This window comes from Lissotriton vulgaris, chromosome 6 (genome assembly GCF_964263255.1).
Source record: "Lissotriton vulgaris chromosome 6, aLisVul1.2, whole genome shotgun sequence".
Classification (NCBI taxonomy): Eukaryota; Metazoa; Chordata; class Amphibia; order Caudata; family Salamandridae; genus Lissotriton; species Lissotriton vulgaris.
In genome coordinates, this window is record NC_141694.1 from 1,595,291,006 (window position 1) to 1,595,435,184 (window position 144,179).

Here is a 144,179-nt window from a genome sequence, read left to right on the forward strand (position 1 = left end):
CCGTGCCTTCGTCCGAGGATGGAACCCCCCGGACTCGAATGTTGTTTCGCCGAGAGCGGTTCTCAAGATCCTCGTTATGCATCTGCAGATCTAGGTGCTGTTCTCTGAGGCGCAGCACCTCCTGTTGTAGCAGGGCCAGCTCCTCATCGATACGGTGGTTCGTACCCTCCACTGTAGCCACTCGTTCCCCGATCTCTTCCACTTCTCTTCGCACCTCCCGGACCTCGCCCGCCACTTCCTGTTTCAATGTCTGAAAATCGTCTCTGAGGGTGCTAAACAGCGACTCAAGAAACGATCTGGTGATCGGTGGTTCTCCTCCAGTCGAGCTCTGCGAGGCCCCGGCCGGACTAGCTGAAGACGGCCCCCTATCTCCCCTCAGTTGGGATCTGCTGAGCATCTCCGGGAGAGTACGCTCTCCCCGCTTGTTGCCTTTGCCCGATACCATCTTGGGTTGAATGCGGGCCTGGTCACTTCTCTCGTGGTAGACAAGGGCCCGTGGATCGCTACCAGCACTACACCAAGCACCCTCTGGGGTTAGTACTTCTGGGATCTTCACATGGGGGTCCGTGTGCGATTGCAATCACAGGGCGTGCACTCTGCCTGTAGGCCTCACCAGCCTCTGTCTGTCGTGGCCCCCACTAGGCCAAGATACGATCACCCGTGACTGTCCCCTCTTTCCATCACTGTTCGGGAAGCGTTATGGATTCCTCCGTAGATGCGCAGGACTCGCTATCAGAAGCCTCTCAGGGTGATTCCGCCATCTCTAGGCGTTGGCCAAATTCGTCGTGCGTCACAGTGCTAATGGCCGAGATCCACTCTGGGCCGACTCTGCAGGGCATGGCGTGGGTCCGCCGGGGACCCCGGCATCGCTGCGGGCCACGGCGTGCACGAAGTAGTGGAGTCCTGCCTCTGGAGAAGCCGAGGGGGGGAGGTACCGCACTGGGCCCCGGGTCCGCACCCTCGTCTCTTCGATGCCTTCTCGAGGATGGCCAAATGGGTATGCCGGGACTCAGGCGTCACACCCTGCTGCCCCTGCGGGGCCACTCCGGTCGTCTCACCCAATTTCCAGGACCCCCTGAACGAGGCGGTGCAGCGTCTCTACCGGCTGCTCACTCCAAGCGGCACTGGGCGCGGCGTGCGTCCGGCCGACGTGCTCTGGGGTCGGCCTCCTCGTGTCTCCCGGGTCGGACCTTCAACACCGTCCGACGGGCTGTCCTGAGGCTGAACGGAGGCTAGTACTCGACCAGCGTCGCCTCTGTAAATTCCGCTATCTCTCCCCGTGCCGTTAAGCTCCGGTGGGGGGAGAAAAGAGCTATATTTCAGGGCTCGGGCCTAGTCGGGCCGGGGAGCATCGAGAAGAAGCGTTCTCTCACTCCGCCATCTTGGTCACGCCCCAAAAACCACTTTTTAAAGTGGATTCCAGCTCTCATTGCCTGCCACTGTGTGATTTTGACTCCTCCTGGGGGTGATCGGTTGAAGGGAGCCAAAATCGTGCGACACACTATGCCACCATGTGAGTTGGCAGGTCTGCATTTCAGAATAGCTACTCGGCATTAAATCAATGGTTAGTACATGGCAATTCTTTCTGATCATATCTTGGCTTAATAACTAACAAATGAGGCCTTCATACTACAGGAGTATTTTAACTGGAATGTTGTCATGTCTAAATTGCACACAAATCTCTCTTCTACCATTAAGGAGGCGATAGAAGTTCAGAACATTGCATAAGTGGTCATTTTCCATGTGCTTTGATAAGCCAAATTGATTATAGCACCAAAAGCGTAAACTTGTAGCCAAAGCAGTTGTGGAATGTCACTTAGATATCTACAATTGAATATTGTAATGGATTTCCGCATCGAGGAAACAAAGTGCCATGGGCATGTGTGCCTGCCGTGTGTCTCCAGGCACCTTAGTATTACAGAAGGGTCCGCAGAATCTTTTTTGGCACATTTGCAAGGCTGATAGCGCAGGCGTACATGTGCACCAGAGCTATCGCAAGAGGGAGTTCTCTCATTTGCGTGGGGGTGTGGCCTACTGCAAGGGAGGGAATATCTTTGAATCTGCACCGTATTATGGACACAGGCGCAAGCAGTCAGGATGCGCATTGACAATGTGCCACAAAAAGGGTATGCAACGGTTACCACGCATATTTTACAATGCGGTACCGTTACAACGATACTTTTACCACGCAGGTCGTTACAACGAAATGCGCTGGGGGGCGCTCCAGGATAGTAAATACTTTAATTTACTATCCAACTCCTTTCCCTAGAGTCCACGGGGACTGGAGTTGGAATAGTAAATTAAATAATTTACTATCCAGCGCCCCTCCATGCAAGTCGTTGTAACGACTTGCGTGGTAAAAGTAGCGTTGTAACGGTACGCGTTGTACAAGTACGCGTGGTACCGTCATACATCCACAAAAAGATGGCAGACTGTCAGTGCGCCCCAGAGGGTAGCCCTCAGGAGGGTTAAAGGGGTCCCATTGACCTTTAAGACACCCACTGCACAGCCACTCCATATTTCACTTGAATGCCCTATCCCCAGGACAGCTCAAGTTTGTGGCTGACCCGAGGGCAGTGCATTCACCATAATAAGGATCACTTTCCCCGTTTGCTCCCAGTGCATCTTTTGAAAGGTGCACTGTGGGGCAAACCCAGAAAACGAACCCTGTCAGTAATGCAGCCCCAGGTATCTGCCATATTAGGTTGCAATGTAACAACAATCAGCACTGGCTTCTTCAGCATATTTAAATGTAAATGTAAATGTTGTATACTTGTAAAGTGCACAGCTGCCCCAGCAAAGGGGCGTCCCGGCGCTGTATACCGCTGGGGAACCCATCCTGGCTTTCCCTGTGAGATGGTCCCTCCTGGGCATCCCCAAGGTGAAGACAAGCATCCCCGGTGCTGATGGGGCCGTTAGTAGAGACAGGGCTCGACAAATCTAAAAAATTGTACTAGTCCTGCAGGTCTAGTAACTTGAAAAATCCCCTCGACTCAACAGCAACCTTCTTGACCGGTCTCTGAAAACGGAGCAAAAGTGACAAGTTAACAAGATTTAAAGGCATCTTTATTGCTCAGTCCCTTTGTGAGCAATAAAAATGCCTTTAAATCTTGTTATCTTGTCACTTTTGCTCCGTTTTCAAAGACAGGGGACAAAAGTAAGTTTGTCTTCCCACTCGCCAGAAAGGGCGAGTAGGACTTAAAAATAGCTCGTCCTCATCCATTCTCCCTCGCAAATGCGAGCGGGCGAGTGGATTTGTCGAGCCCTGCGAGATTAGGCAAGCTATTGCCCAGAGTTGCTGAGTGGGACCCATGGTTGGAATAGGCGCCGAGGCGAGAATTATCAAGTCCGCTGACCATGGCCCAAGACCCTGCCACGTCGGGAATCGAACCCTGGTCCCGGGCCGACCTCTGCTTCCGGGTCTGCCGCCTCTAACCAGTGAGCCACACCACTCCACTAACATTTAAATAACCACTTTAAGACAATAGCCATCTGAATGTTCTTTCTGTAATCTGTCACAACACTTTCAATTCCTGTGTGAGCTAAAGACTCAGGGCCTCACCAACCAGGAGAACCAGCAGTTCTTCCACTTAACAGCAACTCTATCAAACTGATATTTGAACCAAGCCTAAAATTGGCTTTTTGGTCAGTTTCTATGCTTCTGAATTGCCCCCTCATTTAGTGTCTCTGTCAAGAACAGCTGGCACTCTTAGCTTTTGCTGCTTGCTCTAGGAGGCCATCCTGTTAGAAAACTCATCTACTGAGATGGGAGTCAGCTAGAAGTTACTCTCCCAGAAGATGGTGCTGAATTACACTTTGCCTGACCAGAATTGTTCCCTAGTCTGTGCACTACTCCCAATAAAGTTGAATCACTTTATGCTTCTATTCACCAACAGAGCTTTAGCCGTGCAGCAGAAATGTCCTCACCTTGGCTGGCATTCTTGCCCCCTTCAGTGCCTCCTCCTTTTGACAGCAGTGTTCTCTGTATAGTGGGTGACGAGATTACCTCAACTGCCCTTACGATGGTCCTCCATATTTTTTGGTCCATTGGCTCAAACGTTGACTAACCATTAAAAAATAGAACACAGACACAAAATAAGTTTCACAGTACCTTGATCTCCTTTTACGGCTGTTTTGCCTGCTTGTTCTAGTTGATAGTTCAATTATTTAAGCTCGAACAGGGCATTCCTTTCCCCTTCACTGCATCTCTGTCCCACCAAATGTCATCCCTTCAGAATTTTTTTTTTGTGTTCTTTTCCTATCCTACTACCCCTTTAAGCCACCATTAGGGCCATTATACTTAATATTAAATTTTATTTTGGTTTAATCAAATCTTTCAAGACTCCCAGCACCACTAAGTGACTTGGCAACTCAAAATACTTCACAGTCACTCTGGCGAACTCATCCCTGACCTTGTTTCAGAAGATCTGAATAAAGTCCTGTGGATTCTAGTTCTTGTCCACAAATGTCCTCCAATTTAGTAATACCAATAGTGTTCCAGTTATGCAATCAAACCATCTTTCTCAAATCTCCCACCATCTTGCTCGCTTGTTGGCAGCCTGCCTCGTATGTATCACTGTTTTAGTGTGTTCTTGCCACGTCCTTAGAGTTGCTCCTATGTAGAGGGCATCTACGTATCATCTAGGCCTCACTGCCAGTCCATCATTATCATAACTTTGTGGGATCTAGGGGGGGAATGGCTACTTTGCTGGCCCTGTTGATCATTTGACAGATGGTGTCTGAAATCCTACTCAAGAGATGTTTAAATATCTCAGAGGGGAAACCATATGGACACAGATTTCCTACTCTTCAACTACACTATCGCTTCATATATTTCTACCACCCTACACCCTCAAGTTTGAGCTGGTCTTTGTAAGATCATGTATTAGTTTGTAAGTCAGGGACAAATGTATCCATGCTGATTCTATTACACGAGAGTCTAGCTTTATACAGTGAATGGAGATACTGAAGAAATTTAAGGGCATGTTTCTGAATTACCCCGTGGTGTGTCTCGCCTGCCTTATCCACCTCTCTCCCTCCTGGATATCAATGCCAGAAATGTGCTGGCTTTATTGTATACTTAATAACAGTGGTGTGGTTTTCCAGGTTTTTTGCCGCCCTTTCTGCCAGTACCATGCATTTTTTGTTAAATAAACCTTATTACTCTTCCTTACTCCTTACCACACAGATATTCAACAGTCAGGGCGGAGATCTCCCTATGGTAATGTATAGGGAAAATTTTTAAAATGTTTAACAAACTCTTATAATTTATTTGTAAACATTTTTTAAGTTAAATGTGAACAGAAATTAATTTCAGATATGTATTTTTAATGTAGAACAAAATTGTGATTTAAATATTTAATTTATTCTCAATATGTTACATTTCATTATTTTTCTGGTTTAAATAAAAAAATTAATTCCCACAGAAAGTAAAAAAAGTTTTTTCCTATGCATTGATAATTATAAAACGAAATGCACTTTTAAAAGTGGTTTAATTATATTCTAATACAAATTATTTACATTTACTAAGTTCAAGAAAGGTTGTCAAATATCCTATGATCAATACATATGCTTGGTTTTTTTAACATTAAAATCTATTTATTTAGATCTTTAACTTTTCTAAATAACTTAATTTAACATTCTTTATTATGGGTTTTATTTAAGACCATACTATTATTTGCTATGGGAGGGAGTTGCAGTAGGAGCGGTTGGCCATGTGTGGTGTTAGAATGACCACTGTCTCTATGTGGTTAAAGTAACAAACTCATAAATTTGGCTCCAATTAAATCCCTGTTTTAGGGGATAGAGACATAAGTACATACTGTCCAGTAACTTTACACAATGATTGTGTGAATAGCCTAAAGCAGTAAAGTTACTCAGAACTGTAGGAGTAAACATACAGGTCTAATTAACGCAAAAATGGAAGTCACCTTTAATAGCCCTGATATTTTGTTGTTCTTCTGGCATCTGACAGTCCCCCTTTTTTTGTAGGTTTTCTTCATTAACTCTCTTCCCCATGTCTACTTCCACTTCTCGCTTCACCCATTTGCTTTCTGTCCCTTTGCATTACCGTACATTTGTTTCTCCCACACTTTATGCCATTGTTTCAGGCATTGTCTGGCTTCCCAGATTCCTAAGGGGATACAGGATTGCTCTGTTTGTTCTTGTAGGTTCTTAGTTATAGCTTGGGGGTACAGTTGATGCCTGGTTCAACTGGACCCTGCATCTTGGAGTCAAGTCTCAAGCTCTGGACTGTGCCAAGCCTTGTAGTGAACCGAGTAGTTAGGGAAGTATTTTATAGAGTTTAATTTTCCTAACACAAATCCAAAAGGGGCCTCTGCTTTAATGAAAGAAGAACAGTGGTATACCCACCACTGCTACCTCAGGAGGAGTACTGGAACTTTGATCCAGTGCATCCTGTGAATTGTGCATTGTTTAGAATTTGATCCTCATCTCCATTTGGAGCCAGTGAAATATCTCAGGGCTGGTTTTTCAGTGTTATGCTTCCAAAGGTTTAGATTCAGTTTGACGGCCTTGTTTTGTAATATTAGCACCAACGTTTTTAAAATACCTACTTAAATTTCAGGACAGTAGCCCAGATAACGATGGATGATGTAGGCCTGTGTCAACTTGATATGTTATTATGGTTGCAGAGAGAAACTTCATTGAGCAAGTTCAATTGGACACTGATATTCTATTCAGCTGATCTTGGATTGAATGAACATTCCATACTGAAAAGAACACCAATATTGTTGTTACTGTTTGTGACGTGATTGGGGCAGCGGGCCAGAGATTGAATTCCACTTCAAAGGATGGAGATTAATGCCTGCTTTTCTTAGTATTGAATGACGTATGGTCATTACTGCTCCTCCCCCTCCTCTGGTCGTGGGAGCTCGTGCCTGTAATGTAATACGTAAAATTTGGATTCAAACAACTGACATGATATTCTGCGCCTCGCTCCGGTGGCCTGCGACAGCACACAGACATCTGCGGTGTCATTTATTGTGGGAGGATATTGGTAATGGGTAACAGCAAGGCATTCCCTATTAGTGCGCAATTTGAATTATTAGAAATCTGCCTCACTGAATGGCATGGTTATATTTATGCTAGACAGGCAGATGTCCCATCTCCAAATCCACTACAAGTTCTACATTTAAGGGATTTATCATGCACCTCAGTATCTACATTTTTACTATGGCATGACGCAGTGATATACTACTATCAGTGGTGGATTGTTTGTGAGCTAGTACTGATGGTTTAACACAAACTAGAAAACGTCAGGCAAATATATCTTACATTGAGAGATTACGAATGGATAGGGCAATGTTCCAGGTTCAGACATTTTTCATACTTTATGTATGATGAGTAAAAAAGTTTTCAAGTGAAACCGGGAACCCTTTCGAAAATTTACAGTGTTTTTGTCTGTATAGCTCGAGTTTTTTATACCCTTTACCTATCTAATCAAATGGTATGTAAAAGAAATGAAAAAATAATTATCATCCACAAGTTACCAATGGAAGCATTTGTAGGAAAAAATTCAAAGGACCTCTACCACCCATTTAGATGGCTCTTTTGGTATTTTACACCAACAAAATAAATAGGGTTTACAAGGTTATTGCAATATTATTTATGCTTTTTAAGATATGAAATGTCTCCATGTGGTCACTTTGGAATGCCGCATTTTCTTAAAATGGGACAATATACCACACCAAGTACTTCCCCAAGCAGTATCAGACAGAAAACAAAGCTTGCCTCAAAACTCCCTGTGGGTGGAAATTTTTCTTTTGTTACAACAGGAACAAAGAAAGAGCAGTTAGCACTGGAGTTAAAATCAGTCAGCCCTAAAAGGTGCAACCGGAAAAGTTTCTTAGTATTCAAAAATAAATTACAAACCAACCTCGAGAATTCCCGTCTTATGTAAACCTTGACTTGAATCAGAGGTACCCTCCACAAACAAAATCCCTTGCTGGGCGCTTGATTACTGGTTGCAAAGACTACCCACCTCCTCTTTGGACCTTGTGACAAAGTTATTCAACTTTAATGCATTTCTCTTTCTTAACAGCGTCATATTTTCATAACACAGAAATGCCTATGTGTCTTAAATAAGAAAAAAATGACCCAAAAGCTGTTAAAACATGTAAGCATTTACCATTCACCAACGGGGGGTATTTTGGACTGGTGCTAGAAGTGTGATGTGCTTTTCGAATGCATGTGCTTTTTTGCATGCATTTGGGCACTTGAAACGCACTAACTACATCATCAATCTTCGGTATTGTGGTCAGTTGCTGCTTACATATTTCTTTGTCGCCACTTTTTGTGTCTTGACTTTAAGCACACTGGGTCCTTTGTCCCTGTACGTAGTGCATTGTTACACAGGATATACTTTTATAAATTGCTGTGAAACATACTCCAGAATTAATATTGAGTGTTTAAAAAGGACCAGCACAAATGAGGCAGAAATGTTACAAAACAAAGTTTATTCTACAATACTTTATCATTATGCATATCTTTGGTAAAAATAAATTTTATAAACATTTTAATAACAGAGGTTAGCATACAAAAACTAAACATCTGTAAACGGTCTGTAAATGGGCAAAAACAATTTGAACTGAAAAAAGGGTCATGAATAGTTCTCTACTGGCAGTTCCCCTAATTAACCCACACTCCTACCCAAAATAAAACCTTTAGTATGCTCTCAGAACATAAGCTCTAAAGAGCATACAACGTTTCCATCGCTTTGAAAAGAAAGCATTTTACAACTTTATCTTTTAAATAAATAATAGTTACAAGAAATTGGCAATAACATCTGGTTCCGTTTTACAATGGAACGGAAAACATAATACTTTCCATCTTTAAATTAAGCACTTGTTAAGGTCAAAGTAGCGTCCCAAGACATAAAAGGCAATGGCACTGGCAGTGAATCCGGAAGAATGTGCTTTATGCAACAATGGCAGGCATAACGTTTAAAACACTACTTTTCTCTCAATAAATATTGTGGCTACACCTTTATTCACAAGTATGCTCCGCTTTAACCAATGCACGTCACTTTTGTCTTGAAAAACATACAAATTTTAACTGCAGAGGCTTTTTATTTTGTTTTAAATGAAAGCCTCAATATGAGAAAAGAAATGGATTGATGCCACGTGTACAGCAATCAAATCTAATTTGCGTCCTCAAAGGAACAAACCTTAATTTTACTATGGCATCAGACAGGTCTATTTCACTCAAAATTATATATGGTTCTTAAAAACACACATACTAACTATTGTCTATGCAAACATATTAGCCAACAATTCTGAAAACCCTTCACATATCACAGAAACCAATGAAAAGAAAACCATTTTAACACTACGTTTTTACATTATTTTACATATATATGCACACAAATTGTATGTACACGTACAAAGAGTGCGAACAATGACAGCTGAAGTGAGAAGAGCAAAAAAAAAATGTGTTCGAGTGGAGTGATGTCCCACTAACAAGTAAATTATATTTACCATCTTCATTTCAAGTTGTTTATGACACAGCAATATCTATTACCCAGTTTAGTATGACAGTACGTACATGCCCATGCATTTATTTATGACACATTTTTTTCAGACCGAGAAGTGATGCACTAAAAAAGGATGCAGGCTGGAAAAGTGGACAACACCTGAAAGCTGCAATATGACCTCACGCCTGTTTACAGTACATCAGTTGCCAATTCCTCCCTGTGACTCAAGTCACGTTTAAGTTTCACGTGGCTAGCAGTTGCCTTTGCATGGAAATACATTTTATTCAACCAAATACAATGGATAACAGCTCTTTTATTTTCTTAGCTGGTGGTTTTAATATTTAGTACCCGAGTTTGGCAGGTGTTAAGTAAACGAGTGCCCACCTTGGGTGCGCCGATAATGGTTTGTTGATATTTCACATTGCCCTCACTTAACATGGAGGATTGGGACGGTGTGAAATAGAAAGATCAAAGGGGTTGCTAACATGTCTGGGCCTTGAGATGACGGACTGCAATAGTAATCATATTGTTAAGAGTGCACCCGATTATTTTAATGCGGGGTAAAAAACTGAGTTTACCAAATATCGTCAACAATCTGCCAGTATATGCAGAGGCTGGAAAGAATCCCTACTAGCATTCGGTTCAGTTTCAAGCACATTTTTTAAGCACCAGTGCAAGCTCTGGATAGCAGCAATAAGATTTGTATGGTTGAAGAGAAAGCAATGCAGCACATGCTTTTTACGTATGGGATTGTGGAGAGAGGAAACGTCAACAACATTAAAGTCTTAGAGAAACAGATGAAACTCGATACTACTCCTTCCCATTAAGGAGATCGACAAAGATCAATCACAACAGACTATATGATCAAGGAAGAGATATGGAAATGAGACACATTAATGTCAATGTATTGACACTGTAATCCAGTAGATAAAAAAGCACCCATGCTCAAACTATCCCAGTTACTTTAAAGGTATTATTAAAAAAAAAAAACATACAGCAGAACAAATAAACAATACACTGAACACCACACAGTCTAGTCAAATCAGTTAAGTGACACATAGGAAGCGGAGGAAGTTAGTAAAAGTGTTGAAGGACACTAAGCATAATGCCTTACTAATTTCTCAATAAAAGTATTCTAAAAATTGCTTCTCTTGAGAATAATTCTTTCACAAAAAAATTCTGCCAAGAATGAAGGCATAATAGAAATACATTTACAATAATCTTCACCTGAAAACTCAGCAAGGTGTTGAAAAAAGTTTGAGTTTATCCCACAAAGTTGAGGTAAAAATTCCTTGATAAGGCCACCGCAAAAAAGACAAGCTTGTACAATCATTGCCAGAGTCAAAAGGATTCACCCTTACGACATGCTTCATAAACATCGATAGCCTTTCCTTATATCATTATTCTCACACTTTAAAGTCAAAACTCTACCTCCAGGCCATGCGGTTATCAGGAGACGACGTAATGACATCAAATATGAAGAGTTAGGCCTACAACCACCTTCATCTCCTCAAACAGGAAAATACTCTCAATTGAGTTTTGGAATATTCTGTGAAGATCTTCTGTGAAGATCTGTGGAACCGCAAGTACGGGTTTGCAGTACTACTCAACAATATCTTTTGTGGGAAATATTACTGTATTGATTTCATTCCCTATTGAAGCAACACAAATATACATTTTCTACAGAAGTAGGACTCCATGGGGCATCTTTCTTATACCAAGCAGGTTCTACTACCTCACGACTCTGGGAGATTTAACCTTTGGGTACAAGCGAGACATCTTGTGACAGTAGGTAAAAGTATACTCCCTTGGTATAACTCAATCATGGTCACATGGCCTTACAAAGAAATTAACAAGATGCCTCTCATGCAAAGTATAAATAATCACTGTCCTTGTCACTCACACGACCTACCCTGTAAATTCAGGGTATGTGAACTAGAAGTCCTCAAAACACAAGCAATGTTTGGAGCAAGGAGCTGTGCGCCAAGAAAAGCAGATGAAATATTGTAACCGTGAACAGAGCGTTAATGGATATGAGGTTATTCCAAAGGCATTTTGTACATAAATTATCACTGCTAAAAGGGACATTTTCAGATTGATTCTGCAACACAGTGCTAATCACTGGGGGACGTGGGCTAGCTACACAGGTTCCAGTCCCGCATCCTCTCCTCACTTCCTGCACATTTTATAAGACACAAAAAAAATATCACAATTTGTTTACACTATTTATGCTGTAAAATTGGCAAACACTTAAGTAGTAATACTGTTATATTCAGCTACAGGGTTGGATGATCTACACAATTCTTACAAAATAGGTCGGTCCCAGAGTATTTCACACCAGTATGAAAAGTTAGTACGGAGGAGTGTTATTTCTTCCACTGGGGCCTTTTTTCAAGCTGCGAGTTTTTCTCCAAAAATTGTTAGTGGCCATAAATCGACAGAATAAGGTGATAACCAGTCTTGCATCTTTCGTGCTCTGCAAAGAATAAATGAACTTTCTTGGCAATTACGTAAAAAAAAGCCAAACTATAGTTAGCGCAAACAAACCGCAAAGAAGTCCTTTTATGGCTTTGATCTCCTTTGTAAAGGACAAAAATAGAAGAGTATTGCCACGCTACAGAACAAAAGACAAAAAAAGAAAAAATGACCACAAAACTATTGGTATTGCCAGGTTTTTCTCTGCTTTTGACTTTGAGACTTTGCAGTATTTATTAAGGAATCCAAACATGTGCGAATGCCAGCCAGATGAAGCAGAGACCCAGCAGCTTCCTTCAGCTCTTCGTCAATATCTGGGCGCAAGTCCTTGTTGACCTTCTTGCCAGGCTGACTTTGGTCAGAGGTGTCCACACAAGGTTGTGATGCATAGCCACTGTCTCCAAGAGGGTCCTCCTCAGAGTCAGTATCTGTCTCCTCCTCGCTGTGAAATCCTTCGCTGCCATCACTTTCAGCATGGCTAGTCTTTGGGATGAACTCATACACCTCATCAAAAGAGGACAAGGAAGACACACTCGACCGAGAATCGCAGCGCTGGGAGGCCACAGCGCTTGCACTGTAATTGTGATCCTCCTTTGGGTCAATGTTAATAGGGGCAGGGTCATTTTCTTGCAGGATGAGAGGAGCAGGGGGTTTGAAAGCACTGGAGTAACTTCTCTTCTTGGGCAACAATGCTTTAGGTGATCGGGATTGCTCAGCTGGAGAAAAAATAAAATAATCATTATAAAAAAGACCGCTTTAAATTCAAAGGAAACTATCTCTGCTCTTTATGAGCGAAGATTGGAAATAGTTAATTTGAAGACAATTAAGTTGCATTTTATTTTCTTCAAATTGCAAACATGCATAAATTTATTTTAAAAAAAAATACTGCTTACTTGAAGGTAGAATACTGTTTTTGTAAAGAAATGAAGAGCCACAGTGTTAGTTGTTACCTCGTAATAGCCAATATTTTGAATTATAGGAAAGTCAGGAAGGTAAAGGTGTTATTATGGTTAGATCATTAACCATCCGAATGCAATTCAATTGGACACAACGAAGCAACATGTTAGTCTATTAACTTGTGTAGGAAGCATGAACCTACAAACAAAAGTTAAAGCAACCTAACAAAAATGTGGGGCTCTTCTTTTACAGAAATGAAGACACTTAGCAAGGATAAAAGCTGGCAGTCCCATCTACTGAGTCCATCACTGCCTGCTCCAATATCAACTGTATTTGCAATTACAGAAGATTACCATCAGTCCCGGCCTGCTCCCGATTTTGACCCCTTCATGCAGTCACAAAACTTACCATCCTTTCTGTGAAGAACCTATAAGCAGGTCCACTAAAGTCGCAGCCCACTAAACATAATCTCATTGCCTGTTGCAAGCCTGCAGGAAATATGCTTGCATCTGTACTATACTTATTCTCCAGAAGATATTTCTTTTTTAAATCTTAGTTTTACTACTTTTTTCCTTAATTTTGGTATTATTTTAATGATCCCAAAAGAAAAAAGAAAAAACTTTAAGGCATTCCCTGTGCAAAAATGAGAGCTCACATAACATGTTATTACTACCATCACTGTCAAGTTTATGGGATGTTATTGGTCTCTCTCTTTGAAAAATATACCCTGCCAGAAGATGACCAAGATACAAACATTAACTGGACAATAGCTCATAGTTTGACAGCTTGTAGCCAGATATTCATTGCACTACCCTTGTAATGGAGAATAAAGTCCTACCCAACATTCACGAAGAAGTAACCAGCTCTGCCTCTGCAGCATGGACCTAGGACCAACCACTGAAAAAACACCTCTCTGCAGATGTAACCCGACGAGTGATCTCTGAGGATTGCTCCTGAAGTGCATCTTGCGTTACTCTTAGTCTCCAGCTTCTTCCTCACTAATGGAGCAATAGGATTAAGCAGCAGGGAGGTGTTTGGTTGAGAAAAGCTTGTTGAAGCTTCCAAATCAGGTTTTCATTCAGACCACTTCATTCTATGCCACATACTCATGTAGATGCTTCCAGCTCAATTCAGCAAATCAGGGGTGTGAAATTCCTGTGGCTTGCAGCCCAGGACAAATTGATTGGGACTAAACATTTGTTTTGCCAATTGGACAAGTAGGATCAACTCCCACAAGCATAAACCTTTTAGCTGACAGTTTTCAGATGCATAATGTGGTTCGGGGAAGGAGTATTGCCTGCCACTATGATTTGAATTCATATTATAAATTGTTTGAAACTGCTTATGCGACTCATTATTACAAAGCCCTCACTATTAAGGTGAGTGCTCAATGGAAATGCAATGGACCTTGCATTAATGACAGTGGTTCCAATGTAATAACGTGCAAAATGTAACAATTCAGGGCTATTTATAATATTAGATTCAAATTTAATTATGCAAGTATGTGAGTGTGCACAAGCTCACATGCATTTAAGTCCTGAAACTACAGCATCCCACCTACTTCATAGTGCCCAAGATCAAGTGGCCGCCCTATCACTTATGCCTCTAACAGCAGCATTTGACACTTTCCACCAGTACTCGATACTACAAAGACCCCATCATGAAATAAGATGAGAAGATGCTCTGAAATGGATTGCCTTATACCTCAAAGACAGATAAAGCTTGGTATCCTTCCCACCATTTACAATTACTCTTAACATTCAACCTTGTGGCGTTCTTTAGGGGTCCATCATATTTTCTTTCAAATCTAGCATCAACTTAAACCCCCCTACCAGACCTGATTAAATTGTCAACCTCACCTGTCACAACTATGCACCTGATACACACACCATTCTAAAAGTGATGGCCCAGAAGATCTCTAAAAGTACAGACTTGACCACTGTCTTCGTGCCTTAAATGAACGGATGATGAATAACATCCTAAGCTCCGCACTGCAAGGATAGTGATGATGACATGTGGACAACTGCACAAACACTGGTCTAACACCATATGGCAACGAATTCTATGCTCGTCCAACTACAAGAGGTAAGAAACCTAGGGGTAAGCATAGATTCAGATTCATCTTTGGTGGCACAAGTCATAAAGGTCACAAAGAACACCTTCTACACAATGAAAATGCTTTGAACACGAACAGAAGCTACAATTTATACTCTACAATCTCCAAGCTTGATTGTGCCAACAGCCTATGGCATTGGCACGCCCAGTAAAATACAACGAATCCAAAATGCTATTACAAGACTCATTCTGCGTTTTCACCCTAGAGAATGTATGACACCAGTCCTGAATGTATTTTACTGCAATATACATTTAAAAAGAACAATTGCAAACAAAATACGGTCCACAAAATAAAATGTATCTAAAAATACTTTGGTTATTTAAGTTACTTGTACTTGATGAATAAGGAGATGGCATAAACAACTTGATTAATGATAAAGACTTCAGGTAAAGCACATCTTTTAAATTAAAAACAAAAACTTACAATCTGAAGTTCCTTTCTCACTAGAAGTGTTTAGTAGCATCATGGCAGCAGCAGCATCAATGTCCGACTCTGTAAAGAAAACATAAGAAACCATATTCAAATGACATTTTAAAAACGTGCTGCTCGGCTTATGCGGTGTTTTAAAGACTGCACAGGCATAACGATTATATTTAAATGGAAAAACTATTTTAGTATAGAATACATAAAAATACATTAACAGCATGCATCAGACAAATGCTCAAATATTGAAATATTTAGTTTAATTCACTATCCAATCTCGAATACGTATTCACAGTTTCGGTTTTGCTTCTGTATTTATATACACTTTATTACCTGTAATGCATTTATTTTAATAATATTAGATACTTTCTTAAAAGGCCAAATGAACTCCTGCAAGGTAGGGGCCTCCATAGTAGGAATTTACTTCAGTGGAAGAGGATTTTTCTAATGGAATAGTGTAGAGTTCGGGTTGACAGCTCCGGATTATTCTTCCCTCTAGGAGTTACGATAACATATCCTAACTTTGGTACATTATTGTTATCATTATGGCCATCATTGGCAATTGGAGCACGTTCATATCAAGGGCGGCAGCATGGTTTCCAATAAGTAGTGGTATTTACTGGGTATTTTGGAATGTTGTGTCCCAAATGATCCCTCCCGCTAATCCTGTCCATTAGCGCTATATAGGTTTACACATGGAACTAGATTGCCCGGTTGCATCAGCGCTCCATTGGAGGAAGACTGCATGTTTATCCTCTATTGTTTTAACCAAAGTCTTGGACAGATCCTCTGTCTATTGATACTAGTGACCAAGTACAAATACACCAGAGAAAAGGCTATTTCAAGGGAAAAGCAGAGGTTAAGGAGGATCAGCTAGGCAACACGGGGACCTGCTCCAGATCCATCTCCATGAATATTGTTGACTGAAGACAAGCAGGGTATCCTGTGAGGTTTCTGTAAGTGACATGTTGCCTCAGCTCTACTGATGGTGCTTGCATGGTCTTCTCAATGTGCAGATTCAAATTACCACCTTTAAGGCAAACAGCCTTAGAATGACTTTATGGATGTAGGGGCGTGCAGTAATAGAATAACATTTTTGCAGAAAGTAAAGTACCTTGGAGTGTAGCAACTTGAAGGAGAGATACTTGCACATGGAGTGCATGACCAGGTGATGGCATGGGTAGGAGGAGAGGGAGATCAGGAGATCTCATAACAAGAGGGTGACCCACCTAACTGCTACTAATTTTTTAGATCAGAAATGTTCCTACACAGGAATTAGCATTAAGGTACACATGTTTGAGGCAGATATACATAGACAAGGCTCTCTAGATTTCTAACAAGATTATGGGCAATGATAAACTATTAGTAGACAGCATCACAAAAAACCATGCACTACAGGAAAGTGACATTAACAGACAAACAAGTAAAATTAATTGACGAGGGAAACTGACTCAGGTTCACATAAAGCCTAAAGACTCCAACTCTAGGGGAATGGTTTTCATTGCAGACACGAATTCTGTACAGGGACTGTAGTCCTGACATCAAAAAGAAGTGCAGTCCAGTTACAAGGGCTGAGCATATGAAACGAGAGGAAGCAAGACTGATAAAGAGGGGGCTGAGGTAAGTTGAAACGGTGAGCAGATCAGTAGGACTATTTATATTTAAATTACAAAAAAAAGGTCACAGCTATATCTATGGGCAGTGGGGAGGTAAAGTGATATTCCTTCAGGAGATGCCTTTAGGTCTTTCCTAACTGCAGGGGTGATGGGTGAAACCTCAAATGGGCGGGGGGACGGGGGGTATTTTTTCTAAGTGTGTAAACAGAGGAGGTTTTATTTCAATTGTTTCACTTATTTTAGGATCATCTCCAACCTGGTCATGTCCTGGCTTATTGTACAAGCTAGAAACATCTGAGTAGCTGTCGAGCCCAGCAGAGCTACATGACAAATGTCCAAGGAAAGAGCTCATCTACATAACATGAGAATAATTTAAAATAAAGCCTTTTGCGAGGAGCATTGCTAAATGCTACAATGACTGATATACGAGATGTGCAAGTACTCTTAAGATGGAAGAGGCAGTCACGTGAAATTCACATAACTGCACTCTCCTCACCGAAATGTCCCGAAGCCCAGGGGTCTTCAGCAAAGGGCAGAATACAAGGGTGTCAGCTCTATGGAAATGTTTGACTATAAAAGGACACAGGGCCAGAACCCAATGCTTTCACTGCAAAACCAAATACCACCAAGGTAATTCATCATCATGTGCCCCACGGAGCACTCTACACTATCGATCCCATCACACCCAGACCAAGAATACACACCAACCCAACCTCAAACATTTCCTAGTAACCAGCAAGCTCATGTAAGCTCTGCTGTACTACACAATTATCATCATAGGCCACAACCTTGATGCACTCTTCATCACAGTAACCTGGCTTACCATGTATCCTCACATCCTAGGCATCTTTGTGTCCACAGGTTAAAACATTCAACATGCAGACTGCACACACAAAGGAGAAAGTCTTGGCATGAGCCACAAGTCCTCCTGATGCTGCACCCAAGTTGAATAAGACTCACTAAAGCACATACAACTCCTCACATGCCATGTTGTCCTCTCTGCAACCCAGTTTACTGTCTTTCAGCTAATCTACAGGCCTTCTGGACTGAACAAAGACTGCCTAGACTAATTCTCTGACCTGCTCACCACCTCTTTAACACCCAGATACCTCCAGCCCAAAGAAAACAAGAAACACCCTGTCCAACCATATTGATTGATAGACTGTCACAAAATAAACCCATTACAGGAGCAGATCATGACATCCTCAATCTCATCCTCTATAGCAATCATCAACCATTCAATGTATATCACCCAATCCCTGTGACTGGACTAACCACTTCACTTTCCCATCACCCTGCTTCACTTCCAGCCAACATATTAGCATCAACTCAAAATAAAACAAATCTTCAGGTCCTTCAGGAATTCTCCTTGAATAACCTACAGCCCAAACCTCTTGTGCTAGTCACTCCTATGCATCTAAATGGATCAGATGTATACACTGGCGCTAGAAAACCTGCTATACAGCCTGAAAGAGAAGACAACCAACATCAAGTACTTGATGCAAAACTCTCTCCTACCTTAATTTTCATTTATTTATAAAGCGTGTGAATCCCTCCCCTCCCCCTAAGGGGTCTCTTGATGCATGAGCAGGCCACACAGGTCAAGATTAGTTGAAATTTAAAGATTAAAAAGCCAGGTGTAATACAACACACACTTGATACTGCCCCAAGGTAGGACAGTTCAATTTATTTATTATGTTTTGGCTCTCGAAGAGGGCCACATAAAATACATAATACAAATACAGACATAGGATAAGATACAATAGAATATCAAAAGACAGTTTACAACAATTAACATCAGACAAGAATAATCAACAGCAGACACCTCCATATCTCATTAATAAATAGCTAAAAAAAAAAATTTTTAAATTAAAAATATAGAAGCAAAACATTTCATTTGGGGGGAAATATAAAGCCTGCAAGAAAATATTTACATTAGAAATGCCGAGTTGAAGACATATTGGCTTTAACCATTTCAACTGCAATGAGCGCAGTGCAGGACATAAAAACAACACATGAGTTCGATCCTGAACACTCATATTACATAGGTTACATATCGGAGAAGATCCATACCATTTAGATAAAAGGAGATTTAAAGGTAATAAATCCTATCTTAGGAGAAACCATAGTCTTCGAGCTCCATGTGGAATATTCCATGTGACATACGGTTGGGCAAGCTTCATTGAATAAGAATTAAGAAGGAGATCACATCCCCTCTTTTCTTGTAGTACATTCTTATCCAATTTAAAGCAGAGTTCCCACGAAGCCTGTTTCAGCAAGGTTTTTAGCTGAGTCGGGGAATGTATAAAGAGAGTACTTTCATCCAACTCTAGAAGTGTCACAGCTTTTCTGAAATTCCTAACTATTTGAGAGAACTCTTTAAAGCTGCCCAAGGTTTAATAGTTTTTTTTTAATAAGGCTAAATCCATGCAGGAACGTGGTTCCTTTACAATTACACCTCTTCTATAATCACATTCTCCCAGGCTCATCAAGGAGGAACTGTTGGACGTGGCCCTCTCTGCAGAGCCACCCCCAGATGTTTTGCCTTCATCCTCCTATTTTTTCTGAATTCGTTTTTGTTGGCCTTAGGACTCTGCTAAACAGTGCTAAAGTGCTTGTACTCACTCCCTAAAACAAGAGAACATTGGCTTATACCTAAAAGGCATATTTAGTTTACGTGTAAGTCACTACTAAATTGGAACACCATATACCCAGAACCTGTAAATTAAACTACTAGTGGGCCTACAGCACATAGTGTGCCACCCACTTAGGTAGCTCTTTAAAACAGGTTTCAGGCCTGAGATTGCAGCCCATATGCAGTTTTAAACTGCCAATCCAATTTGGAAAAATAATCCCCTTGCCAAGCCATGAACCCACTTTTTATTACATATATGTCATCTCTATGGTAGGCTCTAGGCAGCCCACATGGCAGGATGTATTTTAATGAAAAGGTTGGGCATGTACGTTTTGAGTTTTACATGTTCTGGTAGTGAAAAACTCACTAGTTCGTATTTTCACTACTGTGAGGCCTACTTCCCCACAGGATAACATTGCCTGATGTTATCACATTTAATAAGTGCTAACTTTTGATTGAGAGCAAGTATGACTTTCATGTTTGGTGTCTGGGAAATTGCAATTTAAGGTCTTCTTTAATGGCAAAGTCGGATTTAATTCACAGTTTTTAAAATACCACCTTTAGAAAGTTGCCATTATCCTGCCCTACTTGGTGCCTGCAACCTGTTCCTGGGTCACATGAGCAGTTGGACTAACTATCTTTTTACTTCAAAGGTGGCATCATATTTCTATGTGAACCAGTCAGTTAAGTTACCTGCCTTTTTTCAGTATCCACAAATACAAGCTGAGAAAGCATTAGAAACGCTAGTTGTGAGGTGAACCGTCGTGTATTACTTAAAAAAACCAAAGCAAGTATGGAAAAACAAAAAGTTTTTTGCAGCACCCACACATATTGATGGGTCTCCCATTGTCAAAAGGGACCACAGAAAGATGGATAGTACAAGCCATTTAAATGTATTACTCTTTAACAGGAAAACACATGAAAACAATCCCAAAGCATATTACTTTAGGAAGAAATGGGCCATGCTAGCCTTTCTTCTAAATGGTTTCATCAATCTCATTTGCATGACCGCTATATGGTCGTCACTCCACACTTTAGGGAGGCTCAGGTTGGCCATTAAGTTCTTAAACACGTTTTTGCAACCACGCACACTTTATCCCAGCTTTCCCCAGAAGATTATTATTGCTAAATAATCTAAACACAGTGTGTGAATCTAAAAAAGATTAACCCTGCAAAAGGAACATTTTTGTTAACTGCAACAATAGTTATGCAGGTTGAAACTTTTTTTCTGGATTCACCTCCCTAGTGAAGAGGCAGATGTAGGTCAAAAATGTCAACTCCAGGGTAGATACAGATATACACTACTAGACACGGATCATCACTGCAAGGGAAGAAAAAATCTAAAGATGGTGACCACACACTGGGCCTTTAAGGCTTACATCGGACTTCATTGGAAGCGGATAATGCCCAACTCTAGGCATCGCCCAAAAGAAAAGAGAAAGGAGAAAAAGGACAGTTCCAAACCCACTCTCTAGATGGAACACTAATGCACAGCATGTGAATCCAGTAAAGCTTCAAGCTGCAAAACTATTAGGGCAAGTATGTGGCCTTTTCTTTCCATCGAGTTAGCCGAATTTGAATTTTGGGAATAATGCACAAACATATTGAATTTTGGGAGTTGTGCTACCATAGTTCCAGCTCTCTAGGTATCTGGTAGACGATACAGTGAAGAAACAATCTTTATGGTTTGTTTCTAAACAGCTAAAGAATTTCTCAGAATTTGTTAAGTGGAAAAGCCAAGACCGTTTTAAACATTTAACTCCATAATCAGGTGTACATCCAAAAAATGGAAAATATGATGTTATCACTAAACTCTTCTTCTAGAAGCAACATGGTGTTTCTTCTTGACAGAGGGAAGGGTGGGGGCATTTTGTATAGTTAAAATATACATTTCATAATCCAAGCCCATTCTCTCAGGTTTCCCTGCTCTGATCAGACCTTTGTGTGCCGGATGGGCTGGTTATTAGCAAAGTAGATTGTGCAGACTCCTGATCTTGAATAGTTTTCTTTTTGTTGTCGCTTTTTAATTTCTTAAGTTGGAAGTGCTTCTTGTTTTATAGCTTCTACTCTTCTTTTCTGAGGATCTTACATGTGTTGCAATTTACTATCTTAAAAGAATAATGTAGAACACTGAAGCTGGCCCACTCTGTTACTGACTGATACATGGGCCCTGAACAGCGACAACCTACTTGTAGCTTACGTGAATTCCTTTTTGGCAAAACCCTAATCATGGAACTTCAGTAGCGGCGTGCATGTCACAGGAGTTTAAAGACATCTTAACGAAGAAGCAGAAAACATTTAGATATCTTTAATTTGTGTGAGAGTATTTGCAGATGATCTGTGAAGTCAAGTGGCAGTACATCAGGGTCATGGCTGAGAATTACTGCAACATTCCACAGTGCTGCTACTGCTTATTTGTGCTCCTGTCCTGGTGTGATGCAGCCTATCCCTTCTTTGACTGTGCTGTCAAAGCGGTACCTTCAAAAGCTTCAGACAAGTCTCCATATAGATTAATTGATGAGAGACTATACTATACTAGCTTAGTGTAATATATCCATAAGCTTGAACACAGTCGAGGCTAATGTAAGTTTATAATATTACCCACACCCTGTCACAAAGACAAACTTTAAGTGGAACTGGCTAGTTAATTCCTCCTTGCTGCCCTCATCTTTAATGTCCATGGCAATAACGAACCTTAGCAACAAAATCCTCTCTTTTCTCCTAAGTGAGTCACAGGAGAGTCCATCATTTGACCTCAGTGAAGTTTCATTCACAGAGAGATCTATTGAAACTATAAGGCAGGGGTCTCCAAACCGGTCCTGGAGGGCCGGATCCATGCCAGATTTTTAAAATTACTACATGTATCTCAATGGGGATATCTAAAAAATCTGGAATGGATCCGGCCCTCTAGGACCGGTTTGGAGAAGGTATGTGAGGGGATAACAGAATCAGGGGACCAATAACCGACCCATGGAAATATATGGGGAAACTGACAGAAAGCAGATGAAAATTAGAAAAAGTCACTATTGAATCATTTCTGACCCTTGTTCCTTCCATGTAATGGACAGAATAGGCGCCAGGGAACTCATGTTTGCACATCAGTGGAATCAGAAAGAAGTTAAAAGGAAAGTCCATCAACACTGGTATGTTTGGAAATCATCCACGAAAGCTCGCTCTAGAGCATTAAATTCACAATGTTTAAGCTTGTGTGTGGAAAATTATTAAACAACCTGATTCGGCAATTTTCAGCAGCTGAACTAACAAAGAAAAAGTCTGTTAGGTTTATAAATGTAGATAAAAGGTGGGGTGGGCTTTGAGTTTTCCAGGTTCAATAGTTCAAATCAAAAGTGCAAATCTCTTAAGAGCACGAGGCAAATAGGTAGGTATTTTAAGAAAGGCCTCACAATAAATAGGAAATATAGGCTTCCTGGCACAGAATCAAATTACCTGAATCACACCCCTTTATCCATAGTGTGTTTTTTTCTATACAAAGCTTAATAATAGGACTAAGGTTAAGGATTGTTATTGTATGTATGAACATACAACTAAAGGATGATAGCCGGACCATGGCATTAGCCATCAAAGCCAATTAGTTAGAACTTCTGCTTGAGAGGCTTTATCTGGGATGCCGATCCGAACAATTCTTAGGGACAATCTGATCCAGAGGCTGAAGAAGAGATGGCTAAGAGTTCTCCCAAACATCAGCTCACAAACAGACTTCTTTCCTGATTTTGTAACAAACTCTTTAACCATTTTAGATGTTTCTTATTGTACAGTGGCTGGGAACAAATATCCACTTGCCAGAATTTTGGCACCAGATTCGCTCATCAGTACTACAAACCTAGACCCAGCATGATCTTTTGAAAACGTACCCCACTGGAGTTTTCCATGAAGGAAAGGCCAATATAAGAATGTACCATTCCCCAAGGGCAGGAGCGGAGTAACAGCGTGGGGATTTTGTCGGTGCCACTTATGTTGTCACAACCTTCCCAGGGAAGGTTTTTCCAGGCACTATGAACCCTCTTGCATGGCAACTCCACACATGGAAAGTATGCAAAATATTCAGTGAGCCACGTTAATTAAAATATAATATATATATATATATATATATATATATATATATATATATATATATATATATATATATATATATATATATATATATATATATATATATATATATATATATATATATATATATATATATATAATAAAAATAAAAACAAAACCGATCTTCAAAGGTTCAACTATACCTGCCTGACAGAAAGCTCCATAAATCTTTCACAGAGTGCAAAAATACGTGACGACAGCAGAACGCAGATGCACACTTAAAAGTGCAGCACACACATGCAGTGCTTCTGTTGACAAAAAAAATCTGATGGATTACATGAAGTGGAGAACTGCTCACTGTAGGGAACCGATTCAGGATTTTAGGTGAAAGCCTAAGTATACAGCTTGCTTTCATCTCTATTGTTGTTGCAAGAGATTCAGGCAACATTGTACTTTTCTACCCGAACAAAAGGTAGAGAAAGAAAATCAGATTGTTGGAGCCAGTAAATAAGGAAAACGTGGTTTGAAGAGCTTCATTGTCTCTCACTGCTCTTAACCCTCTCCAAACTTTTCTTTGCTGTATTTTGGTTGAGCATATTACAGCTGAATGGAAGCCACTCAGGTTAACACTGTTTTTCATGGCAGCTACGTAAATGGAAGATCCTTTCAGCAGGTCTAAAGTGAGGTAGTCTGTTTTTAATGTGCCCATTGATTATTATTATAAGTAATGCACAGTTAAAAAAATGTGAATAAAATAGATCATACTAACACCCGGCCGGGGTTTAAAACATAGAAACTAATAAATACATTCGTTTTTGGATAGAAGCTACTTTCACCAAAACTGAAAATAACAGCTTCAATGGTCTCATTAAAATACATAAAAACAATGTACATAGATATGAGAAATCTCCCTCTACACTGCAGATCCTGATTATTCAAATATGTCTGAGCAGCCCTGCGGCATGTACAAGTTGTACCCAGCTTTAGAAACAACGGTCTCAGCGGATGTCTGCGTGCTTGTGTCAAATCCGGGCAGGTGCACAGGACATGTGGTGAAGTTTCTTTAACCTAGTCTTTTCTCCCAAATGTATCTGGAAAAAGCAAACTCTGATTAATCTAATTTTAGTTGTAAACGAGCCGAGGATAACTAAATATAATCGATGCAGACAAAATATCGCATCTGATATTAAACATAGCCAGACACCTCTTTTCTGCTCAAAAGCTAGGTAGTAATTATAGGAAGATAGATCTTTATGGTTTATCCAATTGTACTTTAAATGGCTCGAAATTAATGTTTACAACTCAGTCTTTCTCTTTCTCCCAATGAATTTCTACTGTCAGATATCTCTAGACAGGTGTGAGGTTGGTTGCCATGCATTTTTTGTACCTCAACCTATAAGAGTGCGTTTAATATCCCCTCTAGCGCACTCCTCATGTTGTGCTATGTTTTTAAAAAGGTTGCTTCCAGTGCATTTGACTGCTTAGCATGCTGGAACTAGAGTCTCATTTCCAAATTCTGTGTTGAATTACGCCTTCTGAAGAGTCGCCTATATAAACTGCAAAGTGCAGGCAAGCAACCTTCCAAGAAATGCTCCATTACCATGCATCATTGTGGACATTAACTTGTTTTTGATAGTTGTCAGAATGGACCACAAACAGGGGCATCACATTTTTACACAAGGAACAAAAAGACACAAGTTAGCATGAAACACCTAGATTGTAACGTGGCGAGGGACGCTCGTGGTGTGTGTGTATAGATATAGATATAGATAGAGTTCCTTGCGTGGTGGTGGTGGTGGTTGTGGACATTGTAGCAGTTTTAAGTAGTTATTGAAACTCTGAGAAAGCACTGTGGGGACACAGCCACCCAACATTCAGCTTAGCACAAAGACACCACCCTCCCATGCAGCAATAATTCAGCACAAAGAATATATTTTGGTATAAAAGAATAAAGTAATTTGACAAAGAGTCCAACAGAAATGTCCTCGGTTCAAGGATGGTGGATACTTAAGGCATGATGTAAAATAAGTACTTTGTAATGTGAAAAGTAGTTCTCCATCACTGTGGTGAAGATACCTTCCACTGTGTTGAATGAGGATTGCCAATTCTGTAGCCAAAATAACACAGCAAGATGGGCGATGCCCACAGTTGTCCTCAACAGCCATGTAAGGCGTCTGATAACTGCCTACAGTCTCACTGTTAGTGGGCACAGCCACAGCAGGAGAAGGCACCAGCCAAGAAGCTGTTAAGTGATTGCCATTGGAACTAGGAAACCGGGTTTCAGGTTTCAGGTTTCTGCTTTGAACGTCTAATGAAATATATGATCCTCATCACAAATCACACCTCTATGTGGCTCAGCTCTCTCATGTGACAAAATAGGAAGTGCTCAGAAACTGCACTTAATGTAATGTTAAAGATTAAACTGGTAGGTGCAGGCCGACTATCAGTTCAAGGAGCGTCACATTTTCAGGAGGTGAGAGCCTTGGCGTGCAAAATGTGCCTTTCCAGAAATGGGTAGTGAAACGCAATATGAAAGAATGCAGTGCAACTATGGGCAGTAACAATTAGATGTGGGGGTTGGAGGAGAGGGTAAATAAAACTAGTTCATACAAATTCGTTAAGTTCTATAAGATAAGAAAATAGCTATGCTCTAGCTCAGTGGACTCTGTAATATAATTTTGCCAGTGTTTATATACGCCATTGATTTTTTTAAATGTATATCTAAATTCCAAATGAAAGATCTGTACCAACAGCCTGTACTCCCGACACAATCCATTAGGGGTCTCTTTATAGAAAAGCAGACCCACGGACATCCGTAAAGGAACATTAAGGATACATGTTCTGGCTGTGAAATGCTATAGATGTTCAGGATCTGTTTGGCCTAATAGGGAATCAAGCCAATCGTGGCAAAATGACTATTTGTCCGACATTTGGTTACTTTTTTGGATGTTTTTCAAATGACAATAGCACCCTGCTTCAAAGAATACAAATGCATTAAAATGTCGGCTTGCATGCAATGCCAGCTCCACACGTCTCCTGTCTGAGCCAAGGTGCTCAGTCTGGAGGTAAAAGAACAGGCAAAAAGCTGACCAAGGATCCTGCCGCTGGTGCCACCGACCGACGGGGTTTGACAAATTCCAAACAGCCTAGTTTTGATTTCACCTCAATACTCCAACTCAACTGTCCTCACCTACACTCCTGTCTCTTTATTTAAGGCTCAGATGCCCTTTTTTTTTATCACACCTGCCTCTATTTGAATATTTTTTTTATATCTTTTTCAGTTTTTCTCTTTTTCTCTCGCCCTTTGAGTCCAAGTCTGATGATGAAAAAGAAGTCTTAACCCCCATAAATGAGCACCAATGCCCGGCACCTGCAGGCCCAGGGGGCACATGAAGCACCGATTCCTGCACTCCTCACCCTGCATGAAAAACACGTTTTGAAAATGTGGGTCCTATCTACCCAAGAATTCTTCTGCAAACTCACCACTCACTTCATATTTGCTGGACATGTTATGTTATGTTATAAAGCCTTTTGTTACGCGCTCTATTACTCAAGAGTATCCTGGCGCGTGTTCCTCTTTGTTCAATTGTCCTTCCATTATACTTTTGTTTAACTGCCAATAATGTCCCCTATACGAAACTGGCCCAGCTTCAAAGAATGGCGAACTACTTGTCCAGTGCATTCACTAAAGGAAAATAATTTAAACAAAGAAAAGAAACAATCCTTCTGTGGTGTCCGGACATGAAACAGCAGGTATGGGAATGTGGACTCAAACAAACGTCATTTAAACTCGAAATCAAACTGCCAGCCTCTTTCTATATGGAATTAAACACGCGGGAAAGGTTTTGTGAAGTGGCAAAGTAGTGTTAGGTCGTTCCAGTCCACCGGCTTCTAAGTTGCATTCCGGTCTGAATGACGTAGCGACCTTGTTAAAAGGGCTGCTCTCGTGGGAACACTTCGGTCCTACACCTGTCTGCCAACCCAACCAGGGCTCTCAAGGCTGTTCACACTTCAATTGTCCTCAATATACAGCCCTGTTAAATGCATGCTTCACTCGCAAGTATCTCTCCTGCCCAATCCTATACAATACTGTTCCCAAGGAACTCTCACTATATCACATCAGACTTCTAAATCTATGGGACAAAACTCGGATGTGGGAGGGCCCTTTACCGACTGTGAATCAAGCACTGTCTAAATAACTTCCCTCCTTGCAGCTACTTGTGAGAAGACACTCCTGCAGGCTAAACGTCGCAAACATCCATTTGAGGTAACTTAAATCTAAATCAATAAAACAACTGGAGGAATTCGAGGCTTTTTTTTAATTGTCTGCCAAACCAATTTGAAAAGTATACAACGCAACCAAAAACTCTGCCACATTTTGATCTAAGTCCATCTCTCTCAGAGCTACGACAAATCTGCATTCCAAAAGTAACCGGGTTGGAGCCTTTCGCAGAGAAACCACTGGTAAAAAGAAAATAAATGTTGTATTGATCCTCTTCACAAAGCAGGATACATATTCTTTAATAAAGCATTCACATTTTACGGTTTAAAAACTGGACTTTTTTTCTTTCAGTCTGCAAGCCATAGGTTCTTGAAAGTAAGCAATCTTTGTTACACAGTTGTGTGTTGGAGTCGCTCGCCAGTTGTTAAGATTTCTGCTTTTACATTTCTTGCAGGCCAGGTGAATGATACAAAACTGTCAAACACTGGACATAGGTAATGCCTTATATCATGGAGAATTCACTGCCCCGGAGTGCAACCACGAGCTTCAAGGTTTGCTATTCTGTACTAAAGAGGCGTTTTTTATTTGCTTGCACCCGTTAAACCCACTGTTAATCCCAGCTGGCAATATTCAGACATTTAGCATCGACTAAGTACACCACTGAAACCCTTATGGCACCTGCTCAGAAATGCTTTTTGCTTTGTGAAGATGCATTCTAAACTTTCAAAATAATTTATTGGTAAAATATTAACACTCCATTTGATAGAATTAGACGTCCAGCTATGAAGATCGAGGTCACTTTTTAAAGAAGGTCACGTGCACTGAGTGGTGTCCTTGCTGCCCGACGGAGGACTGATGGTTAGGGGGATGATCAACCACTTAGTGCAACTGATCATTCAAGTTGTGGAATTCTACGCAAGCCTGTGCACCTGTAAACATTAACTAGACTCATATTACAGAGATGTAGCCATGGTTCACATGCACATTCCATTGAAAATGTGGTTTTTGTTTCGCTAATAACTTGATCACCCTTTATTTAGCACTAGATAGATTGATTCAGATAAATGATGAAAGGATAAAGGATGGGGGTACAGAGGGAAGAGTCAAGTAAAGAAGCATTTCGTGTTTTAACTCCCATTGGAAGTTGACATTAAAGTACAATTTTATGCAAAAAAATTGTTTTTGTTGTTGTTTGGTAACAAATCAGTTCACATTGAAAAATTTGCACCTCAAGCAGGTGTCACGCCGCTTTAAAGAATTCATTATTTTTTATAGCTCGGCAGCTAAGTTTGTACGGAGGAAAGCAAAATATTACTTACCCTTAGGAGTAGATTTACATCTGGAAGTATTTCTGTATTCATATGCGGTCCATTAGGTAACCATCAAGTAGTCGGTCCAAAATGGTCTGGTTTCTTTTCTTTTTTTGGAGTGCACATCATCGAACATTTGGAGTTATGTCCCTTCATAATGACGTCAGAAATACACCCCAGAGCTCCATTGCATGGCCACCATCTTCACATTATTTTATCTGCTGTCCTTATGTCTGTTGCTTCCTTCATCTTGTTATTTAATATCTTGAACTCTTGTTACAAATTCTCATCACTCATTTTTAGGCAGAGGTTGGAGTGCCGCGTGTGAATCCAGAAAGTTTACAAGCTGCAAAACTACTCTTACAGTTAAGTAACCTTTTCGTTTTGCAGAATGAATTTTTCAGAATATACATGCTGAGCATAGATTATTCACTTAACCTGCGGGATGTTAGGTACAAAACAGGTTTCTGTTTGCAAATAGGTGTTTAAGTCCCCTTTGTCTCCCTTGTGATTCTTTGCTTGCTTGGATGTCATCACAGTAATACTTTTGCAAAGGTGTGCACAGAGGACCATGATGCAGCCATGCAGAGGTCACTGATGGAGACACTAGCTGTGAAGGCCAGTGTTGCCGCATTTTCCTTATGGAGTGCATTGTTGGTCTTTCCTCTAGCTTTACCCACCATAAGTGTGGCAGGGTATGCTCAGACGTGAGTCCCTTGCTCACTTTGCCACTGGTTTCAAGCAAGCCGGGCTGAAGATGCCTGGAATGCCAGAAACCGGTCTTCGGAAGCTTGTTTCCGGTCCAGGGAAGACATGGCTTGGCAGTTCGGGCTTGACTGTTCCCATGAGGCACAGGGTCAGACTGATTTACATATAGCCATGTCTGAACTGGGGTGGCAGAGTGGGCTAAAGAACGGTTATGGATTAAACCCAGATCTTTTGACTGGGTGTGAGTGTTTGATTGATTCAGATGCTCCGTCCATCACCACCCCCTTTTGTACCGCTTTTGGCCACCATAGGTGCAGGGTATGCTCAGACGCGAGTCCCTTGCTCACTTTGCCACTGGTTTCAAGCAAGCCGGGCTGAAGACGGCTGGAATGCCAGAAACCGGTCCTCGGAAGCTTGTTTCCGGTCCAGGGAAGGCATGGCTTGGCAGTTCTGGCTGGACTGTTCCCATGAGGCACAGGGTCAGACTGATTTGTATATGGCCATGTCTGAACTGGGGATGTCTGAACTGGGGTGGCAGAATGGGCTAAAGAACGGTGATGGATTAAACCCAGATCTTTTGACTGGGTGGGTGTGAGTGTTTGATTGATTCAGATTCTCTGTCCATCACCACCCCCTTTTGTACCAGTTTTTAGTAGAACACCTCTGTGTTGTTGGTCTCCTTGCTTTTATTTTAGTACCTACAGGGTTACTTTTGGCAGTTGGAGATGTCCACATTTTATGCTTGCAGGAGCCACGCTGCCAAACTGGTTTTGGTTTAGGGTGGAAAACTTTGCACCATTCTATTGTTAGAATATCCTGCCTCGTTAGTAGTGGCATCACAAATTCCTGTGCCAGTTCCACTAAGAGAACCTTGATTGTCTGGTCTACTGTGGTGTGATGAGGATAAGGATCTTGGTTGCCTGTTTGGATCTATTATCAGAGGAATCGGTTGAAAGGAGAATGCAAATATCCCCCGACCATTCTATCAATAGGGCAATTCCTTAGTGTCTGGTGGCTTGGGAACCTGGATGATAAGTCCTGGCATTTTGAGTTTTTTTGTGTTACGTTTTTGTGTTACGAACAAATTCATGTGTGACATTCTGCACATTTTGAAGATCTGATGTAGTACCCGCGTGTTTAATGCCCATGCCCACAAATCCTGTGCTATGCTGAATAGCACGCGTTATCTTGTTAACCCGGTTTCCCTTCCACAATTTGTTGAGGCAGAACACTGCTGTAGTTTTGTCTGTTTTATCTGTGCAACCTTCCCCTCGAGTTGTGATTGGAAGGCCTTGGGGCTAATAACACTATCTTGAGTTCAAGGATATTTATTTGTTTCACTGCATCTTCTGGGCTCCACAGGCCCATTTCCTTATGTTCAGTCTGTTCATGGGCGATCCCCATCTATTATAATATATACATTATAATGGTAACAGAGGGAGGGAGTTACTTGTCTGAACTGTCCGTCTACTGTGAAGTTGCTATTCCATCATTGTATTTTTTTTTTTAATATATATATTTTTTAGAGAGTTTTATAGAGCAAACTAGACCAGAGACATCAGGTATCGGAGCGCTTTACACGAGCACCAGTTTCGTTACATGAGGACACATTAATTTTTTTGTTAGGCACGGGGAGATTAAGTGATTTGCCCAGAATCACAGGATTTTGAGCGTTGTTGCCGAGACTCAAACCCAGTTCCCCAGCTTCGAGGTCGACCACTCTAGCCGTATTTCCTCGATTACTCTCCGTTGTAACCACTAAACCATCACAAACTCCCTATTGCCTATGTTTAGTCTCTCTGTATCCCTTCCTGAATTGATCTTATGTGGAGTCTGGCATTTGGCGGGAGTGGTATATATGGTACCACCATGCCCATAAATGTCCTAACCGCCAAGAGCTTGACCCTTCTGGTAGAGGCGAGCTTGTTCTGTCATTGCTTGGACTCTCCTCTCTACAGGGAAGGTTTTTTACTATTCCGAGTACAGTCTGGTCTGTAGAAAAATGTTTTTCTTTCTTGTACCATAAATGATTGGTTCAGTTTGATGGAGGAGCGGAGTTGTGCAGCTTTTGTACAACATGGTTTGTGTTGTATTTTTACTGCGGATAAGACCATGCCATTATGTGCAAGTTGTCCAGGTACATGAAGAACCTCAATCCTCTTTCTTTTCAGGTGTGCCGCTATGGTGGCAAGGCATTTTGTATACACTTGGGGAGCCGACTTTCGCTCAAAAGGCAATCAAGTGAACTGAGAGCGAACCTTGTCTATCACAAATCTTAAGAACTTTGTGTCTGCTGTTGGTACCTGTAGGTACACGTCCTTGAGGCCTATTGTTGTCATCTAGTTCCCTTTACTGATGAGGGTCTCGTCCGTTGTTGAATGGTGGGTGGTGGTTTTAAGAGCTCTATGCAATATCCATGTTTGATTATGTGGAGTATAGATATGTCGCGGGTGAACTTGTGCCATTCACTGAGGAATCATATGATTCTGCCCCACACTAGTCCCAAGTGCAGCGGTGGCTGGCCTGTGAAGTCGCATGCTGGTGTGGCCTCCTGGCATCGTGCAGCTTTCATGTGCCCCATCTCATTGTTGGTGTGCTGTGGCTTGGCTGGTGTGCAGTGAATGACTTCTGGGAAGTGGACAAGTGCGAATACCCTCTTGAACTCATTCGCTATCCCTTGAATTTCTCTGAACTGCAGTGTGCAATTGGACTTAGCTATTTCACGGTCGTCCTTCCTTCTCTGAAGGGACCTGTCCACTTCTGTTCCACTGAGGGACTTCCTCATGCAGGGCATGTTCGCCACAGCTGCTTGCACCCGTTGCCCGAATCCCAATACCCTTAGCCAGGTGCACCTACTGAGTGTGGCGCTGGTCAGATTTGCCAACTTTGGTTCACAGCGTTTAGGGCCGATTTCAAGCAGATAATGCTGAACATCTTTCCCTATTGGACGAATGCTTTCCCTTTCTTTTGATATTGTTCTGGTCTGGGAAGTGTTCATGGAGAATCTCCATCTCAGTCCACTGCTGGGAAGCACACTGGTTCAGGAGATCACAGGATTTAGCAATTCTCCACTGAACAGCTGTCAGTCGCAACATCTTTCTGCCCACCCGCATGCGCTCTCTATCGAGCGTTGAGCCCACGGTTACCAGTGAATTGGTTTGCGTGCGTACTGTGGAGTCAATGATTGAATCGGCAGCAACTGATACTGTGATTTTGAAGGGGGGGGGGGGGTATTATGCAGAGCGTGTATTTTTCTCGGCACACGTGGTGTGACAGCCTTATGGTTAATTCCTTGAAGGCTCCCCTGGTTCTACACACTTGAAAACAATGCGAGAAACGGTCTCTTTTCAAGTGATAGCAGGAAGGTTAGAAGCAGGAAGCACAACTCTCCTTGCTCCATCTCAAACTTTAAGCCAAATGTGTCTGCCACCCATTTTGCCACTGCGTTGTACATAGATTGGTCATCTAGTACCAAGTTTCACAAGAGGCATGTGTCCACCCCTCCCTCCCTGTGGAGTCTGTGTTGACATCCTGCTAGTATTCTGCGGTGTCGCCTTCGAATATCCCCTCCTGGTAGGAGCTTTCATTTAAGTAATCTCTGAATTCGAAGGCCACCTCGTCTGCTGAGTTGGGTGTTGCCGAGAGTTCTATTTCTGGTTCTTCAGCTTCAACCTCAACGGGTCTTTCCTTCAAAGGCCAGTGTTGGATCTTGAATCCCTTTAAATAGCCCAAATAGTCCTTTTTTCTTTTATTAAGGCCTCCATTTCGGCATCAAGGCTCCTCTTCTTCCTTAGAATGTAAAACGATTTATTCTCTACGTCGACTGCCAGTGCTTTCTTTTTTCTGCATCAAAGTATCCCCCTGTGGGTCAACTTCGCCCTTCCGTGCTCCCTATCCCGTTTTGGAGTCAAGACCAGATCTAAGCATTTCTCTCCAGTGGTATTTGTACTCAGATCACAGGGGCTTTGTGGTGTTCTGCTTGGCCTCTGCCATCTTAGAGGTCTAAGTAGGCTTCTTGAACTTGGAATCCGACCCATTCACATCTGTCCCCAATCCTATGTTTTCGCCCATTGTTTGACAACTGTTTCTTTGGCCCCTTCCCCTCCTGGCCATCATTTGTCTTGTGTTAGAATCTTGCCACTGTGTTCCATTTTTGTTTCATCACTGCAGGACTCCTCTGCCCTTGGTGTCCGTTTTACACTTGCGCCACAGCCTAGTGTGCCCACCTGTTTAAGTCACTTTGAGGGTCCTTGGCTAAAGTTAAGCACAGGGTTCAGAGCACTACAGCATGTGGTACTTGGGCAGACACAAGTTGCAGGCTTCAGAACTATCTTTTTGCGCAGACTTGTGGTAGCATTTAGGGAAGAACCTGAATGGTGTGTTTTCTGTACCCCAACAGCATTTTCTGACCGCATGGTTGAACAGCTTGTGTTCTGCTAGGGTTGAAAAGCCCCCAGACAGTCTGTAAAAAACAAATGATCTTCTGTGTCCTTTGTAGTCCGATGTGTTTTCTTCAGCTCCCTCCAGGTCAGCCTCTATTTTCCTCAATAAAATTCCTTTTGTCCATCCGAGAAGTAACTACTGCATCCAGACCCAATATCAGAAAAATGAATCTGAAGACGACACAATGGAGTTTTCGTTTAGGCATAGGTCTGACATCAAGGAGGCACATACCACCGAATTCCGATGATGCCCACTACAAAGAGACCCTCTTGCCCCCTTCCAAAATAAAGAAATAAATAAGAAGTTGGTGGAAAAACGCACATGTTGAATCAATAAAGATTTGCGTTGCAAAATTCTCACCATTATGTCATCATCTAGCTACACTGTGGCACCTATCCCTCAGGACAAACATGGTCCATATTTGGGTTGCATGCAATTTCACTGAACAGTACTTTTCTGGAATGATTACGGAGAAACCATTTCACCTAAACTATTTATTGGACATTTTCAAGATGAATGGCAATTAATATATGAAAGAAACAGATTCACAGAATAACGTTTAGACTATTGCAGTCTTGTTCACGGCAGATGAGTTGTACTTGTTAATTGGTCAATTTAAAGCAAATACTCAGCTGTGTAATGTTTGGCAAACTGCATGGCAATACCAGATATTTTTATGCAGGCCTTATTGATGTTCAAGCTCAGAGGGAAATATGCACAAATACAATTATCTCAGTCAATCTGATGCGTCAGTAGGATGTGCATGATAATTATGGGCGTTTTCATACACACTGAAGAGTGAAGGCTCAGAGACATTAATTATAAAACGTCAAGATCTTTTGCAGGTGTTCTGATAAAATCAAACTCTTCAAAATAACAGCACTGAGCTGCATTGGCACATCAGAATGAGCCACCAGCAGTGTCGGAAGCTAAAAGAAAGGTGCTAACCACGATAATCCTTGAAACTACTAGTAGGGGCAACTTGAGGAGGAATTGTTTTTTCCCTGTGGATTCCATGAAAGAAGATGTAATATGGATGATAACTGAAGCAATAATGGACTGGTGAGAAATATCGCATTGCGTTTTGTGACACTAATTGCACTGTGAATTGACTGTCTAACATGAATGCACAGTTCAGGAGAAATAATTATGATCACACACTGCATTGCTTTGCAGTGCCACAATTTGAAGCATGAGAAAAAATACTGAACTTATATTAGTCTCTTTTTTCTTTAGATGATCTCCCTTTAAAAGCAGGAAATGCAATTAACCATGCAATCTATGATTAAGGCTCGGGTGGAGCCGAAACGTGTCAGATAATGGCACCCTGCCATCTATCGGAATAGTGAATAAAATGTTTCTGGAATTTGGAGTACAGTGATTTCCTTGAAGGAAAAGTGGCCGACAATGTTTAGCGGGGTCCGTCTCCCGCTCAATGGAGCCGCCCTGTGAGGGTCTAGGGCTTCCTATTGACTGTAAAACGTGTTAAGGATGGATACAATATCTATATCTATATCTATATCTATATCTATATCTATATATATATATATCTCTATCTATCTATATCAGCGAGAGAACAGGAACGGACCACAGCGCATTCCTTACGGTGACATTTTTATTGCAGATAAATTAAAGCAGCACCCATAGCTCAGTAAAGTGTCCAGATATATATATATATATATATATATATACACACATACATACATACATACACACACACACACACACACACAGATGTGGTACCGAGGTCCAACACTCGTGTCACAAAATATCGTCGTACCATGACGAATTTGGTATCGGCAGACCGGTAATGATTAGGACAATATCCCTGTGCATTTGCGTCATGATTGAGCGATGCTAACACCCTTAAATCATGGTTTCCGTTCCGAACCCTCGGACTCCATTTTGCGAACGACATCCATCTTATGACTTGCCCTCATATAAGTAAATTGATTGAGGCCGAGCTTGATCTGAAAGGACACGTCCACCTTAGCTGACTTCCCCATGACCTGGCCAAACTGACTCCACTGCCTCCAGCCAAACCTGTTTGGGCAGCTCCCCGCCCAGTGGCCGAATAAGATAGCATCAATGCATAACATGCCATAAAACCATTCACTACATACAGACCATGTTTTCTACACACATACACCTGCCCACGTTCCTTGTTTATGGCCAGTTTTACGACGAGGAGGTGCCCTGTTTTATTGGGGTTTTGTCGATATCTGATGGTAGTTCTGGGCCGAGCTGGGTCATCCATCACGATCCAAACATCTAAAATATGTGTTGACCAGTATGACTTCGCTCTTTGTATTATTGTAGAAATGTGTATAGCCATATCATAAACTCAAGAATTCTTGCCTGCAGCTGTTATTTCTGTATAAAGAGGGAAGGCTGGTTCTGTAAAAACGAACAGTCTCCTGAGTACTTACAGCCCGTGCTGTTGTAATTCTAGGACACATGTTACTTGGTTGCAACCAATAAAACTCGATCTCTGACTTCACCTAGAAGACTCTGTGTTTCTGTGGTCCGGAACAGGGAGAACTCAGAGGTCTTCGGGTGTTATCCCCTGGCACCACCGGGTTCCTAAAAACCCGGCACCTCAGTTGGCGCCCAACTCGGGGCGGTATCAAGCGGTGACGGTCCAAGCCAGATGTTCGTGAGGAGCTTCGTGTGAAAATTCCAGAGGACTGCCAGCCACTTCAGCGACCCCTGTATGTCGACGTGGTTCCGAAGTCTTTGCTGCGAGGTTCCCCGCGTCCCTACGGCTACGAAGGACTGCTGCCCTGACTATCGCCCTGTTTTGGACCCAGTGATCCTTGGTAGAGCGAAACGATAGACGAGTCTTCTAGTGACGTCACCGATCTTCAATACTTCAGTTAAGTATAAGTGGAGCGTCTCCTAGTCCTTAGTTTGGTTCTTAGTTTTGGTATCCTTGAGATACGGTTTGTTTGGTACTTGCAAGCGCCAAAACCGAGGGATTCGTGTATTCACGAAAATATCCTAGTTAGATAATCCCTTGAAGTTTGAAGCTAGACTAGTGAGCGAAGATGCCTGGTCTTAGCAGACTTGGAAACTTGTTTTGTCTTGGTTGTAGTAAGGACTCCCGATTAGAGGATTCGTGTCTGGTTCCTCCGATTGGAACTCCAACATATGAATTATACATAAAGCACGGAGTAGGCCCTATCACATATAATGAGGTATGGATAAAATACACCCGCAAGGATGGTGTTTAAAAATGGCCCCAATATGGTAGTTTTGACGCAGAAATTTTAGATAACCTCAAGGTAAAATTGTTCAAGAAGAAAGCCCGGCCGGCGATGTTGGACTCTTTTCGCTTATGGCGCAAAGAAGCCAAACAGAAAGTAATAAAATTAGCAAAGAAGAATAAAAGAGGTATGTCAATGGTGCAAGCTGCCATCGCATATTATTATTATTATTATTATTTTGCAACTTATACCGCGCAAACTAAAACCCGAAGGTGTCAAGGCGCCTAGCAAAAAAGAACAAAGAGCGAACAGACATGCACTTACATGTACGCTTGGACAAAGAGGCGAGTTTTAAGGGCTGCTCTGAAAGTTTGGAGGGAGGGGAGGGACCTAAGTTCTAATGGAAGATCGTTCCACCATTTAGGGCCCAGGAGGGATACAGGAATAATGAGGAAGAGCAGGAAAGTGAACAAATGCTCAGAAGCAAGAAACTAGCAGTAGATAAATGCTACCCGATGTTACCACATGAGGGTCAAGATTCAAAGGGAACATCTGAGAAAGATCCATTAATGTCCCATTTATTGAATTCACCACCCCCATATACATCGAGTATTGCTGGACCCCCGAAGCGTATTGTTATACCGCGCCCGGCGCACGAAATGCAGCTCTTGCACAAGCGCCAGCTCCTCTTCAGCTGGTTCCTACTTCTCCGGTGCAGCCTTCTCAAGGGCCGCCGCCTTTGCTACATACTCCATCTACTTCTACAACTTTGCCTACTGCTCCAACTGTTCACTATGATACTACGTCCGCTACTGACTAGACTTCCTCTGCTATTGCCTCTACTTCTTCTTTACATCAGCCTGTCTTTCCTAATGCATCTGCCTCTCCGCAAGCTTCTCCTTCTGTTAGACAGAGTGGCAAGTACTGTCACTGGTCTGTTCTCACCTTTCTTTGGGTCGCCTAAAACGACCCCTAAAACAGGACGTAGACAGTTACGTAGTCAACTGCCTGATTACGAGGAAAGAGAAGTGCTGAATGAGTTAGCACGCAAATGGGTTACTGACACTGTTAGATATGATGTTCAGTCCGTTATGGAAGTTTTCCGTCAATGGGATGCACCCACTCAGAGATACGACTTCGAAGAGATGTGTGTGTATCTTTGCGAAGATTTGGAGACAAACGATCCAAAGCGCAAAATGCAGGAATTATTTCGTATGCGTTTTAAGTTCTATGAAGGCATGATCGTAGGTGCCGATGTTGAAAAAGCAATAGATCTGTTATTATCCTATAGGAGTAAGGGAAATGTCTCTAGATCATTGTATGAAGATGACGTGTCCGGTAGAAAAAAGGCGCGACAGTACCCTATGAGAGAGGTTCCTCCAGTATGGAGGGAAGGTGATGCAAATGTAAATCCACCAATTCTGCCGCATTTTCAGCGTGTATGGGTACATGTCCCCTGGAAAAGATCTGAAGTGTTAGCGCTCAAGCAGACATTACCTGATCCACGTAAAAATCCTGCAGGGTATTATAAGGAGTTATCTCTGACTGCCAGCTCATGTATAATGAATCTAGCAGATGTAGACATGTTGTTTGGGAACGTTGTTCCGCATCCTCTATGGAGTAAAATTCGTCATACGGATCATGATCAAGAACTAGGTGACACGTGGGCTAATATTACTGCTACGGATGCTAGACAAGTTGGTGGTTCCAAACCTGAGCCTTTAATAGCAGAACTTCCCGGTAGAATTATCACGTACATGAAAACCTTAATGCCTGAATTACGTGTTAATTGGGACAAGCTATCTGCGTGCAAGCAGAAGAAAGATGAGAATGTGTCTGACTTTTTCACGAGATTTGAGGAGACTTTCACCGATCATAGTGGTCAGGATATGGCTACCGAGGGTGGCCAAAGATTGTTTGTAGACACATTTGTACATAATCTGCTTCCTGAACTGTGCAATAAATTGAAAGATTCAGAGAGTGCTTGGGCTGTTTCCACGTCAGCGCAGATTTTAGCCACAGCCCAGTACTACGAAAACAGGCGCAAAGACGAGCTAGATAAGGCAGACAAAAAGACTAAAGATTTAAAGACCAAAGTTCTTCTCCAGCAAGCCTATCCGCCTCGCACTCCTAGTCAACCCAATTATCAGCAACCACAGCAGTATTCGAGAAACGCGCAAGGAAATGAGTTTTCCCATCAGCGTTTGCCATATGGCCCGAATCAATGTGCCTATTGCAAAGAAGAGGGTCATTTCAAAAGTAATTGTCCAGCTCTTGCGCAACGTTTAAACAGTGTTTCCGGCGCAAGAGGTAGAGGTGTTCAACAGGCTCCTAGGGGTAGGGGCCGTGGACATTTCCCCCAGAACACCACTTCTTTCCCGCCTCAGAATTCTATGAATAGCTTTGATCAACAGAATAATGCATCTTCTAGGTCAGCTCAGTACTATGCTGATGACTATTACGCCGAAAACGAGAATGAGAGTAATAATTGCTAGAACAGCCATGGACAAAGAGAGGGAGTTGTTTCAGTTCCAGTAGATCAGAATGGACCTTATGTCGAGGTGACCACATCAGGAGTGTCAGAACCATTTCTGCTGGATACTGGTGCTACAAAAAGTTCTATTATGCACTCAAAACTTCCTGGCGCACCTTTGTCTGGCGGAATGAATGTTTCAGTGGGTTTTTCCGGCGCCCCCGTTATGAACCCGATCTTTAGTCCTATGCCCCTTTCTGTTGGCCCATACGAATTAGAAGCACCCCTCATTCTTACGACAGGTTGTGGCGAAAACTTGTTAGGTTTGGATTTGTTAAAGAGATTATATGCGACTTTGTACTGTTCTCCTTCGGGAGTACAACTTACCCTTGGTAAGAAAGTGATTTCCCCAATGTATTTGTCAAAGGAAAATATTCCAACTGAATTGTCATCTCTTCCAGATATACTTTGGGCTACCGGTTCTAATGATGTAGGTCGTTTGGAAATAACACCATATGTCATAACATTGAAAGCCAATGTTAGGTTGCCACGTATTCCCCAATACAAGATCTCTAGCGAATGTGAAAAGGCGTTGTTAGCGATCATTTACGATCTGATTGAGAAAGATGTCATTGAAGAGACAACAGGCAACATTTGTAACAGTCCTATTCTGCCTGTCTTAAAGCGTACTGATCCTTCACAGCCCCCTGTGTACAGATTTGTGATTGATCTCAGAGAAGTGAATAAAATCGTTGTACCACAGTTTCCAGTTGTCCCTGACATTACTGCATTATTGACCATAGTTCCGGCTTCAGCCACTTGGTTTTCGGTGATTGACCTGAAGAACGCTTTCTTCAGCATCCCGATTGCCGAGGAGAGCAGAGATATTTTCGGCTTCAATTTAGGAGGACGAAGCTTCCGCTTCAAACGCGCTCCTCAAGGCTACTGTGAAAGCCCATCAATATTCAGTCAAGCTCTGAAAAACACAACTTGATACGATTGTTCTACCTGATGGTGCGACTCTGATTCAGTATGTAGACGATCTACTGATCGCTGCAGATACTGAAGAAATTTGCAAGCAAGCCACACTGTCGTTGTTGCATCATTTATGTGACATGAAGCATAAAGTCTCTTTCAAAATTACAATTTTGCCGACAAGAAGTGACCTAACTAGGTCACATCTTATCGAAGGAGGGAAGGAGACCGACCCCAGAAAGAATACAGGCAATCGCAAGATTGAGTGCCCCAAGGACACAGAGAGAAGTTCGGGCTTTCTTGGGCATTACATCGTACTGTAGACAATGGATACCGAATTTCTCCCTATTGGCCAAACCTTTGCTGGCACTACTCTGCAAAGACACACCCAATCCTATGCCTTGGTCTGAAGATTGTCAGACAAGTTTCCATGAGTTGCGTGATGCATTATGTTCGGCTCCTGTGTTGGGCAACCCCGACTACAGTAAGCCTTTTACATTATATGTCCATGAGAAGGAAGGTTGCGCATTATCAGTACTGACACAATACCTTGGGGACAAACAGCGCCCATGTGCGTATTTCTCAGCGACTCTATATCCTGTAGCTAAGGCATTACCAAGTTGCTTGAGGGCCACTGCTGCAGCAGCGGTCTGTATTTGACAGTCTGCTGGGTTAGTCATGAATAATACTCTGATTGTTATGGTCCCACATGCAGTAGACATTTTACTAAACAGAACGAAGACGCAGCATTTAACTAGTGCTCGACTGTCCAGCTATGAACTGACACTATTAGCGAGTCACATTCACAGAAAGAGGTGTGATACACTCAACCCCGCTACGTTACTACCCATCCCGGCAGAGACAGAAGAGGTTGAAAAACATGATTGCTGCTTTAGGACAGAGGAACAGACAAAAGGGAGAGTAGACATTCAGGACACACCCCTTCTTGAATGTAATGATAATTTATGGGTTGATGGTTCATGCTTCAAGTTGCCAAATGGTGATACGACTGCAGCATATGCTGTGACGACATTACACACGATTGTAGAGACAGCTCGCATCCCCCACAATTCCACGCAAGCAGCAGAGTTAGTTGCACTCACAAGAGCATGTGTGTTGGCAAAAGGAAAGCGAGTGAATGTGTATACAGATTAGCCAATACGCCTTTGGCGTAGCCCACAGTTTTGGAAGATTGTGGCGTGAACGTGGGTTCCTGACATCACACGGTGCAAAAATCCAACATGGTCAGCTAGTGAACGACCTTCTCGAGTCACTGGCCTTGCCCCTACAAGTTGCGATTGTGAAATGCAGTGCACACAGAAAGATTCAAGATGATGTTGGTCGCGGGAATGCATTTGCAGACGAAGTTGCGAAAGAGACTGCAAGGAACACAATGAGTCGGATGTATGTTGTAGGTCCTGCAAGATGGATTACTGATGTGGGTATGTGTGCGGACACTATTGAAAGTGTGAAGTCCATACAAGCTGATGCCACTGAGAAAGAGGTGAATGAATGGAGAGAAAGCAAGGGTAGATTGGACGCGAATGGTTGTTGGGTCGAATTGTCAGAGCACCAACGATGGCTGTTACCCGACGCATATGTACTCGCAGTGGTGACAATGGCCCATGGAATGGCGCACATCAGTGTGAAAGGAATCTGTAAACTGTTGGCCCCAGTATGGCAGAATAGCGGTATCCCAAAATGTGCAGGGAATTTGGTCAGCAATTGTATGGTGTGTTTGAAGTACAATCCCGGTAGGGGAACCCCAACTCCAGCTGGTCATTTTGCACCTCCAACGTATCCGTTCGAGGTCTTGCAGCTAGATTTCATTCACATGGAAAGGTGCAACAATCTGAAATATGTGCTTGTTGTTGTTTGCGCCTTCTCCAGGTGGGTGGAAGCGTATCCCCTTAAGGACAACACTGCCTTGTCAACTGCCAAAGCCCTTGTCAAGGAATTTTTCCCTAGATTCGGTATGCCTAGAATTGTCTGGAGTGATAACGGAAGTGAATTCGTGGGACGAGTGATGAAGAGAGTGTGCGAGTGTCTAGGCATACACCAGAAATTTCACGCTGCAAATCACCCCCAATCAGCTGGATTAGTAGAGTGCTATAACGGCACGTTAAAGTTAGAATTGGCCAAGATCCAAGCCAGCACAGGTCTTAAGTGGCCAGACGCCTTGCCTTTAGCACTCCTATCGACCAGAATGACTGTCCATTCCAGATTAGGACTTAGCCCCCATGAGATCGTATTTGGCCGCCCAGCCAACGACTGGGGTGTGCCAAGGCCCAGGAGACTCAGTGAAATAGAGCACCCTGTACTGCTTGACTATTTACACGAATTGACAACTAAATTACGTGTTTTACACCAACAGGTTCACAGTTCCTCTCCGCCAGCCTCTGATGATCCAGGTCACTCCATTGAACCCGGCACCTGGGTTTTGGTGCGGAATTTTCAGCGCACAAACAACGAGCAGCCCAGGTGGACCGGACCGTACCTTGTCCTTCTTTCCACAAGATCAGCCGTTCGGGTGGAAGGAAAAAAGAACTGGATCCACGGGACCCACTGTAAACAGGTCCCTCTGCCCCTTCCATATGACCGGTGGGTCCAGGACGGAATCGCTGACTCGGAGCCCGAATCTGTACCTCGCTTTGCACTCTTCAGCGATGCACGACTGAAAGGAACTGGTACGGAAAAGGAGAGTGATCGTATTTTGCAAGGATTTGTGCCACCGTCAATGCAGTTGGACACTACCGAACCTGAAACATTGTTTGAAGATCACACTGTACCTGGGAAACAACGATACAATCTGAGGTCAAGAACAAGAGACTAATGGAAACAAATTACTACGAATCTCTCTTCTCCTAAGAACTATTTTTGATTTTACAGCTCTCTCGCCCAGGGAACTAGCTCATTTTTAATTTTCGAACCGCCATCCGGTTCTGCTGCTAGGGCCGCGGTTGATAGTCTGAGGAGTGCAGCTGGGGACGCCTAGGTCAACGGTTCTGGTCGGTCTGAGGGAATTACCCCGGACTGAACAGAGCGCACTCCTTGGCAGAATCAAACTCCCACCGCGGGCAGCAACTAGAGGATGGAGTTTCCGAGGGTAGAGAGACCTGCTAGACCCACGAACTTTAAAAAGCAAATATGCACTGTGATGACCAGAAAGAGATTCTTGATAGTATGTATTCTACTGTTGTGCAGCATAACTATGTTCTTGATTAGCTACACTCTATCCACGTTCCAAGTTACCTTTGTAAATAACACTCAGTCCACACCTCCTCCTACTGTTCCTACACACTCCTTTCACCCTTTGCCTGAACACGAGTCCGCCAGAAGACTAGAATTTGTAAATAACTCATTCATCCAGCTCCTACATCAGCACCAGTCTATAATGAACACATCGAACTGTTGGATATGTGGACTCATGCCCCACACAACAGATAAGGGCATCCCATACTTCATCCTGCCATTCAGTTATTATGGTTCTCTGTGGGCTTTCCAGACCATGTTCCTGTTCGCCCTAGAACCATACCCGCCCCGTTTCACAGAGAGCGATTCCAGCAACAAGGCACTAGTGGCAGGAATAAGAAATATGAGCAGGGATATTGACACGTATCAAACGATTCCTAAAGACGAACTCACTCCATACAGTCGTTGGAACGTAACTAAATATTGGGTTTCCTTGAGTAAAAGCCAGAAAGCAAAGAAATCCTCCACAGTTTGGATAGTACCCCGTCGAGGTCACCTAGGTCTGCAAGGTATTGGCAGTGATCCCAAAGCACAGTTGGGGAAGAGCGTATGCACGGAAACGTATGTGTTCGCATCCCGAACTTCCCCTCCATTCCTAGCGGCTAAGGGTACATACTTCATCTGCCATGACAAAGCATACACATGGTTGCCCCCTGACTTCTCGGGCACATGTTTTATCTCGTTTCTGCTGCCACCCACCTACACGGCCGGGGCAGATTACCACCGGACAAGGACAGTTAGGGGTGTCGTGAGTAAAGACGACACCGCAGGTCAAGAGTTTGGAGACTTCGCAAAGGGTTTTCTGCCATTTTGGGGGCCTATGGTGAACAGCAGGAATATTCGCCAGTTAACGAGGATAGTTGAGTCAGCCGTGACCGAAACGGCTGGTGCCCTTGGCAACTTGACGGCTGAACTTCAGTCGGATCGACTTATGACCCTTCAGAACAGGTTTGCCCTAGATGTCATATTTGCAGACCGTGGTTGTGTATGTAGAGTGATCCAATCCAGTTGCTGCTTTTACATCCCTGATAATGCTCCGACAGTGTACCAGGCCATCTCCAAACTACACAAAATCTCTGATTCCCTTCACGTGGAGAAAGGGAATTGGTCCTTGCTAGGGTGGTTCTGGGAACTGTTATCTGGCTGGGGATGGAAGACTCTGATCTTCATTGGGATGATCTTAGCTTTATGTTCTGCCTGTTTGTGCAGTGCGCTCCTGCAATATGTGGCCTCTGTGCTACTTCATGTGTAAGGAAGCCTGTCTCAAGGGACGAATTAAGCAACAGAATGATGCTACAGCAGCATCTCCATGAATTCATCAATACAGATTTGGATTCAGATTAGCATGAGTTATTGCCTAATATGAGGGCAAAAGGAGGGTCTGTGGTTCTGAAATTCTGGACCCTGCTGTAATACCGGTACCGAGGTCCAACACTCGTGTCACAAAATATTGTCGTACCATGACGAATTTGGTATCGGCAGACCGGTAATGATTAGGACATTATCCCTGTGCATTTGCGTCATGATTGAGCGATGTGAACACCCTTAAATCATGGTTTCCGTTCCGAACCCTCGGACTCCATTTTGCGAACGGCATCCATCTTATGACTTGCCCTCATATAAGTCAACTGATTGAGGCCGAGCTTGATCTGAAAGGACACGTCCACCTTAGCTGACTTCCCCATGACCTGGCCAAACTGACTCCACTGCCTCCAGCCAAACCTGTTTGGGCAGCTCCTCGCCCAGTGGCCGAATAAGATAGCATCAATGCATAACATGCCATAAAACCATTCACTACATACAGACCATGTTTTCTACACACATACACCTGTCCACGTTCCTAGTTTATGGCCAGTTTTACGACGAGGAGGTGCCCTGTTTTATTGGGGTTTTGTCGATATCTGATGGTAGTTCTGGGCCGAGCTGGGTCAACCATCACGATCCAAACATCTAAAATATGTGTTGACCAGTAGGACTTCGCTCTTTGTATTATTGTAGAAATATGTGTATAGCCATATCATAAACTCAAGAATTCTTGCTTGCAGCTGTTATTTCTGTATAAAGAGGGAAGGCTGGTTCTGTAAAAACGAACAGTCTCCTGAGAACTTACAGCCCGTGCTGTTGTAATTCTAGGACACATGTTACTTGGTTGCAACCAATAAAACTCGATCTCTGACTTCACCTAGAAGACTGTGTTTCTGTGGTCCGGAACAGGGAGAACTCAGAGGTCTTCGGGTGTTATCCCCTGGCACCACCGGGTTCCTAAAAACCCGGCACCTCACATACATACAGATAAATGAAATCGAGAAACAGGCAAACACATTTATTACATTTAAACTACGGATTATTTGGGTAACACTAGCCCACACCACACATCAATGCTGTTCGCACGACTTTCGTGAGACACTGAGATGTTTAAATATATTATAAACAAATACAAATATATATCTCCCATTTTTAATAGGATGGGATATAGGGTTATGTACTGTATAGGAAATTATCTCATTAGAAAAGCATTTCTGAGTAACCATGCATTTTTAGCCACTGTAATAATAAGTATATTTTGAATGGTTTACAACTTATTTCCCAACAGAGATTTGATAGGGGGCACACTACTGTTTCCCATCATTCACAATAGGGTGTGGATTTCCTGTACATTACAAGTGTAATACAATATTGTTTAGTTATTCTTGCTTTTTCAATGTTATTGTGATTTTCTATTTAATTGCATTTCCTTAAAATTATATTTTCTTAAAAATGTTCCTTTAATTGTCGATATATTTGAATATGCTTAAAATTGCTTGTCCACAATTTGGTTTCCTCCAATGTGGTTTTTCAGTTTATTCACATGCATCAGCCTATTTAACCCTCGACTAAAGCAGAAGAGACTTAAATCACTTGTTTTGTTGCCTTTATATTGGTGGATTAGGTCATGTGGTTAGCTTTTAGTGGTGTTCAGACCAGTCTTGATGGTGGGGAGTGGCTTCTGTGATTGTAGGCTGGGTCTTAAAAGCCTACCTCGAAAGGTAGGGACTGAAGACTAGTAATGTTACTCTAAAAGATTCAGTGTATTCCAGAGACAAGGCATTAAGACATAACTTCTTCCATGTTTTTCCTGCTTGCGGAATGCTTCTGTCATAGTTTAGTGTTGCCAGACTTCAGGTTTTGGTCAAAGAGATGTTTGGGAGTTAACTTTCTCACATAGTCCGGCCTTTTTATGGACATAAAAAAAACTATGCCATCAGTCATTATTTTAGGAGCAAAGACGCAACAGAAATAACAGAAATTAAATGGGACTTATTTTAATTTTGTGTATAAAATAGTCAATTGTAACTGGTAGAATTAAAACTCACAGATGAACGGATGGAAGTGAAAAGTACCACCATGAAACAGACATGGGTCTGATAAAAACTTTCAGCGTCATCCCAAAAGTATCTACTATGACAATTATTGCACATTCTACAATAGAACAGTCACTATTATGAGGAGCACAGAGAATAAAAAATGGAAGTACCTTTTACCGATCGTCCATGATTCGGCTTAATTACTGATGTTAAGTAGCAAGGAGGTGAGGACCCTCTGAAAGAACAAGCCAAGTGAAAACAAATGTTAACAAAATATTCTATAATATTCTATTCTATAATATACAGTAATATATTAATTGGATAGCTTTTAAGAGTTATTTAATGCACAGAACACCGTAACATTTTGGGGACATCAGGAAAGACTTACAAAATGACTAACTATACAAGTAAAAATTGCCACGTAAAGTTGCAATAATTTCACATGAACTACTAGATGATCCAATCTCTTATCTTAAAAACAAATTTCCTTTTCTTTTAATACAGTTTACAACCAGAATTTTAGCACTATTTAGCAAGATAGCCCTACTTTTTTGGGTGAATGGTGCCACCCACTTGTCTTTGCACCTGCAACTATTTTCATTTGTTATGGGTTACTTTAGCCATCTGCCTCAAACTTTGCTCCAATTTAACTCTGTACTGTGTTTTTCACAAACGCCATTTTGATAGTGCGGCGTGATGTGCCATTATTGACTGCCATCTTGGGTCAGTCAGCAATCTAGTTGTTCACTATTCACGATGTGCAGGCTCTCTGAAGGCCTCCCTCCTCTGGTCCAGAGTACTAGGAAGCATTGGCAGATGCTGGCATTTGCTCTGTGAGGGGAGAAGAGTCAAGTAGAAAGCATGTCTGGGACTTTTCCCTCCCCTAGTTGGACCCGAATACAGGTCAGCTGCTCACTTTACGATCAAGTTGTATATGGCAATGTCATCTGGAGGCAAAGGATTCAATTTCTACGTGTCTACTTCCTCTTCTGGAGAGCCAACCTCGAGGTCCTGCCAGTATTCTTCCATAGAAGATCTCTTGCTCTTCTTCCTGGTACTCTGGGGGCAGTGGTGGCTTCAAGTCCCCTGTCTCCCCTCTCCTTCTGTGTTTTTTCTATCAAAGGTTTTGATGGGATACAGAACTCCCAGAGGGAGGAGCCAAAGTTATTTTACTTTAGAAGGATCGCCGCGATCTTTGCTTCAAGCCACTTCTTTTTCTGCATGATCTCGCAGGCACGGTCTTCAAGGATGAGCTTGCTCGTCAGCCTTTTTTCCAGCATCCTCCGCCAGAATTTCAGCTGGCGTCTTTTTCAGCTTCTCTCAGTCATCTTTAGACTCTGCTGTCTCTTCCTCTGCCCCATCGGCAATGTTATCCTCGTTCTCACTTGAGAGATAGAGGCCTCAAAGCGATGGACTTTCCTTCTGCCCCTGCATGGAGGGAGTAGTGTACTTGCTTCTGTTTCTCCGTAGCTCTCAGCGTCTTAGGCTTGAACGATGCACACGCCTCGCAGCCCTTTGTGTTGGGGTCTACTGGCAGGCAGCGTTGTACACCTGGTTGTTGTCCCTCTAAGCAAACTTGTGTTGGTACACCAGGTAGAAACGAAAAGGCGTATTCTCCACCTCCCTCAAAGCATGGAGACCCCCTGCCTATGTATTTTTTGGCCTCCCTCCATCGGAAATAACATAGACACCCTAAATCTTGAATTAGTAGCTCAAGAACTCACTCACACAGCAGGCCTTATGTTGAACATAATTTTGTCTCAAAGTCATGACTGTGCATATTCCTACGCCTCTAATCTGGTCTGACCACTCTGGAATAGCCACACAAAATTACTAAAACCTATTGGTATTAGTAACCCCTCTGAACCAACTAGCAAGTGCAACTATAATCTTTTCATTCCAGATCAAGCTTCTGTAGGATTAAGTAATCTACCGGCCAACAAGGCACACTACCCACACACACAATCCAAAAATTCAGCTTCATTTCAACTCCTCACTCCTTGCTATCCTGGATGAAAGACTGACAATCCAAGAATATAAATCTGCACACAATCATAAGCCCCTTAAATGGTCAAATGTCTGGGAAGAAGTGGTCCCAAGCCAGCTTTTGTACTTTGCAGAATCTCATAACCTAATCAGAAGGTGATAAACATGTGTCATCCACGTCCTCTCTTTGCGCTAGTGGTTCTATTGGCCCCCAATGATCTTCTCCAGCCCACAGATGAAGGCGAAACCGACATGCTATTCCTCAAAGTGTTCAAACTGTGCCTTTAAGTTAGAGGGAAGAAACAAAACTACTGTTTTAGATGTCAGCTGAAAACCTGCCTTTTTCATAATTAGTAACCCCCTGCCTCTCCTCAATCAATGTTATGTTTTAAGGCTGCGTCATTCTGCAGTGCCAAGAAGCATCCCAGAAAGAGTGCTCAACAAACAAATGTAGGCAAAAAGAACAAATGATGGATGGAATGCTGAACAAACCAAACATTCACCCCCAGTCAAAGATCTAGGTTTATTCCATTGTTTTGTTGGCTCATCATGCCACCCTAGTTTGGACTGAGCCATATGCAAATCAGCCCTGACCCTGCTTCCCATGGAACAGACCAGCCAGACCTGCCTGTTCTGGGAACATTATCTCCCCAGTGTGCAACTCCTAACTTAAGCATTTAAACTATCCTTGAGATTTCAAGTTAAAGTAAGGTCAAAATCAGGACCAAAAGGGCAGTTCCTTTAACATTTTTTTAACCGCACAAAATTCCCACTTTACGGAAACAGGTCTAAAGATTGCATAAGAAATGGGGCTACTGATTGAGGGGGGTGGAAACCCTACAAAAGCAACAACCATAATCCCGGTCAGGGTGAATCACAAAAGTCACTGAATTAACATGTGCTTAACCCTCTGGTAGCTTGGCACAAAAGCAGTCTAACTTTACTTAGAGATGCAAAGGTTAAGTATGAATGCAGCACACAAACAGTAATAAAGTGAAAACACAACAAAAGAAAAATCCCACGACAATTTTAAAAAAATAGAAAAAATAAATAAAACAAACTACACCAAAATGAACTAAATCCAATCAGTAAAACCATAGTTATGAATTGTTTTAAGTTTTGTGAAAATTTGTGTCAAAATCATTAAAGCACCAACCTTGGGTATCTCATCGTGCGGGACTAGGGCACAATCAAGAGTTCAGGCTGATTGCGATGGTGTGCGGATCGGATACACAAGATGCATTGGGTCCATTCTTGACTTACCTTTGAACTTATGAGAAATTTTGTAGAAAAGTTCCAGAGAAAGTAAGAATTTGTGTAACAAGGCAGCTGGCAGAGTCCCAAGATGAGGCACCATCACTGGGAGTCAATGGATGGATTGGCAGTGAAGATTTCTACCTTCGGACTTATTCTCTTTTATGGAATTTGAAAATCTGCATTGGGGCATAGCTGCAGGCTGTAGCCGGCAAAGGTTCCAAGATGCCGGATACCGACACGGAGAGGCCCAGCTGAACAGGATTTGCTACTGTTAAGAAGAACATGGCGAGCTGCCACAGAGTAAGGCCAACCAATGATGCCCCTTTGGCACATTGGCGAGCAGGTAGAGCCTGGTCTTCTGTCGGTTCTCAGGCCATTTTTTTAAAAAACATTTTCCAAGGTCCAACTTTAAGGGTTAGGCAGAAGCAGAGCCTATATCACCACAACCAAGGGTGCAGGTCTGGGGGAAGGGGGGGGGGGGGGGGGGGGGGGGGGGGGAGAAAGGTGGGGGGGGTCACTTGGGAGATTAGGACTCAATCAAGCAGAGCCCAGATGTAGGTGTTGAAGGTCTCCGGAGCTGGTCATGTCCCTGTAGCTCACACAGGAAGGCAGCCAACTAGCCCTCGTAATCATTGTGGTTGTTACGAGTTCAAGCAGCAAGGCAGGCCTCAAGAAGTCTCCTGAGGTACATGGCAAACCTTCTGAAGGCCTCCTCATGACCAGGAGTGCACTTTAGAGTCATTATGTGGGTCCAATATTTATACCTGGTGCCAGTTTTTGAAGTGAGCAAGTCTTCTAGGCTACCCCTGTCAAGGCACCACAATGTCTGGGGTGACAAAAGACTAGTGTCAGGTTCTTTTGTGTGTGCTGTGAGGCAAGTACTCCTCCGCCCCCAACCATCATCGCAGAATGACCCAGCCTGCTAACATCTAGTCCCCTTTGTCTCTCTGTATGGGAGGAATTCACAAAACCCAACAGTTACACTATTCACAGCCATGTGACCCAGGATAATAGAAGCGAGCACTAGATTGTTAGGACAAGAGAATGCTAACTTTCTGAAAGTGACATTTTCAGAATAGTGACTTAAAATCAAACTTCACCATTAAAAAAGGATCTTACATTACAATGTATTTGATTTCAAACCTGGCATTTCTACCCGTTCCCAATCAAGTTAGCACCTATTAAATGTAATAAGGTAAGCCAATGTTATCCTATGTGAGAGGTAGGCCTTACGGTAGTGAAAAACGAATTTAGGAGTTTCACTACCAAGACATGTAAAACTTAAATCACATATCCTGCTTTTTCAATACAATGCAACCTGGCCTAGGGGCTGTTTAGAGCCTACCTTAGTGGTGATGTGTATGTATTAAAATGATTTTGGCCTGGCCATAGGTTTCTTTTGCCTGGTCAAATTGGTACTTTAGATGGTGGCTCAATAAGTGCTGAAGGCTTGCTAGTAGAATTTAATTTATAGGGCCTGAGAACATGTATCACAACTTTACTAGGGACTTACTAGTAATTGAAATGTGCTAATCAGGTGTATCAAAATTTACCATGTTTAGGTGAGGTAGAACAAGCACTATGGCACTGTTCAGAGCCCTAATGCCAACACAAACCACATTAATAAAACAGGAGTGGTGAAGGGAAAAGGTTTAGAGGAAGAACACACAAAGGATGACAGGTCTAATAGAGTGTCTAAAGTCATGACTGCTGGATTTAAAAAAGAGAATACCAACCTGCAGACCACTAGTGAACAATCTTCCTGGTGTCAGATAAAATGTTAATATGTGGGGGACATTTTTTTACAGACTGATCAAGTGCACACTACAGGGTTCTCATTGTCCCTCTGTTGTAGAGAATCCAAAAGTGCGTGACACGATAGTTGAAGAATAAAGTTTTTTTCTGCGAAAATGATTTACTCATGTGCAAAGGCTGGAGGTGGCAGCTTCATCCTGGCAGTAGCAGCCTTCTCCACCCACATTACCTGGTGTTTTCCAGTGCTTGACAATCAAGTCTTCAGTCCTCTTCACAAAGCAAAATTTTTCGAATTTGACGTAATGGAGTTTATATTCCAGCGCAGAGAGAGCAATCCGAGGTTAGTGAAGACAAGCACTGATAGGGAAAATGGCGCCAACTCAATTTTACGCCCTTCGACTGACTACGAAAGACAAGTTGGTAGTAACAGATTAGATCGGTATGAAAATTATTCAGAATACCATTTATTTTTTTTACTTCTAAGGGTGACTATAGGGTGTGCAGTGTTAAGGGGAGATAAAGGGAAACTCCGATTTAAAGATAATCCTAAAATACTGTAGAAAAAACTCAGAGACAGAGGCTCTGGTTGAAATTACAGTACCCAAAAAAACAGCACAGGTTACTGTGGAACCAGTCCAACATCTAAGCAAATTGTTTTAGTTTACCTTGGAGGTGATGCTGGTGGGGTGTACAACGTAAGTGCAGAGGAGAAAGGTTGCTTCTTCAAGGCTTGCATAAGGTTGGGTTTATATTCGGGATCAACACACCACAATGACCCTTTGCCATTCACCTAAAGGAAAAAATAAATCACAAATGAGCACACAGGAACAAAGGTCCAATTTCATATGGCTTTTGTTTAGTTCAATGCCACACCATTCTAAACATGGGAGAGGGGGGAGGAGAGGGGGGGGGAGAGGGAGCGGGAGGAGGAGGAGGAGAGGGAGGAGAGGGAGTCTTTTCTGAATAATGGGGTAGGTACAGCTCAGAACAATTGCATTCAGTATTTAACAACTAGCACTATTAAAACTCTTTGGTATGACCCTAATTTCTAGGTCCAAAGAAGTGGCTGGAGTATGGGCCAGGAAGGAGGCATTTAGGTTTATTCTGTATTAGAACGACCAATAATGGTGTGTGTGTGTTTTGCACATGACAAAAGCATCAACCATGAGGGATGCTTACAGTGACTGGATGCAATTTCTTTATAATCACATTTTCTCCAACTTATACAGCAAAACAGTCGACAGACCTCAAATGGGGCAACACATACCCCTCAGTTTTCCTCTAGGACCACCCCCTAATCCCCTGGATCCTGTGGGGTCTATTTCAGAGTGTACCACATCATTGAGCCCTCCGCCCCAAACTATGATGGTCAGTCCCCGGGGTAGTCCCAGTATCAAATCCCGGAGCTTCACTAAGATAATTTTGCTCAGGAGTGGAGGGACATACATGTCCAGGAGAGAGATGGGACTCTCCTCTAGGGTACCTTCCATAATTGTAATTGTATTGTAATTGCATGTATATAGCGCTTACTACCCCTGACGAGGCGTCGAATCGCTTTTTCGGCGGGTAGCACGCTACTCCGGGACCCACAGAGTATTAGTGTTGAATTAGTATAGTGAAACATGCAAGTATATTTTAAGTGGTGGATAGGTTAATCAGTTATTTGGATTTGGAATGATAGCAGAAGGATAGAGTAGGACAAAGGTTTGTATTTATTTATCGCTCGCTTGTTGACGCATGCTATTCAGGGAGCCTATAGAGGATTAGTAGTGAATTAATATGGTGAAATATGAGGTAATTTCAGTGGTGAATATTAGTCTGTTACTTGGAGTGAGAAGGATAGCAGATGGATAAAAGGGGAAGAAAGATTTGCATTCATATAGCACTTGTTACCCCTGATGTGCGTTGAAGCGCTTTTCTGGCGAGTAGCACGCCACTCTGGAACCCATAAAGGGTTAGTGCTGAAAATTAGTATAGTATAAATATGAAGTAATTTGAGTAGTAGATATGTTATTCAGTTATTCAGGGCAGTATATTAGTATAGTTGAATATGGAATATTGAATTTGAGAAGTGAAACATGTTAGTCTGTTAATTTTTATTGAAAAAGAGTAGTGGAGGGATAAAAGGGTGAAGGATTTTTTTTTTAAAGTCTTAGCAGTAGGAAGAAGCTTTTGGATGAGTAAAAAGGAGTTGGAGGGAATGGGTCAGAGGGGAGAGTTTGTAAAAAGAGGTGTCATATGATGCAAGGAGGGGTGAGCAGGAGAGAGTCTAGAAAAGGTTATTTTGGTGATTATAGTAGTGGTGTGGGGTTTGGGATAAATGAGAGAGTGGATGTAGAGGATATGTTGATAGATCTATAGGATGAGAGCTAGGGGATTGCATTAGAAGGAGTAGTAGAAAGAAGTTTGAGAGGAGTCAGAAGGTTGGGCTAGAAGATATATTGAGTGAAGTATAGGCTGAGAAATAGGCTAGTGCATTGGAAATGCTAAATTAGAAGAAAGAGATAAGTATATAGATCCATAAGTACATTAAAAGTATGTAGATACATAAAAAAGTAAGTATATTTAGATTAAATATATTGATAGAGGCACAGGATGAAAGATAGGGTAGTGCATTGGATATGCTTTTTCAGGAGAAAAGTAACAGACACACAGATCCAAGTACATGGAAAGTACATAGATGTACAATGGAAGTATGTACATGTAGACCAAAAATTATTATTTATTGATGATTATTATTATTATTATTATTTTTTTCTTCTCTTAACAACATAATTGTTCTAAATGTTTTATAAAGTAATACACAAAGATAGGTACATATCAATAGTGAAAACAAGAGCCAGATCTTGAGTAGTTTTCTGAAGATAAGGTGGTTGTCGTGGCCCTTATGTTGGGGGGGGTAAAGAGTTCCATAATTTGGCTGCTTGAACAGAGAAGGATGTGCCACCCATTGTTTTTTTCTTGTATGGTGGGATTTTGAGGCGAGATGCTCCTTTAGAGCGTAGGTTCCTTTGTTGAATGTGTTTGGTGATTTTATTCCTGGTGAAGAGTGGTCCTATTCCATGTATTGCTTTGTGGGTAATACAAAGCAGCTTGAACGTGGATCTTCTGGCAACCGGTAACCAATGCAGGGCTTTCAAGGCAGGGGAGATGTGGTCTTGTGGTTTGATATGCAAGAGTAGTCTGGCAGCCGACTTCTGAATCCGTTGTAGTCTTTTCATGGTCGTTAAAGGTGATCCGTGGTAGAGGCTATTGGCGTAATCAAGTTTGGATAGAACAAGGGAGATGGTAGCTTGGACCTTGTGTGGAAATCTCAAATGAGGGAAAATTTGTCTCAGCGTTTTTATAGTAGCAAAGCTTGATCTTGCTAGTTTATTTACTTGGACATTCATCGACAGCTTGGAGTCCATGGTCATTCCGAGGTTTCTTACTTCCTTCGATACTTTAGGCAGTGATCCCAGTTCATCAGGCCATGCGGCAAGCGGGTTGTAATTTTTCCAATTGCCACACGTGAGTATTTCAGTTTTTGAAGCATTCAATTTGAGATGGCTCCAAGTCATCCACTGATCCACGGCTCTGAGACAGCTGAAAATTGGTGATTTTCCAATGTCTTTGTGGCATTCCAGTTGAAGGAGTATTTGCGTGTCATCTGCATAGTTGTAGCACCTGAGGTGAAATCTATTGATCAGTGCTGGTAAAGACTTCATGTAGATGTTGAAAAGCATGGGCGAGATGATAGAACCTTGAGGGACCCCTGCTTTTGTGGAGTACGGTTTGGACGAGAAAGGTGGGGTGTGGATGACATTAGTTCTGTTTCGAAGGTAGGACGTGATCCAGTCTAGAGCAGTTCCCTCTATGCCGGCTTCATAAAGTCCTTGTTTCAGAGTGTCATGGTCAACCGTGTCAAAGGCAGCTGAGAGGTCCAAGAGGAGTAGCGCAGCAACCCTGTTGCGGTCACTGTATTCTTTAGGTCATCCCAGATGGCAAGGAGATGGCTCCCTCCAGGAGCTTCTTATATATCCAGACTGAGCACTCGGTCATACCTGTATCAAGCCAGGAGGGGGTAACAATTTCCCAACAAGTGATTCTCCTGAAGAATCAAAACAGACGGGGAACGTTATATGGCACATCTTAGGACAGCGGTGTATTTAATACAGTCATTGGGTCACTTACATTCCATGCCATGACTGTAAACTTGTGTATGATATGGGAGAAAATGTTTAGTAGTGAAAGCACCCCCACCCCATGCCCTGATAGGCAGGCAGTGCAGGGGGATTGAATAAATAAGGTGACCCGATAGGCAGTTGTCGACCTGTATAAGACAGTAACAAAAAAAACTAAAACCTTGAAGAGAAACAAGTCCAGTCGGGCAAACATAAATAGCCTGCCCAAACTATCCCTCCCCCCCAGAAGCATCTGTCACCCCAGAGTCTCACTCTAGTGGTGCTAATGGGTAATTAGGGATTTCCTCCATCTGAGGCTCTCAGGCCTGTGGAGGTCTCGGAGTCAAAGGATTGAAGGGATAGTGACCCCCACAGTGGTGCAATAGTGTCAAGTTTATGGGCTTGTTAGGGTAGGATATCATCTGAATCATAGGATGGTTGGCTCCTGGACGTCGTTTGTCATCTTTCAGGATTCTCCTACAGGCCACATGCATCACTCTCTGGCCGTAATCTGCTTGGTCATCCACAGCGTCCAAGGGGATGGCCAGATTGCTCCGGAGTCATCCCTGTTCTGTTGCCTAGTCCCAGCGGCCTCCAGGTTATCAAAGAATGGTTTGGAGGAGTGGATCACTTTGAGCTTCACTGGGTACAGGCGCATATATTGAAGTTTGAGGGCTCGGAGTTTCTAACTGACCAGGCTGAAAGATTTCCTCTGTTGCTGCACCTGGTGAGTTTAACTGGTCAAGATCTTTATGCGCTGAGACTGGTAGACAAGGTCCCCCGCTTGGTGTGTGGCTGGCATGATCATGTCCCTGTCCTTATAGGTAAGGATATAGCTATGAGAGGGTGTGGTGCTACTTCAGGAGGGAGCTGCTGTGCTAAGGATCTGTGGGCCCATTTGATGACTAAGCAGGGAGACAAATGGTATATCCAGGATATAATCCTTTGTTGAAGGAAGGCCTCTGGAGCAGAGCCCTCTTCCCTTTCAGAAAAGCCCATGAGCAAATACTACAATATCTTGCCTTGTTTTGGGCATCTTTCATCCAATTTTCCAGGGCCTTTGACATATCAGGTTTGAGACACTGCTGCACAAGTTCCTTCACACTCAGTACATTCTCCTCCAGCTCCGGGGCGTGGCCTTCTGCCTCAGTGGCCCATTCGATCGCTCCCCGGAGATCCTGTCGATGCAGGGAAACTTCAACTCCAACCTCCCCAATTTTCGCTTCAAGGGTTGATCAGGAGGCATGGATGTCTTACAGGAATGTGTTGGTGTTAGTTGTCTTGGAGAGTAGGATGGTCTTTCTCGCCGGTCTGAACACTCCACTGGTGCTTGACGCCAGGGCCGTAAATTTTGCTTTACTATATTGAGCCGCTGGCTTGTCTCATGCAATCATGATTAGTCCAGTCAAGGGTCCATGCTAGAAAAGCAGGGCAGCTAGGACGTCAGGGTGACAAAGCCTCACCACCTGCTTTAGGGTCAGCTAAGAATTCAGTTGTATGAGATAGTGGTACCTTGCTCAGTGAGAAAGCCTGACCCATTTGCATAACAGGCCCATTGCATCGTGCAGCATGAACAAGTTGGGGGGCCCCTTCCACAGCGGGGTTAAGTATTGCCGGTGGTGGCCCCATGTCTGCAGGTCCAGCCTGCAGATGGACCCTGTTTGTGGAGAACTCAAGTCCCCTGGGCAAGGCTGTGTACGTGCTGTCCACCTCCCCTGTTGGCACAGATGCCCCTTCTATCTCTCTAGGTGGGGTACACACCAGGAGACGGAGACAGGCACGTAGACAGAAGGCCAAGAAGACTGCCCCTCACACTCCTATGCAAGCGAGAAACATACAAGGTGGTCCTGGGGACCCGCCGATGCCCAGGCTAGCAGCTCAGTCTCTGATGCACCAGTTAAAGTCTTCCAAATACGTTTTTGGGGCGGAGGTGGAGGATTTGAAGGGTAAAGTTGCCCAATGCTGTTCTGTTCCACCCGTTGCTCCTGCAATGGGGGAAGCTAGGTGGCGAGCAGTCACAGGCGTGCCTCTGGACGCTAAACCCAGGAAAATACCCCCAGAAGCAGCGCTGAAGTCCATGTGGGCTAGAGGAGACTGTTTATGCCCCACCACTCCCCTATCCCCTACCTTGCCCTTCTTAATGGGAGTTGCTGGGCCCAGGAACTCACCCTAGGGGTGGAGCAAACTCTCAGGTGGGCCAGGAAAGAAAAAAAATAAATAAATAAAATAAAAAAAATAAAAAATCGCCCTGCTCCTCATCACCCCTCCAGACTCCGTAGTGTCACTGCAGTGCACCAGTCGCTGCTTACCAGCCATCTGTCACCTAGCTGCAGGTAAGGAACCGATCTGGGCAGAGTTAGCGGTTCACACAGGTCAAGGCCAGAATCTTGTCCCACCCGGCTGCAGCGGCAGGCATCACCCCGGTCAAAAGTGCTCCCAAGTTTCAGTTGGTGCAGTGAGGGCTGCAGGTGCTGGTCAGGGGGTCCCTATCAGCAAAGAGGATTATCCAGGAATCTGCTCTGGCATTGGGAGCTCAGATGGGAGTGTCCACCCTTTTCTCCCGCTTGCCTATTCCGTCTGAGAAATGCAATTTTATTCACAATCCAAATAGGCTTTTGAGTATTTGTGGGTAAAGTGATTTTTAATAGGATATTTTCCTTTTCATCAGCAGGTTATGCATCTACCATGTCAATCAGCCCTCATCACCATTCCTTCCAAATGATCATGTATCCACTGCATTACCTCTAGCTGAATTTTGTCTGTATTGGAAGGGGTACGAGGCCACGCTGTTTGGTCAGCAAATATTTCTCCTCTCTTGTTCCATACCAATATATGCTGGAGCCTGTTGTGCTATTACATATAGACAAAAGGGAAGAAAAGTCATGTATACTTCCATAGAGCCACTTGGGACAGCTGGAGGTTCCTAGACAATATTCGTGCAGGAGGCTTACTAGACAGTGTGTATGGGAGTTGCTAGGCAATGTCCTGGGTTTTCTTTACTACTTATATTTCTGGCCATCCACTACTATTGCACTTCAATTTGATGAACTTACTGTGAGGCAATTCACTCTCCTGAGGAAGTGAAGTTTAGGCTTATGCAAGGAGGTATTCGTGGAAAGAAACTCAACCAAAGCAGGGCCTCAATACCTCAGAATGGACAACCCAGTGCAGTAACCAACTGAGTGAACTATGAAAATAAGAAATTAAAAAATGGACCTGCAGAGCTGCTCAAAGCTGCAACCATAAACTGCATGCCACTCTCTCTCACGTCTTCATCTATCCATCACACAGCTACGCATTTGGTCTGAAAACACAATAATCGCACCTCAGTGGTCATCACACATGCCATGGAAACTCTTTCTGCACAGGATTGCAACAAAGACAACACACTTCCAACCACACACTTGACATGGTGTTGCATTCTACCCATGTAGGCAAGCGTTTCGGAACCCCACATAAGCACAGTCTGCGAGGAACAACGTGGCTAGAGGCAAAGTATAGCGGATGTAGCATTGCAGCCAGCAACTCGAGTGTTTTCAAGCCGAGTGTCCCTAGAGAGATGGCAACACAGCAACAGCATTTGAGGAGCAAGCCTACTGTATACAAGCACGGTAAGCTTTCACTTTCGTCCAGAAAGAAGCTCTCGGCATTGCTGTGGCGGGGTCGGAGGAGCGGGAGCGCATTCCTTTGAAGTCTGATGCGGGGCGGGGGAGCGGCAGCCTTTGAAGTCTGATGGCGAGGCACAGACAAATGGTGGAGCGTGATCGGCACGCGGGCGAGCGGCAGCCTTTGAAGTCTGATGCCGAGGCACAGACAAATGATGGTGCGCGATGTGTACGCAGGGGAGTGGCAGCCTTTGAAGTCTGATGCCGAGGCACAGACAAATGGTGGTGTGTTATGTGGCTGGCTCTGTACACGCATAGATCACATTAACTGTATGTGATCCACAGCCGTTTTGGTAGACTTTTCTTTTCCGCTTACAATAATCTCGCCGGAGCAAAGCACAAGCGCATTGGCTCAGGTGAGACCTAAAAAAGCTCAAATATGCTGGATTGTTGGAAACGTATTCTGATGCTCCTGGAAATAGCCTTTGCACCACCACTGGAGTTTCAGAGGGTGCAGTGTAACCAGCTGAGGAGAAATACTTATTTGTCAACATACAAATCAACCTGTCTCGTCAAAAACCAAAATGCAAGTTTGATTTTAAAAACAGCAACAATTCATGGTCCATACGATTACAAGTGAACCAACATAACATTTGCACCATACAGCGCTCAAGAACCAAATGAGTTCCAAAAGAAGTTTTTGGCCCAATGCCCAGCCTTAAATTGAGAAATACTAGGCATGGTTTTATAAATCCAGCCACCATGCACATCACCACAGGGGGCCAAACAAAGATTTGAGGACCCAGATGAACATGAAAGACTGACTACATGAATCATGTAAAGACAAAGTTCACAATTATAAGCACATTACGTTTCCAAGGCATACCACGTTGTTGTAATGCAGTCATTCAGGTTCAAATCTTCTTTCTATCTAGATTTCATTCCCCTTTTTAGGTCTTGCTAGACGTAGGCAAAAGCGAAGCTTTTGCGTCTAGCGAGACAACTAATGTAATCACTTTCAGGGGAATGTAGACAGCAGACTGTCACAAGCGTCTCCTGCCGGAGATTCTAGCTCGTGAGCGCGCACGTCGCCGTGCCTCATTTTCCCATTCTCAAACAGAGCCACACTCACGCATGCGCACATACACACACTGCATACACACACACGCACCCCCCTTAAACAGACACACGCTGGATACACACACGCACCCCCCCTTAAACAGACACACGCACGCACGCATCAGACACACTCAAACAGACACACGCGCGTACACCCCCACCCTCAACCCCACTCACCGGGCTCCTCTCCCCTTACGCATAGGAAGGCACTGTGCTAGAAGGTGCGCTGTCTGAAATCACCGCCGCCTCCCACAGCGGCATTGTATGGAAATTAAAAGTTGCCTCCCCGTAAACACCGCCGCAGCCCGGGAACTTCGGTAGCCTCACAAATCCCGAGCGCAGCTCCTCTGATGTCAGACGAGGAGCCGTGCTGGGATTGGTGCCGGTGGGGCCGTTGCCTGGCAACGGAAGTGTCGTCGACGCCGGGCAGGAGGGGCTTCTTCGCTCCTCACCCGGGCAGCGCCTGCAAGGATGTAACACATCACATAATCTCCCCGTGCTTACAAGAAAATAAATATTTCCTTGTGTAATATAACTGTTGCTCACCGTTACCTTCGGGTCGAGGTTGCGGTATATAAAACTGCCCCCAAAAAACATAATACGCGATGGTGCAGGACAGGACAGGTGCATTGCGTGTGCACATGGCGCTCGGACAGCCCATGTGCGCGCTCACGGCGTCTTTCAGACAGCCGATGTGCACCCGCAGCTTCTCTTCTCTTGCGATCTCGGCACTTTTGCGAGCTCCCCCACGCCTTCACTTTTGCGAGCGAGGCTCGCCTCTCTGCTAATGCGTGTCACCCGTGCCAGCGCTCAGCGTGCCTGCTGCCTCCTCAGCACAGCCTGCTCCTGTGCCTTCGTATACAGAGCCCCTCAGACGCAGCACTCGCTCCTTGCCTCCTCACTCGGTCCGGGGAGCCTAAGCCCACGTGGCACTGAACTTCATTGCCGGGCAAGGGACCCCAAGCCTCAGGTCGCTGTGAACCATCCCGGCGCGCCCTGCTGCCGAGCCCCGTGATGGAGGAGACTGACCTGCTTTGGGAGCGGCTCGGGCCATCAAAGTAAGTGCTGCTCTGGCTTTCGCTTTCCCTCCCGTCTTTTCAGTTGTCGTCATGTGTTGACCTCAGTTCTCGCCCTCCTCCCGATGTCCGCATTGCAAATGCTTGTTTTCATCGTATGAAGCTTGGCTCACTGTTAATGCTTTAAGCCTGGGGCCTTAACTCATAAATGCCTCTGAGGTCAAATGTCATGAAGGTTTGTGTTTTTTAATGAGTTACTATGGCCGTATTTGGCATCTTGTACAGCGCTTGATCCTGCCGTTTGGTCATTCTTAACCTTGTAAAAGAAAGCTGCTGTGACTGTCTCAAATCCTCACCTTTTCAAACTTAGCAGTCAGACAAAATGCAGCGACAGCCCTGAAGGATTCATATTGGTGACCTGCCCGTGAACTCACAGATCTTTGCAGTCAGCGTGTTAACCCACTGAGCTATCTTACCAACTGATGAACAGAAAGCGTATCAAATAATCATTACAAACAAAATCATACCATTGTAGTGGCATACCTTGCACCAGAGGGCATTACGTTTATGTCTCTGATCTGACAATGGCACATGACTATATTTAGTTATACACATAGGAGTTTTGCTCTGCATGTGTCTTGTAACTATCACAGCGAGCTAGTCTATAGACCCTGACACGCAAGGTTGTACAAGGTACAAACTTTATGGCTCTACATTTCTGCTTCAGGTAACCCGGGAGTCTTTATGGCTGTACACAAAGACATTTAGGCATTTAATAGTTCTCCATCTAGGAGGCTGCCAGACAGATTAAAACGCACTGCTTGCACTTTTGTAGTGAAAAATAGCACAATAGAATCCCCACTTGTGTGCAACCAAATCTCCAGCGTAAGAGACCGTTTTAGGCACTAAAGGTGGTTAAAAATGAACACACCCCATCTCTGTGTATGAAAACGGTTCACAAGACGTGTCACATTTAAATGTAATCTTATGTTGATGTCACACAGTTCAAGTGCACCAGGTTTTGTTTCGATGAAACACAACTTTCATACACACTAACACATCATTGTGGCTCACAACAAATGAAAAAGAGTCCAGTAACATCGTCTGAGGTTACGGCAACGGCACCCTTGAAAATAGACATGTGAGAGGTGTGACCCAATGTAAAACGTAGATCCAGCACACGGAGAAACGGACTGTTGGAGGTTGTAGAACGAGCTTGCCATGCTGTAGTGGGAGTTGTGGTGGGTCTCCAGTACATGCAAGTTAAGATTCAACCCCCTCCCCTTTCTATGAGTAGTAGTGATTGCACCATCAAGGCGGTGTCACTGCTCTATAGGTTCACTCAATAACCAGAAGTACAATACAACCTGTCCCACCCAGTCTTGCCATAGGTATATTGTATTGTATTGTAATTGCATTTATATAGCGCTTACTACCCCTGATGAGGCGTCAAAGCCCTTTTTCGGCGAGTAGCATGCTACTACGGACCCCTTGAAGGATTAGTGTTGAATTAGTATAGTGAAACATGCAAGTGCATTTTAAGTGGTGGATAGGTTAATCAGTTATTTGGATTTGAAATGGTAGCAGAAGGAAAGAGGAGGACAAAGGTTTGTATTTATATAGCGCTTGTTGACGCACGCTATTCAGGAAGCCTACAAAGGATTAGTGGTGAATTAATATGGTGAAATGTGAAGTAATTTCAGTGGTGGATATTAGTCAGTTACTTGGAGTGAGAAGGATAGCGGAGGGATAAAAAGGGAAGAAAGATTTGCATTCATATAGCACTTGTTACCCCTGTTGGATGTTGAATAGCTTTTCTGGTGAGTAGCACGCCACTCCAGAACCGTACCATTAACCATGCAAAACTCACACTAGTACAAATGCAATGCAATAGATTTCGCAATTACAACAAAGCGAGCTATTGCCATTTTGCATTACACCGTTTAATTAATGCTTCACGAAAGGAAAAAAAAATAACAACATTTACAATGCCAATAGCTCAAAACAATATAATTGTGAGACCTATTGCATTGTAAATGCTTGTTATTCAAAGCGGTTCACAACGGCTGGCAGCGGCAACAAGCATTAAAAATATAATGAAAATTAAAGAAAATCTTTGTATGCTAGGTATTTGTCTGCTTTTATAATTTGTTAGCTTGTATTTTGCAATATTAGTATGCAAACATTTAGAAAGGATATTCCAGGCAAATGTTAACAAATGGTGTATTTTCAAGCTACTTTACCCAGAGAGCTTCTGATGAGTACTTTATCGTATCATGTAATGCAATTACCAGCCCATCCGGGGAGCCATGCAGTGGTGAGCAAGGGGCAGGATCCCAGAGAAGATCACAACATGTTTACACGGAGGTAAGTCCCATGTAGGTCGGTTCATCAGAACAGACTTCTAACTTCTTTGGCACACGGTCATTCTACCTCTCTTAACCGTAGTTGCATGATCCATAAATGAAAACATTGCACCCAACAATAAAACGAACTTACTGCAAAAGGAGTCCCCTTGCCAATGCACAAGCATCACAGACTACAGTAGGCGTCATGGCTCGTTTGCGTCTAGGTCCACAAACTATTCTAAGACATCGAGTCTGATGGAAATTAAGAATGCAAACCTCCTTTAGTAATATAGAAGTAATAGGTGTACTTTCCACTCTTCCGGGATATTGCGCGTGGTTTAACATCTATTGCAATGTAATGTACTCGAAGCCTACTTGTATGGTCTCTGAGCTCTCATATACAATGCATACATGTATATATTTAGAAAGAAGTACACGAGCTCCGTTTGTCAGGAGACCTGGGAACGCTGGCTCCTCCAGATCAGCAGAAAGCTGCCTGGTCTCACATTACAAACAGCTCAGGCCTGGAGCCGCACTCGCTGGAGGAAGCGTTGCCATGGAAACCCACAGCAATCTGTAATGCGAGCCTGTACTCAAGGCATTTACATCTGCAACTCCTCAATGGCAAAATCTTCCAATTTCATGCCTTTCACAAAAATATCAAAACACGCCGTTTGCAGCGATCAAAACACGCATAACGGCGTCTATGTATGTATGCGCATACAGCGTGTCCTCGGCGCAATTCGTAAACCCGGCAGCAGATGATTAAAGTTTTAAGAAAAGTCATTTTTCTCTCGCGATAACTTAAATCACGGCGCTATCTTAGGCACCAACACCCTGACCGCACCACCGGTCCGAATACAGACACCTCAAGTGCTGCTCGTAACCAACAAAGTGCATCCAGGTCAGCGCACGCGCAGAGTGGACGGTCAAGGACGAATCAAAAGTGAACCCCCTTACAAGAGCAGCTTCAGGACCTCTCAATTAAGATGTACAGGATAATGTTCATCATCATTTATAGAATATATCAATTTAAAAACTGTACATAATGAGCACAATACAAAAAATCTACTATTAAATGGATCAAACTAGAGCAAAGATACGCAAGTGTACAGCTTTGTCATATTAATGCTCACGTACAATATTTTCAGATGTTGAGCTTATCGCTCGAATAAATGTGCATATCTTTGATTTAATGAAATCGAGCACCACATTCGATTGTTTTGCCACGGTTTTCATTGTTTTAAAGTTAACCATATACAATAGCTGAGCCCACCATCAAAGGAAATGCACTTTAAAACATAGCATAATGATATAAAGATTTCCCTTCTTCACTACAGAATGCCATCTAACTTTCTTTAAAATAAAAACAGCTCCAACATGCCACCACACAGCACCTTCAACCAGGTTGACACACTAGCGAGCAGAAATGCCTAACCAAAGTGGGGTTCAGACATTCACAAACATACTGAGCATTGTGCATCAAATGTATGCGCCAGGAGGTGAACTCACTGTGGTTGCCCCCCTAGAGGCTAGGCATTAGGAGCTGAAAATCTCTCCAGAGTCACTGCCGCCCTGACTACATGTTGGTGCCCCTTGAATACCAAGGTAGGTTCTATAGACAGGATGGATGAAATAGGTGAGGAACACGCTTGAAGTCTTAGGGGAGAGGATGTAGTATTACGGCTAGAGCGGTCAACCTCTGACCTCCCGATCAGCTGTCGTCTACTACTACTACACTGTGCACTGAAGCAGCATCACACTACTTATTCCGGATGATAGAAACTGAAACGGGGTAGGTATTTTATTGTGCTCTCTGTAAAATTAATAATCTGAAGAACTACATTCTGCTTCTAGGCTTTTATTGGGGTTTGTAGATGTGCTGTCCTTCTGAAATAAAAGCAAGGAGGGTATTCCAATCATGGAAAGAAGAAAATCCCAGGGAGTGTGGCCTGGGGAGGGATACATCTTTGAACTCTTCCTGTAATTTATTTGGAGGGGGATACATTCAATGGGATTGCTAAACTGATAGGACTGGTTGGTAATGCAGGAATTTACTATACTGCCAAGTTTCACTGAAGTGGCGTCGTTCAGGCACTTGAAATTCAGTTATTGCAAATCCAACTAATTGTAGCCTTCAATGCGAACCATCGGAGGATTCGGAAAAAAGGAGCTATATGTTGACTTTGTTGAGGCCAGAACTGAGTTGTCATGATGCATTCTGGACTTTGGAGATGGCTGAAGTGAAGTCGAGAAGGCTGGTGCACAGAGCAATATGGCAAGATTTGCAGTAAAAGTCCAAAAGCTATTGGACGTTAGTCAGCTGCCCAAAGGGGGAAGAATGTGTTTCACGGTCTATGTTTAAGCCAATTGACTTGCACTTTCTTATTAGGAGTTCCACTGGGGTTTAACAGTCTCTATAAAAGACATTGGACATAGTTGTGTAATGATGAGACGAGAATAACCAAATATAAAAACCGTCAATATCTGCTTTGGGAGTGCATATTATAAATTGGGCTTAACACTACATAGCCCAACTTTATTCACAGTAATTCAATCTTTTTTATTTTGATAGGGGAACCTAGGTACCACTCCGTCGATGTCGCAAAAAATGTAGGTCTTTCCTTTTTTTAAATGAGACTGGTGGGTAAAAGAGCAGGGATCTGTCATTGTGGTACCTTCTTGATTTAGATGCTAAGTATTTGATAGGCAATCCATTGGGTATTTCATAGGCAATCCACATCCATTTTCTGGATGTGGCACCTGCAGAGCAATTGTTCAGCTCACTTTGCATGATTGGCGGTAAAGGTGTAAAAGTAGAAGTGTCAAACTTGGGTCCATGGGTGCCAAATCCAGGCCAGACTTGAACACCATCTACACAAAAATACACACACCGAATATAAATATAACATCTTTATGTAGCCAGTGGTAATTCGTACCAACTGGTGTGGATCTGGTCCTGACTTACAATGGCATCCATGGTGAAAATACTCAAAACATTGAGAGAAAAAGCTGCCCTTTACTCAGACCACCTTCAGTAGGTCTGGCGAATTCAGGGGATGGGGGTTTGTGTTTCCACAAATGCCAACAATTGGCTTGTAAAGAGAAACTCAAACCTTCATTCTTACTGCTGAGATGTCAAATTTAACAGACACTACTTAAGCCCTTCGATGCTGATGACGAGCTCAGCTCGTCATCAGCCACGGGGGGCGTGTGCGGATGATGAGCTGAGCTCGTCATCCAACGCGGCTTTTTGAAAAAAGCCGCGTAGCGCAAAAATCACAGCAGCAGCGATGCGGTTAAAATACAAAATGTATTTAAAACTCTTATTCCAGAATGCATTAAAACCTAGCTACAGTTGAGCAGGCGGCTACACAAGTTGAGTGTCTTAGAATGTGGACCTGCACCATAAAATCGAAATAGGGAAAGTACAAACAAGCATTAGCTTCACTTCTTCCTGATTGTACAAGTTAAAAACATAGCTGAAAAATTAACAGGTCGTTCACGGTTACCCTTGCAAAGTAGACTAGTTTAACCTGCTTTTTAACATAGTAGAGATGTGAGCAGATGCTGCTGATGACTGCAGTTTTGAATACAAAAGTGGGTGCACTGGCGTTTTAATCCTGTCAGAAGAGCTGTCTGCAAAACACTGATATGCAACAACACGATCCGGGAACCATCCATTAAGTGCTTATGTTAACGCAGCTTGAGTTATTGATCAGCTACTTCAAACCACCATTATCTGAACCACTCTCCTCTGATCTCATGTATTTCCTACCTCATCTCCTGCTCTGTGCCTGACCTACTAAGACTTGTGCTTCTGTCGTATCCTTCTGCATCCGTTCATACGCCACCATTTTCGCTCGGTCTGACCCTTTCTCTTTGGTGTGCAACTTCTACATCCGTTTCACAACCCCCATCCTTTCCATGTAGCTTTCCAATAAGTCATTTTTGTCTTACAATATCATAGTTGCTCTTCTTCTACTTACTGGTCACCATTGTTGCCTCTGGGGCACTTACTTCTTTCTGTCACTTTCCTCTTCATATCATGTGTTCATCCTTTCAACCACTTGGGTCACTCTCTCTTGGGTCTATTCCCATCTTTGTATCCTTAATGCATTTCACACAATACTGCTTGCCCTTCTCCGCAAACGCTCTTCCTCTGCTTTCAATCCTCCCATCCATTTTTCCAGTTGCCCTCTTAGCAACTCAGTTTTCCATTCTTTCTGCTACGACTTCATGTAGTATAGCTCCCTAAAAAGCAGCAGTTTCACAAACAGCTCATGACCATTTAAATGTGGTAGCCACACTTGTCTATGTAAAATTCATAAGAAATCTGTACACATGCATGCACAATTACGGTAAACATTTTACTATAAAAACAGGACAAAAAAACATTGATTAAAGAACATTTGTTATCATGACAGAGACTTTATCAAGGAATCTGAGCACCCTTTCAAGAAAACTCTCTGCATCAACACAGACATGTTCGGAGCCTAGAATTTTATAAAAGAAAAATATTAAGAGGGCCAAAAACTCCAAGTCAAGTTGGCTGCTTTGGGAGTCTTCAGAATACATTGAATCCACTACAAAGCACTGTGGCGCTAGAGATGTAAAGGCAGGGAGACCCACTCAGGCAGAAGAAACAGGAACACGTGAAAGAAGATTTAGGGGTAAGGAAGAATGAAATATGATGTTGCCCCCTTCTGGGAGCCTGCATTATGCTCAGGACACTGTAGGCCATGAAGACCTTCCAGATGGTACATCTGAAGCTTTGCATCAACGTTCCGCCACCTCCACATTTCCACTAAACCAAAAATACAACCATGGAATTCTTCTAAAAGCCACCCATTTAAACAGGCTGGTGTTGTCCTTGAAAAAGATCCTTACCTTGCCATGGCCCCTCTCCACCTTCTGAAAGCATTTGTTAAGAGACAGGTTGTGTCTCACAGAGTTCTTCCATCCAGTGGGTGCAGTCTCAAAGTAAGGAAAGCGTTCCAGAATCCAGCCATAGATCTCCTTCACCGGCAGGCACTTGTTGGGAGAGTGCTCAATAGCCATGTAGATGAGGAGGCTGAAGGAATAGGGAGGCTTGGAAGAAGCGGATCTCTCAGGCGTCTGGTAGGAAGAGGGTGAGAAAGGTGGCATGTTGTCACTTTCTATGTCATAGAGGGGGTTAACTACTGGAACCCCCTCACTGGCCAGACTGAAGTTATTCAGCAGATCCGTGCTCTCGTGAAGCCAGTTCAAGTTTGTAAGCTCATCATCAGGTGTTCCACAGTCCACTAAAGTCGATTTTGGCCTGGCAGCTCCAATCGCCTCTGGCAAAGTTCCCATTCCGTAAATCTGAGTTAATCCTGCAACCCTTTCTCCAGTAGGACTTTCAGCCTTCTTATCTGGTGTCATTCCAGTTACCGGACCCATTTAATCCGACCGTTCTGAAAAGAAAGGTAACTGTGTTATCACTTGCAATTCTCAATTCCACATTAGCGCACCTCTATCACTATAAACCTATTTGCCGCAATTAGGAGGAAAAAAACAACATAACACTTTGAGGCTAGGGCCTGGATTCTGAGTCGCTTGGAGTTTAGAGCCATCTGTGATTGACCGCACCCGGCAATTACAGGTGTGATAGTCCTCATCCTTTGGTAAATCTCAGCAAGTCAAACGTGTCAAAATTCAAAAGGAGAAAAGTGTATGGAATTTACTGTGACACACGGAGTTTTGTGTGTAAATTATACAAACGGGCATACCAATCCACAAAAACTAATATTAGGTTCAATTTATCACACATATTAAATTTCAGAATGAAGGAGTTGGACTTTATAAGGTGCAATGAATTGCAACTTTGTTCCAACCCATTCATAATCATGGCCCAATTGTCGGACTTGTCCATACTGCAAACATAACGCCTGTCCTCCTGAAGACATGATTTTAGATTTCTTCAAAAAGAAAGAATGTTAGAAAAACGAGGTATACTGAAAATGAAAAACGAAGTTTACTGAAAATGAAATGTGCGTTCTGCAAATTCTTTAACAACCCATTATATGAAATAGGTCTTATGAAAGCAAACCTGCATATGCCGAACATAAATTAAAGAGCTTGTGAGTTCAACAGCAGTTTACATTCCACAAAAGCTTGGTTGAATATGAGAGATTCCATCACTTTTGTGAATCAGAGGAAAAAGTTCACTATGAATCAAGTTCACAAAAGGTCCTGAAATGAAAACGCTGTTCTTTTGCACGTGGTCTATGAAACCACCACTAATACATTCACTATTATTCACATGAAGGCTCATCACACCAAGCAACACTATCTAACCCACCACATACATATTGGAGCACAGCATATCACATTACAATACCACAGCAACAATCAAACTGCCTACACCACATCATAATGCCCCACACACATCATACTATGCCGTAAGCTTTGGTGTAGCATGTGATACAACACAATACTATTCTACACAAGATACTTCGGTAGCATTCTACTTCACACCACACCATATATCTGTCAGTAGGACAACCAAATAACTGGGCCTTTGAAACTTCCAACAATACCATGGGCCACTAAAAAGGAAGGGGGTGTGCTATAAGTAAACAATGCATCAGCACATAACATAAACTACATCCCATCCCATCCCATGCCACACCACACACCCTTTATCAAACATATTGCCTCACACGATGGAAACGCGATCTGCCCCCCCCCCCCCCCCTTTGACCATACCACACTTTACCACACGATCCAACGTCGCATCACACCTTAAATGAAATACCTTATCACACCTTCCTCGCATGACACTCGACATGACTATAGCACACAGTGCAACAATGTATCACAACATTTTGCAGCAGCTGATAATGCCTTTCACGACGTTTCACCGCTGCACACAGTAAAACAACTCACACGGCGACCAGGGAGACATTGCAAAACGGAGTAACTACATGATGGAACACAGTGGGTACAGACGTGCAAGAACGGGATAATGCCACAGGTCGTGTCAGGTGAAGCGTTGGGGTGGAGGGTGTGTCAAGGGCTAGTCAAGGGGGTGGAAGCAGGGGAACCATCAGGTCTGGAGGGCACGTGTTAGAAAATATAGAGACAATCGTTATAGAGAGATAGCACCTATAAATAACAGCATTGCCAAGGAACAAAAGCTGTGGAATGAAACCCCTACAAAAACAATTGATAAAAAAACACCGTATCGTAATTATGCTTTTGGAACGTCTCTCGAGACATAAACCTCATCCATCTCACCGAAGCACTCTGAGCACCTCTGGTAACCCCTGCACAGGAATCGAAACGTTCTTACCTTAAACGGAGGCGCTTTAGCAGGTACCCAGACACACAGGGTCAATGTTTCCTCTCTAGAGAGAGGGTGATAACACGACCTGTGAAATTTATTTTTAAACATACGTATTTTTAGGACTGCAAATTTACTACAAGATCTAAAATCGTTATGTTGCCGCTAAGAGACTAAATTCATTTTTGTATCAGAATACCTTGAACGACGGAACTGAGTGTGTTAAATTTGTACCCTTAAGCAGCCACCAGGGGGCACAAGCGCTCAATAACCAATACAATACGTAGTTCTAAAATGCGACCTCCGCTTCTTATTTGTTAAAACTTTAGAAAGAAACTACGAACCGCGACTTCCTTCCTCATTTCTGCGGGGGTGTAATGGAAAAAACTTGAAAGAATAAAGTTGAGCGATAGGGAGGATTTGCCGCCATCGCCACCATTAAATGGGAAGGCGTAAATAGTAGGATTTCCACTAATAAACTTAATGGAGGTAATTTGACGATTGCTTGTCTGCTAAAAATTACTGTCGTTTCCCTAAAATAAAAAAAAAAACGCGAGCTCAGGTCCCCCTTCTTTAAAATAAAAAGAGCCGTCTCTTTCCTCGTTTCTCGCCACTGATCCAGGGGCTTTTTGCTCCGGTGGAGATTCAGCAAAGCTACTCTATCATGTCTACTCAAGGTAATCTGCCCTCCTAACACCAAAGAGAAGCAACTTTTAAAAGCACATTAAACCTTGGGAGAAAACTCCTCAGAGGTTACTGTCCCGTGGATAATCTATTTACAACCGGTTCAAAGACCCCGGACTTTGACAAGACAATCAAATCGGGCTGTTGGCAGGGGAGGGAAGAGAGTTCATTTAAACTGATCAGCACCACAAAGATCACCTGTTTAAATGTTAAAAGCCACTGACTTCGTCTTTATGCACTTTTATCCGGAGTGCATAACAATACGCGGCCACAAAAGAAGTCAATGGGGGTGGTTTATCAAGAACAAATGTTAATTAGCTCTAATAAAAACTGGATAGGCCTGGCCCATTGTCTTCCAACTCAGCTTTGCAATTTAACGCCCACACTTTAACTAAAAGTCGCAGCAAAAAAACACATCTACAGGCGCAGCACTTCAAGAAGCAGGTTAAATGCGTTTCCTGCATTCTGACAAAATGGTTGATAGTTTTGTAACGGAGTAGTTTCCAACACGTTTAAAACAAAAAAAAAAACAATCGAAAACAATACAAACCCTTGCTAAGAGTTAATATTATATCACTGGAGGACAGAATTGCACGGTGTAAAAATAAACCGGCTATTTTGACCGTCATTCTTTCTCCCCTGCCCTTGATATGTATACTTTACACGATATGATATGAGCACTGCAAATCCATTACAGCAGCTTTGTTACCTAGGTTACTGCTGACCGCAGCACACTGTAGCACCCACTGGAAAAGCTGTTCACAGTTCAAATACTGCAGCAGCGTAAAGTCATGGGCTCAAAAAAGACAATGCACAATTCAGTGTTGCAGCAAGAAACAAACAAGGATGACTTTTTAAAAAGTTTTGAACTATTCAGAGGTCGGTCTTCGTAAAAAAACAAACAAAAAAAAGGCAACCTGTGGAAATGTGTTAAAAGAAATAATGTTTGATTTGACTGTAAACAGCCACACCCCCTAAAAATTAAATGCCTTGGCTCTGAATCCGCTTACTCGGAAGCGCCCGTCTGGTTGAGTAGTATAATGGTAATCCAGCACAGTGGAAGTTTACCAATATAGACAAAACGTGAAATGTAGCAAAAAAAAACTTTGGGAAAAACGTCTACTTGCACCTACCAGTAGATAAAGAAAGAAAGATAACATTATCTAGCCCAGTGCTTCTCAAACTTTTGAAACCACTACCCAATTTTTAGAATGACAAATCTTTGCAACCCACCTAGCTCATATAGCCTTAGAACACTGTCCAGATTGCAAAGGAAGGGATCAATATGAGAAAAGTCAACCAACATTTAAAATCTTCAAAAAAAGGAGCTTTAGCTTGAGATGTGGATACATTTTATTTATGTATTTGAAGAGTTTTATATTGCGATGGCTAGACCCGGAGGTATCAGAGCACTTTACATGAGGATCATTAAATTATAAGTTACCAATTACATCAGTTACAAGAGCATAGTGAAATACAGGGAAAAAAAAACAATGTTTCGGTATTTCGTTGGAGGGGACACAGCGGGGAGACGGGAAGACAGGCATCAACAGCTCACTGACTTGCACCGTAGAATGTAAATACTTAAAGACTGAGCGCTGAATATTAAAATCTATGGAAAAAACAGTGGCTGTTCAAAATAGTAACTTTTCCTTCTACTACACATTCCCTACCATTACAAACCTGCAAGATTTATGTCATACATCATGGGTACTCACAAACATTTGGCCAGGGGCCACAAAGTACGGTCTGTAGTGTGACCGAGGGCCGCACTGATTCCAGCAGGGTGGTAGTATTGGGTCTGGGTGAAAAGTGTAACTGCAACAAATGATGGACGTGGAATGCTGAATGATTCAAACATTCTCCCCCAGTCAAGAGATCTGGATTAAATCCATCGTTCTTTTGCCGATCGTTTAATCTCAGACGTCCTGGATCTACCCATAGCATAAGTGGCACCAAAAAAAAAAATTGTGCTGAACTATGGATTGGCAAATTACATTTATTTCCCACAAAGAAATATGTTTTCTATGAGTAACCCCATTTCCTATGCTGTCTCACTAAAAAAGGGGCTGCCGTCTCCTCATGCCCTCCATGTAAACACTTACTTCCCCTTAAAAGAAGGGCTACAAGGCTCAATCTCAGCCCACTACATATCTGGTTGGATAGAACCAAAGCTGAGACCATAAGCCCATATATTTGTTAGATGACAAAAAGGTTTTTTGACTCAATCGATTGGGCGTACCTTCACTTGAACCCAAGAGGATATGGGTTCGGTCACAATTTTTGTAAGTGGGTGGCCCAGCTACATAATGCACCCACACTGGCAGTTAAGGTAAAAAGAGTGCTCTCCAACACGTTTAAACTGGGCTGAGGCACAAGGCAGGGATACCCGTGTTTGCCCATTATTTCCGCTGTGCCTGTTAACACTGACATGTGGGGTGCATTGCAGCACTGACAGAATGGGATTTCCTGAGGTGGCGAACAAGCCAGAAAAATATCGCATTATGTGGAAGACACATGCATTTATCTTACACACCCAGAGATACAGGTCCAAGCAGTCTGGTCAGTCATTCGTAATTTGTAAACATAGTCAGGATACCGCATTAACTGGGATAAATCAACCCAGTATCAGACTGGGAGGACCTTGTCAGAAGACTGTGACCCATCTCAAACAATCCCGACTTTGGTATATTCCCCAAGTGTTCTCTCCATTTCCATGAACTGCAAATAGCAAATATCTTTGCTAGATGCCATTACTGTCTTCCTGTCAATGGAGGCCTCCTCAATTTTTAGATTGTCCGAAGGCTCTCCCCCAGAATGGGCGAGAGCCGGCATGAGGGTATGGTGGGAGTCGAACAGGGCAAAATGGTGGGCCAGCAAGAAATGCCCCTAGGATGCCCTGGCCATCCAGCTTCCCTTTCACGGGCTAAGCGCAGTGGGAAAGTCTTGGGACAGATAGAGATGGTGTTGCCTCAGGCCAACAAGGTTAAAAAGGGAAGTGAGGTAGGGATCGGACTCTTTGTTCCATCTACTTCCTTGGTCCCCAGCCGCAGCCATTCCAGAAGCCGACGTAGACCGAGGTGCTCTCCCCCTTGTATTTTCCTCAATATCTGTAATAGTCCGCCCCTTCAGAGGCTGATCAGAGGGATTGATTCTTTCCCTCTTTTCCATTCCTTCCGTCTACCTGGGTGCCCAGTATCGTAGTCTGATGTCTATTTTCAGGAAGAGTGCCAAAGACTTGCGGAAGTCCACAAGGAGGGCAATGGTGTTAGAATAACTCTGGCGGCGGGGTGAGAGTGGCCCGCTTTAAATATTTCAAGGCCGCATGGTGTAATCCTCTTTTCTGTGGACTTCCTTTACCCCCTCGACTTGTTCAGAAGACTTTTCAAGTGCATGTTTTCAGTGTACTTTATTTTGATTGTATCAATACTGTTGCTTTTACCTGGACTTCCTTTGCAATATTGGATTTAGAGTTCAAGATTGGCGAGTGGCCAATAGCAAATTGTTGAGGTTGCAGTCTAGGCACGCTGTTATGCATCCATACATATTGCCTTGGAAGCCATACCAGGAGCTGTCAACCCCAGGTTAATCAATTCAGCCATCCCTGGAGGAGTGCACTGCTTGCTGGAATAGGGACATCAACCTATATTATTGGACAATGCCACACTGTTAAATCCCTTTGCTTTCCTCTGGTTGCCGAATTATTTAAGGGTAGCTGGGTTTCGCTTTCTGTTGCATTTTGGCTGGGGATGCGGCTGCGAATCAAGCTGCCAGGGCGCATCTGGATGCAGAATAGTGGCTAGCAAATGTTCCCTCAACTTCTTATGTGCGGCACAGGCAGCCCCCTGTATGAGCAGGCCACACAGGGATATTTATGTTCTACCTGAAGGACTAGCGCGTCAAAGACTTGTGCTCACAGCACAATGATCCCTGCATTTGAATAGTAGGGATTGTGTGAGGATGGATTGATATCATGCTCTTTTTGCCATCCTCAGTTTAAGAATTATGCTTAGATCTTTTTCAACAAGGGGTGGTGATGGACAGAGTTTCTGAATTAAGCAGAATACTCTCACCCAGTCAAGAGATCAGGGCTAGATCCAACACCGTTTTTTAGCTCACTGCACCATCCCAGCTCAGAACCTGGCTATATGCAAATTAGTCTGTTCCTGTCCCAGTGCATGATGGGAACAGGGCAAACCAAACTACCAAGCCAATTTTTACACTGGGAAGGAGACAAGCTTCCGGGGACCGGTTTCTGGCATTTCAGCCGTCGTCGGCCCGGCTTGCTTGAATCCTGATGGTGCAATGAGCAAGGGAATCACATCTGAGTATACCCTTCCACGCTTAGGGTGGACAAAATATTTAACAACAAGGGGTGGTGATGGACAGAGTTTCTGAATTAAGCAGAATAATCTCACCCAGTCCAGAGATCAGGGCTAGATCCAACACCGTTTTTTTAGCTCACTGCATCATCCCAGCTCAGAACCTGGCTATATGCAAATTAGTCTGTTTCTGTCCCAGTGCATGATGGGAACAGGGCAAACCAAACTACCAAGCCAATTCTTACACTGGGAAGGAGACAAGCTTCCGGGGACCGGTTTCTGGCATTTCAACCGTCGTCGGCCCGGCTTGCTTGAATCCTGATGGTGCAGTGAGCAAGGGACTCATGTCTGAGTATACCCTGCCACACCTATAGTGGCCAAAAACGATTCATAAAAGGGGGTGGTGATGAACAGAGTGTCTGAATTAAGCAGACCACTCTTACCCAGTCCAAAGATCAGGGCTTGATCCATCACCGTTATTTAGCTCACTGCACCATCCCAGCTCAGATTACAAGGAGCTCAGTTTACAAGGAGGTCGCAATAATGGATAGGCAGTGGAGACGCATTGCTTTCAATGAACCCCAGGTTATTAAAGCCGCTTACATCCATTTGCCAATTTGGAACACTTTTGAACAAAGTTAGGCTAAAATTTTCTGCAGGTAACGCAGTCATAATGGGATGACAGCCCACTAGCATGAGTATTTTGTCCCTGCTTGCATGGAAGAACGTATTTTTCAATTAAATGTACGGTTTCATACTGTTTTATGTAAAAATCTGAGCTTTTCGTAGTGGCGAGAGTCTGAACAGGTATGTGGCACTGTATTCAGGCATTATGACATGCTCCCTGAACCGTAGGGCTGCTGTGAAATGGTCTTTTTGTTGGGGGTTTCCTTTCTCCATTGCTGAACATCAGCTGACATAGTCTGAGGACCTTGCAAGTATGTTGTTTCTAGTTTCTGTGCAGACGAATCTTGAAGAGTGCAACTTCTTTATTAGGGCGGGAGTTCCTTGCAGTCATACTAGCTGACATTAAAATGACCTCAGATATTCATATTCTGTCTATTACGATCTCCGGAAGAGGAGAGAGAATACCCTAGTTGGTCCTTTAGGGCAGAGTGGATATATTGGCCATGCTCTAAGCTCAGCCCAGTGTCAATTCTAACTGTGAGCTCTCAATGCCTTATCAATGCTTTTTTTTTTTTAACACGGCATGAATTTACCCCATATAAGGTTCTCTTAATTTTCACTCTTGCCTCTGTATTTAAGTTTAAACCGGAGAAGATGCAAGGCCTATACATTTGTTTTTTGTAGGGTTCTAATCTGTTGATCCACGGTAAACCGGTTTATAGTTTGGTAATTTTCTTAATTAATCCACTTTGAGGTGATCACACAGCCAAGATGCTTGGCTAGTTCTTTAGTGGAACACCACCATGGTTTTTAATCACATTGAAGGGTTGTCTTCCTCACTCTGTCGCCGGATTATGCTAGTTGGATGGTACAGGATACGTGTTGAAAAATGGCCCTCTCTTAAGGGTCATCCCAAATTTATTGCCTTCCCCATCCGAACATTGTATAATTGGTTTAAAAATATTTGGCATATTTGATTTACTTGTAAAATGGCATCCTGTGTAGGGAAGTGGGTTTCTGTTGCAGTAACCCCCCCCCCCCCACTTTTTGCCTAATACCCAATGCACTTTTCCTTGGTGTGCCCTGGGTCCCTGTCAATCAGGTACCCAGGGCCTGTGTTCCTTCCCTAAAAACTGCACTAAAGCCCAAACACAATTTTCATCTCTGGCCACAGGTAAGCCCCTGGTAAGTGGTACCCTAGGTACCCAGGGCACTGTGACCAGAGAAGACCCCTAAGCGCTGCAGCACTTATTGTGCCACCCTTAGGGGCCCTGGACACTGACACACACACACTGCCTTGGCAGGCTGAGTGTCTTGGTACAGAACTAAACATCCCTGTGTGCCATGCCTACAAACACATTGCCCTGGCATACATCAGTCACCCCTCTAGCTGGGTGCACTATGCCAGTGGTGTGGGCACAGGTGCATGAGCCCTGTGCCCCTACAGTACCCATGCCATTCCTGGGTAATGTAAGTGCAGTGACGCCATTAAGAGTATATGGTGTTGGGAGGTTGTTATTACGAACTCCACAGCACCATAATGGCTACACTGAAGACTGGGAAGTTTGGTATCAAACTTCACAGCACATTAAGCCCACACTGATGCCAGTGTGGGATTTTATGTAAAATGCACTACAGAGGGCATCTTAGAGATGCCCCCTGAAACCTAACCAACTACCAGTGTCCTGACTGAGGCTGCCACACAGCAGACATGTTGCTGGACACTGGGTAGAGCGCCATCCGCTCTCCTGGACCTGCAACAATGCACATCCTGGGTGAGGTGCTAGGTCTTCTACCCCAGGATGGGCAGGGGGAGCTTCAAAGGCATGCTGCCGTTGTGAGCTTCTCCAGGCCACTTGCTGTACTCAGCAACTGGCCCCCACCGGTTCTTGCCCCCACTCTGGCTGGAAGACCGGCGGGAAAAACAAAGGAAGGGAAGGGGTTGTGCCAGCCTCTGCCAACCCCACCCCTCAGGTGGAAAAGGCGAGCTGAAGCACAACTCTGGGCTCCCGCCATCTTCAGGATGGGGTGCCCTGCTCAATCAGAGATAGGCTCCTGGCCCCCCCCCCCCCACAGTTAAGGAGCAGGATAGGGGATGTACTCACCCCAGGGCAGGGACCAATGGTCCCTGCCCTTATCCTACCTGTAACACCCCTAAATTTAGTATTAAGGGGCACCCTGAACCTTCCTTCAGCAGATCCAGATTTGAAATCAAGAAAGAAGAACAAGGACAGCCTGCGGACCAGCTGCTAACAAGAGGATGACACCAACTGACTTGGCTCTCTCTAAGAGGAAACCTAGAGTCATAATATGGTGACTTTAAGGAAAAACGGTCATTTTCTGTGTTTATCAAATGTAAAACGATAAATATAACCCCACTTGGTTTTAAAGTAAACCGTTTACCACAAAAATCTATGTCCTTTTTAAACTCTAAAAGTGACAGAATGTACCATAGAAAGATCTTTGTAAGAACAACCTCTGATGTCCTTTCTATACCTTATAAACAGCTCTGAAAGTAAAGAGAAGAGCGCGGATGGTCCCAGGCTAACGAGACTAGCGACAACATTTTAAAATAGATGTCAGGATTACCCAAGAAATGAGAAAAAGCGGTTAAATCCGATATACTTTACATGCTCGGTATGTATGAACAGGGCCTTTGGAGAATAATATCTAACAAATATAGTATATCTCTTTAATTGTAGCCTATTGCTCCATTTTCAAGGTCACTGTCAGGAGATAACTATCTGGAGCGTGTATTTAACAACGCCACTGGGAGATGACATCATTAATAGTGCACCATTGAGAATGTGCCATCAACACTTGACATAAGTAAGTGCAGTCAAGTATATTGTGATCACGTTTAGCCTTTTAAAGTATATAAAATGGCGATTGGAACCTAAATGCAATTATGATTCCAGGTCTCTGACGGCCGCGAATTGATAAAGAACGTGCCATCAGACCAACTAAGACCAAAACGTCCATAGAAATTACTAGAAGGACGTCTTTTCTTCTAATTAAAAGTAAGAATAGAGCAAAACAATCTTGAAGTAAATGCCCACGACTAGGATATACTCAAAATAGGAATTTAGCACTAACTATATGCATTCTATCTACTTTTTCAGAAAGAAGAAGTATACCTGCTTTTAATCTATTCTTGTCCTGATGAAGGTGCATCAAGTACAATAAACGCACCGAAACGCGTCGACATTTGGATTGTTTTAATGTATAAAATGTTTTTTTATTGATTCATTACATTGGTGTATTTTAATATTGAATGCATATGATAAAGTGGCGACTCTGTGATAGAAACCGTAATACGGAATTGTTAGCCAGTAGATATATATCTGTACCAGAGCACCACAGTGTAAGAATTGTAATGTGTATTTAAAAATAAATTCCTAAATATGAGCTTTTATGAAAATAAATTTTGAGTAAAAAGTACAAACATCCTAGTGTGGAGCTTAAATCTTGCCTTCTTGTCTTTGTCAATTGCAAATGAATAAAATAGCTAATAGACATGGATAGGCCTCATGGTCACCCTTTGAAGTAAACACACAGAAAGGAATCTTTTCTTTGAATACCAACTGACTTGGCCCCAGTCGTGCCGGCCTGTTGATCCTTGAACCAGCTCCTGCTAAACCCCGGTGTCTCCGGAGGACAGCAACCTGGAAAACCCCAGAGGACCTGCCTGCCTTGCTCAACTAAAAGACTGGGACTCCCATGAGCAGTGGTTCTGCTCAAAAAGCAACACCCCTGGTGCCAGCCAGGAACTGCAAATTCAGCCCACTCTGCACCCGCCGAGCCCAGCCTGTGACAGAGTGGACAAAGACCCTGAGGACGTCCCCCCCGGCGATTGTGAACTGAAATCCAGTGCCCAAGGACCTTCCTCGATGACCCAGATGATGCCTGCAGCCTCACAACCAGGGACCTCTCCAACCAAGACCAGCTGAGGGTAAGATTTCCCGACATCTAAAAACACCCCTGCACTCGGCACCCCACGGTCTCCTGTGCCCAACTCCTGGGTGCCTACCTATCCTCTAAGATCCCAACTTACCTCTCAAAGTGTTGGTCGCCCCTGAAGAATCTCCGTCCCCGAGCCTGCAGTTTTTGTTCATCTTCCAAGTTTTCCATTGAAAAACATTGAGCGCCTGACGGCTCAAAAGCACCCTGCACCCAGCCGCCGGAGTGCCCCTGGCAGTGCAACCTTAGTCCTAATCTACTTCCACATTTGCCCTGCGCAAGAGATCAGGAGCCCAGCTCCCACAGCCATGTGGCCTGCTTGCCAGCAGCCACCAACCGAAGGCCCCCTGCCTCTCATTGGATAACATTGGGCCTAACTACCTCTGCACCCGGCTGCCCCTGTGCCGCTGAGGGTGTACCAACTATACCTCTCTGACCCTGGGAGACCCCTGAGCCTATGCCCATAACCATAACTCTGCCAGTCGAGTACTTACCTAAAAGCTGATAACCCACTTTTCTTCTATAGGGTAACATTGACTGGTTTCACTTGAAAATTCTTCAAAGTGTGGAGTTTTGAAACTTTTAAATATTCATCTAAAATCAGCTGAACAACGAATTCCGATTTACTCACCTGCTATCAGGAGAGAACCCAGTGCTGCATCTTTTAGCCCAGCACTGACCCTGAAAAGTAATTTTAGCCGTACTTACCAGTAACTTAAATTTCCTTCCATAGGAATCCATTTTCTGGTTTGCACCAGAAAAGTTTCTAAGTTTCGATTTTCAAAAACTACAAATATTCTTTAAAAATAAAAATCGCCAGTATGACTTAAACACATTCTTTCATTTGTTTACTGGAGATACACCAGCGCTGGATCAAGGATCCAACACCGAGTAAGAAAAAGCATCAATAACATTACTTACCTGCTAAGTGACTTTCCTCCCATAGGATTACATTGGTGATTCTATGTGAAAAAGTTTCCAAGTGTCAACTTTTAAAATCCAATAATATTCCTTAAAAATCACTACTGTAACCAAAACGCTTTTACTTAACTGTTTACAGAAGACGTCCCAGGACTGAATCTAGGATCCAGTCCTGTGGTTAGAAAAGTAATGTATAAAGTAACTAATTGCATTTATCTAGAAATCCCCATTGAGCTCAATGTTGCATTGTGTTTAAAATTGTGTTGCCTATTGCAACAACTGTAACTATTGTAATCAAAAAGTCAATTTCCTATTTGAAACATATTTAACTAAAGTAACTAATTCTGAGAAAGTATATTTTGACACCTTGTTGGTTCTAAAATAAAACAACTATATATTTTGATACAAAACAATTGACCTAGAGTTCAGTTCTTGAGTTTGTGAGGCCATTTGCTGATTGGGTGTGTACAACAAATGCTTTACACTGTCCTCTGATACTGCCTTACTGCTCGACCAAGCTACCACTTTAGAGAGTAAGGTTATATCTAACTTTAGCCTCTGCCAAACCTCTGGAGACTGTGGACACACTGTACCTTACTTTGGTCAAGTATACATAGAGCCACTTTCTTACACATATACCCAGGGCCTGTAAATTAAAAGCTACTAGTGGGCCTGCAGCACTGATTTTGCAACCCACAGAAGTAGCCTTTCAAACCTGTCTCAGGGTTGCCACTGCAGGGCCTGTGTGTGGGCAGTTCACTGCCACTCGACTTGGCATTTAAAAGTACTTGCCAAGCTTGAAACTCCTATTTTATCAGACATAACTCACCCCAAGGTAGGCCCTAAATAGCACAAAGGGCAGGATGCTGTGTGAATGAAAGGGAGTAACTGTATTTTTTACTTGCCCCGGTAATGAAATCTAGCCTTTTCTGTTTTTCACTACTGGAAGGCATACTCCGCTCATAGGTTAGCATTGGGAATTCCTCAATACACTTTTAAGCTGAAATTCCTGATCAGAGATGAGTAGCTCTTTTATTTTCTTATGTGTGTAATGATAATGACAAATCCTCCTCTGTTAAACTTGGATTTAGCATTACTATTTTAGAAATGCCACTTTCAGAAAGTGGATACTTCTCGGTGAGCCTGCAAGTTGTCTCCAATACACGTCTGGGCAGGGTGACAGCTACACTTTGTGCATTCACTCTAGACAGCCACCAACATAGGACTGGTGGGTGTGACAGAAAACTCATCTGCATTCACCTGCAATCTGACAGCCTTCCTGGACAGGAAGGGGGCGATAGAGCAGACAGTTACACTTGAATAGGCTGTGTCATGTCCACACGCAAAGGGCTGATTAACTCCCACAGATAGCCCGGCAGTCAGGGCTGGGATGATCTTCGCCCTGCTGAGGTAAAAGACTGGACCCATCTCACTTGGACCCAAAGTGACTCCAAGGGCTTGCCTCCTGTTTTCTGAAGTCTCAGGGTAATAAAAGACTTCCTACAATTCTACTGGTGCTGCAGGACTCTGCCATCTATGAGTCATACCCTTGCCTGAGGTGACCCCTCCAATCCTAGGTCTCAGAAATGGGTTTCTGCAGCTTTTTCTACATCGACGCAGCAGCGACTTTGTGCCAATCGGAACTGACGCATCACTCTTAGACGCCGAAGCAGCGGCTGCTGAACGACCACAACTCTACAGCCAGCGTGGCTTGACGACATAGTGCTTGCATCTTACAGGGGTACATCGACAAAGCTTACATCAATGGCACGGATCTATGCCGACAACGCCTCTTCAACGTCAACGCTTTGCCCCATCCAAGATACTTTGTCAGTGGGCCCTGTCTGAGTCCTGTAGCCGGCCTGCCCTTCTACACGGTCTGCCTGAACTTTGGATTTACCCCAGGCTAGCGCCACCTCAAGTAACCTTTTAGCGTTATTGACTTTGAAGCACTATTTTTGGTTTATTCTTTAAAAATTCATAACTCTGGTTCAAATTATTAGATAGTCGATGTTTTGGTCTTCTTTTCTCAGATACATATTCTCTATATTTCTATTGTGGAGTTTTTTGTGGTGTTTTTTCATTGTGTTACTGTATGTGATTTTCACAAATACTTTACACATAGCCTCTTAAGTGGTAAGCCTGCCTGCTCTGCGCCTAGCGACTGGAAAAAAGTGGAGACGGGTGGGGGGGGGACCCAGAACAAGCAACAGCCTGGCACATCACTGAGAATGGGTTGATGGGAGATAAAGAAGCAAAACAGAGATGGGGTGGGTTGGAGGTGAAGAAGAAATAGCACCCCCATCACAGCTTTGAGCACCCCTCCTGTCCAAAAAGACCACATTCCGTGAGACAGGCCTACATCATGGAACACACACATGATCTGTGTTCACCCATGAAAATAAAAATCAGCATCCAGACATTATTACAATTGGGGAACTCAAGGCCATGGTACACATCCATCACCATGCGAGGGACTTCTCTATCACAACATGGACAAACTCAAGAAACATGTTCATGTCTAATAGTAAAGCAATAGAGCTTGCCTTGACAACAAAGTTTACATAATCCAGGAACCTGTGTAGAACCCTAGCTGTTCCCACAGTGGACTTTTTGTGACTGAAAAGCCTCAGTACAAGTTATATATATAGGACTCAGTCACCAAGAAATTCCGATATTCTGCAGAGCTGGGATGTGTACTCTGAGGCAGGTTCTAGAGACCACATGCAGGAGCGTCTTCAGCTAAGATCAAGTGTTCTTTCCTTGATGAACAAAATCACTGCCACACCTGAGCTATACCCCTTTTATCAGAAAGGAAAATGTGGTTTCATAGGGGTTACACTTATTTAGGTGCTGCAGGAAATGTCCGATACCAAACAGATGTGGAAACAGCATGTTGTGCGTTGATGGAATGTTTGAGCTGGGAAATAGTCCAGTGTTTCTTCTGGGAGTGTATTAGATATTGAGCACTAGCTTCAGGGTTTAAATCTAGGTGTGGCATTTTCAAGTGAGGAGACACATGACCAATTAAAGATCTATAAATGCTTTATATTGGGGTGGTCTTCAAGTTTATGGGCAAGGCAGCATTTTGGACTAAAAAACATTAACTATGCTTCAGTTTTGAAAGTTTGGTGAATGTGCTTTGAGATCACAGCAAGAAGGCTGGTATGCTTCAGGAATATTCTTGCTAACTTAAAAAAAATATATTTGAAGCACAAGATATATTACATTAGGTTGAAAGTGGAGATTACTTGAACAAACAGTTGTGTGTACGGTGACTGGAGAGAACACAGCATTTAAGCCTTTTTTCCTCTCTTTTGGTTGGAGTCCGGGAGGAGAGTTTGGTTTCGCTGAGAAACCTGTTCCTTTTTGGGTCTGGTGCTAGCCAAGACCTTTAGATTTTACAAAAATTATATGTATAATATACTTGCTTATAAAGGTATTCAACCAGCTCTCTTCATCCACTGATCTGTTGTGTCATTCACATTAAACCTCCTACTGCACACAAGCAGCACATCCACAGAAAAGATAGTTCCTTCCAGTGCAGGAGGTTTTATATACTTAATTATTACTTTAGTGTTGAATTTGTGTTTAGAGCTTAATGTGATGGCAGGATGCCTTCTACTAGCTCTTCACAGCACAGGACACATTTCAGCTTCATCAGTTCCTATCTCCTGCTAATGAAGGTGTAAAACCCTTTTGGACCTTCCTTTATTTTATCAATTATTGCTATTTCATATTGATGAGGGCCCGGCAGCTTCCCTAATAATAACGATTTGCAAAAACCATGACAGAACAAAACAAGAAATGCCTAAGTCAAAAGGATGGTTGCCAACACCAGACCTTGTGGCTTTGACAATGTTTGTTGAGCTGGTGGTGGGTTGGTCAGGTTTTTGGTAACTGGGTCACTGACTGGGTCTTAGAACCCATTGTTAGGAAAGATAGGTGAGGCTTCACTGCTTAAAGGGGGCGTGGTCGTTTGGAAAGAGGGGCCACTAGGAATGACTGTCAAACACACCCTGATGTGTTGCTGGCAGAAAAACAGCCCATACTCATCTGAGGAATTGGCTTGGTTCTGGGAGCGGTCATTGCTAAATACAAAAAAATTCTGAAGTTATAGACCAAACAGTATCTACAACTGTAGAACGGGCATGTCAGTCAGTCGTAATCACGGACAGACAAGTCATTTGCCCAAAAAACTCTGTAAATAAAGAACAATGGTCAGATAAGGGGTATAGGGAGGGGCGAGCAGGACTATTTTATAAAAGATAAAGACGTGGCTTTATAAGATCTTTTAAAAGGAAAAAGACAAGCAGGTTTATCACATAAAGCACATTTCAATAATTAAATAGCTGGATGAAGGCTGTGATATGTGCTATCAAAGTGTAGAATCTAAAAACGTCTTAGTAATGGCCAAGGTGGTCTGCTGCTATTTAGAAATAGTGGATTTTAAACTTTTGATTCTTGCTCTATTTCTGGCAAAGTTTAATGTTTCTTCTCATGGTCTTTGCAGTTAATCATGGCCAAATGTCCCAAATAGATCTTAAACTCACTATGTAGACTGTAGTTATTTGTTCAGTTTTGTTTCCTTACCTGGAAACTTCTTCCACATAATTACCCACTTGCAGCACTTGCGCTCGGTAGGGCACTGCCGATTTTGTCACACGAGAAAAATATCAAAGTACTGATTTAGATGGGACATTATACATTCTCAATCACTATAATACTCTGATTAAAGTACTCCATCTACGATTTATTGGGGCTACATTGACGAACATTGCTCTTGCTGTAGTGGCGATAGACAGCTGGTTGCCACTGCTGCAGTTTCATCACAGGTATGATGGTTTACGCACGAGTCCCATGCACAAGAGAGGCTAGCAGTTAACAAGCTCGCTCTGCTGCTATTTTTTGGAGGGTTAATAAGGCACCGACATTGTGTGTTCTCTTTGGCACGGCTGAAGGCAGCCACGGAGTGGGTGAGCATCAGGGAGGGAGGGTGCGCCTCGCTGATGAGTTGCTAAGCAACGTGCTCTCACATTCAGATGCCATTGGAGAAACCCACAGTTCTCCTCAGGCAGGACCACTTCGACACACTGCAGTCATCCGTAAAGGAGGCCAGCCTACATTTTGGGAACTCGCGTACCGCGGGAGAACCCAATGTAAAACCCAGCAATATGGTCAACCCCAGACCATAAAAGTACTGATGGTCGAAAGGCACATAATCAACTACAGGAAGTCCCGTTGCTCAATGGTCTGCATCATTGGCCTTCCGGCGTCAAACTGAAAAACATTTTAGTTTCCACACCCATGTATAGCCTTTTTTAACAATGAAAGTTAAGACAAACAACACTGCGAATATAGGTTAAAGAATGGGTACTTCCTCTACGGAGACATGTTAAGATACCAACCTATCACTTTAGAACACATTCAGTATAACTGGGTCTTTAAACAATGAAAGGCAGGCATTTATTTACTGCGATTTAATTTAAACAGTGCATGGGCTCAAAATGTACTTCCTAGCAAGTGGAAATGTATGGTTGACCAGTGGCCTTGTCCAAACACACCCTAAGGGTGTACCAGTCTATTAACAAGATCAGGAAATGTGATGGACTTGCATCATTGAGTCCTCAACTTCCTTTCCCTTATACCCGAGACTTCGCCCTCCTTCATCCGTCCACTACCACAAGAACACTCAGAGGAGAGGGAAGACAAGAGAAGGTAGAAGCTCCTCCGGCAGCTCCTGCTGACTCCGCGGTTTCCCATCTTCCAAGGCCCACCACTCTCAAACAACTGCTTTAAGCCACGTACTTCTTGTTTCATTGAAGCGGGCTTTCAGCCACCTTGCTGGCCTGCAGGCCTGTTCTCTGGTCCACACATGGCAGGCAAAAAGGTTTTAACAGATATGGCTAATACTCAAGACTACGCGCAGGAGTGCCCATATGTTGAATGACATGGAATGATAGTTGATAGTTCGGCTGTAAACAGAATATGCACTAAGTGTACAAATAAAATCTCACCAGAATAAATGCAAGAGTCACATTTTAAACCATCAAGCTACCCTGCATATTCTGAACATTGACTGCCTTGGCGGACGACTGTCCATGCACTGCTTTTTCTTAATTATGTACATTATGAAGAGCAACCTTTGCCTGGCTTGAACTTTATGACTTGAAATGCAGCGAGAGCCTTGCGAATTCAAAATATGAAACAAAATAATTAACATCCACTGCACCCAGGTACTGCCTTGATTATTTAGGAAGGCAAAAACAAGAAAACCCTACGGGGAAAACAAGCAACAAACTAATTACGTTAATTACTTTTAATGAATGAACTCCGCAGATGTCAATTGTACCAGGAAAGGGAAAGCAAAGAAACCGCTCTATTTATTCATAAAAAGAATACGAGGCTTTGTGAAAAATATCCAGCAGAGTGACAATATTTTTAAGGCTGGAAAAAACTTATAGTACAAGCAGAATTTTCTGTATTTACTGTGCAGCGGTCTCACTCCTTTACAATGCCACCCAGTGATCTACTACTGCGTTCCACAGTACTGCCTGTCTAGGTCTCTTCACTAGAAGAGGGCATCCCCTTTGTCACACATGGATCCATACCTCCCCATGCAAAGACCCATTTTATATGTCCATAGAACAAATCTGTTGATTTCCTATAGCGCTGTTCTGCGTAAGGATAGTTGATCAAAACGCCCTTCTCCTTTGTCATCCATCCCAAGAAGAGAGGCTGCTGAGATTGGAGGTCAGATTCGAATCCCATGCACACGGCGGCGAGCAGCCTGGATTTGATTACAATGCGACATGATGTCATGTATCCAGGACAACGGGAGCATTCTGGTCCCCGAGGGATCAAACCACCCCCCTGGCCCAAGCATCAGGCAATGCTGGTTTGCAATCCGTGGCCTCGCACTGGAAACTGTGCAGCTGCCCATCAGGATGAGAACAGGAAAACAAAAAAGGTGATTTCAATGCAAAGTACAAAATCTGAAGTCGTATCCTGAAATGGTTTGATAAAATTAACCAGTATCATTGTGCACATACATTATTAATGCCCCGGTATGGAAGTGAGGTTTTCACATCTTGCTTGCTGTGCAGTTCCTGGTCCACAAAGACAGGCCATTCTGCTCGAAACGGAGTAGAGGTTACGCGGATACTGCAACGTATTGTGTGCAGAGCGATTCACAATGTGACATCGATGAGAGGTTAAAAGGTACATAGCTTTTTAAACTGCAACATCATTAGACAGTGTGTGAAATAGCTGCCAACATACAGGTTAGTCTTATTTTGCTGTCAAATGTGGAAAAAGCGTGTCTAATTGGTTGCCTGACAGGGCAAATTCAACAACTGAAGGAGCTGAATGGCCCACATATAAGTTGGTACCAGAACCCTGATGTTCAGGCCACGGTGTGATGACAGACACCTGCACGTACAAGTCTTGGCCACTACCCACACTTCTAAAAGGCACCAACTATAAGTAAAGTATTATGTGAGGAAACTGTCAATTAGTGTATAGAAGAGAAAAGAAGCTCTTTCACACCACTGTGTCCTCGCTCAAGAGGAGTGAGTTGCCCAAAGAGATCCAAGTGTTACACTAAAAATGCTATTTATTATAGCAACTCGCTTGATGAAGATAGACCTGGATCGCAAAGAAGCTATCACATGTTCTTGTATGTCTTATCTAAGAAACAGAGAACTTGCATTTGAAATTTCGGGAAAGAATGAGCACATTTAAGAGCTTCAGGGGTGAAAATGTAAACTACTTAGGCCATAACTTGCACCTGAACCAGACCTCCAACATAAGCCCAAACTGCCCCCCTTTTGAAGATAAAGGCATATGCCCAATTGGTTATAATCTGGTGCAAATTATGAAAATTTTGAGTCCTCCCTTCAATTTTCCGTCTGTCCTCACTCAGTGAAGCAAGAAAGTTTTCAGGATGTGGGGTTGTGTGGCTTTGCACGATCATTATCACTCATCCCAAAGGTCTGAAACTATGAATGAAGTGCAAATTGCTGTGTAAAAATCACACCGTCTGGGCGCACAAAATGCTTTCGGACAGTCAGTGGCAAAAAATGAACGTTAAAATCTCCATTTATTTTTTAAAATAGAGAGAGATTGAAAAGAAGTCTTCTTTTGAGTGATCTTTGATGTTGTGTATCACGACTACTAGGGCAATAGGTCTGCAGACAAACACAATCGGTCAAGTTATTCTGATTAAGTTTAAAACAGTTGCAGAAGGGCACTTGTTACGAAAATGGTCATGGTATACAGGTGCATTAGTGCTAGAACAAATACATAAGAAAAAAAATACAATAAAACCAGGAGCCCTACATAAAAACAGGTACATGTGAGAATTTCAAGTTGGTGCCTTAAAATAGTAGCCTTTAGCATTCAATGTTTTGTCTTTCTACTCAACGTAGTAATTAGGCACTTCACAATGGCTACAACTAACCTATGTATAATCAAGACCTGCCCTAGGGCTATGAGTTCCAACACACCAAGCAGTCTTCAATATTTTTCAGACTTTCATAGCCAGGGGCAGGCATAGTTGAATCACAGCCAGACACATTCAGACTATTGCACCCTTGGGCACTTCAACAAAGGTGCTATTAATAAGTATTCATGAAGACAAGATTTCTGCAGAAAGGAGACCCCTATGGGAATCTATATCTCCCAATACATAAACAAATCTTTTGACATATGTTTTTCCTTAGACCTACCTACTACTCTCCTCTTTCAGCACACTTAAAAGTGAGAGAGCTGGGTGAAATATATTTTTCAAGATTAGGTTAATGATGTGATCCAATTCTCAAAAGAATCCAACCACGATTTTACTGCCTAATCTGAACTACGAGGAGCTCCAAGATTGCAGGGCTCTTAAACCGCCAACAAACCTTTAACTTCACCACGTAGCATTAACTTAATGAATGGTGGTGAAAAAAACCTAGTACTATGTGAATAAGATAAACCTCATATTTCAGCCATAATGCTGGCAACCCTTATTTGGAAATTACACCCACTAACCTTGTAGAAACTCCAACAATGATTTCAACATCCTTTGATGAAAACTTGAGATCTTCCCACAGGGTTGAGCTGAAGATCAGAGTTCCATAGTTTGCATGCAAAAGTAACCACAATAAAATGCAGGAAGGTAGCCTTAGCTCAGCCTGGACTTCCTACTAACTGTATTGCCAGAGTCTGTGTAGCGGGGAGAGGCACATTGGAAACTTAAAGGAGAAGTTTGTAAAAATGCCTGCTATAAATACACATATACAAAATAATATTCTCATTCAAACTTAACAAGTGCACACATAGGCAGAAGAGTTCCCCCACTTGATAAATTCATTAAATCCGCAGAACTAATATAATGAGGGAATAGGTCTGGAGTAATCCTGGAGGGAGGGAATTATTAGTATTCGTTTGAGTCACCAGAGCCAGGGACGAAAGGAGAGCAAGAAAAGTAGAAAGGAGTTCATACTAAGTAACAATCTGAGTGAGACAAGAAGTAGACGAAATCATGGTCCTTGCCATTTTTTTTAAAGTAAGGGTACGTTTCGTACCTTTTTGCCTGAGGGATTTATGTAAAAAGAAATAAATGCATAAATGTCTTCTTAAAGGGACATAAATAACACTTGCCTTAAACTATGTGCACAGCCAAGCACCCAGTAACTGGTGAAGTTTTTACTAAACGCAATTGTTAGATTGTGTCAGGTTGACCGACACCGCGGAATTAAGTACTGCCCTTCCCCCAAGCAGTCTTTTTAACCATCAGCATTACCACTTTCTTTATTGTGCTATAAAGGATGTGGCTTTGGGGTATCGGGTAGAAACTGATTAACACTAGGGTTACCGAGGTCAAAAACACAGCTGAGCCACGCAGAACCGAAGATTAATAAACTGTTCACGTAAAACGGATACGTGTCCTTAAAAAAGTATACAGGATGAATATGTACAACAACAATAGCCCTATCGGGTCACCTAAACAATAGAAACCAACGGTGGAGAGCGCAACGGAAATCAAAGAAAAATATGAGCCCAGCTGAGCACGAAAGGCAATCGGTGAGATTTGTATATCAACAAAGTTCTGCTACACGCCAAGAAACGTAAGGCTTATTTACTCCAAAAACACAATTACAAAAAGGCAACTTCTTGATTGTGAAAGTGCGCTCTAATGAAGAAAAAAAAAAAAGATATTGTAAAACTGGTTGGCATATTCTAGGTAAAAGTTTAAAAAACAAAAAGAAGTAAATATTTGCGGTAACGTCAAGCGAAATATAATGTCAGGATCAATAACAAAATATGGCACCAAGACATCCACCCATTTCCTGATTGGGTCACGTGGTGGCCAGCTTGAACATCTGACAGCACTTCTACTTAAATCTGGCACAATGGTGATGCGCCGCGCATCGAGGTAAAAGTTGGAGTTCGTCGGGTCATAGGAACACCTCATCACTGACCCGGAAGCCTCTTATGAGTTTCTTGCTTGCTGAGAGGCGGGTAAAGTAGACCATCAAAATCGGATCTAAAAATATAACAGTGCAGAAGGCACCTGGGGGAAGGCAGTTAGTCACTGTGCCATACTAGGAAGCAAGCATATTTTTTTATGAGACGTAAAGCAACGTTTGGCGTCTCTTAGCAACCCTTCCTTTGGGCAAGCCAGAATGGAAAGTCGCACGCACGAAGCAAAACCAGCGCTAAGGGTTACAGATCATAGGGGCGTTTTAGGGAAAATGCAACTTCTAATATACAACATACACAGCCTACAAGAGCACAAACACCATACGCCCAACCCTCAAACCAATGCGAAACTATTCGGATTAAATCTCTTCAAATAATCTGCCCTATGTAGTAGCATTCCAGCGATAAAAAGTATAGAAAACATGTTACTTTGTTCTGACTGAAATCTCTCATGGAGGTCAAGAATAATTTCATTTTCTGTATTCGCCACTTAATACTGAAAAATCTACCTAATGGCGAGCAACCTAAAAACCATTAAGAATTTTAGAACAATTACAAAATGTATATAATTTATTCAGATTTAAAATGTATTCTAGCTTGTTTGGGACCGTCTTCAAAACAGGCTAACAAAATAACCTATTAACAAAACTGTACCGAGACAAAGAATGAGAGCCAACATACCAGTACAAAAATCTAATTATGTTTGAAACTCAAGTCAGGACAGTTAAAATAAACAGCGTAATGTGGTTAAATATAGATATGCTCCTCAACAACTGTCAATCTTAGTTGTGATCTGGCAACCTCCCCTGCAGACGGTAGGTCTACTCTAGGGAACACAGGCTGCTGAGCTAGGCCACGACAGTGCAGTGATAACCTCGTGTAACCGGAGCCGAAACTTTCCCTCGAAATGCATGCTTGGCAGCGCGTTTTCGGGGGCCCGTCCTGGTCGAGAATCCACTTCTCATGAGCACGTGTCTGTCACCCGCAGGAGAGGGAGGGGGTCCTTGCCCTTTCCCGTGCTGCGGGGAGGAGTCACCCCCTGCACAAAGCACAGCTGCCGGCGCACTTCGGGCACGGGCCGCCTCACTCAGGGCAGCCAGCCTCCCCCATGTGCACCGTGCGGCCCATGAACGCGGGGGAGGCTGAGTGTGCACTTTTTATGTACAAACACCAAGCACTCGCTGCCATCCCTGCAGAACTTCGCACGAGCAGGGTTAAAAGCCGCACAGCCAGCAATCCTTGCAGCAACACCACACAATCCCAGCTTCACACTACACGCTCTGCCACTCGTCTCCATCGTGCACAACTACCTCCGTCCAAGTATAGCTATCCTCGCCCCGGCTCACACCGGAAGAAATATCAAAGTATCCGCAGCCATGCGGACCACGGCACTGCCTGGCCACCAGACACACTGCTGTCAGCGCCTGCATTGCTTCCCATACACACTGCACTGCATTGCGAGCAAGCACCCTGGTCTCCACACTGTCTACCACAAAGTGCATGTGCTGCACGCCCCACTTACCAATCAGCATGCCTGTACCCCCAGAACCTCAGTCACAACACCGCAAGTTCCACTCCACCAAGAGCACTCCCATACACACTGTACAGACCTCAATCACGCGGACCCCATCCACAGACCACGCGGAATGCCTACACACAGAGCCATCGATCCTATGCGCTCTCCGCCCAGCACCCCACCCACCTCACAACATATGCTCAGGCAGCACCCTCCCGCGCGCACTGCCCTCTCAGCCTCAAACCTCACCACTTGGCCAGCACCCGGACATCCGAAGCGTCTATAGCTCCAGCCGCAGTCTGTGGCCAGCCCCTGGGGTGCAGTGCTGTCACCCTCCCGTACTCCACTGTACCGCTCGCCGCGGCCTCCCAGGACGCCCCAGAGCAGCAGCCACCTCTACCGACAGACACAATGCACATACTCACAGACATGTAGCGTGTCCCGCGCGCTCTGTACAGTCCGTGTGTGTCTATGTGTCACAGACCAGCAGCTGCTCCCCGCACCACCGCGCGCGCACGGCCACGCCCACATCAGCCAGTCTCCATGGCAACCAGGCGCTCTAGCCGCCACCGCTAGCTCCGCCCCGACAGCTGCGCTGACGCGCCAACAGCCGCCAGGCAACACCCCTGCCACCCACTGGCCCCAGCAAGAAGCAAGCGCTGCATCCGGACAATGGGAGGAGGGTGCCAGTAGACATAGAAAGAGGACAGCGAATGCCGAGCTAGCTCCTGGTCCTGTTGTTTAGGCAGCTAGGTATCCATCTTTGACTACATTTTTGGGGTGATGATTCTATTGAAAATGAAAAAGAATGTACGGACTGTTGCAGCAATTTTTCTTTTGACGGAATAATTTAGTAAGGTACGCAATTCTTGAAATCTTAGCGATACAAAGAAACATTTTTAATCACTTAGTATGTGTCTGTTCTTATGTGCATTAGTTTTGATGTATGTTCTTCTCACATCAGTTGCTTCTGCTTTCAAAAGAGACCAATCTTATTACCCATAGAGGCGCTTTTCTTAGTTAAAACCTAGTTGTTCACGACGGTCATTTTAGATGGGCGTCTGCTAGGCGGAAGGGGTGGTGCCTAACCATATTGCCAAGAAGTTTGGTTTTGCACATGTGCCCCATGATTTTGAGACGGTCTTTAAAAAGTGCAAATGCGCCACATAACGTTTTCTTGAGTCGCTGTTCGTTTGATGAGCTTATGCATTCTGCTGCCTTATGTGACGATATTTCTGACAGGAATCTTGCGCTCTTCTTCCCGTGTACAACATCGTGGAACCTAACTCATGGGCGCGGCTGCGGTACAGTAGTGACAATATTATGGCCACGCTTAATGAAGCAAGCTACACTATAATGTTCTGCGTTGTAGCACTCTTTGAAACTACTTCTGAGGTTGAATTGGAATGTGCAGAGTTCTGGGCCCTCACATTAGATAAAGCCTTTATCTAATATGAGGGCTGTTGAACATACATTCTTGTATATAATAACTCTATGATAGTCTACTCTGTAACATACTTGCCAACTTGTTGGTAGATCGGTTATGTCATATTTAGAATGTTGAGTTGGTATTTAAATGATGACATAGAACCATACATGCCAACATTTTAGGACAGGGACTTGGGAGAATTGTAGAAAATGCAATTTCAGGCGGGAGACAGCTAAAATAAACGGTACAAAAGGGGGTGGTGATGGACGGAGAATCTGAATCAATCAAACACTCACACCCAGTCAAAAGATCTGGGTTTAATCCATCAACGTTCTTTAGCCCACTCTGCCACCCCAGTTCAGACATGGCTATATGCAAAACGATGGATTTAGGCCCAGATCCTTGTACTGGGGTGAATGTATGACATTGTTCTACATTCTGTCCATCAACTGTGTTTTTTGACAGCTAAAATAAAGCCATTTTTGGCTTGAAAAATCAGTAGTCTCCCGCCTGAATCGGGTCTCTTGGCATGTCTGTAGAACGTTGTCGTCATTCCTTGCCTTCTATTTTACTTATAAGCTTCGTTATATCCTGTCTGCTCGCAGGTCATTAATTATCAATAAATCCTTTTATACTAAACTCACTTCATTACTTCATTCTGTCACGACAATTTGGCAACGATTTTTGAGAGTTTTTAAGGATCAAGTGGAATCCCTGTGGAAGGCTTGCAGAGGAAGACCAAGGAAAACAGAAGAAAACACATATTCAAATGAATAACAACTTTAACAGAACCTGAAGAAGACTTCTTGAAGAAGGTTGGTTAAAAAAACTATCAAGCGCGTAATTTGCATTTTCTTCAAAGAAATATTCATTTAGTAACACTCGAGTGCGCGCAGTTCTTAACGTTAGTTAACAGATTATTCCAACCGATTTTTCCTCGCGCGCAGCTCCTGTAGAACTCCTGCTGATTGTGACGTGTGAAGTGCAAGCAAAGAAATGCATGCGTCATCATGTTATGTGTGCAAACTTGCGTGAAGCCATTTTGAAGTAAGGCACAATTAATGCTACGCACATACGCAGGGAGTATTCGTGTCAGTTTCTTCAGTGTATGCAGAAAGAAAACCGAACAGAGCACAAGAGGCGATTCATATTTCGATGGTAAAGATTATACCATTTAGTTATAAAGTGTTTAAAGAGGAAAGGAAGAACTTTACAAACAAAAATAAACAGTTGAAATATTGAAATAGATATATTTGTGCATTTGGTAAAATAAGACGTTAAAAATAAGAAAAATGGCAGAAAGCAATACAATATGTGTACCAGCAGCATTTCTTAATGAGCCAGGAAAACCTAATATGAAATGGAAGAATTGGTTGAGGGCATTTGAACATTTTTTAGTGGCTATAGATGGAAAAGGATATGATCCAGAGGGTAAAAAGGCCATTAGGTTTGGATTATTAAGAGCTGCAGGTCAAGAGATATTTGACTGCTTACCTGAGTATGAAAGTCCACCAGGTCAATTCATTTCTTTAAATGATTACCAGGAAGCCATTAAATGGATGGAAAAACAGTTAGGTGAATAACCAAACATAAGGATTGGAAGACATCGATTCAGCATGAGGAAGCAAAAGGAGAACGAGACAATAGCGGAATACATTGCTCCTTTGGGAGTATGTGCAACTAAGGGGCCGATTCCGATCCTGGAAAAAAAACGTCAGTAAGATTTTCATCCGGAGCCATCGCCGTACGATTCGTACCCGTCCGTCGGAGTTGCGTAGTACGATCCGTATTCCGTCAATCCGTCCGAATCGTCGCGATCCGTACGTATTGCAAGGCTGAAACAGTTAACCGTACGACTCGTACACATGCCGTACGACCCGACGAGTACGATCCGGACCGGGGTATGAGGACGCGATTTGTACGGACCACGTCAGGTAAGGACCTTACCTGACGTGGACCGTACAAATGGCGTCCTCATACCCCGGTTCGTACGGAAAAGCACACAATCACTTACACACCATATGGTGCGTACACCCCATGATAGCAGGGGTACAGTGCCTACTCCTGCGATCATGGGGTGTATGCACCGTACCCCGCGATCACAGGGTGTTCGCACCGTACACCCAGCGAACATGGGGTACGGTGCGTACACCCCAAGATTGCGGGGTACTGTGCGTACACCCTGTGATCGCAGGGGTACGCACCGTACCCCTGCGATCATGGGGTGTATGCACCGTACCCGGGGGGGGGGGTTCCGTACCTGTTTCGGGGCGAACTCTGCTTTTACGGCTGTTTTCAGCTCCCGTAGAAAAAGGGTCGTACGGTGCATACCCGAAACAAATCGTACTTGCCGGGTCGGAAAAAGCAGCCGCGACCCGTACAGATGTCGCGTACAGCGGGTTCTGAGGGAGATTCGTACGGGGATTTGATTCGTACGGTCTCTGTACGATTCGTACGGAGTCCAGCTCCTGGTACGAATCGTACTTCGTCGTACGTACGGGGGACGTTGCAGGGTACGATTCGTACGAGTAAAATGCTCCAAACGGCTATTCGGAGCAGTTTTTCACTAATCGGAATCGACCCCTAAATACGAGTTTAGAGACATGGTTGACCAATTTGTTTTCCATTGTTTTTCTAAAACAGTTCAAGAGAGGTTATTGACCTGCAGGAACCCTACGCTGCAAGAGGGAATAGACATTGGAAAAGGAATTGAATAATCACTTGAATCTTCTGAAGTTCTTGCTACAGAAGCTGTTCATTCTGCAAATGTTTTTGCATTACAGGAAAGAAAGAAGCAAGAATATAGAAATGAAAAGGGTTTAAAAACTGGAAATGTATAAGATAATACATTTATTATTTGTTACAGGTGTGTTTCTAAAAGTCACAAAGCTGATAACGTATCATGCCCAGATAGAGGTAAGAAATGTGCCAAATGTTCAAAAGTCAGTCACTTTTCATCTGTTTGCAAACATATTAAAAGCAAGTTTGTGCTAAAAGTTACAATCAGCACTGTTGAAGAGTTTGATGAGGAAATGTGGAACAAGATTGTTTTACCAGTAGAAGGAAGTACAGGCAGAATAAAAGGTCCTCTTGGTAATGTTAAAACAGGATCAGTCAAACTTCAAATTATGGTGGATTCAGGTACACCAATACCCATTATTTCAGACAAAATGTTTGAGGAATTATGGGAAGGTGAAGGCCTTTTGCCATCCGATGTTAATCCCAAGGCTTTTGGTGAAATCGATATTGTGATGCACAGGTGTTTTGAAGACAACTTAAATTTCAAAGGAAGGTAAATAAACACAAACATTTATGTAGCAGAAAAAGGAAGGAATATAGTTGGTTGGAAACATTTGGCTAAACTCTGTATCATTTTAAAACCAGGTGCAGAAGAACCAATAGTTCTTGGTGATATTGATATATGCTATGTAAAAAGATGTTGCAAGTGAAAAATTGGAAATCATATTAAAAAGTATGAAGCAGTTTTTGAGGACCACATAGGTTGTGTGAAAGGATTTAAGCACAAAATTAACATTAAAAAGGGTGCAATACCAATAAAACATAAAGTAAGACATGTACCGCTTTCAGTTAGGGATGATTTGAAAAAAATATTAGACAAACTATTCAGAGAAAAAGTCATTGAGCAAACTAATTCTTCTGAATGGTTTTCTGCTATTGTTATAATAAAAAAAAGGACTGGTGACGTTCGTCTATGTGGTGACTTGAGATCTTTAAACAAAAATATCATCGTTGATTGTCACCCTATGCCTAAAATACAGGAAATTTTGGCAGAAACTTCTGGATCAAAATATTTTTCGTTAATAGATCTCAAGTCAGCCTACCAGGTGGAACTTTCAGTTGATTCGAGAAAATATACAACATTTGTCACTCCGTTTGGTGCATTTAGATTCATAAGATTACCATTCGGTCTTGTATCAGCCTCTAGTATATTTCTGAAACTAATGGATGTTATGTTAAAAGATATTAAGGGAGTGGAAACATTCCAATATGACATACTAATACATGCTAGTACTATGGAAGAATATTATGACATGTTGGATAATATACTCTGTACATTAATGAAAAGAGGAATGACAGTTTCGCTTAGCAAATGCACGTTTCTAAAGACAGAAATTGAGTAGTTAGGCCATGTTTTATGTCCTGAAGGAATCAAACCAAAAATTAATTTAGTCAAAGCAATCTCAGAAGCACCATAACCAGAGGACAAGGACTCTCCGAAATCATTCATGGGTTTAAGTGAGTATTACTTACGTTTTGTGGTTAACTATGCAGACAAAGTAGAATCCTTGAGATGTTTGTTACGGTAAGGTGTTAAATACATATAGGGTAAAGAATAAGAAGAGACTTTCACTCAAATGAAGAAAGCAATTATTGAAGCACCTTCTTTGCAACCTTATGATTCCAAAGGAAGCAATATAGTGACTGTGGATGCAAGTGGTTTTGGAATTGGAGCCGTATTCACTCAAAGGGTAAAAGGAAAAATTCAAACAGTGGCTTTTATCTCAAAAAGACTTAATAATGCAGAACAGTCGTACAGTACCATCGAAAGAGAAACATTGGCATGTGTTTGGGCTGTAGAAAAACTAAAAATGTACTTATGGGGTAAACCTTTTGAGTTAGTTACTGATCATAAGCCATTAATTTATATGATGGATGGTACAGGAAGAGGTAATGGCAGAGCATCCTCTAGACTCGTAAGACTTTTAGCAAAACTACAGGAGTTTATTTGTACAGATTTCTTATCAAAATTGCCAATTTCTGATTTTGAATCTGAGGTGATTGAAGACACTGGGTGTGTTGTTTCCAGTGTTGATTTCATTAAAGATTCTGAAGGAGTTATAACAGAGTCAGATTGGTTGGACATGACGAAACAAGATAATATCTTAAGTAAAGTAATGGAATATGTCACAAGTCAATGGTGACCTATAAGAAATTTAAGTAGCACTCTTCAACCATTTCAACAGGTATCTGAAGAATTGAGTATATAGAATGGTTTGTTAGTCAGAGGATATTTATTTGTGCCACCAACTAAGTTAAGAAAAAGAATAATACATTGGCCACATAAAGGGCATCCAGGTTCTACATCAACAAAGAAACTTATAAAAGCTTATTACTGGTGGCCAGGATTAGATGCTGATGTTAATGCATATGTGGATATGTGTTCCGAGTGCTTAAAGTCAGATAAACACTGGAAATCCTGTGTAAGTGAGATGAAATTAGTCTCTATTCCAAAAATGTTGTGAACTAAAATTGCAATAGGTTTTGCAGGACCATTCCAAATTGTTATGTTATGTTATGTTATAACCTATTTGTAAAGCGCACTTCGACCAAGGTTTCATGGCGCTGTTCCGAGCTGTTCTGAGTTGACTGCAGTGGGGCTGGTTTACTCATGTGCCTGTATGAACAGCCATGTCCTGCGCTGCTTTCTGAATTGAAGCAGATCGGGGCAGGAACGGATCTCCCATGGGAGTGAGTTCCAGAGTTGGGGCGCCAGATATCTGAAGCGACACCCGCCATGTCGCTTCCGCTTGAACTTTGCGCTCACCAACAAATTTTGGTATTTGGAACGGAGATCACGAGTCGGGATGTATCTCAAGATCAAGTTTTTGATGAAAATAGGACTGTAACAATTTAGGGACTTAAATGTGAGACAAGCAGTTTTGAAAGTGGCCCGTTGAAGCAGTGGGAGCCAGTGTAGCTGTTTTATCAGGGGTCTGACCGATTGCCACTTGGGCTGCTGGTAAATCAGTCGTGCTGCCTGGTTCTGTACAAGCTGGAGCCTCTTGATCTGATAAGAGGGAAGGCCTAGATAGATTGAATTTGCATAATCTAAATGGGACAAAACTAGGCCAATCACAACTTGTATCAGTGCTGCCTGGGTGAGCAAATGATGTATCTTCTGGATCTTTCGCAATTGAAAGAAACATTTAGAAACCACTGTGCCCACTTGGGTGTTTAAAGAAAGATCTCTATCAATAGTCACCCCCAGACTTTTTACGGAAGCCGAGGGTTTGGGGAAGGGACCTAATTCTGCCGGCCAGTAGTGAGGGCCCCAGGAGATACGACTATCTCCTATCAGCAGTACCTCCGTCTTTCGGGGTTCAGCTTCAGATGGTTATAATCCATCCAATGGCAGATGAACACCATAGTATCCTGAAAGTTGGTGACAGATTCAATTGAATTATCTAAGAGCAAACCGGTTTCCCCAGCGATGATCATATACGAGGGTCAGATCCTACCTGCAGCACTTTATGGATCGGAGTTGTGGGGTTTTGAAGGGATTTCTGACTTGATGACAGCGGAAAACAATTTTTTTAGGAAAGTGGTAGCCCTTCCCACATCCACCCCCATGATCCCATTAAGACTAGATCTGGGGAGGAAATCAGTAAAGGATTTGGTGAGGCTCCGCCCGTTGTTATTTTGGTCCCGATTACGAAGAACTGAAGAGCTGGCAAAGTATGCAGCAGGCCTAGATGAACTACTTTTACTAGACACCGGTAAAAAAATAGCATGGTTAAACAACCTGAAGGAGCTGGTTTTTACTCTGGGCCTCAGTGAGGCATGGGAGATGCAATCACCCCCTCCGAAAGAGGTTATAAAAAAACTATACTGGGACTGGGTACAGAACAATGCTATGCGGTCTAGGAAACTGGGTTCTCTCACTGATCGATTTTTGTCCATTAAGTGTACACGCAATATGGAACCTTTTTTAGACTTAATAACTAAACCGCAGGATCGAGCACTGTACCTAAAATTACGGTATGGGACACTCCCGGTGCATGAGTTTACGAGTAAATGGAAAAATACAGATGCTAGCTCACATGGCTGTCCTGGCTGTGCGGCCCCCAAGGAAACGGTGGCCCACCTGTTCTTCGCCTGCCCAGCCTACAAAGGGGCACGGAAATTCTGGCTGAAACCCGTCTGTAGGGAATTAGGTTTGAGGTGCCATAGTCAGGCACTTCGAGTCCTTACGACAGACTCTTCATCTGCTAGTATGATTTGTGGGGTGGCTAAATTCCTAGGTAGTGCGTGGAGGATACGCTGCCGGTTGTCGAGACTCCAAACGGGAATACCCTCTAGTTAAGGATGGTTTTTATTGGTCAGCAAATTGTGAAGGTTGTCACACTGTTCCTATTGTATTTTAATCTAACTGAACTGTTTTTATATTGTGTTCTTTTATGGTGAAAATTGCCGAATAAAGATTATTCAAACATTATCTATGGTGAAGGAAAGCTGCAGATCATCTGCGTAGTTAAATATTGTTACTTTCCTCTGTTTTAAAGCTTTGATCAGGGAGAGCAGATAGAGATTGAACAGATGTGGGGACAAAGAGGAACCCTGGGGAACCCCACAAATTATTGAAAGTAATTTAAAATACATAATTGTTTTAAGTGATTACTTCAGCAAATGGATTTATTTTGAATTTGTATCTCAGATAAATACTGATTCTGTTTCAAGGAGTGGCTTGATGATTTAATGTATTGCCAGGAACAGCTGACCACGTATGCCGAAACACTCCCTCGAGCTTCGAGGCCCAAGGATATATGGGATCCACTCCAGAGCTATCTTTTGGCACGGACATCGGATGTCCTTTATGACACATTAGAGGAGACAGGATCATAATGTAGACTTCTTTATGAAAGTTTGAAATTATATGGGGAGCATGTATTGACATGACCCCATCTCTTCCCCCTTCCCCTCCCGATGAGCTTCAAAATATGTTGCACTGTGTCCTGAGATGGTATTGTGCTGCCATGTTATTGCCCTCTTGTGATGACTACTGTTATTTTTCTGTTCATTCTGAAATTAACACCATGTTTACTGTATCGTAACCCATTTACACTGAAACCAACCAAAATATGCCATGTGAAATCAGAATGTACAAATGATGACTCTAATGTTATTTCACATTTTCGAATTGTCAATCAACTGCTCATTTTCCTTTTCCTGTTTTTATGAAACAAGAATTATGACTATGTATCCTTCTATTATGTCTGTGATTATATGCTAAAGAATGTAATGTACGCTTCACTTAAAAAAAAATCAATAAACACATGTTTAAAAAAAAAACGTATTGTGTTATACATTTTTGGGAAACATGTTTCTCTACTGAGGGACTTCCATCTATAATTATATCAGATAAAGGAACACAGGTTAGAGCTCAAAAAATGATTTCATAAAAAAAAATATGGAATAAAACAAGAAAAGACACCTTTATATTTGCCAACATCTAATGGCCAAGTTGAACGTGTCCAATAGATTTATAAAAGAAGGAATTCAACTTGCATTAGCATCCAGTTTACCAGTGCTCAATTTCATTCAGGAAAAAGTTAATTGTTTAATAACACTGTCAATTCAACCACTGGCTACACACCTTTCTTTTTAATGAGGGGAAGAAATGGAAATACTGTTCTCACCCCTAAGTTTGAGAATATTCATATAAGAAAAGAACAAGTTGAATTGTTAGATGACACTAAACTTAAGGTTCACCAAAATATTGTTGAAAAACAAATAAAGGCAAAAACTTATCCTGACACTGTACATAGAGCACTTAAGAAACATTTCGAAAAAGGAGATTGGGTTATTATTAAAAAACCCATAAAAGTACAGAAAGGTCAATCTGTTTATTCTGAACCAATTTTGGTAGAGCAAGTTGCCAGTAACTCTCTTTTCTTAAGAGAAAAACGGTGGTGGAATATGCATGATGTTATAGAACTCAAACCAGGTCAACACAAAATTAAAGAAAATTCAAAAAACGGTTTGCAACAGGAGGTAGAAGGGTTGATCTGGTATTATATTGATTTTGACAAACAAAGCAATGTAAATGATTTTATTACAGGACATTCAGAAATTTCAGAAAGAGAAAATGTTAATACAGGACAATCAGAAAGTGAAAATATAAATTGTTCTAAAGATAGATTAGATGATGTGTATTAGAAACAACAAGATATTGATCTTCATAGTTGTTTTAATAACAGAGATATTGTTTCTTAGAACTCATCTGAGTATGTTGCCGCCTCATCTGGATGGAAGGGTTTCCAAAATTCCTGAAAAATAGAAAGATTTTGTTATGTTTTAGTTTTTAATGAAAACAGGGAGATGTACATATATTCTTGTATATAAAAACTATGACAGTCAACTGTTGTTTGCTATGTACCATACGTGCCAACTTGTTGGTAGATCGGTTATGTCATATTTAGAATGTTGAGTTGGTATTTAAATGATGTCATAGAACGTTTTCATCATTCCTTGCCTCCTATTTTACTTGTAAGGTTTGTTATATCCTGTCTGCTCCGTGGCCTTAATTATAAATAAATCCTTTTCTACTAAACTCTCATTATGACTTCATTCTGTCACAACCAGGGCCCAGAACTCTGCACATTCCACTTCAACCTAAGAAGTCAGGACACAAGCTTGGTAGAAACATAACTGACCTAGGGCTCGTTCGCCCGGCCCCTTTTATTAGCAGGGTCACCTGACTGATGATGTCTGTGTTGGATGGGTGTGGGGTGGGTGTTAGGTTTCTGCTCTGGAGCGGTTGCTGTATGACCTGTCCTGCAGGACACTACATTCCTCCAAAAATCCAGGGATAAAAGAAGTCCAACCTGTGGAAACAAAAACAATAACATGAATACCATGTGGTCTAACAGTCTCTAGAGTCAACTCAGCAGGACATAAGTGGACGTATGGACTGATGAAAGCTAGCTGCAACAGGACATATTCGCTCACATTCATAATTTAACCTAAGTCGTTCAGGACACGTACACTGGATCATAGACGCCAAGGCCCTTCTGGCTGCATGGCTGTTGGCGTAATGTCCATTGTGTGGACGTGGTTAGTGTCGACAGTACAAGAACATAGTGTGATAGGACTGTTGTCGAAGTCCACCACCAAGCATCCATCACAGAGCTTACTTTGGTGATGTTGCTTGGCTCACTGAAGACAATCTTGTCACATTGCAACTGTTGGAGTCTCTAGTACAAGGCCATACGACCTCCTAGAATCAGTTGGTGGGGCAGTGCCAAGTCCATTTCTCGTGCTTAAGAAGGCCCCTTGAATGAGTTGCCATGGAACAGCGTGTGGTCTGAGCTGGGGCTGCATGTGTGCCACATCTGAGCTGCTGTAAGACCACCAAGGAGCCCCTGCTTAGTCGCTCGTGCAACTGTAGGGGTAGATGGCTCCTCTACAAGACATGCTCTTGCTATCAGCATCATGATGTAGGTTGGGTGAACAGGTAGTCGCTTGTTGACTGATTCTAAAGGTGATCATTCGAGCTTCTTGCCTATAGGTTATGATGAATGTATAGGATTCAACACTAGGTGCTCGATGCTCCATGGATGGTAGTGATGACGCACTAGACAGGTTGGCATGATGGGTTGCTAGTCGAGTCGTGAACCTGTAGAGGTGGCTCTGATGTGCCTTCAATGTCACAGGCATTCCTTCTTGGGTCATCAACGACTTGGAGAGATGGTGGCAAGATGTTTACTTCTTTTCTTTGAATAGGCATCTTTATCCTTTAGCCAGGAAGTTCTGAGCTACCGGTTACTGTGTCTAGAAGCTAACACTGAGAAGCATGGGGCAGAGACTCACATTGCACATGTTTACAGCTTACTCCAGTTCTCCCTCCTGGCTTTGGGCAGAGACTCGGTTTTCACATGCTTGCAGCTTACTTGGGGTTCCTCTGCTGTCCTGTTGCCTGGCCGTCCTTGTTTAACCTCAGTGGCTTTTTCGTAGATGCCTTCTGTCAGTGGCTCAAGCCCTCTCAAGAGTGCCTTTAAGGCCTGGCCACCTTTGATCTTTTCTCCTTGGCTTGGTCAGTCGTCAGGTTTCCGATTGTGAACCGGCAGGTCACGCTTACGCTGCTTCTTCTTTCTCCTTAGTGCTTCAGCATGCACCTTTTTCCAATGAAGCAGTTGAGGCTTAGTGTTGCTAGTGTCTCTTCTTCTAGGTGAAGCTGCATGCACCATCTTTGGGAGTATGTGGGTGGGACTTCTAGTTGGTTGAGTCTCTTTTCCTAGGTGCAGCGGCATGCTTCTTCAGGGTCGGCCAACAGGGCCTCTCAGTGGTCAACTGTCTCTGTAATCTACTCACCTGCCTCGGGTGTTGGGCTCTGGCTTGGTGATGATCAGGACACACGCTGATCCATTTCTTCTCTTCTTGAATGCGGTATGGTATCCAACCACATGTCAGGTGTTCCCTCTTCAGGGACCTCCTGGGAGGTAATACTCCATTGGTGTTTCCTCTTCCAGGACCATCTTCTTCCAAAAACAGTAGGGAGCTGTGGTTCTGACCAGCTTTCTCTGAGTCTTTAAACATCACTGCTATCATGCATGGTTGGGGAAGTGTTGCACGTTGGTCTTTGAGGTTGCAGGACAATGTGCTCCTGGTGTCTGGATCCCTATTGTTGCATTGTGTGTTTCTATCCACCTTCTGGTCCGGCCTTTGTTTCCTTGGGTTTCTCACTGTCTGGGATCATGTCCGCCTGGCAGGTGTGGACAGTCACTATGGTGGCTCTGAGGTGTAGAATCAGTCTCTTTCATGGTTGGCACTGTGTAGGTTGCACCTCATGCTCGGGCTGTCCTCTTGTAAGGCCTCCGCTCTTTTGCTACTCAGAGGTCAGTGTCGGAGTTCTCTCCTCATTTCACTGCTCAGTCTATCTGGTTCTCTCTTCACCCCAGGAGCACTAGACTTCGGGCAGGGTTATGGCAGGGACCCTACAATGGAGTGGCACTTCAGTGGCACATCATCCATGACGTGCCCCCACTCCATATTGGGACACACTCTTGCAGTGTTCTGACTGTGTCCTTTCCTCCCACTTGTCAGTCTGTTGGCTCTGTGTCTTGAAACCTGGTCCTGTAGCTCTGCTTAAAGGCTGTTGGCAGTAGGGTTGTAAACGGTAGGTGTGCCCATACCTTTCACCCCCTCCTGAATCTGTGATTACTGTCTGTGACGAGATGGGGCAGTGACAGTCATGTCATTGTTCAGGGACACAGCATTAGAGAGAGGCATGTCTAAGAAGAGCCACAGTGAGTGTTTTGGGGGCTGTTGCAGAACAGTGCAGGGAGCCCACTTGACTACTGGCAGCCTCCTTATTAACAAAAACTCCTGTGTTCCTCTGAGTCTTTTCCTTCTGTATGCTTGCTGTCTCACTGCGTGCTGGGTGATAGTTGGTTGCTGCGCAGCTGCTGACTGGGGTGGAGTTCCCACCGACTGGGATTATAGCCATGATATCATTCAGTGAAAGCTTTGTACTCGTGCGTCCTCAGGTGGTGCACTGGCAAAGTGCACTATGGATGCTTCTCTGTCTAGTCGTTGGGGCCTCTGGCTTGCTCTGTATCTGGGTTGGCTTGCCGACTTTCCTCACTGCTGGCCATATGCAGGGTGAGTTGCTTCTGGCAGCTGGCATGCTGCTCGTAATCCTTAGTGTCTTTGGTTCGCCCCGTAGGTTGTGCAGGGGTTGCTCAACCTTTTACCTCTTCTCCTACAGAGACATCAGTTAATTTCGCAGGTTGTGGGCCCTTTGGGCAGCACAGCATCTCTTTGTCTTGTTTGCTGGTTTTCCTGCCTGTTGGGGTTTTTCTAAGTCCTCTACATTGGGCATGTGTGCCTGCTCCAGGCGCTTCTATTTTCTTCTTCTAATGGGGCAAGGGTTGGATGGGTGTGGGGTAGGTGTTAGGACTGTCCCTCAGGAGTGGCTGCTATATGTCATGTCCTGCAGGACACTACAGGATAGATCAGTGGTATTTTTTCAAATGGAATAAAAACGGTTTCCCTGTTCTTTGTTAAATTATAACCACCTGAGATGCTTAATTCTGACAGTTGAGGTCCCTCAGCTAAATTGAAGGAATGGATTCTTCTGGGCTGTGAAGCTGAGGGATGGACAGACAGCATATCAAGAAACAAGCCTTCTTGCCAGGGTGCCTGCCGCCTGAAACCAATGTAAATGTGTGCAATTGGTTAACATGCAAATCTTAATGCTGCTTGAAAGCTGATATTGGCTTTAATTGATGGAATCATGGGAGCTTCCTGATGACAAAGATGTATTATTGATGCGCCCCTCGTCCCAGTCATTACAACTGAGGTAATGTCACCACACACCAGCAACAGAGCAGGAGGATCCCCAAGCCAGCCCCATCCACCCTGTCTGGGTGCCATAACGGGGGCTGGCACACCTTGCTCATCCTGTTTTGTTTCCTGCAGTAGTGTGAAGATGAGGGAGGTCTCTGCTGCTCTTGTGCTATTTTCTTGAGGTTTAGGGATCTTTGTATGCAGGGCCTTGGAGGGTTCTTGTCCCTGCCATGGGAGCAGCATACCCGGACATAGGTCGGGGGGATCCTCAATTTCAAAGAGGCAGACCTATCCAAGGTTTGAGGAAATGACCATTGTTTTGTTCTTCCCTCCGCAGTCTGTGGCACAGGCGGAGCAGAAAATGCTCTGAGCTTTTGGATTGATGGTGAGACTGGTTTGGTCCGCGCATGTGTGGGCTTTCATTTCGGCCCCAGAGGAGTCTGCGCACCATTTGCTCAATTACTTAAAGCCAGAAGGTGTTTGCTTAAATTTTTGACATTTTGTGTTGTTTACTCATCTAATTTTCCTGTCTTGACTGGTGTAGCAGCAAGGGCAAGGGCACGGAGAAAAGAAGGCTGTGAGGGAGGTCCCGCCCCCATCGATACCGAGCCACGGAACCCCAAGAACCCGCAATGGATCCCTTACCAGTGTGACACAGAGGAGGACGACTGTGTCGGACCAGTAGCGCTAACACACAAATCTCCCCTCCTCCCACATCCTTCTGCACATGACCCGGATGCAGCCCGCTCTCTGGGAGGCGGGATCGACGCAAATCAGGACCAATCGGAAACCTTCTTTCAGGAACGGCCGCCACTAGAAAAGGAAGAAACAACACCCTTGGAGGCGTCTGCGACGGAGACCCCGGAAGGAGACGACTGGAGGATCCTGAAGCTGCCGGGAGAGAACGCCGAGACCGAAGACCGCGAGGACGAGGACAACTGGAGCGAGGATTTGTGGAGCCCGGAGGACGAGAGAGCCGCCGCAACTCCGGAGAGTTGTGGCTAGTGCTGGTACGTGACGGGACACAGGACCAGGGAAGGGGAGGGACGTTGCATAGGTAATGGGTGAAGGAGGGGGGAATTACAGAGTAAAAGGAAGTCTCTGTTCACCCCCTGTTTAAACAACACTTACCCCATACCTTCAGTGCTGCGGAAATTGATCACTTCTTTCCCCGAACCCTATCTTGTTTCCTAACTTGCCACCGCATTGCCTATTTAACTTCCAGTATCCCTCATTTTCCTTTTGGCATGAAACCGCCCCCCCCTCACACAATCCTGGTTACGTTTATCCCTCACGTGGACTTTGGTGACGGTAACCAATAAATTAATAAGGATACACCTGACGCCACTCTTTTTTTCGTTTGAGATGCATCCGGATCCGGGCCCACCCCGAAACCCGTAATAGGTTTCAGCCCTAGAACACGCCACCCGAAACCCGTCATAGGTTTCGTAAAATGGGGAAAAGAACCGCCCAGAAGACACCCTTTCAACGCCATCACGAGAGAGAAGAGACCAATCCTCAGGAATAAACACAGCTATCCTTACCACCATAGTGACTTTTTGTTCTACCTGTATACCTTCTTATATGCGTCCAATCAATAAATAGTATCACTATTCACCCCATACGGCCTCCTCGCTTCTGCTTCCGACCATCCCTCTCACAAAGGCATACTTCTCCTTCCTCTGCATCCTTGCACTCTTCGCCTTCTAAACACACTAGACATTCTAGAGAGGATGGGGGGACAGTATCAGGATGATTGTCATCCAAACAATGGAAGCATGCAGTAAGGTTTCCTCCCTCTCTCTACCAGGGAAGAAGGGTTCAGAAATTGTCCAGGATTCTATTGATTCCTCATCTGGTGATGATGACCCTGCCTCCTTTTCAAAAGTTAAAGGCAATTAAGTTTCTAAGGACATGAGATGGGACTTATTGGCCCATATCAGGGGTAACATGAATTTCCCAGCTTTTAACCCTTTCGCTGCTAGGCCTTTTCACCCCCTGTGCTACGCCTTTATTTGGGTATTTGGGATAGTTTGCGATTATGCCCCTGTAACTTAATGTCCACATAAGGTATCCTCGCCAAATTTGCGTCCTCTTCTTCTAACATCCTATGGATTTTAAAGGGTTTGTGGATTCCCCAGGAGAGGACCCAAAAACTAGTCAAAATGCAGCTACATTTTCGTTTTTTGGGGACAAAAAAATGGGGGGAAAGTGCTATTTTTGCTACTTTTTGTGCTTTCAGCCTCATTCCAGTTAGTGGTAGATGTGGGTGTGAAAACAATAATGGATCCTGCTGTGCTATACATTTCTGAAAAGTAGACACAATTCTGAATTCAGCAAGGGGTCATTTGTGTAGATCCTTCAAGTTTTTTTTAATAGAAACTAACAGTTGAAAATAAGAAAAATTGAAAATGAGTTGGATAAAAAGACATTTGTGCCTTAGTATCACCTGTAACTTCTAAGTATGACAGATTTTTTAAAGCAATAAACCAGTACATCCGCTGGACCCTTCTGGTTGTGGAGATATATAGACCTTGTAAGTTCACCAAGAACCAGTGGAACCCAGAGCCAATAACTGAGCTGTGTCTTGCAATGGTTTTTCATTGTGTACCGGGTACATAGCAAATCATTTGGTAAAATATAAAGAGTGGGAAATAGGTATCAAGAACACGTATGTATTTCCGTAATGGGAACAAACTATAGAGATTAGAAGCAGTAGCTATTTGAACATCTCTGAAATTGTGGGTACCCATATTATAGGTCATTTGTCAAAGTGACTTCTTTTTTTACACATTGTCTTACATTTGGAAGGCAGGAATGCACAGAAAGTCTAAAGGTAATAACAGTTGATCTACAATTCTGTGTTCCCCTAAGGCTCGATAAAAATGGTACCTCACTTGTGTGGGTAGGCCTAGTGCCGGCAACAGGAAATGGTCCGAAAAGCAACATGGACATATCACATTTTTCCAGTGAAAACTGACCCTTTTTCGCAATGTGCTGACCTGTGGATTTTGGAAACTAGCTTAGTCAGCACCTGGGGAAACCTAGCAAACCTGTGCATTTTTGAAAACTAGACACTCATGAGAATCCAGGATGGGGTGACTTGTGTGGCTCGCACTAAGTTCTGTTACCCAGAATCCCTTGCAAATCTTGTTTAATAGAAAACACATTTCTGTGATAGAAAGTTCTGGAATCTGGGTGGATCCATAAAATTCCAACCACGCCACATTCTCCAAAGTCTCCCGATAAAAATGGTATCTCACTTGTGTAGGTAGGCTTAGTGCCCGCAACAGGAAACGGGCCAAAACGCAATGTGGACACACCACATTTTTACAGTAAAAACGGACCCTTTTTTGACAAAGTGCCTAGCTAGGGATTTTGAACCCTAGCTCAGCTGGCTTCTAGGAAAATTTAGCTGACCCATACATTTTTGAAAACTAGACACCCAGGGGAATCCAGGATGGGGTGACTTGTGTGACTCTCACCAGGTTCTGTTACCCAGAATCCCTTGCAAACCTCAAACTTTGTAAAAAAACAACATTATCTCACATTTCTGTGATGGACATTTCTGGACTCTGCGTGCATCCATAAACTTCCACCCGCCCTGCATTCCCCATAGTATTCCAATAAAAATGGTACCTCAGTTGCATGGTTAGGCCTAGTGCCCGCGAAAGGAAAGGAGCGAAAACGCTACATGGACACACCACATTTTCACAGTTTTGAACACCAGCTCTGCCGGCAAACGTATACATTTCTGAGAACTAGACAATCAGGGGAATACAGGATGGGGTGACTTGTGTGGCTCTCACCAGGTTCTGTTATTCAGAATCCCTTGCAAACCTCAAACTGTGTAAAAAATACACATTTTCCTCACATTTCTGTGGTGAAAAGTTCTGGAATCTGTGTGGATCAACACAATTCCACCCACCCCTAATTCCCCAAAGTCTCCCAATAAAAATGGTAACTCACTTGTGTGGGTAGGCCTTGTGCACGCAAAAGGAAAGGCGTCAAGCCACAACGTGGATACACCGCATTTTTGCAGTGAAAACTGACCCTGTGTTTTGCACCTACCCTGCATTCTCCAAAGTCTCCTGATCAAACTGGTACCTCACTTGTGTGGGTAGGCCTAGTGTCCGCAACAGGAAACAGCCAAAAACACAATGTGGATACACCAAATTTTTACAGTGAAAACTGACCCTTTTTTTGCAAAGTGCCTAGCTGTGGATTTTGAACCTTAGCTCTGCCAGCACCTAGGGAACCCTAGCGCACCTCACCAGGTTCTGTTACACAGAATCCCATGCAAACCTCAAATTTGGTAATAAAACAACATTTTCCTCACATTTCTGTGATGGAATGTCTGGAATCTGGGTGGATACACAAACTTCCACCCACTCTGCATTCCCCAAAGTCTCCAAATAAAAATGGTACCTCAGTTGCCTGGGTAGGCCTAGTGCCTGTGACAGAAAATGGGCCAAAACGCTACGTGGACGCACCACATTTTTACTGTGAAAACGGACTCCTTTTTACAAAGTGCCTAGCTGTCGATTTTGAACTTTAGCTCTTCCGGCAACTAGCGAAACCTAGCAAACCTATACATTTCTTGGTCTCCTGAGTAAAATGATACCTCACTTGTGTGGCTGTCCAATGCAACACATATTTTTTTTTAAGTGATTTTTTCCAGCTAAATTTGAAGTTTGCAGGGGATTCTGGGTAGGAAAACATTGGGGGATCCACACAAGCCATACCTCCCTGGACCCCTCAGGGTGTCTAGTTTTCAGAAATGTTTGGGTTTGGTAGGTTTCCCTAGATGGCTGCCGAGCCCGGGGCCAAAAACCCAGGTGCCCCCCTTGCAAAACCAGGTCGTTTTGTGATGGGTAATTTTGATGTCTCCACAATATGTTTTGGGCCCATGCCTGTCTTGGGTATTTGGCCCACCCACACATGTGAGGTACCATTTTTATCGGGAGACCTGTAGGAACGCTGGGTGGTAGGAAATTTGCCCGGTGATCCTACAACTTTCACACACAAAAATTTGTGAAAAATTAGATTTATTCAGCTAAATTTGAGGTTTGCAGGAGATTCGGGGTAGGAACACACTGAATGAATGAATGAAATTAATGAATGAATGAATGAAACTGTTCTTATATTGCGCAAACTTAGCCCAGTGGGCGTCAAGGCGCCTAAGTCAAATGCAGAAGCTAGCACCCCCCCACAGTCCTATTCTCTCATAGGTAGGCCCTCTTAAAGAAGCAGGTTTTGAGAGCCTTTTTAAACGACTCAATTGAAGGGAGAGTTTTTATTTCAATGGGGATGGAATTCCAAAGCTGCGGGGCAACCACGGAGAAAGCTCTGGCTCCCCATCTAGCAAGTTTGACACGGGGAACAACCAGTTGACAGAGTCCCGCAGAGCGAAGGCTTCTTGTAGGGATATGACGCATTAGAAGAGAACCGATAGCACTAGAGGGACCTTCCTTCAATGCTCTATAGGCCAGACACAGAGTTTTAAAGGAGATTCTGTGCTGCACGGGAAGCCAATGAAGGTCCTTCCTGGCTAAGGTGGCGGAAGAGACTTTCGGAAGATCCAAGACAAAGCATGCTGCAGCATTCTGCACAATTTGCAGACGGTGTATCAGGCTTTTATTGGCTTCCATGTACAGGGAGTTGCAGTAATCTAGCCTCGAGCCAACCAGGGCGACTGCAACCTGTTTGCGCGCTAGGGGGGAGAGATACCCACGGATTTTATTAAGTATCCTGATCACACCCCAGCAGGTGGCCACGGTCCTGTTAACTTGTAGGGACATAGAAAGCGAGGTGTCAAATATTACACCAAGATTTCTGGCAGATTGGGAGGGAGTGGGGCAGATGCCAAGAGAGGAGGGCCACCACTCACTCGACCACACATCATGGTCCTTCCCAAAGATCAACACCTCCGTTTTTTCGCCGTTCAGTTTGAGGGAATTTATAGTCATCCAGTCTGCCACATACTGCATGCATACCCTGAAACTGGCGGCAGATGTGCTAACAGGTGTGAGCTAGTGACACCATGATCTGGGTGTCATCTGCGTAGGATACCACCTCCATCCCCTGAGATCTAACTAGTCTTGCCAGGGGGGCCACGTAGATGTTAAACAGGGTCGGACTTAAGGCCGACCCTTGTGGCACCCCACACTGCAGTGACTTGGCAGGGGAGAGGTGGTTCCCAAGCATCACTCTCTGCTCCCTTTCAGTCAAGAGGGAATTTAGGAGGCTCAGGGCCGGTCCCGTGACACCAGCTTCCCTCAGCCGAGATGTAAGAATGGCGGGGGACAGGGTGTCGAACGCGGCCGTGAGGTCCAACAGAACCAAAACCGTAGTTTGGCCAGAGTCCACTTTGCGTCGGATGTTATCGACCACATAAGTGAGAGCGGACTCTGTGCTGTGGTGTTTTCTGAAACCATGTTGGGTGTTATCCAGGTATTCAGAAGAGTCGAGGAAGGAGGACAGATGAAAGTTCAGATGCGCCTCGAGCATCTTAGCGGGAGCTGGGAGAAGGGAGATCGGCCTAAAGTTTTTCAACATGGCCGGATCAAGGGACGGTTTCTTAAGAAGAGGTTTCACAATTGCCTTCTTCCATACAGGGGGGAAAGATCCCTGGGTAATAGCCTTGTTCATAACCTCAAGCATAGGGGGAAGAAGGCTATTTCTGCATTCCTTCAGTTTTTTCAGAGGTATCGGATCAAGGGGAGAAGCCGATTTGGTCCTGTCCAGTAGTAGATTCAGTGCTTCCAGGGATAGAGATGGAAATTCCATGAGTAGGCGGGAGGGATCTTTGCCTAACGAATCGAGACTGGATATGACAGGTGGGATGTTTTGATCAAGAGCAAGGCAATGGGCTTCCAGAGAGACATGTATGTCATGAATTTTATTATGAAAGAAGTCAGAGATATTATTGCAAAGTTCTTGCGAGCTAACTACGGGGTCAGGGAGTTGCAGGGAGCATAAGGTGTCGGCAATTTTAAAGAGCTCCCTAGAAGAGGAGAGAGAGCTGGTAAGATTGGAGAAGTATTCCTGTTTCTCTATTACCACTCTCCGTTTGTAAGCCCGCAGCGCAGATTTGTGAGCCTCTCTGTCATTGGGGTCCCAGGATTTCCTCCAGTTTCTCTCACTGCTCCTACATCCTTGTCTCCAATGTCTCAGCTCATCGGAGAACCAAGGTGCCGTAGGCTTACGGCGCGCTACATAGCGCAGGGATGAGGGGGCAAGTTGTTCCACTGCATTAGAAATGGAGTCCGTCAGAGTTTGGGCTGCCTCTGCTACGTCTCTTAGAGCTAAAAATTCAGGAGTGGAGACCAAAGGGGCTAGGACCTCATCAGAGATATTCCTTAAGTTTCTCCTGAGGGTGAAAGGGGAGGTTGTCCGGTTAGTGGAACAGGGGACAGGAACGGAGAGTTCCAATGGCACGGCAAAATGATCAGTCCAGACTACCGGTAGCGGAGGGCCGGTGGAGAGCCTGTCGTCGTTAGAAAAGACCCCGTCAAGTATATGTCCAGCCTTGTGAGTAGTACTTTTTACAAGCTGGACAAGGTCACAGGCTCCTAGCGATTCGACAAGAGAGATTGTGTCCTTTGAGTTGGTCTCATCTAGGTGAAAATTAAAATCACCCAGGATGGTAAAGGCCGCTTTTCCGAAGTAAGGTTCAAGGATAGTCATTAGTTCAGAAGGGAAACTGGCCCTAGAGCCTGGGGGTCTGTAGATCAGAATCCCGGAAAAGGAGGCTGATGGAGAAAGGGTAATACAGAAATAAAGTGATTCTAAGCGAGCTGGAGGAATCGATATTGGTTTGATCACACAGAGAAAGGAGGATTTCACAAGCATGGCTATGCCACCGCCTCTGCGCAAGGGTCTATCTTGCCTATAAAGAGAGTAGCCGTCAGGAATGGCCATCAGCAGATCGTGTCCAGAAGTGTCGGAGGCCCAGGTCTCCGTGATGAACACCCAGTCCGGCTGTCGGTTATCAACGAAATTGTGAAAGGCGACGTTGTGCTTGATAAGCGAACAAGCATTAATTAGGAAGCCGGATCTCCGTTGCGGGGTAGGCTGTGTGGGCAGAAGGTGTAAACTTAGAGCGACAGCACTAGAAGATACGAAGGAGGCCGAACAGGCCCAGCACCTGTGAGAGTGCAGGATCCCTTAGGAGAGTAGCGGTTGAGGCAAGGCTGGGATGCAGGTCTTAATGCAAGGAAATCAGATTTGGAGTATAGTCCAGGTGTCTCAACGGGAGGGGAAGGAGTGAGAGTTGGGTCCAGCCCGACCTGCAGCCCGTCCTCAGCGGGGACGGGCGCAGACGGGCTGGACTCTGGCGTGACTCCGGCGAGCATCCGGCGCGTCCGCAAACGCGTCCGCTACTCGGAGAGGCCCGTCCCTTTTTAAAGGCAGCTAGAGCGCGTGAGTGCGTCCCCACACCCAAGATGGCCGCTATCACACCCTCGCCTCCCCGGGACCAGCTCTCAGCGCCAACACTCAGCTGAGAGCGGCCCAGGTGGTAGAGGGAGGTAGGAGAAGTCGGATTCTACTTGAAACGCTTATTAAAATCAAGCGCCGAATAAAAGCAAAGGTCACTCGAGGACCAATTCTAAAATGCTATTTTACCTCAAGCGTAAGTCTGTTGGCAAAGCAGGTAGAGGAAAGTGCAATAGAACCTCCGGCTTCCGCCTCAGAGGGTTAAAAGAAATTTTGTCGAGCTATCACTAAGCCGCCTTTTAAAGGCAGCTAGAGCGCGTGAGTGCGTCCCCACACCCAAGATGGCCGCTATCACACCCTCGCCTCCCCGGGACCAGCTCTCAGCGTCAACACTCAGCTGAGAGCGGCCCAGATGGTAGAGGGAGGTAGGAGAAGTCGGATTCTACTTGAAACGCTTATTAAAATCAAGCGCCGAATAAAAGCAAAGGTCACTCGAGGACCAATTCTAAAATGCTATTTTACCTCAAGCGTAAGTCTGTTGGTAAAGCAGGTAGAGGAAAGTGCAATAGAACCTCCGGCTTCCGCCTCAGAGGGTGAAAAGAAATTTTGTCGAGCTATCACTAAGCCCCCTTTTAAAGGCAGCTAGAGCGCGTGAGTGCGTCCCCACACCCAAGATGGCCGCTATCACACCATCGCCTCCCCAGGACCAGCTCTCAGCGTCAACACTCAGCTGAGAGCGGCCCAGGTGGTAGAGGGAGGTAGGAGAAGTCGGATTCTACTTGAAACGCTTATTAAAATCAAGCGCCGAATAAAAGCAAAGGTCACTCGAGGACCAATTCTAAAATGCTATTTTACCTCAAGCGTAAGTCTGTTGGCAAAGCAGGTAGAGGAAAGTGCAATAGAACCTCCGGCTTCCGCCTCAGAGGGTGAAAAGAAATTTTGTCGAGCTATCACTAAGTCCCCTTTTAAAGGCAGCTAGAGCGCGTGAGTGCGTCCCCACACCCAAGATGGCCGCTATCACACCCTCGCCTCCCCGGGACCAGCTCTCAGCGTCAACACTCAGCTGAGAGCGGCCCAGGTGGTAGAGGGAGGTAGGAGAAGTCGGATTCTACTTGAAACGCTTATTAAAATCAAGCGCCGAGTAAAAGCAAAGGTCACTCGAGGACCAATTCTAAAATGCTATTTTACCTCAAGCGTAAGTCTGTTGGCAAAGCAGGTAGAGGAAAGTGCAATAGAACCTCCGGCTTCCGCCTCAGAGGGTAAAAAGAAATTTAGGGGCGGGTCCATGCAACCCATACCTCCCTGGGCTCCCCTTGGTGTCTAGTTTTCAGAAATGTGTGAGTTTGGTAGGTTTCCATAGATGGGCGCTGAGCCCAGGACCAAAAATGTAGGTGACTGTTAGAACCTAGTTGGTACGTTCCGAACTCCCCTCCTCCTAGACCCGTGTGGGTCCTCCCACTGTGAAGCTTACTGTGGAATGTTGAAGTGCTCTTCAGTGAGGAGAGTTGGATGACCATTAAATGAGTTGTACTAGCCTCGTCTGTGTCCTGTGTCCTGTATCCTGTGTCCTGAGTACATCTCTACTTCCAACACTGGCGACGAATCTGTGCAAGGAACAGTGGTGGTCATCTCCCCTTTGCGTGCTCTCTCCACACAGAGCAGAAGAGGTTTTTGGAGTAAAGCTTGTGGATAGCGAGGATTCACTTCCCCTGTGTGGGATCGTGTATAAGCGAATTAAGCGCCCAAGGCTGAGCAGGTGTAAGGATCGTTCTGGACTTGACAACAAGTAAGATGACTTTCACTAGCAAGTTATAAGGTAGTGTGAAGGAGTAAAGCAGCGACTTTAAAGAGCGGACTGTATGCTGTTTAAGAAGTCCTTGCCACCTTGGAGTGTACCCCTCTTCGCGAGTTTTCCCTGAACCCTCACGTACCTTACTGTTGGCTGACCGTTGTCAGGCAGTTTATCTGTGGTGACTGGTACGGCGCTGCTGCAGGGGTCCACCTTTAGAAACTCTGTGCTTGAACTGGTCGCTCCCCCTACTTCCTTCTCCGTCCATGTGTATTCTGGGAGGAGTTGTGCCACGAAACGGAGATGGCTGAGCAGCGCCTCGCAGGCTGGCCCCAGCCTTTTCCGTGGGTTCCCTGAGGCCGATTTCCGTGTCGAGTGTGAGGGATTCGCTGCCTGTCGAGCAGTGTCTGCGCACGGCGGTGCCTCAGGGATTCGCTGCCTGTCAAGCAGTGTCTGCGCACGGCGGTGCCTCAGTGGGTTGCCCGTTTTCCTGTCAGCGTTCCTGAGACCTCTCATCCGGCGGCCTGGCGGAGTCTCCTACCGACGCATGCGTGCTTCCTCAGATAGTGTTCTGAGGAGGCTGACCTGGGAGAACAGTGCCGGCGCACCAGGAGCAGAGGGCCGGAGATCAGCGTCTGCTACGAGTTCAGTTTTCGAGAAGTATTTAGTCAAGGATTCTCACAGCCGGCGTAAAGAGAGGTTTTCAAGGGAGAAGAACGTAGTAAGAGCTGCGCACTGCATGAGAGGCGCTTGACTGTTGGTGCAACTCAATACGATTTATCGTCTGACTGGGGGTGCTACTCACAACTAAGGGGACTCTTTTTCTGTACCTTACCGTGGTTACCACCCTAGCTATTGTTGTTTTTACGGTTCATTGTTAGGTGTGGCCAGATTCCATGAGGGACAGTGAATTTCTCTTGAGGAAGGTGAAGTGTGCCTGAGTCTAGTTTTTGAGCATTCTGAAGTTATTCCATTTCCAGGGTTTTCTGTCCTCTTGGGTGCATTTTGTATATTCTTTTAGAACAGAGAAATCCTTTCCTTCCTGTGCTTTTCCCCTGGTGGAAAGGTTCCCCTTTAGCAGTCCACTATGGCAGCAGCAAGCATGAACCAACCTCCGCCCTTCCTAAATGACATTGGGGAACCTGAGATAACTTGGAAAGAATGGGTCAAGCTTTTTGAATCCTATCTAATAGCGATTGGGGGACAGAGGTTTAATTCTATTAGAAAACAGCACATTTTACTACACAATCTGGGTGTGCAAGGGCGTAAAGTATACGAGAATTTACCTGTACCAGAGCGTGATGAGAATGCTGTGGGGGAGGTGGATGTTTTTGTGCAGACCATGGAAAAGTTAGAGAAGCATTTTGGGGACAGAATAAATGTGGTCCTGGAGCGTCATAAGTTCTTTAAGAGATGTCAGGGGAAGCAGGAGTCTGTACAAAATTATATTGCAGTACTGTGGGGTTTGACTCAGCTTTGTGAATTTGGGGACCTCACTGACTCCTTAATTCGCGATCAATTGGTAAGATGTACGAATAATCCACGTATCCAGGAGAAACTGTTAGCCAAGAATCCAGGGCTAAAGGAAGCTGTTGAGTTAGCAAAGTCAGTGGAACATACCGCAAGATGTGTCAAGGAAATTAAACCTGAGGGAGAGTTAGTAGCCTCCATAAATGATGCAGAAGAGAGAGTAGAAGTGTACAAGATGAGACCTAGGGAAAATGCTAGTACTAAAGTAGAGCATAGAGAGAAAGGGCCAAAGTGCTACCGTTGTGGCAGTAACAACCATTTTGCCACCTTTTTCCAATGCCCAGCCAGATATGTCACCTGCAAGAAATGTAATAGAAGGGGGCATTTTCCCAGGGTGTGCCGGGATGGAGAATTACATCCTAGGGAGAATGAAAGAGGATCTGAAAGAGGTGCTAGTAGAGAGGTAAAGTGCATTGAACAAAATATGGAAAAGTTTGTTTTACAGGTTAAAGATGTTGATGACATTGTAAATTCCATATATCCTAAATGTGAAGTTCTAATTGATGATGAGCGCATTGAAATGTATGCCGATTCCTGTTCTCCGTTCACCTTGATAAGTAAAGTTGACTATGTGTCCATGGGGGAAAATAAGATTAGCGACCTTAAGAATCCTGATATCTCTCCTGCAGGTTACAAAAGGGGCAGTATACCCCTACTGGGGATGAAGGAGGTACAGATACAATTCAAAGATAGAAAAACACACAGAACTATTTATGTGGTCAAGTCTGGTTCAAACCTTTTGGGATGGGTTCATCAAAAGGAGTTGGGGATTATACTGGATCCCAACAGTGCAGAACAGGTGTTGCTTACGGAAAAGTTCCTGGGGAGTGATAATATCTGTGAGGAATTCAACCAGCTGTTCAAAGAAGAACTAGGATGCTTGCACAATTTCCAACATAGGATCAAGCTAAAACAAAATGCCAGACCAGTAGTGCACGGGCTGCGCACTGTGCCCCTCAAACTGAAGGAGCCTCTAGAAAAAGAACTGCGCAAATTGTGCGACTTGGACATTATACAACCAGTTGAATGCTCCGAGTGGGTGGCCCCCATTGTTCTCGCGGCCAAATCCAGTGGTGATGGCATCCGCCTCTGTGTGCATTTGCGCAGTTTAAACGACTGCATCTGGGTGGAGAGACACCCCCTGCCAGTCATAAATGAGATGTTGAGCACGATGGGTCCCGCAAAATTTTTCAGCGTAATAGATCTATCCATGGCGTACCACCAGATCGAACTACACCCAGACTCAAGGCCCCTCACTGCGTTTATTACGCCTTTCGGAGCCTTTATGTTCAGTAGAATGCCGTTTGGCCTTGCGTCTGCGGCGGCCATTTTTCAGAGAGTCATGCAGAAGATCCTCGAGGGAGTGGAATGTACCATGTGCTTCCAAGATGACATTTTGGTCTACGGAAAAGACTCAGAAGAACATGACAAAGTACTCAGGAAGGTCTTCGGAAGGCTCATGGAGGCAGGCCTAACTGTAAAAAAAGAAAAGTGCAGAATCAAGACCAAGCAAGTTGAGTATTTGGGCCATTCCATCACAGAACAGGGGTTCAGGCCCAAAGGAAGTTTGATCCGTGCAGTGGAGGAAGCGCCTAGTCCACGCAACAAAGAAGAACTCAAATCCTTTTTGGGACTCATGGAGTACATGTCGAAGTATGTGGAAAGCTTCGCAACCAAGTGTGAGCCCATGAGAGAGCTACTTAAAAAGGACAGAGAATTTGTGTGGAGTGAGGAGCTGGAGGTTGTTGCTAAGACTCTAAAAAAGGATCTAATCAACTCACCTGCACTAGGAACTTTTGATCCAACCAAGAGGACCATCCTGGCAACGGATGCATCAAACTACGGTTTGGGGGCCACCCTAATCCAGAAGGATGGAGGGGAAGAAAAAGTGATTGCCTACGCGTCCAGGAGCCTTACCCCACCGGAGAAAAATTATTCTGTAATAGAAAGAGAAGCCCTGGCATGTTTCTGGGCGGTCCAGCACTTCAAATTCTTTCTTTGGGGAATAAGATTTACGATACAGACGGATCACAAGCCACTCATGTATGTGTTCTCTGTTAAGGGATTAGAGAACTGCACCCCACGCATTAGCAGGTGGATCTTGGGTCTTGAACATTACAACTTCAGAGTTGAGCATGTACCGGGAAAGGAAAATGTCATTGCCGACTTCCTGTCAAGATCACCACTACCAGAGGAGGAAGGACCTGGGGAAGTTTTGGACAGCCCCATAATGATGATGGATTTTCCTGCCATCACGGAGAAAGAGTGGGAAGAGAATATGAAGGAAGATAGAGAGCTTAAAGTTCTAGTGGAGCAGTTACAGAAAGGATGGCCCATAGTGTGGCTCAGGGGTTAGAGGCGGCAGACCTGGAGCTTGAGTTCGGCCCTGGACCAGGGTTCAATTCCCCGCCTCGGCGGGTCTTGGGCTCAAAAATTCCATGGACTCGTTAATTCTCGCTCTGGTGCCTTCTCGACTCACGGGTTCACACTCTGCAACTCTGGGCAATAGCTTGCTTAATCTCCACAACGGCCCCTCGCGGTGGGATGCCTGGCTTTCACCTTGTGGATACCCTGCCAGGGTTATCTCACAAGGGAATACCAGGACGGGTTCTCTAAGCAAGCGCTGAGATGCCCCAGGGTAAGTCGCGCGCTATATAAGTTTCATTCATTTCATTTCATAAACAAGAGAGATGTGGAAGCAGAATTGGAAGGTTTCTGGGAGGTTCGGAATGTATTGAGCGTCGTCCCCCGCACCCTCGCCGCCGTCCCCCGCATCCGAAGAGCGACTACAGGAGGAAGGTCCTTCTCCTACCTGGCCGCCAAGACCTGGAACTCCCTCCCGACCGACCTGCGCCTGACCCAAGACCACCTCTCCTTCAGGAAGAAGCTGAAGACCTGGCTGTTCGAGCAGTAGCGGCACCCCCCCCCAGCGCCTTGAGACCCTACGGGTATGTAGCGCGCTTTATAAGTGTCAATGATTGATTGATTGATTGATTGATTGATCAATGGGAAGGTCTACCGCAACAACAGGGTAATTCCGCCAAAGGGATTACGGAAAAGAGTGATAGACCTGGCGCACGAAGGTCACCTTGGGCGCAGTGCCACCAAAGGAAGACTGAGAACAAACTTTTGGTTTCCAAAAATGGACAACATGACGGAGGAATCTGTAAAAGAATGCGGAGCATGTGCCAGAAGCGACAAGACAAAAGTGGTACACAAGTCGCCTTTGTCTCCAGTGGAGGTTCCAACCAAGCCATGGAATAAACTAGCATTAGACATCATCGGACCCATGCAAAACCTTGGGGTGCAAAAGAAGTTCATGTTGGTTCTAATTGATTATACCTCCCACTGGGTGAAGCAAAAATTTGTACACACTATCAACACCAAAGCAGTGGTTCAATTCCTAAAAGAAGTGTTTTGTGTAGAGGGCATCCCTTCCACTTTAGTCACTGACAATGGGGTACAATTCACTTCCGAGGAAATGCAGAAATTTCTGGAAATGTCTGGCAGTAAACATGAGACCACAGCGCTCTATTGCCCTAAGGCCAATGGCATGGTGGAAAGGGCAAATAGGGTTATCAAGGAAAATATCCAACTGGCCACCATAAATGGATGTGATGTTGAGGATTGTTTGAGGGAATGCTTGTGGGCTTACCACACCTCGCCCAACAGAATAACTGGGATCTCTCCTTTTGTGTCTTTACGGGGGAGGGAACCTAGTACCAAGTTTAACCCCTGTTGGTTAAATGGGGGGGAAGCCAGGAATGTGGACAGGGAGGAAGCAGGAGAGAAGGTCAAACAACATCAATCTGAATACAAACAATGGTATGACAAGAAACATGGTGTGAAGTTGCAAAGGTGGGAAGTGGGGGACATGGCGCAGGCCAGAAGGAATACCAAGTTGAGAACCGACAACAGCAAGTTCCATGCCCCCAACAAGATTGTCAAAGTGTTAAAAAATGTTGTTCAGTTTGAAAATGGTCAATGGTGGAGTTGTGACAATATTGTTAAAGTGCTGCCATAACCTTTTCTCTACAGGCTTCCTGCCATGCTTGGCAGAAAAACATTATGAGGAAGGGAGATGTGTTAGAACCTAGTTGGTACGTTCCGAACTCCCCTCCTCCTAGACCCGTGTGGGTCCTCCCACTGTGAAGCTTACTGTGGAATGTTGAAGTGCTCTTCAGTGAGGAGAGTTGGATGACCATTAAATGAGTTGTACTAGCCTCGTCTGTGTCCTGTGTCCTGTATCCTGTGTCCTGAGTACATCTCTACTTCCAACAGTGACCCATTGAAAACCAGGTCGTTTTGGGATAGATAGGTGGGCACCTGGGTTTTTGGTCCCGGGTTTGAAGGTATCTAGGGAAACCTAAAAACCCTGACATTTCTGAAAACTAGAAACCCGTTGGAGTCAAGGGGGTTGTGGCTTGCGTTGATCCCCCAAAATTTTCCTTCCAAAAATTCGCTGCAAACATCAAATTATACTAACCAGTCATGTTTTCCTCTAATATCTGTGTGGGAAAGTTGTGGGATCACCGCACAGCACACATTTCTACCACTCAGAGTTCCCCTAAGTCTCCCGATGTAAATGATACCTTATTTGTGTGAATGGACCAAGTGCCTATGACATGGAAGGGCCTAAAATGTGTAGACGGTAAACAGACAAAATATCGACTACAAAATATCCAATGGACATAATATCGAGTAGAAAATATAGGCTGGACAGAATATCGAATGGACAGAATATAGACATCAAAAATATCGTTTTGAAGGTAAGTAATGTAATATTGATTTTCAAAATATTGATAGTCAAAATATCGAAGTACATAATATAGGTTAATAAAAATATCGAACATTTAATAATATCGAATTTTTTATAGTGTATTTTATGTGTTAAAAGTGTTTATTTATGTTATAATTTAATTAATGAATTTAATGTTATTTAAATTTTGCGTAATTTAATTCTGTAGCGGGTTGTGGGTTTATAGGGGAATACGGTGGGAAGTAATTTAATTATAATTAATTAAATATGTAAATTTATTTATTGGTATTTGTTTATAATTAATTGTTAATTAATTTTTATTTTGTAATTAATTACATTTTAATTGCCAATTATTTTTATTTAATTGATTAATTGATAATTAGGTTAGTTTAACTAATTTAATTTCTGTAGCGGGTTGTGGGTTTATAGGGGAATAGGGTGGGAAGTAATTTAATCATAATTAATTAAATATGTTAATTTATGTAGTGTTATTTATTTATAATTAATTGTTAAATAATTGTTATTCGGTAATTAGTTAAAGTTTAATTGAGAATTAATTTGATTAAATTGATTAATTGATAATTATGTTAATTTTACTAATGTATTTTCTGTAGTGGGTTGTGGGTTTATAGGGGAATAGGGTGGGAAGTAATTTAATTATAACTAATTACATATGATAATTTTTGGGGGGTATTTATTAGATTTTAATTGTTAAGTAACTTTTTAATTACTAATTAATTAATTGTTAATTTGTAATTAATTAGTATTAATAGATAACTAATTGTAATGAATAATTTAAATTAGTATTTGTAATTAATTATTGTATTATATTAAATTGGTAATTACTTTTAATTATTTTTTTATAGATATTAATATATATATATTTTTAAATAAAATATGAAGTATATACTTTCCCTACTGTTGCACTCTCTGGAGTGGGAATAGTAATTTTTACCCCTACGCTATCCAACGCTTTCCCTACTGTTGCACTCTCTGGAGTGGGAATAGTAATTTTTACCGCTACGCTATCCAACACTTTCCCTACTGTTGCACTCTCTGGAGTGGGAATAGTAATTTTTCCCTTTACGCTGTCCAACCCTTTCCCTACTGTTGCACTCTCTGGAGTGGGAATAGTAATTTTTACCTCTACGCTATCCAACGCTTTCTCCACTGTTGCACTCTCTGGAGTGGGAATAGTCATTTTTACCCCTACGCTATCCAACGCTTTCCTTACTGTTGCACTCTTTGGAGTGGGAATAGTAATTTATACCCCTCCGCTATCCAACGCTTTCCCTACTGTTGCACTCTCTGGAGTGGGAATAGAAAGTTTTACCCCTACGCTATCCAACCCTTTCCCTACTGTTGCACTCTCTGGAGTGGAAATAGTAATTTTTACCTCTACGCTATCCAACGCTTTCCCTACTGTTGCACTCTTTGGAGTGGGAATAGTAATTTTTACCCATACGCTATCCAACACTTTCCCTACTATTTCACTCTCTGGAGTGGGAATAGTAATTTTCACCCCTACGCCATCCAACGCTTTCCCTACTGTTGCACTCTCTGGAGTGGGAATAGTCATTTTTACCCCTACCCTATCCAACGCTTTCCTTACTGTTGCACTCTCTGGAGTGGGAATAGTAATTTTTACCCTTACGCTATCCAACGCTTTCCCTACTGTTGCACTCTCTGGAGTGGGAATAGTAAGTTTTACCCCTACGCTATCCAACCCTTTCCCTACTGTTGCACTCTCTGGAGTGGCAATAGTAATTTTTACCTTTACGCTATCCAACGCCTTTTCTACTGTTGCACTCTCTGGAGTGGGTATAGTAAGTTTACACTTCCGCTATCCTACGGTAATAATATTGGATATTTTCTAATTATATTATGTTACTATATATATATGTTTTAACAAATATGATTGTAATTTTTTTTTATAACTTTAATTAATTATTTACTTATTATAAGGTAATTTAAGTATTTTTAAGTATATTTTAGTAAATAATTTTTAATATTAATTTAATTTAACATTGTTTTTAATAAAGTCGATATTTTTACAAACTATATTTTTGTAAACAATATTTTTTACTCAATATTTTTGTACTAACCTGTTTGTAGATACAAAGTCGATATTCTGTCTGTCGATATTTTTTCACCGATATTTTTGGTAGTCGATATTATGTCCCTCGATATTATGTCAGTGATCCGTGTAGACATTGAGGGGGCCCAAAGCGGGTCCAAAAGGGCTGTTTGTTTATAAAATCCCTGGCTTCTAGTGGACTTTCTGTTCTGCCTACCCAGGGAGGAAGTTTGAGGGCTACTGCCCCATCATACCCCCAGGAGGGCAGAAAGACTGGAATTTTACTTTCAGGAGTGGGAGGGGCATTGGCATGCCCATTTTGGGCAGCCCCCACCCCTAAATAAAATTTTAAAAAATCCCTGGCTTCTAGTGGGCTTTCTGCCTCCCCAGGGGCGTCAGACTGGGGGATACTGCCCCATCTTCCCACCAGGGGGCCAGAAAGACTGGAATTTTACTGACGGGAGTGGGGGGGGGGGCATTGTCCTGCCCATCTTGGGCAGCCCCACCCCTAAATCAAATTTAAAAAAATCCCTGGCTCCTAGTGGGCTTTCTGCCCCCGGTAATTTTGCGGGGTGAGGGCATTGGCAAGCCCATCCTGAGCAGCCCCCACTCCTAAATTGGAATTAAAATAAATCCCTGTCATCTAGAGGGCTTTCTGCAGGGATCCACTAGGGAGGGGTACCATTGAAAAGGGAAGATTCTCCCTTTTCCAACAAAACTTCTCCTGACTTTCTACGTGCTCAGAGATCTGAGATAGCCCCCCTGAGCACGCAGAAAGTAAAATTAAAATGAGCCTATGGGCTCATTTTAGTTTCGGGTTCACTTCGGAGACTGTTTCAGTGGCCATATAATTTGAGTTTACCCGTTTATCAGTTTGTTATGGATGTTGTTAAACCGGAACAGAAGGACCCCAATAAAATAATTGTACTATGCTTCATGGCAAAACTGTATCCTTTGGAAAATGTGGAGACAGTGTTACCCGATAGTGTCCATATGGATTCAATAGTGGCAGGCTTGGTCGGCCGCACTTCTATGGCAGAGGAGAATATTCTGAAGGATTCTTCAAACAAGAAGGTGGATTTTGCTCTAAAGACAGTTTTTGCTGGTTCACATGTTACTTTAAAGGCCAAGATTTATGGAGCTTATACAGTTCAATCTCTGATTACTGACTTTAATAACTTATTTGTGGCTATTCAGGAACAATCAGATTGTCTGCCATTTCTGAAGATTATAGAGCATCAGATTGAGTTCCCCTCGATGTGGTCAGATGCAGAGTTTTGACAAGTGGGGTTTCGGTGGCAGCGAGATGAACCTTATATCTGAAAGACTGGAACACTGATGCAGCTCAGAGGTCTGTGCTACTCAAGATGCTGTTTGAAGGGTCTGGACTTTTTGGGGCATAGTTAGAGGATATGCTCCATCGCATTTTTAAAGAACGCAAACATTCCTCTTTGTTTCAGAGACAATCCTCAAGGGGTATCAATGCTTTGAAATCGAAAGCCTCCATTTGTCAACCTTCTAGGAGGCATTGGAATCAGGAGCAGTCCTTAAAGTTCCAATCAAAATCCTCTTTCACATCTGTTCAAAAAACAGAAGCAAGAACCCAATGACAAGGGTCACCGATCCTGACTATGCTGAGCAAGAGAGGTTATCAGTAGAGGTTGGGGGTCGGATTCAACAGTTCATTTCTCAATGGCAAGAAATATCATTGGACAGATGGGTTCTGCAAGTCTTTCTCAAATGTTACAAGATAGACCCCACCACAGTCCCGAAGTCTACAGGGAGCATTCATACTCCTTTGCTTTGAAATCTATTCAAGAAAGAGGCTCCATTTAAGGGGATCCTGGACCTTCAGGGAGCAATTGACAATTGGATGATGCATGGTGCGTCAAAAGATCAGTTAGTGATGTTTTAGGATGAGATGAGATTGACCAGGACCTAGTTCGGATCTCTTTTCAATCTACCCAAACGTCAACTAACCCCAACTCAAGATCTGGTCTTTATAGGAGCTTGATTCCAGGGAGAACTTGCAAGAGTCTGGTTGCCGGTAGAGAGAATTAGTCGCCTTCAGTCTGTTCTGCAGGATTTGTTACCAAGAGAAGAGGCTCCAGCCTTTGGTTGGAAGTTCAAGGCCACTTGGTGCATCCATACACACAGTCCAGTTGGCAGGATTGTATGTTTGGCATCTACTGTGGTATCTCAACAGTCCCTCGTGTCCTGCTTCGGATCCTTTGTCCAAGTTGGTTCTTGTGACTCAGGAGCTCAGAGACAATGGGAGTTTATGGTTGATCACTGAGAACCCCTCCAAGGGCATGAGTATGGATCAAGAGTCTACTGTAATTATCATGAAAGATGCCAGCTCCATTGGACGGGGAGCAGCCGTTCAGGACAAGTCATGTCAATTCAGATGGTCCCTTCTAGAAAGTCGGAGGTCGTCAAATTGGAGGTAGCTCATGACTATTTTCAGGGCATGTTAGAAATGGGGGTCTCTCATTGGAAGTGGCTTGCACCCTGTCCAAGTAGAGGCCCTTTTTCTAGTCAGGGGAAGGGATTACACAGCTAAAATAACCTCTGCTCACCCCCTTGGCATGAACAGCCACGCTTATCTCAGAGGCAATGTGTAAAGCATAAAACACACAAAGGAACACAGTGAAAACACGACAAATGGACACCACACCAGTTTAGAAAAATAACCAATGTTTACCCGAATAACACAAGACTTAAACAACAAAAGTTCAACATACACAAGCAAAGATATCAGTTTTAAAAAGTTAAAAATAGTTCAGTTTCTAAATAAGTATGGATGTGTCACTTTTTAGTGCAAAGTACCTCGGATGTGTCAAAATCCAAAGACAAACAGGCGCAGGGATGATGAGACACAAAAAACACAGCAGTACGTCGATTCCTTTAATGCCAGAGGCGGTGATGCATCAATTCTTTACTGCGGTGCAGAGGAGCTCATGTGTGGATTCCTTACTGCTGTGCAGAGGAGGTGATGTGCTGAATCCTTGCTGTGTCAGAGGATGTGATGCACTGAGTCCTTTCTGCGTCGGATTTTAGACATGTGACCTCGGTTCCTTCCTGCTGGTCAACTTCGATGCAGACTTGGCAAGCAAGTGCTATGCGTGGAAAATCCGGGCGTGCTGGGGTCAATGTGTCTGCGGCAAAACAGCTGCTGCATTGATTCTCCCAGGCACGAACAGGCGATGGGTCGAATCTTCAGCTGCACCGCAGTGCCTCCTTCGGAGTCAGAGCAGATGCATCCAACGCCAGAGATGTGGTGCTTGGGCTGCAGCTGTCTTGGAGCCACACAACATGCGCTGCTTCGATTCCCTCTGCTGCAGCCATGCAATGGTTTTTCAACTGCACGGCAAGCTTGCGGCGGTGAAAACGGGCGCTGGAGACTGGTGCCTGGATTTTATTTTTTTGTCTTGCAGCAGAAGCCATGCCCAAGGCCCAAGAACTGAAATTGACACCACTTGGCAGTTCAGGACTCCCAGCAGAGGAGTTCAATGGCTGCAGATGAAGTCTTTGCTGGCCTCAAGACTTCCTAACAGGAAGCAAGCACACACAAGCCCTTGAAGAACCATGGCAAGCGGGATGATGAAAACAAAGTCCAGGCCTTTCACTCTCCAAGATAGAAACAGAAAGCAGTTGCCAGCACTACACACTTCTTCTTGCAGAACCTCCTCTTAGTCCATAAGTGTTCTAAAGTCCTGGGGTGACAGCTCCAGTACTTATATCAGTTTCTGCTTTTGAAGTAGGCAGACTTCAAGGCAAAGTCTTTGTAGTGCACAAGACCCTGCCTTTCCTTGACCCGGCTCCAGACACACTACAGGAGGGTGGAAACAACTTTGTGTGAGGAGAGGCACAGCACTATACAGGTGTCAGTGGCAACTCCTCCCAACACTCTAGCTCAGAAGGCACATCAGCCTGGTGATGGGTCATTAGGATAGGCAGGGCACACCTCAACTCCCTTTGTGAGAATGTCTAGAGTGATTGCACAAACTGTGCATCTGTTAGTCGTAACCAGAATTGGATTCCAAATGTAGTAAGAAGCACAGAATGGCAAAGCAAGAAAATTCCCACTTTCTAAAAGTCGCATTTTCAAACACACAATTTCAAAAACAAATTCACAGAAACATGTGTTTTGAAATTCTGAGTTCAGGGAACCCAAACTCCAAATCTCTATTTCTTCCCTATTGAAAGTTATACTTATAAGATGTTCCAAGGCAGCTCCAATCATAACTTGTGGGAGAGATAGTTCTTGCAATAGTGAAAAATAAAATAGACAGTATTTCACTATCAGGACATGTAAAACACACCAGCACATGTCCTACCTTTCACATACACTGCACCCTATGCACGAGGCTTCCTTGGGCATAGCTTACGGGTGCCCTACATGCAAACAAAGGGAAGGTTTGGACCTGGCAAGTGGGTACACTTGCCAGGTCGACATGGTAGTTCAAAAACTTCACTCACAGACACTGCAGTGGCAGATCTGAGACATGGTTACAGGGCTACTCTTGGGTGGCACAATCAGTGCTGCAGGCCCATTAGTAGCATTGGAATTGCAGTCCCCAGGTACAAACCGTGCACTTTACTAGGGTCTTACCACTAAATCAAATATGCCAATCATAGATAACCAATCATAATCACAATTTACACAAGTAGCACTAACAGCAGTAGTAAAATGCCCAGAATTAAAGAGCTAAAAAAACACCAAAAACAAAATGCAGCAGACAGTCAAAAAAAGAAGGTCAGAAGCAAAAAGACGGGAAAAACACACTAAAGATGCCAGGTCTAATAGGGCAGTAAAGGTCTTCCATCTTAGTGTGATACAAAGGAACGTACTGATAAAGACAGAAAACACTGTTGCAGTTTCCTATACCAGGCATCAGGGAAGCACTTGTACCAAGAGCCTCAATCAAATAGCTGTCCAACTGGGCTTGTGAGCAGAGAAGAACTTGTTGGAGAAGAACATGTCAGTGAAATGAACAACCAAGTATTGAGCATGAATTTTCCTTCATCCCAGGATTTAACCCCGTCTAGAGTGACCTTTTGGAAGATTTGCAGGCTTTTTGAGACCTTATTTGTTGATCTTATTGCATTGAAAAACAATGCCCTACTATGCAGACACAGTTTGAGGTTCCAGAAAGAGGAAGCTGTGAGAAGCTGGGTTTATGTTGCAGTAACCCCCTGACTTTTTCTAGACTACTGATGCACTTTGACTTGATATGCCCTCCGTCCCTGTAAATCAGGTTCCCAGGGCCTGTGTTCTTTCCCCAAAACTAACCCAACCCCAATTAGCATCTTTGGCCACAGGTCAGCCCCTGGTAAATGGTACCACAGGTACCCAGGGCACTATGACCAGGGAAGACCTCTAAGGGCTGCAGCACTTATTGTGCCACACTTAGAGGCCTTGTACCTTTACACACAAACACACACACTGCCTTTGCAGGGTGCGTGTTTTGGTGCAGAACAAAGTGAAGAGTGGACATGGCACACATCCCTCTGTGCCATGCCTACATCCCACTGCACTTGTATAGATCAGTCACCCCTCTAGCTGGGTGCACTAAACTGGTGGTGAGGGTACAGGTGCATGAGCCCTGTACCCCTACAGTGCCTAAGTCAATTCTTAGACATTGTAAGTGCAGTGCTGCCATTAAGAGTATATGGTGCTGGGAGTTTGTCAGTACGAACTCCACAGTACAATAATGGCTTCACTGAAAAATGAGAAGTTTGGTATCAAACTTCTCAGCACATTAAACCCACACTGATGCCAGTGTGGGGTTTAATGAAAGATGCACTCAGAGGGCATCTTAGAGATGCCCCCTGAAAAACGACCAGCCTCTGGTGGGTTACCTGACTGGACACACCAGCCTTCCACCACTAGACATGTTTCTGGACCCCTAGGGTGGGAGCCACCACTCCCTGAGCCCAGAAACAAAGCTTTTCCTGGGCGGAGGTGTTCACACCTCTCCCAGGCCAGGAAGAGCCATCTGTGACAGGGGATCTTCAAAGGCCTGGCAGCCTTTGTAATGCACCCCCAGCCTCTCCTGCTGTCAGGAACAGGCCCCATTCCTGTCTCCCCTCCTTTGTGGTAGGAAGACATGCAGGAAAAATTAGCCAGCACAGAGGGTGTGCCCACCTCTGCTAACCCCACCCCTCAGGTGGGGGAGGCGAGGTGAAGCACACTCTTCAGTGCCCGCCATCTTGCAGGTGGCAGGCACTCCCCAATTAGGATTATGGGGTGTGCTCAATTCCCCATGTGGGGTGAGCACACCCAGAGTGAAGTCGCCCTAAGTTCAGTAGCCCATTGGCAACTGACCTCGAGGCCCCTAAACCGCCCCCTAAATACAGTATTTAGCGGGCAGCCGTAACCAAGAAGGCAGATTCCGGCAACCTAAGAAATAAAAGGATGAAAGAAGATGCCCAGCAGAGGAGACTAAAGAGAAAAACTGACTTGGCCCCAGCCCGTCTGCAGTTTACAGAGATCCTGTGCCAAAAATCGTCTTGTCCTGCAGCCAGCGACCTCCAGAACCCCTTGGAGGACTACCTTCAACAAAGACCGGATCTCCTGTGAACAGCAGCTCTGTTCAGAAGAAACACCAAAAAAAGACTCTGAGCCTGCTGAGGAAAAAGAAACCCGACGCCTGGAACCACCACTGCACCCAGCCCCCGTCGCCTACGGCCCGAGTTAGAGTGCCCACCAGTCCCAGTGAGGTTTCTCAGTGCTCTAGAGTACGAGTCCACTGTGGGTTGACCCCTCCAGGACTCCCCGACATCGCGTGCTGCCTTTGCACGCAGACCCCCCCCACCCAAGAGTGGCCCGGTAAGGTGAAATCAAACCTCAAAAGACACCACTGCATCCAGCAGCCCTGCATCCTGGACAAAAGAACCCGAGTTGCACCTACGTCTCCGAGTCCTCCAACTTACCTGCCCAGTTGTTGGTTCCTCCCGGAAGTCTTCCTGGACCGAGCCTACAGCTAAAAACCAAAAACGAAAATCCCCATTGAAAACAACAGGGCACCCAACGCCAAAACAGCACCCTGCACTCAGAGCCTCTGCACCACTGTGGGTGCACTTTGTGTGCTAAACTGGATCCCCTTGCCCTGAGCCTAACACCAGGAGCTTGGCTCCCACATTCTTCTGGCCTGCTCGCTAGCAGCCACCAACCAGAGGCTTCCTAACCTTTATTGGATAACATTGGGTCTCACCACTCTGCACCCGGCCACCCTAGTGCCGCTGAGGGTGTAACAAAAGTGCATCCTTGACCCTAGAGAACCCTGAGTCTAACCCCAGAACACCAACTCCCACAACCAAGTACTTACCTTAAAACCGATAACACTATTTTCCAACATAGGATAACATTGACTGTTTTTCTGTGAAAAGGTTTTAAGTGTGGAGTTGGAAAACCTAAAGAAATTCTTTAAAATTGTACTAACAAAAATGCTTTTACTGACCTGCTTACAGGAAACATCCCAGTGCAGTATCCATGCATATTCCACTGTGTAATAAAAGTAATCTCAAAAAACTGTTCCTGCCTGCTGACCCCCCTGGCTGGCGCCGATTTCGCTGAGCGAGTTCCGTGCCCTTTCGCTGATTGAACCATCCTTCTGTTGTTTGGATCTTGGACTCTGCACTCCGGTGAGCCTTGATGATCTGTGGCTGCCGGTCCTGCACTTGCATAGTTTGTCTCTGTCATTTGGCTGGTTTGACCCTTTAACCCGCCAGGCTGGTGTCATCTCTATGAGCGAGTTTGGGTCCCCGCCTGGATCCCTGTTTTCCTGAAGGTTGAGAGTCAGTTTCTTCTGTGCCCCGATACAACTGCTCTCTGATCGTCCCATCTGCGTTCACAATCCGGCCTCCTGTTTGTTGGGACTACGCTATCCGGCGTCTATTGGCTGTCTTGAGTGAATTGCTCAATAGTTCTTACTCATGTGTCCGCGGTGCCTTGTTGAGCGGTCTGTTTGCGGTCTGCCTACAGTTACAGTTCTGCTGTTATTCTATCACGGAGTCACTGCTTGCCATGAAATCGGTGTCTAATGGTGGCCCGGGAACAAAATGTCTGGCTTTAAGTAACCGTAGCGCTTTCTCTGAGGGGGCACATTTGTATTTGCACTACATGACTTTATGCAACTTCCTTGGAAGGTATTTCGCTCTCCCTATTGTCCCAAATTCAGCCAATCGGTGCTATAGGTCTATTTATTAGTTGTGGTTTCAATGCTTTGCCTGACCCTAAAACAGGGGCACAGTGAAGACAATTGGATTTGCCTGCAGTGCCTGACTTGAAAATGACTTTTTTTCCCCTTTCTACCCTTTTAACAGTGTAGTTTTTACTGTGGCATCATCACTTTATTTTAATTGCTCCCTCTCATGCCCATCCCACTTGCTAACGATCTGGAACCGATTCAGACTCTTGGATTTAAAATATTATTATTATTTTTTATTACCCTCTGGTGGGCATTCAGCAAGTTCTTTTTCAACCAATGTGTGATCTTTTACGCTCCCTCCCTCACCTATTCCATTGAGAGCTTCGTGGATTGTTGCCGCCCTCTTCCTCTTCTTACTCTCTTATTTGAGCCCCCTCCTCACAAAGTGCCCTGCTTAAAATGAAGATAAGTCCCGATCCTAACGGTAACAACGCCTTCCTCAACTACCCAGCCAACCTCTCCTAGAACGCTGCAAAAAATGTCAAACATTGAATACTCAAGGCTAGCCCAGAAACTCTAGTTTCAGAACCCTTTTTCTGTTCTAACAAGGGTAACCAGGTGAACGACCTTATATTCTATACTAGGAAAAGGGTCTCTGGCGCACAGGGCTCTAATCTAAGCTGTGAATATCAGGATCTAAAAAAACTCCTCATTGTCTCAAGCTTACAGCGTCTCCATCACCCTTCCTCAAGGCCTTCACCACTATCACCCTCTACAATAATGGGATCATTCTAATACAGGCCTCCAATGACAACCTTGCTAAGTTGGCAACGATCAACCCCACCCTTAAGAAACTGGTCTACGGCAACTCCACTGACACCTACACAGCTACCACCTCTCTGTTAGGATTAGCTAGTTCCCCCCATTAGCAATTACGAGTCCCTCTCCCTCCCTAAATCCCTACCCTTCTGGAACTTCAGAACCGCCTCACCCTTGGTTGCCCGATGTCAACCCCCCAGATCACCACCTCAGCTATCTGACGGTCATGTGGTCTCATTCGCCCGTCAGCCCAAATCTCGGTGACCCTCGTGATGGGTTGATTCCTCAAATCATTTTATCTCAGCATTTTACGGTTGATACCCTTTCCTCTTCCCCTATAACTTTGCCCCCAGCCAGGCCTGTTTCTGGGCAATGTTCCACTTTGGTTTCTTTTCAAGCCAATTCTCTGATCAATGACCTCCCCCCATCTGAAATGGTTCATACCTCACCTTCGAATTGTCCTATAGTACTCTCCGACCAACTACATAGCCATGAATCTCTCTTCACCATAGTGGATCCCACAGTTCATCTCCATGGCTCGCGGACACCCTAGTCTCTCCTGCACTCCCTTCCTCCCCCGACCATTACCCAGCTTTGGCGGCACTCCTTGATGATATATCTCTACAACTGTTAAATCTTTCAGCTGAGATACATGCCGTGAAGGCCCTCTCGAAAGATCTTCTCACCGAGCTCAGTTGTAAAAATTGGCCCAGAGTCTCTCCAGATCTTAGCGATCACAATGGACAGTTTGTAGCCCCCATCATCTCGAATTCTATTCCCTCCCCAAACTCGCCACCCTGCCCCAGAAGCCTTAAGCCCGGCCTAGTGGCTACTGATCCTCAAGAGCATCTCTCTTCCTGCTCCCCTCAGTCCAATGCTAACCTGACCCCTCCGAGGCAAATACACGCCATCATTCCCAACCCAAACAGAGACCCTTCCCGCAATCTGAGATGCAGCATTTCTGACAACCTCATTAGAGTGAATATAAATCAGACTTCTTCCCCTGTGAATCCGCTTCGTCTCAAGTGTATGCTATTAAATTGCAGATCAGCCAGTAAACACGCCTCTGATATCTTTGACCTCATCCAGCACGATTTAGATATTATCATCCTCACTGAAACTTAGCTAAATCCTGCTTCTACTCCTATTTTAGACCTCCTAATACCTCCTACTCATGATATAGTCAGGCGTGACAGAACTCTGAAACTGGGTGGTGGTCTAGCCTGTATTTATAGAAATACTCTCTCGATCTCTCAGGTGGAGTCCTCTCCCCCCTCCTCCTGCGAATATCTCTGTCTCAACATCTCAAGTAAGAACCTACCAATCTGTAAACTTCACACCTTTTACCCCCCACTGGGAGATAATCTCCCTTTCATTGAGCACTTAATGGATATCATCTCTAGCAATGCCGACTCTGCAGTATCACAAATCTTCCTAGGGGACTTCAACCTGCATTGGTCCAAACACAATGACCCAGCGGTATCCTGCCTCTAATCATTTCTAAATGATCACGATTTATCACAGCACTGTGACCAACCAACCCACATGAAAGGAGAAATCCTTGACCTCATCATCTCCAAGAATCAGACCATCTCCTTAGAATCCATAACTCTTTGTGATTGGTCGGACCATCACAGCATCCTTTTCTATATTAACAGGGAGGTGATATTAAGGAAGGCTCAACTGATCAAATCAAAGATTCTGAAACGAGATCTCAGATCAACTAACCACGACAAACTAGCTGCTCATTGTAAATCCGTCCTTTCCTCCCAAGCTGACCTGGTTGAGGTACAAACTCTCACAGACCACTACAATTCGAGCATCGCCAAGATCATGGATGACATTGCTCCACTCAAGCTTAAAAATACCTCATCAAAAATTTCCAAACCATGGTACAATGGAAACGGAAACTCCGTACGTCGCAATCTTAGAGCAGCTGAAAGATCCTGGCATTCCAATCCTTCCTTGGATCAACTAAAACTTCTGAGAGATGTCAGAGGCCTTTACAACAAACAGATCAAGAAAGCTAAGGTTGACTACTTCAGATTACAACTAGATCAAGTGGCAAATCGCCCCAAGAAACTCTTCGAACTGGTCAAACAGCAATCTGTTACAGCTCCAAGCCTCTCTGATTCGAATGGCAACCCTCCATCTTACGAGGAATTTGATGCTTTCTTCACGGAGAAAAGACGACTCATCTCCATTGACCTCGCCTCAAAGAAGGCCCTAATGCCCCCTTCATTAGCTGCCTCGCCCTCCAACTTCCTTGAAAAGCGTCTCCCGACCATCGTTAACGCTAAGAATAATGCTTCATGGGGCTCCTTTTCCCCTTTTAGTGAAAAAGACATTGAAAAAATTCTCCAGACTATCAACCTGTCTAACCACTTCGGGAATCCGCTGCCTCCGGCCATCTTCAAGGAGATCAAGAGCGCTCTTATCCCCACCTGGACCAGGATTGTAAACGCCTCCCTATCTCAAGGATTGATCACTGACTGCCTAAAAGCAGCCCAGGTCTCACCTATTATAAAAAAAACTCAACGCTGACAAATCTGATCTCAATAACTTCTGTCCTATCTCCAACATCTCCACCCTAGCGAAACTTCTTGAAAAATGTGTCCAATCCCAGCTCTGTGCTCACTTTGAGAAATACCAACCCTTAGACATCATCAATCCGTTTTCCGGAGGGGTACCTGCACTGAATCGGCCCTTATACACATTTTTGATGACATCCTGAAAATGCTTGACAAAAACTAATCCTGTCTCTTGATCCTCCTTGACCTCTCCTCTGCATTCGATACGGTCAATCATGACATCCTCCTATCCATCCTACAAAACAGAATGGGTTTCTCGGATCAGGTGCTCCACTGGCTCTCTTCCTTTCTTCTCCACAGATCTCAAAGATTCAAGACAAACCACCCTCTCTCTCAGCCCTCCCCAGTACTCATGGGGGTCCCCCAAGAATCCGCCCCTTCACCTATCCTCTTCAACCTTTTCTTGGAACCTCTTACTAACTTACTTAACTCTATGAACATTCTCTTCCACATGTATGCCAATAACACACAACTCTATTTGAACATTTCATCCCCGGATAACATCATCTTTCTAAATTCTATCCTCATATCGACTCAAAATTGGTTTACGGAGAACCATCTCCTGCTCAACGCCTCCAAAACGGAATTCTTGCTCATCTCCCTGCTGAACCACACCCCCAAGATCGATCTCTGGATGCCTCACCTCACGGCTCTCAACTTCACTCCGATCATCATAGACTCAGCCAAATCGCTCGGAGTCACAGTTGAAAAACACCTGTGTATGAAGACTCACATCAGCAATGTTTGTAAGGGAGCGAACCACTTGATGAGGACACTCAGAATAATCAAACCCTTCCTGCCACAAAAGGATTTCAAGCAGGTGGTACAAGCTCTTGTCTTACCAAGGTTAGACTATGGCAGTGCAACTCTCTGTGGCCTTCCTAAATTTGCCTTGGCCCCACTTAGGGCCTCGCTGAACTCTGCAGCAAGACTGATTACAGGCTCCAAACGAAATGAGCACATATCCCCAGTCCTTAAATCTCTCAACTGGCTACCCTTTGAAGGACGAATCCAGCTAAAGATTGCAATCCTGACACACAAAGCCCTTCACTACAATACTCCCACGTATCTGGCGTAAAAACTTGAATTATCCTGTGGGATGAGATCATCTAGAAGTGCCTCTACTCTCCTCCTGACACCTATCATCCTTAGCAAAAAGAGAACTTGTCACCGAGCTTTCTCTGGTGCTGCCCCTAAAATATGGAACTCTCTTCCTCCGGATGTACGCAGACTCTCCTCAACGATGGCTTTCAAACTGGAAGCTAAAAGATTCTTAATGAGCAAATTCTTGCCATAAGGGGTTGAGGCACTTATAAGGCTGTTGTCTCTTTCTTCCTAGCTGCATGCCACAACTAACAGTCACAAAACATATCGTCTGCATAATATTGTACCTTATACATGTACCATTGTTTACTGTTTAGCATCGTTTTTTGGGGGGTTTTTGTTGTTGTTTTTTTTTCTTTCCTCAATTGCTGTGTATATTTCATTTTGTCCTCTCTACCAACTTATTGTTAAGCGCTCTGATATCCTTCGGGATCTTGTTCACACTATATAAAACTTTATAAATAAATAAAAATCAACATACCTGTAATTTTTCTAAAAAGCCTACACAAAGTATATGTACTGTATTTACAAAGCACTGCATTTCACAGTAACAATATTATAAGTCAAAACAAAGTGCATATACAATTACAATCCAAACTGTAATACATTGACTGCAAAGTAGTTCCCACTTACCCGTGCCAGGCATGCTTGGTTCTAGGAAATAAAATAACTAAAAGAATAATTTTATACAAAAACGATTGATCTGAAGTTTAGTCTTTGAGTGTGTGAATTCATTTGCTGACTGAGTGTGTACAACAAATGCTTAACACTGTCATCTGATAAAGCATTACTGCTCGACCACACTACCACAAATAGAGAGTGAGGTGCTATCTACTTTACCTCTGCCTACCTTTTGGGTTCCACCGGACTCTGTGCACACTATACCTCATTTTGGTATAGTATATACAGAGCCAGCTTCCTACAGAAGCACAGGGAATTTATGTGTTGGTGACAAAGTGGCTGAGACATCTTCTCTACGCCATACCCCCTTTCCATTGATCCAGAACGTTCTCAGAAATTCCTGCTGGAGGAGGGTGGGACTGATTCTGGTGGCTCTGCATTGGCTTAGACGGTCTTGGTTTCTGCTTCTGAAGTCCATGGTATGTCTACCCCCTCAGATAGTTCAGAGATTTTAATTTCCTCTCAAAATTTCTTCATTCCCTTTTCAGCTCACATGTTGGTTTGGAAGTAGAGAAGTCCAGTCTCTTAGCGAAAGGCCTCTCCTTTTCTTTGGTGAAGGTGATTCAGGGTTACAGATGGCCTATTCTAGGCACCGGAAATCTTTTAACAACTAGTGGTCTACCCGTAATCCATAGATTCAACCCTGGATCCTTCTTTGTCTTGCAATTCCTTCTGGATGCCTTAGATTTGAATCTTTTAGCGAGTTCACTGAACCTTTGTCTATGAATGAATCTTAGATTGCTAGGTTGTTTGAGAGCTTTTTTTCAGTGACAAAGCCTGGAAGGAACCCATCTCTCCTTACTGGGATCTTCCTACATCTTTGAGAGCCTTACAAGTTCCCCCCCTGAGATTTCTCTCCCTTAAAGGCTTCTTTTTGGTGCCCATTACATCAGCTCGGACAGTTGGGGAATTAGTGGAATTGAAATGTTCACCTGCTTACCTGAATGATAAGGTGGTATTAAAGCATGATCCTACCTTTATTCCTGAAGTAAGCTCTGTTTTTCATAGATCCCAGGAGATAATCTTACCTTCCTTCTTTCCTTCTCCTTCTAATGCAGAGAAACAGTTGGTGAGTACTCTTGATTTGAAATGTGCTATTTTGTTTTATTCTGACAGGTCTCAGCAATACAGAAAGACTGATTACTTATCTGTGGCTTTTGAAAAATCTGGAAGGGACCAGAGGGCATCCACTATCACTCTTATCAGGTGGCTCAAATCTACTATTCTCTTGGCTCTGCTGAGTCTAGATATGAGTCTTCCTAACCATAGCAGATCCACCAGGGTGATTGCTATTTCCTGGGTGAGCGACCACTTGGCTTCAGCATATACCTTTGTGAGACAATATTGTCTCAATTCTGTTTCAGATTGTTTACTAAAAGTTGGCACTGCTGATTTGAATGCAGTTGTATGGGTACATAGGATGCATGGGTGCTGTACTCTTATTTGATTTTTTCTGTCACTTTCTATTAAAGATTCTGAGTGTTGCATTATCAAGGCTTTTTGTTCTTTAGGGTCAACGGACTTCAGCTTTGGATTATCTCAGTGGTAATGCCTGGGATGAGGGTGAGGGATGTAGGGTTAATGCCCGGGTTACTTACTAGTATCCTTCATTACCGCAAGTCCATCTAGTCCCCCTCACAGTCATTACATCCCACCCACCCTCTCTCCTTTCAGTCCTTTGCTAAAGGAGCATGGCTATTTACAGGAGGAGCCAGGAGTGCCAGCCACCTTAATGGAACCCAGGATAGAGTGGATGGGGCTGGCTTTGGGATCCTCCTGCTTTGTTCCTGGTGTGAGGTGACATTACCCACTTGTAATGACCGGGACAAGGATGATATGGACTAAGGGTAATGAAGATTACCGGTAAGTAACTAGGGCATTCTGTTATTAGCAGTATTGTTAGGGTATTACAAACTGAGCTGTGGAGTGTGTGCTTTTAAAGGAGAGTTAAAAATAATGTTTGCACTAGGTACAGTCTGCATATTATTAAAGTCTATATTTTGGAAGCACTTTTTTATGCCCAACCTAATTTAGTTGTGCGCAGTTTGTGTCAGGTTTATACTATATGTAACACATGTTTATAATAATGACTTATAGTACAATGCTGTAATGTCGTGGGGTCCCTCACACCACCAATTATGAAAGAAGCCCACATGACAAGTTTTATGGTAGGTAGGAAATATTTTAGATTTAGTTCCAAACACATTATAAGTTGCAAGTTACAAGCAGTATATATTGCTTGCACATGCAGACACTGAAAACATAAGTTATGTATCTTTACCACGAGCATTATGTTGACATAATATATCTCACATGGACAATATTTACATCTCTCATCTGGATCAAATTACCACCACCAGGACACTTTTGCATAAGGGATACTCAAGTGAGCGCAAAGCCTGCATCCGAACACAGAGTTGTATATTTACAGAACCAGTAACCAGGGAACCGTTTACTGCTCGGGGCTGACACTGGTCGCACCACATAAAAGATTATATCGTAGGCCACCCTGGGGTAGGGATAGAGAGTTTTGACCACCTAGAGTTCAGCCCCTGCTCCAACCAGCCCCCGTACCTAGCTCAACCCTCATGAATAGGGTGAAGAAACATCCAATTAAGGTGTTCTAATTGGTAAAATTGATCTCTGTTGGCATAATTACCATCACTATACTGGAGTTGTGCGGAGCACACTGTGATTGAAGAAGAGCTTCGAGGGGATTGATTAATATTACGTTTAGTTGAACATTAGCAAGAAGCAACCGACTAGAGGCTGACCCAGTATTAAGACAAATACTATTCTCCTGTTTCACAAGTGAGAAGGCTGGACGCTTTCACTTGAAGGATTGTGTTTATTGTGCTTAAATGCTTCCTTACGCATCAGGGGTTCCTATATAATGCTAAAACTTCTTGAGATTTTTTCGAAAATGCCACTTGAAAACTCAATAAAATCTGTTTTAAAAAAAAAATAATTACCATCACTATGTCTTGCAAACTGTTACCAAATATGAGGGTATGGTGGGATGG

At 43.8% G+C, this 144,179-nt stretch overlaps 1 protein-coding gene and 1 long non-coding RNA gene across 3 annotated transcripts; one reads left to right on the forward strand and one right to left on the reverse strand.

The window, feature by feature from the left end:
• Positions 1-8,460: 8,460 nt before the first annotated feature.
• FOXN2 (forkhead box N2) lies at positions 8,461-95,237 on the reverse strand. 2 transcript variants are annotated; one of them, XM_086927764.1, is made up of 6 exons: positions 95,119-95,237; positions 69,778-70,325; positions 53,302-53,426; positions 47,809-47,873; positions 15,405-15,473; positions 8,461-12,684 (listed from the first exon to the last, which is right to left on the reverse strand). In XM_086927764.1, exons 2-6 carry the CDS (start codon positions 70,309-70,311, stop codon positions 12,149-12,151), a joined length of 1,329 nt encoding a protein of 442 aa, XP_086783890.1. In that variant the 5' UTR covers positions 70,312-70,325; positions 95,119-95,237; the 3' UTR covers positions 8,461-12,148. The 2 variants fall into 2 exon arrangements, with proteins under 2 accessions (XP_086783890.1, XP_086783891.1); XM_086927765.1 differs by lacking the exon at positions 95,119-95,237 and adding an exon at positions 94,943-95,076.
• LOC147709177 (uncharacterized) lies at positions 80,586-81,033 on the forward strand. Its single transcript, XR_015296535.1, has 3 exons — positions 80,586-80,658; positions 80,748-80,849; positions 80,952-81,033. It is a non-coding gene; the product is annotated as an uncharacterized LOC147709177 (long non-coding RNA).
• Positions 95,238-144,179: the final 48,942 nt, after the last annotated feature.

Coding starts and splice junctions, on each gene's coding strand:
- FOXN2 (XM_086927764.1), bottom strand. CDS start 70,311: ATGGGTCCGGTAACTGGAATGACACCAGATAAGAAGGCTGAAAGTCCT. Junction 15,474..47,808: donor TCATGGACGATCGGTAAAAG/GTACTTCCATTT, acceptor TTTTCTTTACAG/AGTCGGACATTGATGCTGCT. Junction 12,685..15,404: donor TGAGAAAGGAACTTCAGATT/GTAAGTTTTTGT, acceptor TTTTTTCTCCAG/CTGAGCAATCCCGATCACCT.